The sequence below is a fragment of the Hyla sarda genome, chromosome 5, assembly GCF_029499605.1.
Source record: "Hyla sarda isolate aHylSar1 chromosome 5, aHylSar1.hap1, whole genome shotgun sequence".
NCBI classification, from domain to species: Eukaryota; Metazoa; Chordata; class Amphibia; order Anura; family Hylidae; genus Hyla; species Hyla sarda.
In genome coordinates this window covers 276,807,929-276,952,107 of record NC_079193.1, presented here as the reverse complement: position 1 = coordinate 276,952,107, position 144,179 = coordinate 276,807,929, and positions in this window count along the sequence as shown.

Sequence of the window (144,179 nt, the reverse complement as noted above, 5' to 3'; positions counted from 1 at the left end):
ATTTCCATGGTATCCCAAGGTAAGGAGCCTCCTGAGTTTGTAAAAGCTCATTCCACCAGGTCTGTATCTACCTCCTTTGCGGAAAGGAGTCTTGTTCCCTTGGAACATATATGCAAAGCTGCTTCCTGGAGTTCACTCTCCACATTTATCACCCACTACAGACTTGACAGTAGATTGGCCGATTTCTCCTCATTTGGACGGACAGTATTATCTGCCGTCAGGCATGAGAGCCCTCCCTCATAGGGTTTCTGCTTGCCATTTCCCCATCTGTGCTACTGGTTAGGACGTAAGGGAATCGTTAATTTCTAACGATAATTTGTTTTCCCTTAGTCCTAACAGTAGCACAACTTTCCCTCCCTAGTTAAGTTATTTTTTTCTATTCTTTGCCTTTAGTTCTTCTTGTTACTACACAATGGGACAGAGGGTGACCCTCTTACTTATACAGGGTGTTGTGGGTGTGTTTTCACTGATTGTTTAATTAGGTTCAATAAAACTTCCATCTGTCCTAACCAGTTCGCGGGGGGTGGAATACCCCATCTGTACTACTGTTAGGACTAAGGGAAAACAAATTATCGTTAGAAATTAACGAGAATGAAGGTAGGCGGGCTGACCCTGAATCACATCTGAGATGCAGCCTATCAGTGTTCACTGACCCCTGTGATGTCACAGCCCCTATATAATCGGCGGCCATCTTGCCTCTCTTCATTTCATCTATGCACTCAGATGGAGAGGACGGGACTGCGTGTGTGTGAATAGCTCATACCACAGCGTTACACTGCAACTGCTAGTCACATCAGCATTAGGGAAAGGCAGGAGTGAAGAGTGCTTTGCTGTTACACTGAGAAGGATCATTGATAGCTAAACCTCCTATTCATGTTATTGAGCATTGCAGCAGAGAGGGGCAGATAGCTGTCAGCTGCCTCATACAGATCTCCAAGCTGCCTGAACTTTCTGAAGCATCTTATCTCCTCATTTTTCAGCCCAATTGAGTTTATTTTTATTTGCTCCACAAATCTTCTGCTGCTCAGAATTGTGTGCAATTTAGGGTTTAATCCCTGGATTTTTTTTTGTGGTGCTGCACTGTTGGGTCCTGCTGCTGTTCAGAAATACGTGATTGTTCAGTGGACTGTAGTGCATTTGTACCATTTTGTACCTGTTAATCTGTCCAGGGGCTGGCTACAAACTGTGCAAGTCCAAACAATACTATTCACCGGCTGTTTTTTTATTTTAAATTGTTTTTTCTGCGTATAGTTACGCATATATAACTGCCCTCATCAGTGCATACCGCATAGGTATAGCAAAGTATTGTACCATTTAATACCTGTTAATCTGTCAAGGTGCTCCAAACCATCAAAGTCCAAACAATAGTATGCACCGGCTGGTGTATTACAAAAATACAGATTTTTTTTCTGCTAATAGTTAGGTATATTACTGCCCTCATCAGTGCATACCGCATAGGTACATCCAAGTATTGTACCATTTAGTACCTGTTAAGCTGTCAAGGTGCTCCATACCGTCAAAGTCCAAACAATAGTATCCACCGGCTGGTGTTTTACAAAAAGACAGAGTTTTTTCTGCTAATCGTTAGGCATATTACTGCCCTCATCAGTGCACACCGCATAGGTACATCCAAGTACTGTACCATTTAGTACCTGTTAATCTGTCAAGGTGCTCCAATCCGTCAAAGTCCAAACAATAGTATCCACCGGCTGGTGTTTTACAAAAATACAGAGTTTTTTCTGCTAACAGTTAGGCATATTACTGCCCTCATCAGTGCATACCGCATTCGTACATCCAAGTATTGTACCATTAAGTACCTGTTAATCTGTCAAGGTGCTCCAAACCGTCAAAGCCCAAACAATAGTATCCACCGGCTGGTGTTTTACAAAAATACAGAGTTTTTTCTGCTAATAGTTAGGCATATTACTGCCCTCATCAGTGCATACCACATAGGTACATCCAAGTATTGTACCATTTAGTACCTGTTAATCTGTCAAGGTGCTCCAAACCATCAAAGTCCAAACAATAGTATCCAACGGCTGGTGTTTTACAAAAATACAGATTTTTTTCTGCTAATAGTTAGGCATATTACTGCCCTCATCAGTGCATACCTGTTACGCCGAGCGCTCCGGGTCCCCGCTCCTCCCCGGAGCGCTCGCTACACTCCTCTCACTGCAGCGCTCCGGTCGGTTCCACGGACCCGGGGCGCTGCGATACCGCCTCTGGCCGGGATGCGATTCGCGATGCGGGTAGCGCCCGCTCGCGATGCGCACCCCGGCTCCCGTACCTGACTCGCTCTCCGTCAGTTCTGTCCCGGCGCGCGCGGCCCCGCTCCCTAGGGCGCGCGCGCGCCGGGTCTTTGCGATTTAAAGGGCCACTGCGCCGCTGATTGGCGCAGTGGTTCCAATTAGTGTTTACACCTGTGCACTTCCCTATATCACCTCACTTCCCCCTCACTCCCTCGCCGGATCTTGTTGCCTTAGTGCCAGTGAAAGCGTTTCCTTGTGTGTTCCTAGCCTGTGTTCCAGACCTCCTGCCGTTGCCCCTGACTACGATCCTTGCTGCCTGCCCCGACCTTCTGCTACGTCCGACCTTGCTTCTGTCTACTCCCTTGTACCGCGCCTATCTTCAGCAGCCAGAGAGGTTGAGCCGTTGCTAGGGGATACGACCTGGTCACTACCGCCGCAGCAAGACCATCCCGCTTTGCGGCGGGCTCTGGTGAAAACCAGTAGTGACTTAGAACCGATCCTCTAGCACGGTCCACGCCAATCCCTCTCTGGCACAGAGGATCCACTACCTGCCAGCCGGCATCGTGACAGTAGATCCGGCCATGGATCCCGCTGAAGTTCCTCTGCCAGTTGTCGCTGACCTCACCACGGTGGTCGCCCAGCAGTCACAACAGATTGCGCAACAAGGCCAACAGCTGTCTCAACTGACTGTTATGCTACAACAGTTACTACCACAGCTCCAGCAACCATCTCCTCCGCCAGCTCCTGTACCTCCTCCGCAGCGAGTGGCCGCTTCTGGACTACGACTATCCTTGCCGGATAAATTTGATGGGGACTCTAAGTTTTGCCGTGGCTTCCTTTCCCAATGTTCATTACACTTGGAGATGATGTCGGACCAGTTCCCCACTGAAAGGTCTAAGGTGGCTTTCGTAGTCAGCCTGCTGTCTGGAAAAGCCCTGGCTTGGGCCACACCGCTCTGGGACCGCAATGACCCCGTCACTGCCTCTGTACACTCCTTCTTCTCGGAAATTCGAAGTGTCTTTGAGGAACCTGCCCGAGCCTCTTCTGCTGAGACTGCCCTGTTGAACCTGGTCCAGGGTAATTCTTCCGTTGGCGAGTATGCCGTACAATTCCGTACTCTTGCTTCTGAATTATCCTGGAACAATGAGGCCCTCTGCGCGACCTTTAAAAAAGGCCTATCCAGCAACATTAAAGATGTTCTGGCCGCACGAGAAATGCCTGCTAATCTTCATGAACTTATTCACCTAGCCACTCGCATTGACATGCGTTTTTCCGAAAGGCGTCAGGAGCTCCGCCAAGATATGGACTCTGTTCGCACGAGGCGTTTCTTCTCCTCGGCTCCTCTCTCCTCTGGTTCCCTGCAATCTGTTCCTGTGCCTCCCGCCGTGGAGGCTATGCAGGTCGACCGGTCTCGCCTGACATCTCAAGAGAGGACACGACGCCGCATGGAGAACCTCTGCCTGTACTGTGCTAGTACCGAACACTTCCTGAGGGATTGTCCTATCCGCCCTCCCCGCCTGGAAAGACGTACCCTGACTCCGCACAAAGGTGAGACAATCCTTGATGTCCACTCTGCTTCTCCACGTCTTACTGTGCCTGTGCGGATGTCTGCCTCTGCCTTCTCCTTCTCTTCTGTGGCCTTCTTGGACTCTGGATCTGCAGGAAATTTTATTTTGGCCTCTCTCGTCAACAGGTTCAACATCCCAGTGACCAGTCTCACCAGACCCCTTTACATCAATTGTATAAACAATGAAAGATTGGACTGTTCCATACGTTTCCGCACGGAGCCCCTTCTAATGAGCATCGGATCTCATCACGAGAGGATTGAACTTTTGGTCCTCCCCAATTGCACCTCGGAAATTCTCCTTGGACTTCCCTGGCTTCAACTTCATTCCCCAACCCTGGATTGGTCCACTGGGGAGATCAAGAGTTGGGGGCCCTCTTGTTCCAAGGACTGTCTAAAACCGGTTCCCAGTAACCCTTGCCGTAACTCTGTGCTTCCTCCAGTAACCGGTCTCCCTAAGGCCTATATGGACTTCGCGGATGTTTTCTGCAAAAAACAAGCGGAGACTCTACCTCCTCACAGGCCTTATGATTGTCCTATCGACCTCCTCCCGGGCACTACTCCACCCCGGGGCAGAATTTATCCTCTCTCTGCCCCAGAGACTCTTGCCATGTCTGAATACGTCCAGGAGAATCTAAAAAAGGGCTTTATCCGTAAATCCTCCTCTCCTGCCGGAGCCGGATTTTTCTTTGTGTCCAAAAAAGATGGCTCTCTACGTCCTTGCATTGACTACCGCGGACTTAATAAAATCACGGTTAAGAACCGCTACCCCTTACCCCTCATCTCTGAACTCTTTGATCGCCTCCAAGGTGCCCACATCTTTACTAAATTGGACTTAAGAGGCGCCTATAACCTCATCCGCATCAGAGAGGGGGATGAGTGGAAAACAGCATTTAACACCAGAGATGGACACTTTGAGTATCTGGTCATGCCCTTTGGCCTGTGCAACGCCCCTGCTGTCTTCCAAGACTTTGTTAATGAAATTTTTCGTGATCTGTTATACTCCTGTGTTGTTGTATATCTTGATGATATCCTAATTTTTTCGGCCAATCTAGAAGAACACCGCCAGCATGTCCGTATGGTTCTTCAGAGACTTCGTGACAATCAACTCTATGCTAAAATTGAGAAATGTCTGTTTGAATGCCAATCTCTTCCTTTTCTAGGATACTTGGTCTCTGGCCAGGGACTACAAATGGATCCAGATAAACTCTCTGCCGTCTTAGATTGGCCACGCCCCTCCGGACTCCGTGCCATCCAACGTTTTTTGGGGTTCGCCAATTATTACAGGCAATTTATTCCACATTTTTCTACCATTGTGGCTCCTATTGTGGCTTTAACCAAAAAAAATGCCGATCCCAAGTCTTGGCCTCCTCAAGCGGAAGACGCCTTTAAACGACTCAAGTCTGCCTTCTCTTCGGCTCCCGTGCTCTCCAGACCTGACCCATCTAAACCCTTCCTATTGGAGGTTGATGCCTCCTCAGTGGGAGCTGGAGCTGTCCTTCTACAAAAAAACTCTTCCGGGCATGCTGTTACTTGTGGGTTTTTTTCTAGGACCTTCTCTCCGGCGGAGAGGAACTACTCCATCGGGGATCGAGAGCTTCTAGCCATTAAATTAGCACTTGAGGAATGGAGGCATCTGCTGGAGGGATCAAGATTTCCAGTTATTATTTACACCGATCACAAGAACCTCTCATACCTCGAGTCTGCCCAACGGCTGAATCCTCGTCAGGCCAGGTGGTCTCTGTTCTTTGCCCGATTTAATTTTGAAATTCACTTTCGGCCTGCTGATAAGAACATTAGGGCCGATGCTCTCTCTCGTTCCTCAGATGCTTCTGAAATTGAACTCTCTCCTCAACACATCATTCCTCCTGACTGCCTGATTTCCACTTCTCCAGCCTCCATCAGGCAAACTCCTCCAGGAAAGACCTTTGTTTCTCCACGCCAACGCCTCGGAATCCTCAAATGGGGTCACTCCTCCCATCTCGCAGGTCATGCGGGCATCAAGAAATCTGTGCAACTCATCTCTCGCTTCTATTGGTGGCCGACTCTAGAGACTGATGTGGTGGACTTTGTGCGAGCCTGCACTATCTGTGCCCGGGATAAGACTCCTCGCCAGAAGCCCGCTGGTTTTCTTCTTCCTCTGCCTGTTCCCGAACAACCTTGGTCTCTGATTGGTATGGATTTTATTACTGACTTACCCCCATCCCATGGCAACACTGTTATTTGGGTGGTCGTTGATCGATTCTCCAAAATGGCACATTTCATCCCTCTTCCTGGTCTTCCTTCAGCGCCTCAGTTGGCTAAACAATTTTTTGTACACATTTTTCGTCTTCACGGGTTGCCTACGCAGATCGTCTCGGATAGAGGCGTCCAATTTGTGTCTAAATTCTGGAGGGCTCTCTGTAAACAACTCAAGATTAAATTAAATTTTTCTTCTTCATACCATCCTCAATCCAATGGACAAGTAGAAAGAATTAACCAGATCTTGGGTGACTATTTACGACATTTTGTTTCCTCCCGCCAGGATGACTGGGCAGATCTTCTACCTTGGGCCGAATTCTCGTATAATTTCAGAATCTCTGAATCTTCCTCCAAATCCCCGTTTTTCGTGGTGTACGGCCGTCACCCTCTTCCCCCCCTCCCTACCCCCTTGCCCTCTGGTCTGCCCGCTGTGGATGAAATTTCTCGTGATCTTTCCATCATATGGAGAGAGACCCAAAATTCTCTCTTACAGGCTTCTTCACGCATGAAGAGATTCGCGGATAAGAAAAGAAGAGCTCCTCCCATTTTTTCCCCTGGAGACAAGGTATGGCTCTCCGCCAAATATGTCCGCTTCCGTGTCCCTAGCTATAAGTTGGGACCACGCTATCTTGGTCCTTTCAAGATTTTGCGCCAGATTAATCCTGTCTCTTACAAACTTCTTCTTCCTCCTTCTCTTCGTATTCCTAATGCCTTTCATGTTTCTCTTCTTAAACCACTTATCATTAACCGTTTCTCTCCCAAATCTGTTCCCCCCACTCCTGTCTCCGGCTCCTCGGACATCTTCTCCGTCAAAGAAATTTTAGCATCTAAAAAGGTCAGAGGGAAAACCTTCTTTTTAGTGGATTGGGAGGGTTGTGGTCCAGAAGAGAGGTCCTGGGAACCTGAGGACAATATCCTGGACAAAAGTCTGGTCCTCAGGTTCTCAGGCTCCAAGAAGAGGGGGAGACCCAAGGGGGGGGGTACTGTTACGCCGAGCGCTCCGGGTCCCCGCTCCTCCCCGGAGCGCTCGCTACACTCCTCTCACTGCAGCGCTCCGGTCGGTTCCACGGACCCGGGGCGCTGCGATACCGCCTCTGGCCGGGATGCGATTCGCGATGCGGGTAGCGCCCGCTCGCGATGCGCACCCCGGCTCCCGTACCTGACTCGCTCTCCGTCAGTTCTGTCCCGGCGCGCGCGGCCCCGCTCCCTAGGGCGCGCGCGCGCCGGGTCTTTGCGATTTAAAGGGCCACTGCGCCGCTGATTGGCGCAGTGGTTCCAATTAGTGTTTACACCTGTGCACTTCCCTATATCACCTCACTTCCCCCTCACTCCCTCGCCGGATCTTGTTGCCTTAGTGCCAGTGAAAGCGTTTCCTTGTGTGTTCCTAGCCTGTGTTCCAGACCTCCTGCCGTTGCCCCTGACTACGATCCTTGCTGCCTGCCCCGACCTTCTGCTACGTCCGACCTTGCTTCTGTCTACTCCCTTGTACCGCGCCTATCTTCAGCAGCCAGAGAGGTTGAGCCGTTGCTAGGGGATACGACCTGGTCACTACCGCCGCAGCAAGACCATCCCGCTTTGCGGCGGGCTCTGGTGAAAACCAGTAGTGACTTAGAACCGATCCTCTAGCACGGTCCACGCCAATCCCTCTCTGGCACAGAGGATCCACTACCTGCCAGCCGGCATCGTGACAATACCGCATAGGTACATCCAAGTATTTTACCATCTTGTACCTGTTAATCTGTCAAGGGCCTACATACTGTTCAAGGACAGCCGTAAGTAATCACCTGCTGCTGTTCTAGACAAATACTGTTTAAAGAGTAGTGTAGCGTATTGTAATACCCTCATAAACGCACTAAGTATGTCAGGCAGAGAAGTGCCAGGACGTGCACAGAGGATTGGCAGAGGCCTAAATACTTCAGGCAGAGTTGGCAGCAGACTTGGGGCGAGTGGCAGCAGGAGTTGCAGCGAGAGGCCTGAGCTCCCGTTATCAGCTCCACCAGCAACCCATCTGCCGTCGTGGATTGGTTAACACACTCATCCACATCATCACAAGTGACATCTGACACCCCCAGTCAACAGTCGGTGGGTTCCTCAGACTCAACCCTCAGTTGGCATGGCCCGGGAGCAGTCCGTGTCCTCCCATTGCCTTTGTCCTATGCTGTTCCCTCTGCTAAAGAAGTATCTTATACTGTGGGTTCAGCTCCACTATTTAAGGAGGACGATCTAATAGAGGACAGTCAGCCAAGAAGGGGAGGAGACATGCGCCGGTTGCTCCACTAGGCGGCCAAGTAGTGATGCGGAGAGGGACGTGGGAGGCGGTGTTACAAGTGTTCAGTGTCCTGAAGCAGACACTGTTGGTGAACCTGAGGAGGACATCAGTGATGTGCACACAACTGTTGATGATGATGAAGCCGATCGCAATTGGGAGCCGGGTGCAGAAGGGGCTTCATCATCATCAGGAGAAGAGAGTTGCAGGTTGACCTTGAGGCAGCAAGGCGGTAGCACGGTTGGCAGTCAGCGTGGTGGCAGGAGTGGAAATTCATGAGCCAAACGTGCCTGGGGGAGACCACCTGCTTTGCGGCAGCCTACCTTTCCGGGAGGTAGTGGAACAGAGGTTCCTGGAGACGGCGCCAGTAGCAGTCAATTAGTGTGGACTGCGGCTAGGAAAATCAGCTACTCGGCAGTGTGGAAGTTTTTCATAAGGTATCCGTAGGAGGTTCACGTAGCCACATGCAAGATCTGTCGGCAGAAGGGGAAGCGTGGCCAGGGTCCCAATGTCTGCACCACTGCCCTGCGTCAACACATGCTTCGCCACCATAAAGCGGCCTGGGAGAACCGTGGCTCAGATGTAGTGGTCCAGCCTGCTGCATCACCCAGTGGCCACCTGCTTCCTCTTTCATCCAGCCAAGGCTCCACCACCTTAGCCGAAGGGAGCTGTGTGTCAAACCCTCCTTCTGTCGCTTCTGCTTCTCCCGCTTTTAGTCAGCCATTCCGCCAACAATCCATTGGCAAAGCCATGTCCAAGAGACAACAGTATGCGCCCACTCATCCAACGGCGCAGAAGTTGAATGTGCTCCTGTCCAAGCTGCTGGTGTTGCAGTCCCTCCCTTTTCATGTGGTGGACTCTGTACCTTTCAGAGAATTGATGGCTTGTGCCGAGCCGAGGTGGAGAGTCCCAAGCCGTCATTTCTTTGCGAAGAAGGCAGTACCAGCCCTGCATCAGTTTGTACAAGAGAAAGAAGGTGGGCCAGTCCTTGAGCCTGTCGGTGTGTTCAAAAGTGCACGGCAGCACACTGGGTAAGTGTGGTTCCTGCACAGCCACAACAGCAACTTGGACAGGTCACACCGCTTCCTCCTCCATGCTCTCGCTCCAGGGCAGTTGGTCCTGTTACAGTGTGTGACGCCGCCTCCTCATCATCCACCGTGTCCTCGGCCTCCACTGCACGTCCAAATCTCGGTGGCCCTTCATCGTACCGTGTGTGTAGGGCACGGCGGTGTCAAGCTGTTCTTCACATGGTTTGCCTTGGCGAATGGAGTCACACAGGGGAGGAACTGCTAAAGTTCATTCGTTAACAAATCCGAGTATGGCTTAATCCACGAAATCTGGAAATGGGAACCATGGTGACCGACAACGGGACGAACATCGTGTCCGCGCTGCGACAAGGAAGTGTGAAACATGCGCCCTGCATGGCACACGTGTTGAATCTGGTTGTCAAGCACTTCCTCAAGTCTTCACCCCATTTGCAAAACATCCTGAAAATGGCAAGGAAACTGTGCATTCACTTCAGCCACTCGTACACTGCCAAGCACAGTTCAGCCCCCACACTGCCCTGTGGGGGCTGAACTGGAGGAGTAGGATGATGAGGGGCAGAGCGGAGCACAGTTTAGGTTGGATGAGATGGCCGGTGTTTCTAGTATTCAGACAGGAGAGGAAGAGCAGGAGCAGCCAGAGGAGCTGGCGGGTTATGAGGAAGTTGAGACAGAGGACCCAGACACACAGTGGCAGTATGCAGTGGAGATGGAGGCAGGTAGTCCCTCCGAGTCACTGGCGCAAATGGCACGATGCATGCTCAGTTGCTTGCGTAGTGACCCCCGAATTGTCAAAATTCGTCAGCAGGATGACTTCTGGATCTCCACCTTATTAGACCCTCGCTACCGTCCCAAAATGGGGGCCTTTTTTACACCCACTGAGAGGAAGGATAAACTGACCTACTACAGAGAGATTCTACGTAGTCAGTTGGCTGATGCCTATCGGCCACATGGTCCATCCACTCGCAGGTCTGACTCGGGGGGGCCTCTGCGCTCACCTTCCACTGCCATGGCTGCTGGGGAGGGGAGGGGTGGGAGGAGCAGTACCAGCTCAATCAGCAGCAGCCTGAGTCTACAGTCGCTGATGAGTAACTTTCTTCACCCGCATAGTGAAGCAACTCGTCAGCAGCAGGTAGACATGGAGCAGGACCTGAACCAGCAGGTGGTGGCATACCTTGACGTGGCCATGCCAACAACCATTGAAGATCCGCTAGACTTCTGGGCAGCCAAACTTGATTTATGGCCACAACTAGCAGGGTTTGCCCTGGAAAAGCTGTCCTGCCCTGCCAGTAGTGTGCCATCAGAGCGGCCGGGGCCATAGTCACCCCACGGCGAACTCGTCTGTCCACCAAAAATGTGGAGAGACTGACGTTTGTCAAGATGAATGAGGGATGGATCAGCCAGGATTTCCAGCCACCAATGCCAGATGCCTCATAGTAGTTTGACTATGCTGCTACACCAACATTTCCCAATTATGGTTGGTTATGAAACCTTCTTGGGTTATCAATTAGGGTTATGAAACCCTCTTTGGTACTGCGATTGCCTGCTCCTGGCTCATCCTGTGTCTTTCAGGAACTACTTGCCTCACTGATGCTTCTGGCCTTGGGCCTTTAATTTTTGGATGTTTAGCAGTAGCTAAATATATGCTTAATGCAAACGTCAACATTGATCTTTAAATGTAAGGGGGTTATGAAACCCTCTTGGGTACTACGAATGCCTGCGCCATACTCATTCTGTGGCTTTCAGGAACTACTTGCCTCCCTGCCCTCAGGCCTTGGGCCTTCAATTTCTGGATGTTTAGCAGTAGCTAAATACATGCTTAATGCACATTTCAACATTGATCTTTAAATGTAAGGGGATGGTTATGAAACCCTCTTGGGTACTGCGAATGACTGCTCCTGACTCATTCTGTGTCTCTCGGGAACTACTTGCCTCCCTGATGCCTCAGGCCTTGGGCCTTCAGCTTTTGGATGTTTTGCAGTAGCTAAATACATGCTTAATGCAAATTTCAACATTGATCTTTAAATGTTAGGGGTTGGTTATGAAACCCTCTTGGGTGACTGCTCCTGACTCATTCTGTGTCTTTCAGGAAATAATTGCCTCTCTCATCACTCAGGCCTTGGGTCCTACATTTTTGGAAGTTTAGCAGTAGCGAATACATGCTTAATGCTAATTTCAACAATGATCTTTAAATTGTCAGCACACTGCTAGGGCCTTCTCCTACCCCGCTGGGGCCGATCCGAGGACCTAACTAAACCATCCAATCGGTAGTAGAGACATGCATTGTGTACAAAGGGCAGGGACTTAATGAACCCGAGCTTATGACCGGCGCTTAGTTGGGATTCTTCTTTCCTGGAAAATAATTGCAATCCCTGATCCCTATCGCGAAGGGGATTCAGCGGGTTACCCGCACCTGTCGGTGAAAGATAGACACACGCTGGTCCGTTCAGTGCAGCCCTGGACATCTGAGGGAATAACACACCTGTTATTGCTCGATCATGCGAGTGATCGTGCAATGTAAGGGGTTATTAAAGCCTCTTGGGTACAGCTGATGCCTACTCCTGACTGCTCCTGTGTCTTTCAGGAACTACTTGACTACATGATACTTCTGGCTTGGGCCTTTAATTTTATTAATGCTTAATTTAAATTTCAACATTTAAGGTGCAATGTATGGGGTTATTAAACACTCTTGGGTAGTGTTTTTTTTTTCAAATGTTCTGATAATTATCACAGTAATAAACTTGAATTTTCCACAATAATAACCATTACACCATTGAACGATTGTTACGTGTGATTTTTTTAAGTAAAATTTTCAAAAAAAAAAGCAGAGGGATGAACTCTGCTTCTTTATTTCATAAAAAATTATTTTATAGAAGAATGTCTTTTGGTGGTCCACCGTTCTGCATTATAGAGTCTTCTGGACTCTTGGATATGCGCTTGTTCTTAAACAAAGGTACAAAAAACAAAAATGGCCAGTCAGGGCTATGGAGACGTTGCGCCTACATCTTACGGCCACATGAGCCCTGTGGGTGCTTGTGAGATTAGGTCCTTTGTACCCACACGGCGTGGTCCGGGACACAAATTTTGATTTATAATTCAAATAAAAAAATCACACATTTCAATGGTCTCCTCATGCTGCAGCCAACTCCAGGCTGCGTCATTCTGGTAATATTGCTGCCGTGGCGCTGTGTCTGCGGGCGGGTGCGGCCCATAGACTGGTTTGAGAGGCATTGGGGCCGCTCTGCCAGTGGGTCGCTCCCCCCCCCCCGTGGGCATCTGTGTCGCGGCGGTGGTGGTTGCCGCCCGGTGCTACGCCATTTTATGCTAGGGGCGTTAGGGACCCACTCTGAATAGGTGGCCTTGACGTTGCGAGTGGGCTTGTACTTTTTGATCAAAAATGTATACTAACAACCTGTTAGCTTTTGATATTGTGCTGAGAAGCAATCAGATCATTATACAAGATTGTAGATGTGCGCTATGCCTGTATTCTACTCGAATTCACATTGTGATTTCTATCCTTTCTTTTTTTTTTTTTAACATGTTATGCACTCTTCCCCACCCCCTCAGCTCAAACCTATATTGGTTGTAGTTAGCCACACTAGGGCCATTTCACTCCTAGCAGCCTCCCAGTCTGACTGGGAGAGCAAGGTAAGTGAGCCTTTACACCTTGTTCACACTGGTGTGGTGCGGGGCGGCGTCCGTTGCTGCCGTGGCGCTGTGTCTGCGGGCGGGTGCGGCCCATAGACTGGTTTGAGAGGCATTGGGGCCGCTCTGCCAGTGGGTCGCTCCCCCCCGTGGGCATCTGTGTCGCGGCGGTGGTGGTCGCCGCCCGGTGCTACGCCATTTTATGCTAGGGACGTTAGGGACCCACTCTGAATAGGTAGCCTTGACGTGGCGAGTGGGCTTGTACTTTTTGATCAAAAATGTATACTAACAACCTGTTAGTTTTTGATATTGTTCTGAGAAGCAATCAGATCATTATACAAGATTGTAGATGTGTGCTATGTCTGTATTCTACTCGAATTCACAATATATAGAGAGCACTCGCTGTCCTAAATTTTCGTAAACATTTTTTGGCAAAAATGTTTGTCTTTTTTATTAGGGATTGTGAAGCTTTGGTGCATCAGCCAACTCCAGCCTGTGTCATTCAGGCAATATATGGTTTACTGATGGCGCTGCTGGGCCTGGGTCTGGGAATTTCAAATGTTCTCATAGGTAGCACCCGCTATCCATAAGTCTTCTTCATAAATTTCTACAATTGTTGTTTTTTTTGGGAGGGATTGTGAAGCCCTAGTGTGTACTCATGCATCAGCCAACTCCTGCGTGTGTCATTCATGCAACATATAGGTAGCACCCACTGTCCTAAATATTCTTAAAATTATTTTTAAAATGGTTGTTTATTCTTTGGTATTCTGAAGCCCTGATGTGTACTCAATATTGCTTCCTGCTACACTCTGTCAGCCCGTTGGTCCTGCGACAGTGTGCTACTCCGCCTAAACATCCTCCACTGTGTCTTAAGCCTCCACTGCCCGGACAAGTCTCAGTGGCCCTTCAGCATACCATGTGTGCAGGTCACGGCGGTGTCACGCTGTTCTTCACATGGTTTGCCTTGGCGAGGAGTCTTGGAAACAATGGCCGGTCAGGGCAATGGAGACGTTTCGCCTAAATCTCACGGCATATAAGCCCTGTGGGGGCTTGTTGGATTTGGTCCTTCTTACCCACACGCTGGGGTCCGGGACACGCAAAGGTTGTTTTAAATTTCAAATCAAAAAATGATGGCGCTGCTGGGCCTGGGTCTGAGAATTTCAAATTTTCTCATGGGTAGCACCCGTTATCCAAAATCTTTTGCAAAAATTTCTAAAATTGTGGTGTTTTTTTCTTAGGGATTGTGAAGCCCTGGTGTGAACTCGTGCATCAGTCAACTCCAGGCTGTGTCATTCAGGCAATATATGGGTTACTGATGCTGATGTGGGGTCTGGGTCTGGTAATTTCAAATTTTCTCATAGGTAGCACCCGCTACCCAAAATTTTTTCAAAAATTTCTAAAATGGTGGTGTTTTTTTGTGGGGGATTGTGAAGCCCTGGTGTAAATTTCAAATTTTCTCATAAGTAGCACCCGCTATCCAAAATCTTCGGTTTCAATTTCTTAATTCATCTTTTAATCTTAGGGATTGTGAAGGCCTAGTGCCTACTCATGCTGCTGGCAACTCCTGGCTGTGCCATTCATCCACTATATGGTCTCCTCATGCTGCCAACACCTCCATGCTGTGTCATTCAGCCACTATATGGTCTCCTCATGCTGACAACATGTCCATGCTGTGTCATTCAGCCACTATATGGTGTCCTCATGCTGCCAACACCTCCATTCTGTGTCATTCAGCCACTATATGGTGTCCTCATGTTTCAGCCTCATCCATGCTGTGTCATTCAGCCACTATATGGTGTCCTCATGCTGCCAAACCTCCACACTGTGCCATTCAGCAACTATATGGTGTCCTCATGCTGCAAACACCTCCATTCTGTGTCATTCAGCCACTATATGGTGTCCTCATGCTTCAGCCTCATCCAAGCGGTGTCATTCACCCACTATATTTTGTCCTCATGCTGCCAACACCTCCACGCTGTGCCATTCAGCCCCTAAATGATCTCCTCATGCTGCCAACACCTCCACGCTATGTTATTCAGACACTATATGGTCTCCTGACACTGATGCCACCACCAGGCTCTGTCATTGTGCTGCTGTTCGGCAGTGATTCTAAAAGCGATGCCGGTAATCTGCATGTTATTCTGAATAACAGTATTATTTCACTACCCCAGCACACTCCATATGCATTTTAGAACACAGCAAAGTGTTCTATACCCCTATAGAGGCTGTATGTAGGCTAGAAATAGCCTTTTTTAATATAGATTCGCCACAAAAAAATTTGGATAGAAACAAACTTTTTCGGAAAATTCGGCAAATCGGACGAATCTAATTTTTTAAAAGTTTGCTCATCTCTAATTATTATCTATGTTGTTTTAGTGTAATTTTCGATTTATTGCCAAACACAGATTATCTAGTTGAATTACAGTAGTTTGCCATATTACATTAGAAACTTCAAAGAAGATTCTAAATGACTTTTTTTTTCTATTCTGCAAATATTATTCAGATTATTTTTGTATGTCTTGTCTTGTCGTAAAGGTTTGAACAAGGCTGACAAAAATTGCTTTTTTCCAGGTATCATGTTTTTTTTATTACACATTCTCTTTTAATTAAAAATATTGTTAGCATCTGCTTTGCATGTACTGACATATAATCTTTGAAAATTCACTTTTATGGCTTCTCTGTTTCTGTTTTACTTTCTTTGTTCAACCTCTTTCAAAAGTCTTTCTAAAAGTGCATTCATTAAAGAAGCAGATAAATATGGTTCAATTAACGAACCAATTAGGCATATTTTTCCAACCCATACTGTTAAAAAGCAAAATTAATTGTACGCATGCAGTGAAATGCTAAGCAGACATTTCAATCAGACCAACTGTAGTTTTAAGTTTTAGACTTTTTTATTACTTCAGAAGCCGAATGTTTAACATTATTGTCTTTCAATTACTTTTGTTCTTTATCTAGTCCTGATTAAATGCTTCAATGTGAATTTTTATCAATTTTCATTTACTCTTACATGTCTATTTTACATCTTTCACCATTGAGTATTTATACTAAATTTAGGGTACTTTAGGCAAGAAGCATGGACACACAGCTTGCATTGTTTGAAACTGCTGAAGTAACTATCCAGTGGCGTCCCTGCCATAGAGGCAGGGTACGCAGTTGCTATGGGGCCCGACGTACAGGGAAACCTGGCAGGAACAAAAAGGCAACACCACCAGTCCACCCAATGGATCCAAATGGGGGCGGTTTTGGTGGCATACAGTTGAAACCTGTCAGTGTAAACAGTTTTATTCTGGCACAAAGGGAGAATTATATGCCTACTGAGGAAACTACTTAACTGATGGGTGACTTTTAGTGTTTTGGAGCTATAGATAGGGACATTTTATAGAGAGGGGATGGGTGTTGGAAAAGTGTAGAGCCTAAGATTTTCTGTCAGATCTGACTGGATTCCAAATCAAAGTATAAAAATAAACTCACATGCAGATTTTTGAAGCACTGTACTGTATTTCATGTTTCATAGGTGTTGTCTGGTGCCACAAAATGTTATTGTTATTGTAATGCTTGGTCAGCCTAACCCTTAGTCTATAAAAGAAGACAGAGATATGCAATTATGGGCTATCTTCATCTGGTCAAAAGAATTGAAGAGAGTTACTGAGTGCATGGACGACCCCCATTTTTTTTTAAATGGGAAGGGGCACAGGAACCTTGTTCTGTTGAACGGTGAGGGTCCTGCAGTTTGGCCCTCAGCAATTAGACACTCATCCCCTATCCTGTAGATATAGGCATAAATATCTTTCCTGAAAAATACTCTTAAGGTTGTATCTATGCCAAACAGTGTTCTGGATGAAGAACTAGACCAGTTAGATAAAGACACTATTTTCATGTCCCTATATCCCAGAATGAGATGTAACATCCAAGATTTAAAGGACTGAGCTTGTCTTTTGGCGCATGGTATTCATTTTAGAACTGGTCAGTGTAAAACTATGGGTCCAATTAGGGATAAATGTTAGAAATTAATCAGATTTTTAATGGCCATTGAAATTGTTTATGTAAATGTAGAGAAGGCAATAATCATACCTACCATTCCTTGTGAACCCCCCTGTGTACTCAAACCACGTCCGGACACGTTTCTGAACCTGTCTGGGGATTTTGTTTTCATTAACATATGAAACGGCTTTATCCACACTGACTCGGTAATAGCTTTGTACTGCTGTTACAGCTCCAATCACAGCGTGCACATATGACAGACATTGATAGATAAAATTTTTATGATTTTTTCTTTTAATACAGAATAATATTATAAGCCTGGCTTTAGGCTTATATGGGCAGATTCAAAAACTTTTTATATGTTACACATATTGGCAAAGTATATACACCAAAATTAGAGACCAAAGTATAAATTAAACAGATGAATATAACTTTATTGGAACAACATCATGTATAAAAACACGTAAAGCACATATAGAGGATGGCAAACTGGTGGCACAGGAAAAAAAAAAAAAAGATGGGAGGACGAGAGGGGCTGGATATCCGAAGAAAATGTGCAGATCAAGCGTAATTTATAGATGGTACAATATTGATGGTAGCCAGGTATAAGAGACAATTGGCCACATGGGGAATCATAGAATTACATGGCTGACATAATAAAAGTGCACAGGTACAAAAGGCATAAATAGCAAAGAACAATGAATAATGCACCTAGTCTGGATACCTCTCACCTGTACCCCAAACGTCAGGGGGCGTGTCTAATGGGCATGGAGGACGGTATTTATATAATACAAGGACCAATCAAAGCATGCCTTGGCTGTCCCTCCTAATCTATTTCCTAGGTACCTGGTGTGTAATAGTAAACGTCAGGTACGGTAAGTCCATGAAGGGGAAGTAAACAAAGTCAGGGCCATATCCTGGTCTGAAGACGCGGCTCCGGTCATGTGATCAGTCACATGAGCGGACGTCATGGACGTTCGCGCATGCACACTGATCATGATCTCCGTGTTTATTGCGGAGGGGGGGCCGGTCAGGCTATGATGCTCCTGTGTAGTGAGGCAGAGTGGTTGCCATGGAGCAGAACAAAGCGGTGCATGCGCAAAGAAAAGACAAGAGGAAGACAGAAAAAACTACAGTGTATAGTGCCAATGACAGAAAAACAGCGGTGAACAGTGTGAATGCAAAACAAAGTGTGAGACACTTAAGACCACCGAAGAAAGTTTGACCCAATACCAAAATTGAATAGCTCTGGGAAAAGAAGAAAATAATATTAATTATGGAATAAATTTGCATACAGTATTAACAGTGTATGATGTGAAAAATAACGCAATTAATGTGTATATGATGAGAAATAAATATAAAATGTGAGTGTAAGATGTGAAAAGTTGTGTGTATGAGAAAAAAGAATGAATCATGTGAATGGCAGGTGTAAGTGAAAAAATGAATGTCTTGATAGCGAATAATGAGCGTGCTAATGAAACTGTGCGCAGACAATGAATACATTAATAGCATAATAAATGTCAAAGATTGCATAAAAATAAATAAATAAATATATGGTGCATGAGAGGGGTGAATGGAAAAAAATATATATATTGTGCATGAAAATAATGTGTGTGAAAAAAAGGGGGTTTAATATCTAAAAAGTGTTATTTTTTTAAATTATGTACATGTAAAAATATTGTGGAATAAGGTATGGGGGAAATAAAGTGCAAAGTGTTAGCATGACAAGACACATATATATAAAAGAAATATAAGATTTGTTTTAAAAATTAGGGGAGGTATCCTAGACAAGATGTATATTCATAGGGGGAGTTAAAAATGAATAAAAGCCAATATTCCAAAATTTCAGTTGGGAAGGTCCATGATGATACGAGGTACTTAGTACTGTAAAAAAGGAAAAGAAAAAAGCAACTAAATTGCTGAAACCACAAAGTAGAGAATAGGTGAGAAATAAAGAAACACTGCTAAAAGAACTTAAAAACAGTGGGTCCATACTTGAGCCCATGAAACCCAGGATCAGGATATATCCTACATTAAGCCAAAAGGAATAGTAATAATTTATTTTAAAAAAAGGTACGAAACTAGCATGGTTATTATTATTTTCTTCTTTTCCCAGAGCTATTCAATTTTGGTATTGGGTCACACGTTCTTCGGTGGTGTTAAGTGTCTCACACTTTGTTTTGCATTCACACTGTTCACCGCTGTTTTTCTATCACTGGCACTATACACTGTGGTTTTTTATGTCTTCCTCATGTCTTTTCTTTGCACATGTGCCGCTTTGTTCTGCTCCATGGCAACCACTCTGCCTCACTACACAGGAGCGTCATAGCCTGACCGGCCCCACCTCCGCAATAGACACAGAGATCATGATCAGTGCGCATGTGCGAATGTCCATGACGTCCGCGTCTTCAAACCAGGATATGGCCCTGACTTTGTTTACTTCCCCTTCATGGACGTAACGGACATGACGTTTACTATTCCACACCAGGTACCTAGGTAATAGATTAGGAGGGACAGCCAAAACATGTTTTGATTGGTCCTTGTATTATATAAATACCGTCCTCCATGCCCATTAGACACGCCCCCTGACGAAGCAGTGTGCGAAAACGTACGTTTGGGGTGGAGGCGAGAGGTATCCAGACTAGGTGCATTATTCATTGTTCTTTGCTATTTATGCCTTTTGTACCTGTGCACTTTTATTATGTCAGCCATGTAATTCTATGATTCCCCATGTGGCCAATTGTCTCTTATACCTAGCTACCATCAATATTGTACCATCTATAAATTACGCTTGATCTGCACATTTTCTTCGGATATCCAGCCCCTCTCGTCCTCCCATCTTCTTTTTTTTTTTTTCCTGTGCCACCAGTTTGCCATCCTCTATATGTGTTTTATGTGTTTTTATACATGATGTTGTTCCAATAAAGTTATATTCATCTGTTTAATTTATACTTTGGTCTCTAATTTTGGTATATATTATTGTAAGTGACCAGAGTACGAACATACTCGTAGCTTACTGTTGGCTACACATATTGGCAAAATATCAACCTTTCTAATATACTTCATAAGAATATTTATTTTCCTTTTAATAGAAATCATGGTTCATAAAATCATGGCTTTGTCCAAATTGAAGCACAGGCAAGTACAGTAAGTTTGTACAGTCTGTGCTCTCTCCTGTCTGATAGGACTCCTCTGTGCTCTCTCCTGTCTGATAGGACTCCTCTGTGCTCTCTCCTGTCTGACAGCACTCCTCTGTGCTCTCTCCTGTCTGATATTACTCCTCTGTGTTCTCCTGTCTGATAGTACTCCTCTGTACTCTCTCCTCTCTCATAGTACTCCTCTGTGCTCTCTCCTGTCTGATAGAACTCCTCTGTGCTCTCTCCTGTCTGATAGTACTTATCTGTGCTCTCTTATGTGTGATAGCACTCCTCTGTGCTCTCTCCTGTCTGACTGTACTCCTCTGTGCTCTCTCCTGTCTGATAGTACTCCTCTGTACGCTCTCCTATCTGATAGTACTCCTCTGTGCTCTCTCCTGTCTGATAGCACTCCTCTGTGCTCTCTCCTTTCTGATAGTACTCCTATGTGCTCTCTCCTGTCTGATAGTACTCCTCTGTGCTCTCTCCTGTCTGATAGTACTCCTCTGTGCTCTATCCTGTCTAATATTACTCATCTGTGCTCTCTCCTGTCTGATAGCACTCCTCTGTGCTCTCTCCTGTCTTATAGTACTCCTCTGTGCTCTCTCCTGTCTGATATTACTTCTCTGTGCTCTCTCCTGTCTGATAGTACTCCTCTGTTCTCTCTCCTGTCTGATAGGACTCCTCTGTGCTCTCTCTTGTCTGATAGGACTCATCTGTGCTCTCTCCTGTCTGATAGTACTCCTCTGGGCTCTCTCCTGTCTGATAGTACTTCTCTGTGCTCTCTTATGTCTGATAGCACTCCTCTGTGCTCTCTCCTATCTGATAGTACTCCTCTGTGCTCTCTCCTGTCTGATAGTACTCCTCTGTGCTCTCTCCTGTCTGATTGGACTCCTCAGTGCTCTCTCTTGTCTGATAGTACTCCTCTGTATGCTTTCCTGTCTGATTGTACTCTTCTGTGCTCTCTCCTGTCTGATAGTACTCCTCTGTGCTCTATCCTGTCTAATATTACTCATCTGTGCTCTCTCCTGTCTGATAGCACTCCTCTGTGCTCTCTCCTATCTGATAGTACTCCTCTGTGCTCTCTCCTGTCTGATTGGACTCCTCAGTGCTCTCTCTTGTCTGATAGTACTTCTCTGTGCTCTCTCCTGTCTGATAGTACTCCTCTGTATGCTTTCCTGTCTGATAGTACTCTTCTGTGCTCTCTCCTGTCTGATAGTACTCCTCTGTGCTCTATCCTGTCTAATATTACTCATCTGTGCTCTCTCCTGTCTGATAGCACTCCTCTGTGCTCTCTCCTGTCTTATAGGACTCCTCTGTGCTCTCTCCTGTCTGATATTACTTCTCTGTGCTCTCTCCTGTCTGATAGTACTCCTCTGTTCTCTCTCCTGTCTGATAGGACTCCTCTGTGCTCTCTCTTGTCTGATAGGACTCATCTGTGCTCTCTCCTGTCTGATAGTACTCCTCTGTACTCTCTCCTATCTGATAGTACTCCTCTGTACTCTCTCCAGTCTGATAGCACTCCTCTGTGCTCTCTCCTGTCTGATAGTACTCCTATGTGCTCTCTCCTCTCTCATAGTACTCCTCTGTGCTCTCCCCTGTCTGATAGTACTCCTCTGTCCTCACTCCTGTCTGATAGTACTCCTCTGTGCTCTCTCCTGTCTGATACTACTTCTCTGTGCTCTCTCATGTCCGATAGCACTCCTCTGTGCTCTCTCCTGTCTGACAGTACTCCTCTGTGCTATCTCCTGTCTGATAGTACTCCTCTGTACGCTCTCCTGTCTGATAGTACTCCTCTGTGCTCTCTCCTGTCTGATAGGACTCCTCTGTGCTCTCTCTTGTCTGATAGGACTCCTCTGTGCTCTCTCCTGTCTGATAGTACTCCTCTGTGCTCTCTCCTGTCTTATAGTACTTCTATGTGCTCTCTTATGTCTGATAGCACTCCTCTGTGCTCTCTGCTATCTGATAGTACTCCTCCGTGCTCTCTCCTGTCTGATAGTACTCCTCTATGCTCTTTCCTGTCTAATAGTACTCCTCTGTACGTTCTCCTGTCTGATAGTGCTCCTCTGTGCTCTCTCCTGTCTGATAGTACTTCTCTGTGCTCTCTCATGTCTGATAGCACTCCTCTGTGCTCTCTCCTGTCTGACAGTACTCCTCTGTGCTCTTTCCTGTCTGATAGTACTCCTCTTTATGCTCTCCTGTCTGATAGTACTCCTCTGTTCTCTCTCCTGTCTAATAGGACTCATCTGTGCTCTCTCTTGTCTGATAGGACTCATCTGTGCTCTCTCCTGTCTGATAGTACTCCTCTGTGCTCTCTCCTGTCTGATAGTACTTCTCTGTGCTCTCTTATGTCTGATAGCACTCCTCTGTCCTCTCTCCTATCTGATAGTACTCCTCTGTGCTCTCTCCTGTCTGATAGTACTCCTCTGTGCTCTCTCCTGTCTGATTGGACTCCTCAGTGCTCTTTCTAGTCTGATAGTACTTCTCTGTGCTCTCTCCTGTCTGATAGTACTCCTCTGTGCTCTCTCCTGTCTGATAGTACTCATCTGTGCTCTCTCCTGTCTGACAGTACTCCTCTGTGCTCTCTCCTGTCTGATTGGACTCCTCAGTGCTCTCTCTTGTCTGATAGTACTTCTCTGTGCTCTCTCCTGTCTGATAGTACTCCTCTGTATGCTTTCCTGTCTGATAGTACTCTTCTGTGCTCTCTCCTGTCTGATAGGACTCCTCTGTGATCTCTCCTGTCTGATAGTACTCATCTGTGCTCTCTCCTGTCTGATAGTACTCCTCTATGCTCTCTCCTGTGTAATAGTACTCCTCTGTGCTCTCTCCTGTCTGTTAGGACTCTTCTGTGCTCTCTCTTGTCTGATAGTACTCTTCTGTGCTCTCTCCTGTCTGATAGTACTTCTCTGTGCTCTCTCCTGGCTGATAGTACTCCTCTGTGCTCTCTCCTGTCTGATACCACTCCTCTGTGCTCTCTCCTGTCTGATAGTAAATAAAGTAAGTGAAGCCATGATTTCTATAAAAAGGAAATTCAATTTTCCTATTAAGTATATTAGATTAATGTTTTGGCAAGATGATCAACATATAAAAAGTTAACTTGAGTGTCAGTGCTTTAGGTTAGCTTAGATTTTGGGACATTTTTCATTAGGTTTAAACACACATTACAGCAAAGTAGAAGAGTAAAGTAGGCTGAATCAAGGACAAAATATCCTACAGTAGTTAGAGCCAGATAAACTGGGGACAGCCAAACCAGGATTAGGGATGCCAACATTTATTTATTTTTGTTCTTGAAAGAAAGGGATCTATGGATTTTTCACAATGCTCATTGGAGTTACAAACAAGCCAGCCAGAAGTAGAAAACACAAAGAAGACAAACCAAGAAAAAAACGAAACACCATATCTGTCTGTAATATCCAGTCTGTAAAGTCCACTAGTATTATCAAGAGGAATGCAGAAGCCATCAAAGTTCACATTAAGTCTTTGCTGGAGATTACAAATAGTAAGGCTTAACATAGTGTTTGGGCATAGGTTGCACTGGAACATCCATCCATAACTGCTTTCTTATGCCAGTGGATGTGGTGGTTCCTTCCATGATCCTGTGTTCTTCCTTAAAGTCCAGCTGTATCCATTTGTAAATTAAAACAAAAGTTTGGTTCACAAAGTGATGCTAAGATGTCATAGCTGGTATATCACCATATACCCCACTAAAACCAATGCAATGAGGGATGGGACAGGATGAGGTTTCGGGCTGGCAGGTCCAAAATTTGCCCTGGTGACTATGGGAATCCTTTTACACCATTCTATCTGTCTATCTATCTATCTAGCTATCTAAAAATGTTTGACTGCAGTATCCTGCTATATAGGAGTTGTTAACAGTCTATAACTATGGAAAGCATTAGCGTTCCAGACATATTCGCCTGTATTTCTATATACATCTGCCATTAACTCCCTCTGAAACCACCAAACAAACAAAAAACTATATGACATTTTGAATGGGCATTCACATTTCCAAATAAATAACAGCAAACAGATACTGCAGATAGATCAACTGAAATGTAATATGACATCAACCACATCATTTTATGTTACAAATGTAAGACAGTAAATGTCATCTCAGGGTATAAAGTGTGAGGTTAAACTCTACAGTTCTAAGCAGATTTAATAAGAGTATGGCAAAAAAAAAAAAAAAGTCATCATTTAAAAGTGTCAAATGCAGCCTTATTTATTCCATACATTCTAATAGGTTGTTTATTTGTTGTTACTCTGTTTTTTTCCACTACCTACAAATCATAATTATTGCAAAAATTATATTTCTTATAGGATTTATATTCCATTCACGTTTTTTTCACTCGTACTGTAAAGTTTCCAATAGGATGCATTGGGAAATAAAAATAATACCTGCATTCTCTTGGAACTGATGTGGGAATTATTCCCTGGTACAGGCTGTCTTACAAGGAAATACTAAGAAAATAGTAAGCATAGGAGTAGACTGCATGCTATGATATAATACTGAAATACAATATCTCATTTTTTTGTTGTTTTATCAATTCATTTTATTAATAACAAAGGTGTAATTGTTTCCTTTGATTGCCATGAGAAAAGGATAAAATATATAATGGATAATGGAAAAGATTACTGTAAATTTATAGATCTGAATATGTAAAATACAATTGTGCGCATTGGCAGGTAATTTGCTTTATTTTATTATAGACATTTGACATATTGTGCCCACCTGTTGGACAAATATAGACATATAATGCTTCCACTATTTGATAAAACATTCAACCATATGACTGAACTACCTACTGATCAACTGCATGCTTTCTGGTTGACATTTATACATAGTATTTATTTCCTATATTGCTTTATTATGCAGATACTAATACAACAAATGGCATATGCCATCTCTGGCAGAGCTCTATTTCCTAATAGACTGGATATAATTTCTAAGGTAGAATATATCATTATGCAAATAGTCAGTAGCAAAGTCAGTATAGTATAAACATAGAATGTGTTGGAAGATAAGAACCATTTGGCCCATCTAGTTTTCCCAATATTTTTAATACTATGAATAGTCCATGACCCTATCTTATATGAAGGATGGCCTTATGCTTCTCCCATGCATGTTTAAACTGCTTCACTGTAATTGCAGCGACACTTCTGCAGGAAGGCTATTCCATGCATCCAATACTCTCTCAGTAAAGTAATACTTCCTCATATTACTGTATAAACCTTTGCCCCAATAATATAAAACTATGTTCTCTTGTTGTCGTTTTTCTTCATTTAAATATACTTTCCTCCCTTACTGTGTATATTCATTTTCTGTATTTAAAAGATACTATCATGTCTCCTCTGTCTCTTCTTTCTTCCAAGCTATACATGTTAAGGTCCTTCAATCTTTCCTGGTACGTTTTATCCTGCAACCCATGTACTAGTTTAGTATCTTCTCTGAACTCTTTTCAATCTTCCCTCTTTCTACTGCTACTACCTCTCCCTATACAGCCATGATCACTTCCCTCTTTCTACTGCTAATACCTCTCCCTTTACATCTAAGAGCACTTTCCTCTTTCTACTGCTAATACCTCTCCGTATACAAATAAGCGTCGATGAAAAAGAAAACAGTAGGCAACTCACCACCTCTTTAGGTATCTTCTTTTATTGTTGCATACTCGCATATACAGACAGTGTTAGTCAGAGAGGGATGCAGTGGGGGGGTACAGTAAGGCAGATTTACTGCTTTTTTGGTACAAGACTCAGCAGTGCCGACCAGCTTCACTTCTTATCCTCTCTCTATACACACAAGCATACTGCTAGAATTTCCTGCTGCTCCATTACATTCTCTGCCTACCTTTTAAGTCTTCTGAAATATAGACCTTAAAATCCCTTTCTTTAGATACTGAGGTTAGGACTGTATCACATACTGTAACACATTTCAGAAGACAGGAACTCCAGTGGATGTGGATCCGCTGGACCTGTGTTGAAAATGACTCAGACCGTGCCAAGGAGCGGAGTCTAAGGTGGTGCTGATTTTCACCAGAGCCCACGGCAAAGCGGGATGGACTTGCTGCGGCAGCAAGGTCGCTACCCCTGGCACGGCTCAACCACACAGGCGGCTGAGGAGATGCGAGGCGCAGGAGGGATAAGGCAGCTCATAGTCAGGATAGCAGAAGGTCAAAGCAGGCGGCACAGTAGTGTAGTCAGGACATAGCAGGAGGTCAATAGGCAGGCGGCAGAGGAGTAAGGTCAAGTCACAGATCAAAGGATCAGATACACTGCAAGGCAACTCTCAGGAATGCTTTCTCTCAGGCACAATGCAACAATGATCCGCCAGGAAAGTGAGGAGGGTGGATGAATTTATCAATGAACCGCAAGTGAATTACACTAATGAGTGCACTGGCCCTTTAAATCTTAAAGCTCTGGCATGCGCGCCCTAGGGGAAGGGGACACACGTGCCAAAGCAAAGAGGCAGAGGTGGGGGCAGGAGAAGCACCAGGGGAGTGACAGACTGGGGCTCACATGCAGGCGTGTCCCGCCATGCGAGTCCCAGCCCCGCCGGCAGCAGCAGGTTACGGGACCATGCACTCACAGCCAACATGTGCGGCCGGAGCGCATAATGTAACAGTATCCCCCGCTTTGGTCTCTCCCTCCTTTTATGAGTCAGAAAACTCCTGAGAAGGTCACAGTCCAGGATATTCTCCTCAGGCTCCCAACATCTCTCCTCAGTACCGTAATCCTCCCAGTCGACCAAAGAAATGTGTTTACCTCTCACAGTTTTTGTAGCAAGAATTTCTTTAACCTTGAAGATGTCAGAAGAGCAGGAGACAGGTGTGGGGACACGATTCTTCTGAGAAAACCAGTTTATGACAAGAGGCTTGAAGAGAGAGATGTGGAAGAAATTGGGAATACATAACATAGCAGGTAGACGGAGTTTGTAGGAGTAGGTAGATTTTTTGTAGAATCTGGAAGATACCAAGGTAGCAATCACCAAGCTTGTAACAGGGGATCTTGAAGCGGATGTACTTGGATGAAAGCCACAACATGTCACCAGGAGAGAAGGACGGAGAAGGTCTTCTACTTTTATCAACTTGCGCCTTCATACGTGAAGAAGCCTGGGATAAAGATTGTCGGGTCTGTTGCCCGATGGTGGAGAAGTCACGGACTAGCTCACCAGGAGAATGGAGATGGAGTCTCTGGGCAACAAAAAAGGGAGACAACCTCGTGGACTCGGAATCCTTATGATTATAAGAGAATTTAGCCCAGGGGAAAAGGCCGACCCAATCGTCTTGGCAAGTTGAAACAAAATGCAGAAGATAAGTCTCAAGGATTTGATTAATCCTCTCCACCTGACCATTGGACTGAGGGTGGTAGGCTAAGGAGAAGTCCAGCTTGATGTCCAGACTGTTACAAAGGGCTCGCCAGAACTTAGAGACAAACTGCACACCACCACGATCTGAAACAATATGCTGAGGGAGACCATGTAAACGAAAGACATGCAGCAAGAAGTACAGGATGGGCCATTTATATGGATACACCTTAATAAAATAGGAATGGTTGGTGATATTAACTTCCTGTTTGTGGCACATTAGTATATGTGAGGGGGGAAACTTTTCAAGATGGGTGGTGACCATGGTGGCCATTTTGAAGTTGGTCATTTTGAATCCAACTTCTGTTTTTTCAATAGGAAGAGGGTCATGTGACCAATCAAACTTATTGGGAATTTCACAAGAAAAACAATGGTGTGCTTGGTTTTAATGTAACATTATTCTTTCATGAGTTATTTACAAGTTTCTGACCACTTTTAAAATCTGTTCAATGTGCTGCCCATTGTGTTGGATTGTCAATGCAACCCTCTTCTCCCACTCTTCACACACTGATAGCAACACCGCAGGAGAAATGCTAGCACAGGCTTCCAGTATCTGTAGTTTCAAGTGCTGCACATCTCGTATCTTCACAGCATAGACAATTGCCTTCAGATGACCCCAAAGATAAAAGTCTAAGGTGGTCAGATCAGGAGACCTTGGAAGGCATTCAACTGGCCCACGATGACCAATCCACATTCCAGGAAACTGTTCAACTAGGATTGCTCGGACCTGACCAATAATGTGGTGGTGCACCATCTTGCTGGGAAAACTCAGAGAACATGCCAGCTTCAGTGTATAAAGAGGTAAACACATCATCATGTATGCAACTGGATATGCGGAATTGCTACATGATGATGTGTTTCCCTCTTTATGCGCTGAAGCTGGCACATCCCCTGAGTTTTTCCAGCAAAATGGTGCACCACCACAGTATGGGTGTCAGGTCCAAGCATTCCTAGATGAACAGTTTCCTGGAAAGTGGATTGGCGGTTGTGGGCCAGTTGAATGTCCCCCAATGTCTCCCCATCTGACCCACTAAGACTTTTATCTTTGGGGTCATCTGAAGGCAATTGTCTATGCTGTGAAGATACAAGATGTGCAGCACCTGAAACTACAGATACTGGAAGCCTGTGCTAGCATTTGTCCTGCGGTGTTGCTATCAGTGTGTGAAGAGTGGGAGAAAAGGGTTGCATTGACAATCCGACACAATGGGTAGCACATTGAACACATTTTATATGTGGTCAGAAACTTGTAAATACCTCATGAAAGTTAAAACCAAGCACATCATTGTTTTTCTTGTGAAATTCCCAATAGGTTTGATCTGTTACATGGCCTTCTTTCTATTGAAAAAACTAAAGTTGGATACAAAATGTCTGACTTCAAAATGGCCGCCATGGTCACCACCCATCTTCGCTTCTGCCAAGTCTTCCTTTAGTGCTACAGCATTTTTGGATTCCGGATCTGCAGGTGACTTTATTGGTGCTTCTTTGGTCCACAAATATCATTTTCCTGTTACTCGGCTTGCCAAGCCTTTGTTCATCTCCTATTTTAATGGACAAAATTTTGACTGTAACGTGTTATTCTGTACTGAGCCTTTCGTCATGCAAGTGGATATCTTGCATAAAGAAAATATTGAATTCTATCTACTGCCTCACTGTACTTCTTAGCTTCTTCTTTGCCTTCCTTGGCGCCGACATCACTCTCCGCAACTAGATTGGAGAACTGGAGAAATTATTTGCTGGGGAAAGTTCTGTTACAATTTTTGTCTCAGTCCAGTCCAGCCTGAAGTTATTTCTCCTCCTCCTCCTTTGCCTGGTCTGCCTCTACCTTACCAAGAGTTCTCTGATGTATTCTGCAAGAAACAGGCTGAGTCTCTGCCTCCCCTATACATCTTCTCCCTGGTACCACTCATCCTGGTGGAAGAATATACCCTCTATCGGTTCCTGAGACCAAAGCCATGGCTGAGTATATCCAGGAGAATCTCCAAAAGGGATTTATCCGTTAGTTCTCTTCTCCTGCTGGAGCTACATTGACTACAGGGGACTTAACAATATCACGGTCAAGAATCGTTATCCACTACCTCTTATCTCAGAATTTTTTGACCGTCTACGTGGTGCCAAGGTCTTCTAAAAAGTTGGACTTATGTGGAGCGTACAACCTCATTCTTATCCGCAAGGGAGATGAATGGAAAGCGGCCTTCAATACTCGTGATGGACATTTTGAGTATCTCGTAATGCCTTTTGGTCTCTGCAATGCTCCAGCTGTTTTTCAAGAGTTTGTCAATGATATCTTCAGTGATCTTCTCTACACCTGTGTTGTCGTCTACCTAGATGACATCCTGATCTTCTCTTCCAACTTAGAGGAGCATTGTACTCATATTTGTCTGGTTCTTCAGCAACTACGGAAGAATCATCTCTATGCCTAACTGGAGGAATGTCTGTTCGAGAAGTCTAGTCTTCCGTTTCTTGGCTACATTGTTTTTCATCGGGGCCTGCAGATGGATCCAGATAAATTGTCTGCAGGATTGGATGGGCCTTGTCCTTCGGGCCTACGTGCTATTCAAAGCTTTCTGGGATTCGCTAATTATTATCCTCAATTTATCCCACATTTTATGTCCTTGATTGCTCCAATTGTGGCTCTAACTAAGAAGGCTTCTAATCCTAAGTCTTTGCCTTAAGAGGCTGAAGAGGCCTCTCCTGTTTAAAGTGTGCGTTTACCTCTGCTCCTGTGCTCACAAGACCTGATACGGAGAGGCCCTTGGCTTTGGAAGTTGATGCTTCATCTATTGGAGTGGGTGCTGTTCTTACTTTGAAAAACGCCAAGGGCAAGACTGTAACTTGTGGGTTCTTCTCCAAGACGTTCACTCCTGCTGAGAGGAATTACTCCATTGGAGATTGTGAACTCCTCGCTATCAAGCTAGCTTTGGAGGAATGGTGACATTTATTGGAAGGTTCTTCTCATCCGGTCAGCATATACTCCGATCATAAGAATCTTCTATACCTTCAGTCATCTCAGCGTTTGAACCCCCGTCAGGCAAGGTGGCTGCTGTTCTTTTCTAGGTTCAACTTCTTCATCCACTTCTGTCCAGCAAATAAGAACATCAGAGCAGACACTCTCTCCAGGTCATTGGTTTGGACTCCACGCCTAGGCATATTATTCCTCCTGACCATTTGATTCCTGCCACTCATGCCGAAATTCAGCAAGTTCCTCTGGGAAAATCCTTTGTGCCCGCTAGATTGAGACGCAAGGTAGAGACATGAGGTAATTCTTCCTTGACAGCAGGACATCCTGGAATACTCAAAACTCTACTTCTAATCTCCCAGCACTGCTGGTGGCCCCACCTTGAACGTGATGTTTCTGATTTTGTTCGTTCCTGTGAAACTTGTGCCCATGACAAAACCCCTCGACAGAGACCTGCAGGACTCTTACAGCCTTTACCCATTCCAGAGATTCTCTGGTCCCATATTGCCATGGATTTCATCACCGATTTGCCACCATCTCATAATAACACTGTCATTTGAATCCTTGTAGATCGGTTTTCCAAGATGGCTCATTTCATTCCTCTACCAGGTCTTCCTTCTGCTCCACAGCTGGGAAAGTATTTCTTGCTGCATGTCTTTCGTTTACATGGACTTCCTCAGCATATCATTTTGAATCGTGGTTTGCAGTTTGTCTTTAAGTTCTGGTGAGCCCTTTGTAACAGTCTGGACATCATGCTACCTGGACTACCACCCTCAGTCCAACGGTAAGGTGGAGAGGGTTAATCAAATCCTTGAGAATTATCTTCAGCATTCAGTTTCAGCTCACCAAGACAATTGGATCGACCTTCTCCCCTGGGCTGAATTCTCTTACTATGATAAGGATTCCGAGTCCACGAGTTTGTCTCTCTTTTTTGTTGACTATAGACTCCATGTCCGTTCTCCTCTTCCTCTCACAGTTTCCTCCGGTGTGCCTGCTGTTGATGAGCTGGTCTGTGACTTCTCCACCATCTGATATATAAGTAGATGGTGTGGTATCTACGGACCAGTGTAATTAATCAGCTCCCAAAAATTAAATTGGAAAAAATGGGGGGAGTGTGCATAAAATATAACTTTTAATAACCACCTCTAAAATATTATATCATAAGTGATGAATAATAATCAGCCATTTGACCCGGATAGGGGCCTCTTAGCAATAGTACGCCAAAGCTATGCTGCTAAAATATAGACCAGGGGACAAATTCCCAAGTATATATAACAAGATATCACATCCAGGATACAATCTGCCCAGAGGGACTAGATGTATCCCATGACACAACAGCCCTACGCGTTTCGGCACAAAGTAGCATGTGTCCTCCTCAGGGGCTCAACAAATGGATGCCATATAACAAAACAAAAAAATCATTTATCCACAGTGATTTATTGGATAATGGTCTATAGCCAAGATGTGGCTCGAAATATCGGAAACGCTTCCTTCACCCTTCCCAGATTCAACCTGTAAGAAAGATGCAGACAACAGGAAACCATATTTAGTACACCATGTCGTAGCTGGGAAGGGGAGATGCTAGCCACAGTACAAAAACAATACACTCACGGTCCTGTCGGGACTCGACGTGAAACCTGTAATAAAGCATAGAGGAATATATTGTTCTCCACCTATCCCTTATGGTAGTTATGATCAATACCTGCAAGGGAAGAATTTTACTCACGGTTCTGGCGTAAGAGGTAAGTATGAAGCGCTCCGGACAATGTGTGTCAACCCGCAGTGGCGGGGAGCCGAGCTGTATGCCGGCTTCTCACACACATGTCCGGAGCTAACGGCGTCTGACGTCTTATCCGCTTCCGGAGCCATGGGAGGAGTCTCCGCCCTTCTGCCGTCTCCATGCGAACGCCTGACGCTGGAGGGCGTAACCTACACACCGCTCGTATCGCGGGGTAGCGGGTAAAGAACAGTTAACCCTTTGAGCTCCGTAGGATAAGTACGGTTCATGGGTCAGAGGTAAGCTGGCCCATGAACAGAAAAGGGCTTTATTTGGATAAATCCAGATAACACCAAAGAAAAAAACCCCATTTTTTCCAATTTAATTTTTGGGAGCTGATTAATTACACTGGTCCGTAGATACCACACCATCTACTTATATATCATTTTTTGATTATTGGCTATGGCTAGTCTAGTAACAGGAACACCTAACCTAGAGGACTGGATTAGTGAGGCTCGTGATGTTTTTTCTGATAAAACTCTTGTCCAGTCTAAATATACACCCTCTCTTAAAGCGGCTTTCCGTGAACTAACACAGTGTCATAAGTCCTATATAACCAGTTTCTGGGAGGTCCAGAGCTTTGAATCATATATTCAGAATAAGATAGTACCTCGCGGTTTACGTGTACCTATTTTACCGTCTATTAGACTTCGTACACCAGAGGTACTGAAGAAGTGGGAGGAAGAAGCAACATCCTGTTCAGTGAAATTTTTACAAATTTTACTTGAAGAAGAGAAAAGACTTCTGGAGATCTCTGGCAAAAAACTTAAAGAACAGCAAGATATTGCTGCGAAATTTAGGGGTGAATCAGAATTTGTCTCAAAAGAGACACAACTTCAAAACACAATAGAAAGGTTTTGTTATCACCTTAAGGAACGAAAACATTCACAATTTGTCAGAGATCTCCAGGACTTTAGGGATAATAGAGCATATACAGTACTGGAAAAATCATATCTACAAAGGGAAACAGAGACGGAGCCTTCTTCCTCTGAAACTGACACGTCAGATAGGGAAAAGGGTAAAAGTGACAAAGGAAGGGGGAAAGGGAGAGGAAGACCATATAATAGAGGTAGGAATCGACATAGAGCCACAGTCAGAAATCAACAGTATAATCAAACATGTGGAAATACAGGCTCCTCCTCTGCTCCCTCTTCTTCCTCTGCCTATCCTCCTTTTTTAGAGGGGGAAAATCCCTATATGTTACGTCCAACCACAGGACGGGGCAGACCCCAAATATAACCAGCAGCACCAAAGCTCCCCAAATAATGAACCTATCTGACCATGTCCTTACTGAGTCCCAGATAGCCGTACTCAATAAGGGCTTGTCCTTTGTACCTACAGTTGAATTTGATGCGTTCACATGGACAAAGGACATTAGCCTTTTCATACGTAAATTGGGTTGGCATAAATTTCATAAAGATATAGAACGTAAAAAGAGTAGTGAATTGGGGATCTCGGTAGAGGACATGGCCACGGTAAGGGAACTAACAGACCTTCTAGACTCTGGTGAAAGGGATCGTGGTTTAGGACCATTCACTGATTTACAACTAAAAAGCAAAGCACAACCACCGGTAGGAGAGACTTCTTGTATTGAAATTTTTAAAGAACTGGTTACACGCGACCTCAAACTCCTTGCCGCCCAGAAAAGTGGTGTCAGAAATAATCTCTCAAATAATGAAAAAAGGGCCATGAGGGATCTCATGACTAATGAGATGATAGTGATTAAACCCTCCGATAAGGGGGGGAACATAGTCATTATGGGTAGGAACCAATATAAAGAAATGTGTTACAAGATCCTTAGGGATAGAGAATCATACGAGATTCTACCCTCTGACCCTACATTGAGATACAAACAGGAGCTGATGGTTATTTTGGAAGAGGCAAGAGAATCAGGCCTAATTAGCGACAAGGAATTTGAGTTCTTAACACCAGTGGCTCCCATTACCCCCACGTTCTATGCGCTGCCTAAAGTCCATAAAGGTACATCTCCACTTAAAGGACGCCCAATTGTTTCAGGAATAGGCAGTATTTCACAGAACGTGGGGGTATATATAGATAGAGTCCTTAGGTATTTTGTTACATCATTGCCATCTTTTACAAGGGACACTATGGACCTTTTGTCTAAACTAGATGGGATTGAGGTGGAGAGCAACACCATACTGGGAGGTATTGATGTTGAATCACTCTATTCCTCAATCCCACATGACAAGGGTATTGAGGCAGTGACCTATTATCTCTCCACGAGGGGAACCTATATGCAGAGTCATAATGCCCTTGTCATTAAACTCATGGAGTTTATCTTGGTCCACAATTACTTTCTCTTCGACGGACGCTACTATCACCAACTCAGAGGGACTGCCATGGGCAGTCCCTGTGCGCCAACCTATGCTAACATCTTCTTGGGTTGGTGGGAGGCTACGGTGGCGTTCGTCGAAGAGAAGGAAAGATTTTTGGAATATGTCCCCTTGTGGACACGCTATATTGATGATGTCTTCATTCTATGGACGGGCACTGAGAGTGACTTTAAACAGTTTATGGACTCAATTAATGTTAATGATATAGGGTTGAAGTTTACATATACACTCAGCCTCTCACATCTGGACTTTTTGGATGTGACCATCAAGAAGGATGATCACGGTGGTTTGGTCACTAATGTTTTTCGCAAGGCTACTGCAACGAACAGCCTCCTGAGGTGGGAGAGTTGCCATCCGGGGCCCCTTAAAAAGGGGATCCCCAAAGGGCAATACCTCCGCCTCAGGAGGAACTGTTCACAGGATAGAGATTTTTTTGTGCAGGCGAGGGATCTGAGGGAGAGGTTCAGAGAACGTGGCTACCCTGATCAGGTGCTTACCCCAGCCTTTCAACATGCGGCAACAACTCCTAGGCAGGAATTGCTAGTCCCTAAAATCCAACTTGAAAAATCACACACTTGTAGAGTCATAGGTACCTTTGATAACAAATCTACACAAGTCCGAGAAATTTTACAAAGGCATTGGAGTATCTTAATGATGGACAAAGACATAGCACCTTTAGTGGGCAATTACCCACTAATTACGTACAGAAAAGGAAGAAGTGTAGGGGACAGCATCACTCAAAGTCATCTAGCACCCCCCTCACCTTCTAAGACATGGCTGGGCAGTGGTACGACGAATGGATCTTACAAATGCGGCCACTGTAAGGCCTGCCCCTTTATGAGGAAAACGGAAAGTATCACGGTGCGATCACTTGATAAAATGTTTAAAATCAAAGGTATGATTAACTGTAGTACAAAAGCAGTTATCTATGTCGCCATATGCTCCTGCAACCTACTATATGTAGGTAAAACTATTAGAGAACTGCGCCGTAGAGTGCTTGAGCATATAGGTGACATCCGCAATAAAAGGGACACAGCAGTGGCGAGGCATATTAATGAATCTCATGGGGGTGATCCTCAACATTTAGAATTTTTTGGCATAGAAAAGATGCGACCCTCACCGAGAGGAGGTAATCTGGACCAGATGCTGCTTCAACATGAGACACGTTGGATTTATACTTTAGATTCAGTAACCCCCAAGGGACTTAATGAGCAATTGTGCTATACTAGTTTCCTTTAGTTGTGGCCTTGACCGCTGGGGATATTTCTAGGGGTGACTATAGGTAGTTAGTGGAGGCTGTAGTCAGCCTTTGAGCTAGGACTCACCCCTTAACTAGGGATGTGTAGGGTATCCTAGACTAGGTTCCTGTGCGGGACCGCCCTTTTTAGGGCGGCCACCCCGCCTAGGTTGAGGGACTAGTTTTAGGGTCTAATAGCGTGTATCTAGGTTCACTAGGCCCCCGCATATTCTCCCCCCCCCCCCCCCCCCCTTTCATACTAGGGGTTCCCCTCTCCCCAGCGGCCAATCGCGCCTCAATTACAGCTGGTGTTATCTTACTTTTTTGTTATAATCTATGCGCAATTTCTCATTAAGATATGGGCTTCTCTGTGCCTCTCCTCTGGGGTCCCTCTGCCTGCATCGTTCCTCCTTAAATAGATTCTTTGTTTAGTAGGAGGTCCACTATTTTTCTGATTGGATATGTTTGTTCAGTATCATTTACATCACTTGGTAACACTTTCCTTATCATTACTAATCCGGGTTTTTTTCTTTGGTGTTATCTGGATTTATCCAAATAAAGCCCTTTTCTGTTCATGGGCCAGCTTACCTCTGACCCATGAACCGTACTTATCCTACGGAGCTCAAAGGGTTAACTGTTCTTTACCCGCTACCCCGCGATACGAGCGGTGTGTAGGTTACGCCCTCCAGCGTCAGGCGTTCGCATGGAGACGGCAGAAGGGCGGAGACTCCTCCCATGGCTCCGGAAGCGGATAAGACGTCAGACGCCGTTAGCTCCGGACATGTGTGTGAGAAGCCGGCATACAGCTCGGCTCCCCGCCACTGCGGGTTGACACACATTGTCCGGAGCGCTTCATACTTACCTCTTACGCCAGAACCGTGAGTAAAATTCTTCCCTTGCAGGTATTGATCATAACTACCATAAGGGATAGGTGGAGAACAATATATTCCTCTATGCTTTATTACAGGTTTCACGTCGAGTCCCGACAGGACCGTGAGTGTATTGTTTTTGTACTGTGGCTAGCATCTCCCCTTCCCAGCTACGACATGGTGTACTAAATATGGTTTCCTGTTGTCTGCATCTTTCTTACAGGTTGAATCTGGGAAGGGTGAAGGAAGCGTTTCCGATATTTCGAGCCACATCTTGGCTATAGACCATTATCCAATAAATCACTGTGGATAAATGATTTTTTTGTTTTGTTATATGGCATCCATTTGTTGAGCCCCTGAGGAGGACACATGCTACTTTGTGCCGAAACGCGTAGGGCTGTTGTGTCATGGGATACATCTAGTCCCTCTGGGCAGATTGTATCCTGGATGTGATATCTTGTTATATATACTTGGGAATTTGTCCCCTGGTCTATATTTTAGCAGCATAGCTTTGGCGTACTATTGCTAAGAGGCCCCTATCCGGGTCAAATGGCTGATTATTATTCATCACTTATGATATAATATTTTAGAGGTGGTTATTAAAAGTTATATTTTATGCACACTCCCCCCATTTTTTCCTTCTCCACCATCTGGCAACAGACCAGACAGTCTTTATCCCACACTTCTTTACGCATGAAGCGCAAGCTAATAAAAGTAGAAGACCTCCTCCATCCTTCTCTCCTGGTGACATGGTGTGGCTTTCATTCAAGTACATCCACTTTAAGATACCCTGTTACAAGCTTGGTCCTCGCTCCCATGGTCCCTTCCAGATTCTATAAAAAATGTATCCTGTCTCCTACAAACTCCATCTACCAGCTACATTATGAATTTGAAATTCCTTCCACGTCTTTCTACTCAAGCCTCTTGTCATAAACCGATTTTCTTAAAAGAATCTTGTCCCCACACCTGTCTCCGGCTCTTCTGACATCTACAAAGTTAAACAGATTCTTGCCACTTAAACCGTGAGAGGTAAACCATTTTTTCTGGTTGACTGGGATGTTATGGTCCTGAGGAGAGATCTTGGGTGCCTGAGGACAATATCCTGGACCATGACCTTCTCAGGAGTTTTCTGAGTCGTAAAAGGAGGAAGAGATCAAAGGTGGGGGGGGGGGGGTACTGTAACATTATGCGCTCTGGCTGCATCCCAGTCCATCACTCACCAGGTGCTTCTCCTGCCCCCGCCTCCTCCTTCCACACTTCCCTGGCAGATCTTTGTTGCCTTGAGCCTGAGAGAAAGCATACCTGAGAGTTTCCTTTCCGTATATCTGATCCTTTGCTCTGCCACCTGCCTACTGACCTCCTACTTTGTCCTGACCACACTACTGTGCCACCTGCCCTGACCTTTCCCTGACCTTCTGCTATCCTGACTATGAGCTGCCTTATCCCTCCTGTGCCTCACATCTCCTCAGCCACCTGTGTGGTCTAGCCGTGCCAGGGGTAGTGACCTGGATGCTGCCTGCTGCAACAAGTCCATCCCGCTTTATGGCGGGCTCTGGTGAAAACCAGCAGCACCTTAGACTCCGCTCCCTGGTATGGTCCGAGACATCTGCCACTCAGGTCCAGCGGATCCACATCCACCGGTGTTCCTGTCTTCTGATACGTGAGTGCTACACAAATCTGTTTAACTTTCTGGCACCAGTTGATTTAAAAAAAAGAAAATGTTTTCTACCAGAATACCCCTTTAAGCTTCACACTTTCCAGCACCCCCCTCTATTCTATACAAACTTTCCATCCATAGTGTTCCAAATTGTTATAATGCCTCTTTTTGTGCACGCACAGTAATAGTACACCTTTAAACAGTATCTACATTGATTATTATTGCCTACAAAGTAGTTACCTTCTAATAGTGTCCCCATATAGTAGTCTCCCTTAATAGTGCTTCCACACAGTAGATAACCCAATTAGTACCCCAAACCAGTAGATAGCCCCCGACAATAGATGTCTCCCCCCCAAGTGTCCAATCTCACAGTAGGTAGACCCCATAAGATCCCTTCACAGTAGATAAGTCAAAATAATTGCCCCCTCACTGCAACAGAAATAAAGTATCGAAAATCACCTCTTCCATAATGCTGTGTGCAACAGGACAGGATGTCAGCAGCTGCATCTTATCTCTTTCAGGTTACAGGCCCAAAATGGCATGTGGCTACAAGGTAGAGGGACAGATCTGGGAGCCAACTGAGTTTCCAAGGGAACAATTACAGTGGCTGGGAGATTAAACAATGCATGATTTGTTTGGACTTCCCTCCTTACCCTATATATGGTCTTATCAGCAATTGCCCAAAAGTGCTGATTGGTCTGTTAGAATCCAAAGTTTTTGTGATTCTTTTTCAGATTCATTGCTTTCATGTTCAAGAACACAAAGTGGCCAAGAGTTAAACAGCAATGGAGTCCCTACTCCTCCATATACTTTATTGGAACTGCACAAATATGCAGATAAACATAGATGCATATGAACATGAGCATACTTTTAACATGTACTGGATATCCCAGAGTTGGTTACACTAACTAAAACAAAGGGTGGTACTTTATAGAAACCAAAGAAAAAAAATATTTACTTTTATCAACTAGTTTCTATTTCACCTGTCTTTCTTACATTACCTTTATATGGAATGCTATACTACTAAAGATAACTGTTATGCCAAAGTAATACAAAAGCGATGGTATATTTAAATAAAAAAACTGCATTGCTTCATATTGAGACTACAGTACAATTCTGGAATAGCTAATCACAATTAATTTTTTAAAGTCTTAATAAGAACCATTATCTTGTTTTTTTATGAACAAGAGGGAGAACATTTCAAAGAGAAAAACTATGCTTGACTGCTCAAGCATTAACTCTGGAATGAAACGGCAGAAACAATACCATAATAACAGGGAAAAAATGTTCATTTACAAGTTAAATGTAATCTTTAGATCCCGATGCATTGTCTGCTCACAATCCTTGTACTGACATATTGCAATAAATGTAGTGACACAACAGTGTAAGGGGTATTTAAACCTCCTTATTCAAATCTTGGCCTACTTTAGGGAAACTCATCATGGTATACTTAAAGTAAACACATTGCAGGAGGTTTAACATGTGTAGAGGAGGAGAGGTGCAGGTGCCTATAACAACCAATAAGATTGCTTCTTTTATTTTTTTTTGATTGGCCTCTCTGAAATGAAAGAAGCACTCTAATTGGTTACTATGGGCAACTGCACCGCTCTTCCTCTACACAGGTTTTGATAAATCTCCTGCATAGTCTACTTTAACTTTCTATGTGTACTTTACTCATCAAGAGAATTTTAATACTGGAGATTTTTCGTAATATATACAAAGCACACAATTTTTAAGGTACTCACACAGAGGCATGGCACTTGGTTACATGGTGTGAACAGATTGGCCGTTTACTTGCAGTTGCAGTTATGATCACCCTTAAGGTGCATTCACAAAGTAGAATTCTGATCGGAAATCCTGCTGCATAATTTTAACATTAGTGTGAATAGGTTTTCTGTTCACCCGTTTACAAAAATTTAGGACCACCAAAAGAATGAACATGAATTCCCTGTCGACCGCATTTCCATCAATGAGGAAGGTGCAGATCCTCTTGGTAAAGATTGCTAGTGCAGACTGGTATCGGTGGCGACCGCTGCACCTGGAATATACGCCCAGATTTTTTTCTGGGCAGATATTCCATAGTATAAATGCACCCTAATAGTCTCTAGATAGCTCCTGACCCTGCTCTTGCTGTCATTCATGCCAGTTATAACAAGAGGAGGCTACTCTACACCCTCCTCAGCACTCACTCTGTTGCAACTGTGGTCTCTGTCAGCCTCTCACACTTAGTCTTAAATATGCTCCTTGGCTCAAACAGAACCGAGAGCCTGGGATGCATGCCGCACTTATCCTGTGATTCCAGCCCAGCAGAAAAGTCTTCTCTGTCAGACATCTCAGCTCATAGACAGTGTGCCACAGCTTGTAGCATTCAATACACCAGGGTAGCAGTCAACCTCATTTGGATTCAGATTCACAGCAGTTAACTGTGGCAAAGACTCTGAGTGGCATTTACTCACTGAAATGCTTAACCACTTAAGGACCTAGGGCGTATGGATACGCCTTGACGTCCTGGTACTTAAGGACCCAGGGCGTATCCATACGCCCGTGGGAATTGCGGTCCCCGCCGCGCGCCGAGCGGGGACCAGGCTGGGGTGACTGCTGATATCACATTTGAATTCACACTTGCGATTTGCGCCGATTCCGGGTCATACGGGTCTATGGTGACCCGGAATATAAGGGGGATCGTGGTTGTCTAAGACACCCACGATCCCCCTGTAGGCATAGGAGTGAGGTGGCAGGGTTGCCACCCCTCCTATCCCTGCTATTGGTCTGCTATTGATCGTCAGAGGCGACCACCAATAGCAGCCTGGGGGCGGGGGGGTTAACTTTTGTTTTTCCCGTCCTGTCCACCCACAATAGGCGGGGAAGAACGGGGAACCGAAGGGGACCGGGCGCCGACGTCCACTTACCGATCCAGAGGCTGCGACGACGGTGATCGGCGGGCGGCATGACGTGCGTCTGAAGAGGATGGCTCCCGGGATCCTACGGAAGCCGGTAAGTTGATCTGGAGGGCTACAGTCTGAGACTGTGGTCTCTAAACTGTAGCCCTCCAGATGTTGCAAAACTACAACTCCCAGCATGCCCAGAAAGCTGTTTGGGCATGCTGGAATATGTAGTTTTGCAACAGCTGGAGGGCTGCAGTTTGAGACCACTATACAGTGGTCTCTAAACTATATTCCTCCAGATCTTGCAAAACTACAACTCCTAGCATGCCCACATAGCTGTTTGTTGTCTGGGCATGCTGGGAGTTGTAGTTTTGCAACATCTGGAGGTCCACAGTTTGGAGATCACTGTGCACTGGTCTAAAAACTGAAGCTCTCCAGATGTTGCAAAACTGCCAATCCCAGCATGCCTAGAAAGCAAACAGCTGTCTCGGCATGCTGGGAGTTTTAGTAGAGTACCTCCAGCTGTTGCATAACTACATCTCCCAGCATGCCCTTCGGTGATTAGTACATGCTGGGAGTTGTAGTTTTGCAACAGCTGGAGGCACACTGGTTGGAAAATACTGAGTTAGGTAACAGAATCTAACTGAAGGTTTTCCAACCAGTGTGCCTCCAGCTGTTGCAACAGTACAACTCCCAGAATGCACGGTCTGTCAGTACATGCTGGGAGTTGTAGTTTTGAAACAGCTGGAGGTTTCACACGGACAGGTTTACAATAAATTTCCTGCTTCAAGTTTGGGCTGCGGCAAATTTTTCGCCGCAGCGCAAACTCCTAGCGGGAAATTCACTGTAACACGCCAGTGTGAATGTACCCTAAAAACACTACACTACACTAACACATAAGAAAGGGTAAAATACTACACATAAACCCCTTACACTGTCCACCCCAATAAAAATTTTAAACGTCTTGTACGGCAGGGTTTCCAAAATGGAGCCTCCAGCTGTTGCAAAACAACAACTCCCAGCATTTCTGGACAGCCACTGAATGTCCAGGCATGCTGGGAGTTTAGCAACAGCTGGAGGCACCCTGTTTGGGAAACACTGGTGTAGAATACCCCTATGTCCACCCCTATGCAATCCCTAATTTAGTCCTCAAATGCGCATGGCGCTCTCTCACTTCGGAGCCCTGTCGTATTTCAAGGAAACAGTTTAGGGCCATATATGGGGTATCGCCGTACTCGGGAGAAAGTGCACTACAAATTTTGGGGGTCTTTTTTTCCTTTTATCGCTTGTAAAAAGGAAAAGTTGGGGGCTACACCAGCCTGTTAGTGTAAAAAAAATAATAATTTTACACTAACATGCTGGTGTTACCCCATACTTTTCATTTCCACAAGCAGTAAAAGGAAAAAAAGACCCCCAAAATTTGTAACGCCAGAAATACCCCAGATGTGGGCATAAAATGCTCTGCGGATGCACAAAAAGGCTCAGTAATGAGAGCTCACCATGTACATTTGAGGCCTAAATTGCTGATTTTCAAAGGGGTGGCTGATTTTACAGCGGTTCTGACAAACGCAAAAAAAATAAATACCCACATGTGACCCCATTTTGGAAACTACACCCCTCACCGAATGTTACAAGGGGTATAGTGAGCCTGAACAACCCACAGGTGTTTGACGAATTTTCATTAACCCCTTAAGGACCAAGCCCATTTTGGCCTAAAGGACCAGAGCGTTTTTTGCACATCTGACCACTGTCACTTTAAACATTAATAACTCTGGAATGCTTTTAGTTATCATTCTGATTCTGAGAACGTTTTTTCGTGACATATTCTACTTTAACAAGGTGGTAAATTTTTGTGGAAATTTGCATCCTTTCCTTGTGAAAAATCCTAAAATTTGATGAAAAATTAGCAAATTTTGCATTTTTCTAACTTTGAAGCTCTCTGCTTGAAAGAAAAATGTATATTACAAATAAAAAATTTTTTTATTCACATATACAATATGTCTACTTTATGTTTGCATCATAACATTGACATGTTTTTACTTTTGGAAGACACCAGAGGGCTTCAAATTTCAGCAGCAATTTTCCAATTTTTCACAAAATTTTCAAACTCACTATTTTTCATGGACCAGTTCAGGTTTGAAGTGGATTTGACTGGCCTTCATATTAGAAATACTCCACAAATGACCCCATTATATAAACTGCACCCCCCAAAGTATTCAAAATAACATTCAGTCAGCGTTTTAACCCTTTAGGTGTTTCACAGGAATAGAAGCAAAGTGAAGGAGAAAATTCACAATCTTCATTTTTTTACACTCGCATGTTCTTGTAGACCAAATTTTTGAATTTTTACAAGGGGTAAAAGGAGAAAATGTATAATTATATTTGTAGCCCAATTTCTTTCGAGTAAGCACATACCTCATATGTCTTTGTAAAGTGTTCGGCGGGCGCAGTAGAGGGCTCAGAAGCGAAGGAGCGACGAGGGGATTTTGGAGAGTATGTTTTTCTGAAATGGTTTTTGGGGGGCATGTTGCATTTAGGAAGCCCCTATGATGCCAGAACAGCAAAAAAAAACACATGGCATACCATTTTGGAAACTAGACCCCTTGAGGAACGTAACAAGGAATAAAGTGAGCCTTAATACCCCACAGGTGTTTCACGACTTTTGCATATGTAAAAAAATGTAAAAAAAAAATCACTCAAATGTGTGTTTCCCCCCAAATTTCACATTTTTCCAAGGGTTAATAGCAGGAAATACCCCCCAATATTTGTAACCCCTTCTCTTCTGAGTATGGAGGTACCCCATAAGTTGACCTGAAGTACACTATAGGCGAACCACAATGCTCAGAAGAGAAGGAGTCATATTTGGCTTTTTGAGAGCAAATTTTGCTCAGGGGGCATGTCACATTTAGGAAGCCCCTATGGTGCCAGAACAGCAAAAAAACACATGGCATACCATTTTGGAAACTAGACCCCTTGAGGAACGTAATAAGGAATAAAGTGAGCCTTAATACCCCACAGGTGTTTCACGACTTTTGCATATTTAAAAAAAAAAAAAAAATCACTAAAATGTGTGTTTCCCCCCCAAATTTCACATTTTTGCAAGGGTTAATAGCAGAAAATACCCCCCAAAATTTGTAACTCCATCTCTTCTGAGTATGGAGGTACCCCATAAGTTGACCTGAAGTGCACTATGGGCGAACTACAATGCTCAGAAGAGAAGGAGTCATATTTGGCTTTCTGAGAGCAAATTTTGCTTGGTGGGGCATGTCGCATTTAGGAAGCCCCTAAGGTGCCAGAACAGCAAAAAAATAAACACATGGCATACCATTTTGGAAACTAGACCCCTTGAGGAACGTAACAAGGGGTACAGTGAGCATTTGCCCCCCACTGGTGTCTGACAGATCTTTGGAACAGTGGGCTGTACAAGTTTTCATTTTCATGGACCACTGTTCCAAAGATCCGTCAGACACCTGTGGGGGGGTAAATTCTCACTGCACCCCTCATTACATTCCGTGAGGGGTGTAGTTTCCGAAATGGGGTCACATGAGGGTTTTTTTTTTTTTTTGCGTTTGTCAAAACTGTTGTAACAATCAGCCACCCCTGTGCAAATCACCTCAAATGTACATGGTGCACTCTCCCTTCTGGGCCTTGTTGTGCGCCCCCAGAGCACTTTGCACCCACATATGGGGTACCTCCGTAGTCGGGAGAAATTGCATTACAAATTTTGAGGGGCTTTTTTTCCCTTTTACCTCTTGTGAAAATGTAAAGTATAGGGCAACATCAGCATGTTAGTGTAAAAAATAAAAAATTTTTACACTAACATTCTAGTGTAGACCCCAACATTTCCTTTTCATGAAGGGTTAAGGGAGAAAAAGCCCCCCAAACCTTGTAACGCAATTTCTCTCGAGTACGGCGATACCCCATACGTGACCCTAAACTGTTGCCCTGAAATACGACAGGGCTCCAAAGTGAAAGAGCACCATGTGCATTTGAGGCCTAAATTAGGGATTTGCATAGGGGTGGACATAGGGGTATTCTACGCCAGTGATTCCCAAACAGGGTGCCTCCAGCTGTTGCAAAACTCCCAGCATACCTGGACAGTCAATGGCTGTCCGGCAATACTGGGAGCTGCTGTTTTCAACAGCTGGAGGCTCTGCTTTGGAAACAGTGGTGTACCGGACGTTCTTATTGGGGAGGGGAGGGGGGCTGTGTAGGGGTATGTGTATATGTAGTGTTTTTAACTTTTTATTTTATGGTAGTGTAGTGTAGTGTTTTTAGGGTACAGTCACACGGGCGGGGAATTACAGCGAGTTTCCCAGCGCAAAATTTGCTGCATCTCAAACTTGCAGCGAGAAACCTACTGTAAAACCCTTGCCCGTGTGAATGTACCCTGTACATTCACTGGGGGGGGGGGGGGTGCACCAGCTGTTGAAAAACCACAACTCCCAGCATGCATGGTCTGTTAGTGCATGCTGGGAGTTATAGTTTTGCAACAGCTGGAGGCACACAGGTTAGGAAACACTGAGTTAGAAACAGACAATGTTTCCCAACCAGTGTGTCTCCAGTTGTTGCAAAACTACAACTCCCAGCATGCCCAGACAGCTGAAGGGCATGCTGGGTGTTGTAGTTCGGCAACATCTGAAGGGTCAGATGTTGCTGAACTAAAACTCCCAGCATGCCTGGACAGACAGTGCATGCTGGGAGTTGTAGTTTTGCAACAGCTGGAAGAGCACAGATTGGAGACCATTATACAATGGTCTCCAAACTGGGGCCCTCCAGATGTTGAAAAACTACAACTCCCAGCATGCCCAGACAGCCAAAGGCTGTATAGGCATGATGGGAGTTGTAGTTTTCAGACTCCTAGAAGCAGCAGTGAAGATCTTCACTGCTGCCCCTGAGGACCATATACTTACCTGCCGGTCCCGTCTCTGCTCGTCCACGTGGCCGGTCCCACGCTGCTCCTCGGTCCCGCTGCTGGTTCGGGTAAGGCTGCCGGTCACCGCGTGTTCCCCCACCTATGCCGCGAGCCCCCGCAGCCTCGTCCCCCGTTCTGCCTGACTTCCAGGGGCGGGCAGTGTGGGGGATCTGAACTTTCACCCCAGGTCACTGTGATTGGTCCACAGGGACCAATCACAGTGATCGCTGACCAGGACCATCAATGGATGGTCCTGGGGGTGAAGCAGAAGTTGTCCCCTGCTGGAAACAACGGGACTTCTGCTGGTTAACCCGTGTGATGCTGCGCATCGCCGGGTTAACTGAATGTCATTTATAAACGTCGGGATGCGCGAACGCACTGCACAACCCGGCATTTATATATGACATTCTGCGGGAAGGGGTTAAAGTTGGATGGGAAAATGAAAAAAATTATATTTTTTTCACTAAAATGCTGGTGTTACCCTAAATTTTTCATTTTCACAAGGGAAAATAGAAAAAAGCCCCCCAAATTTGTAACCCCATCTCTTCTGAGTAAGAACATACCCCATATGTGAATTTAAAGTGCTCTGCGGGCGAACTACAATGCTCAGAAGAGAAGGAGCGCCATTGGGATTTTGTAGAGAAAATTTGTCCGGAATTGAAGGCCACATGTGTTTACAAAGCCCCCATAGTGCCAGAACAATGGACCCCCGACACATGTGACCCCATTTTGGAAACTACACCCCTCACATAATGTAATAAGGGGTACATTGAGAATTTACGCCCCACAGGTGTCTGACAGATTTTTGGAACAGTGGTCCGTAAAAATGAAAAATTAATTTCATTAATTAATTTTAATTCCAAAGATCTGTGGGGTGTAAATACTCACTGCACCCCTTATTAAATTCTGTGACGGGTTTAGTTTCCAAAATGGGGCCACATGTGGGGGTCCACTGTTCTGGCACCACGGGGGGCTTTGTAAACGCACATGGCCCCTGACTACCATTCCAAACAAATTCTCTTTCCAAAAGCTCAATGGCGCTCCTCCTCTTCTGAGCATTGTAGTTCGCCAGCAGAGCATTTTACGTCCTAACATGGGGTATTTCCATACTCAGAAGAAATGGGGTTACAAATTTTGGAGGTCATTTTCTCCTATTACCCCTTGTAAAAATGTAAAATATAGGGGGAAAACTGCATTTTAGTAAAAAAAAAATAATAATTTACGAAAAGTCGTCAAACACCTGTGGGGTGTTGAGGCTCAGCGGGCCCCTTGTTACGTTCCTTGAGGGGTGTAGTTTCCAAAATAGTATGCCATGTGGGTATTTTTTGCTGTTCTGGCACCATAGGGGCTTCCTAAATGTGACATGCCCCCAAAAAAACTTTTCAGCAAAAGTTGCTTTCAAAAAGCCAAATGTGACTCCCTCTCTTCTGAGCATTGTAGTTTGCCCGTCATTTTGAATACTTTGAGGGGTGCAGTTTTTAAAATGGGGTAATTTGTGGGGTATTTCTAATATGAAGGCCCTTCAAATCCACTTTAAAACTGAACTGGTCCCTGAAAAATTCCAATTTTGAAAAATTTGTGAAAAATTAGAAAATTGCTGCTGAACTTTGAAGCCCTCTGATGTCTTCCAGAAGTAAAAACATGTCAACTTTATGATACAAACATAAAGTAGACATATTTTATATGTGAATCATTGTATAATTTATTTGGAATATCCATTTTCCTTATAAGAAGAGAGCTTCAAAGTAAAAAAAAAATGCTAAATTAAAAATTTTGGAATTTTACACCAAGAAATGATGGAAGTATCGACAAAATTTTACCACTAACATAAACTAGAATATGTCACGAAAAAACAACCTCGGAATCAGAATGAAAGGTAAAAGCATCCCAGAGTTATTAATGCTTGAAGTGGTCAGATGTTCATAAAATGGCCGGGTCCTTAAGGTATATTTGGGCTGGGTCCTTAAGGGGTTAATGGCAAATACAGTCCTGGTTCTAAGGAAATTTCATTTTCTTGGGACTAATTCATGGCTATATGTAGCATGGTGTATTGTTCTGCTGAAAGTGTCTATAAACATAAACAGTCATACATTCTAAACAACCAGGTATCACATGATTCAGGGTGTGCCAATGAAACATTTGATAGTGAATTGTGCTATCTTCACTAGTTTAAAACTATTGACACATGAATAGGCACCTGAACTATTGAAACCTAAGTAAAACAGTTTATCAATTAATTCTGTATCTGTCAAATTCTAATCTTTCCAGACATGTTGTGGTGCAACAGAAATTTGGATGGCTATGCTTTGCATTATTTCCCACTGCAACCTTGTCTTTGAGTTCTCTTGGTCCTCTGCTGTTAATACCCATCCGTGCTTGACATTTGCTTGTCTATGCACTGGCATTTAGTCAGTTAATGCTTGACATGCTTCTCTGACCTATTTGTTGATGAGATCTCCACAGGATCCCATTTCCCTGAATGTAGGGATATACTATATTGAAAGCGGTTGGACCAGGGCCAAAGAGCTTGAGTTCTCTCTTTCCTTTAGGAGTAAACCAGTGCTATAAATAAAGCATTATAGCTTGGGACCTTGCAACCTACTGTGGGGGAACTACAACCTAATGTGGAGGAACTGTACTGCCAACCTAATCTGGGGGAACTGTACTGCACCTAATGCGGGGGAACTGTACTGCACCTAATGTGGGATAACTGTACTGCACCTATTGCGGGGTAACTGTACTGCACCTAATGTGGAGGAACTGTACTGCACCTAATGTGGTGGAACTGTACTGCACCTAATGTGGGGGAACTGTACTGCACCTAATGTGGGGGAACTGTACTGCACCTAATGTGGGGAAGTATACTGCACCTAATGTGGGGAACTGTACTGCACTTAATATGGGGGAACTGTACTGCCAACCTAATGTGGGGGAACTGGGGGTGGGGTTGGTGAAGAAAAGTGTAGTGGAAAGGACCAGGAGGGCATGGGGGGCTGAAGCGAGGTTGTTTGGGGGGGGGGGGGATGAGGAAAGGTTAGTGTGGGTTTGGTAAAGGGGACAGAGGAGTGTGATGGGGACTGAAGGGGGGAGGTTAGGGGGTGCAGAAAAGTGGAATAGGGGAGAAGGACCAGGAGTGTTGAAGGGGGAGACTTAAGGATCAGGGGAGGACTAAGGCTAAGTTTACAGAGAAGGCAAAAGCACAAGAAAAAAATGCCCAAAAATTACCATAACACAGGAAAAAGCAGTAGCAGTTTTTCTGTGTTTTTGCAGGTATAAAAAGGGGGAAACCTAGCCTTAGGGGTCTCTGGGAGCAGAAGTCTGGATGAGGACTTAGGGGTCTGGGGGGGGGGCAGAGGGGTCTGGGGGAATTAGGGCCCTTCCACACTACAAACTTCTGCCTGCAGAATTTTGCTTATTTTCAATGGGATGCTGCTGCTCTGTGCACACTACGGAAGACACAGTGTGTGGTAGTATTATTGTTAGAGGGCATGATGTTTGGCAGTATAATATACAGGGTGCACAGGGTTTGGCAGAATTATATTTAGGAAGCACAGTCTCTTGAAGGGTTATAATGATTGTCGTCTTTATACAGAGGATGAGGATCGGCTGGAATGGTGAGGAACCAATGATGTCCAGGCATTGAACTTTATAGAGGAAGATGGAGCTGGAAGAAGACATGGCGTCTGGACTAGACGAAGAAGAAAAGGAAAGACAACAGAGAAGACGTCTCCTGTGAGACATTTTATGTTTGTGTATTCTCCTGACTGTCCCATTAGATCTCTCGTCACTTCTAAGTTTTGCAGTAATAATGGATGACACTGTATATGAGGCTCCAGCTGTTACAAAACTACAACTCCTATAATGCCTGAAGCTCTCCAGACATAATGGGTGTTGTAGCTTTGCAACAGCTGTAAAGAGTGACTTGAACTGAAGTGATTTTAGACCATGCAGCCCTCTTTATTTTAACGGGGGCCTGACTCCTGTGACACCCACTGAAAAATAAATTAAAAAAAAGGCGACATAGTCTAATATGCCCAGGCCTATTTTTGGTCTCAGTCTGTTCCTTACTTGACAGGCCCGCAAGAAGTCACAGTGGAAGGGAAGGGGGACTGTTGTGTGTGTTTGGTGGGGGGGGGGGGGGGGGCATCATAAAGTGTTCCATCTTCCATGCATCCTTAATCTGGCCCTGGCAGTGAGGCATACAGCGAATGCCTCGCTGGTCAGTACATACAGGAGCTAGGACTCTGCTTCTGTACATATTTTCTATGGTGTAATATGTCAAAGACAGGAGTCCCTGCTCCTTTACACTGTCCTCCACACTCACTAGTACATTTGCCTGACTTGGTGCTCTGGACCTGGCCCAGTGAGTGTAAGGCTTAATCTGAATCTGGTATTGAATCCCGAACATAAGCTATGGCCCATTCAAAGCTAGTCCTCATAAAATCCATAAACTCATCTTAACTCTTTAGATTGAACCCCATATACTGTATTAGAGAACCTACCACTTTGGTATAAAATCCTCCTTTTATGATGCTAACTATTTTGCTAGTGTTACGTTTGAATAAAATAGTATTATTTTGTAGAATAAATTGCAACACATATAAGAGGGATAACCATGATGTGGAGTATAACAGTCTTATACAGTCTATGTACACTGTTGGGCACATTTATCAAAGTCAGTGTAGGTTCACTGATGTTGTACAAAGGTTTTAATGGTGTAGTTGTAGTGTACCTGCACCCAATTTATTTAATGGTTTGGGGGCCTATGATATATATGGTGCTAGTAAACATTTCTCTGAAATTTCATTTCAGAACACTATTGTGTATGATCTCCTTGTCACGATGCCGGCTGGCAGGTAGTGGATCCTCTGTGCCAGAGAGGGATTGGCGTGGACCGTGCTAGTGGACCGGTTCTAAGCCACTACTGGTTTTCACCAGAGCCCGCCGCAAAGCGGGATGGTCTTGCTGCGGCGGTAGTGACCAGGTCGTATCCACTAGCAACGGCTCACCTCTCTGGCTGCTGAAGATAGGCGCGGTACAAGGGAGTAGGCAAAAGCAAGGTCGGACGTAGCAGAAGGTCGGGGCAGGCAGCAAGGATCGTAGTCAGGGGCAACGGCAGAAGGTCTGGAAACACAGGCAAGGAACACACAAGGAACGCTTTCACTGGCACTAAGGCAACAAGATCCGGCAAGGGAGTGCAGGGGAAGTGAGGTGATATAGGGAAGTGCACAGGTGAATACAATAATTGGAACCACTGCGCCAATCAGCGGCGCAGTGGCCCTTTAAATCGCAGAGACCCGGCGCGCGCGCGCCCTAGGGAGCGGGGCCGCGCGCGCCGGGACAGAACAGACGGAGAGCGAGTCAGGTAGGGGAGCCGGGGTGCGCATCGCGAGCGGGCGTTACCCGCATCGCGAATCGCATCCCGGCTGGCAGCGGAATCGCAGCGCCCCGGGTCAGAGGACGTGACCGGAGCGCTGCAGCGGGGAGAGTGAAGCGAGCGCTCCGGGGAGGAGCGGGGACCCGGAGCGCTCGGCGTAACAGTACCCCCCCCCTTGGGTCTCCCCCTCTTCTTAGAGCCTGAGAACCTGAGGAGCAGACTTTTGTCTAGGATGTTGTCCTCAGGTTCCCAGGATCTCTCTTCAGGACCACAACCCTCCCAGTCCACTAAAAAAAAAATTTTTCCCTCTGACCTTTTTGGCAGCTAAAATTTCTTTGACCGAGAAGATGTCCGAGGAGCCGGAAACAGGAGTGGGAGGAACAGATTTGGGAGAAAAACGGTTGAGGATGAGTGGTTTGAGAAGAGAGACGTGAAAGGCATTAGGGATACGAAGAGAGGGAGGAAGAAGAAGTTTATAAGAGACAGGATTAATTTGACACAAAATTTTGAAAGGACCAAGATAGCGTGGTCCCAACTTGTAGCTAGGGACACGGAAGCGGACATATTTAGCGGAGAGCCATACCTTGTCTCCAGGGGAAAAAACGGGGGGAGCTCTTCTTTTCTTATCCGCGAACTTCTTCATGCGTGATGAAGCCTGTAAGAGAGAATTTTGGGTCTCTCTCCATATGATGGAAAGGTCACGAGAAATTTCATCCACAGCGGGCAGACCAGAGGGCAAGGGAGTAGGGAGGGGGGGAAGAGGGTGACGACCGTACACCACGAAAAATGGGGATTTGGAGGAAGACTCAGAGACCCTGAAGTTATACGAGAATTCGGCCCATGGGAGGAGATCTGCCCAGTCATCCTGGCGGGAGGAAACAAAATGTCGCAAATAATCACCCAAGATCTGGTTAATCCTTTCTACTTGTCCATTGGACTGGGGATGATATGCAGAAGAAAAATTTAATTTAATCTTGAGTTGTTTACAGAGAGCCCTCCAGAATTTAGACACGAATTGGACGCCTCTATCCGAGACAATCTGCGTAGGCAACCCGTGAAGACGAAAAATGTGTACAAAAAATTGTTTAGCCAACTGAGGCGCAGAAGGAAGACCAGGAAGAGGGATGAAATGTGCCATTTTGGAGAATCGATCAACGACCACCCAAATAACAGTGTTGCCACGGGAAGGGGGTAAATCAGTAATAAAATCCATACCAATCAGAGACCAAGGCTGTTCGGGGACAGGCAGAGGATGAAGAAAACCAGCGGGCTTCTGGCGAGGAGTCTTATCCCGGGCACAGATAGTGCAGGCTCGCACAAAGTCCCCAACATCCGTCTCCAGAGTCGGCCACCAATAGAAGCGGGAGATGAGTTGCACAGATTTCTTGATACCCGCATGACCTGCGAGATGGGAGGAGTGACCCCATTTGAGGATTCCGAGGCGTTGGCGAGGAGAAACAAAGGTCTTTCCTGGAGGAGTCTGCCTGATGGAGGCAGGAGAAGTGGAGATCAGGCAGTCAGGTGGAATGATGTGTTGCGGAGAGAGTTCAACATCTGAGGCATCCGAGGAACGAGAGAGAGCATCGGCCCTAATGTTCTTATCGGCAGGACGAAAGTGAATCTCAAAATTAAATCGGGCAAAGAACAGAGACCACCGGGCCTGGCGAGGATTCAGCCGTTGGGCAGACTGGAGGTAGGAGAGGTTCTTGTGGTCGGTGTAGATAATAACAGGAGAACTTGATCCCTCCAGCAGATGCCTCCATTCCTCAAGTGCTAATTTAATGGCTAGAAGCTCTCGATCCCCGATGGAGTAGTTCCTCTCCGCTGGAGAGAAGGTCCTAGAGAAAAAACCACAAGTGACAGCATGCCCGGAAGAATTTTTTTGTAGAAGAACAGCTCCAGCTCCCACTGAGGAGGCATCAACCTCCAATAGGAAGGGTTTGGAAGGGTCAGGTCTGGAGAGGACGGGAGCCGAAGAAAAGGCAGACTTGAGTCGTTTAAAGGCGTCTTCTGCTTGAGGAGGCCAGGACTTGGGATCAGCATTTTTTTTGGTTAAAGCCACGATAGGAGCCACAATGGTAGAAAAATGAGGAATAAATTGCCTGTAATAATTGGCGAACCCCAAAAAGCGTTGGATAGCACGGAGTCCGGAGGGGCGTGGCCAATCTAAGACGGCAGAGAGTTTGTCTGGATCCATCTGTAGTCCCTGGCCAGAGACCAAATATCCTAGAAAAGGAAGAGATTGGCATTCAAACAGACATTTCTCAATTTTGGCATAGAGTTGGTTGTCACGAAGTCTCTGAAGAACCATACGGACATGCTGGCGGTGTTCTTCTAGATTGGCAGAAAAAATTAGGATATCGTCCAGATATACAACAACACAGGAGTATAACAGATCACGAAAAATTTCATTGACAAAGTCTTGGAAGACGGCAGGGGCGTTGCACAGTCCAAAGGGCATGACCAGATACTCAAAGTGTCCATCTCTGGTGTTAAATGCCGTTTTCCACTCGTCCCCCTCTCTGATGCGGATGAGGTTATAGGCGCCTCTTAAGTCCAATTTAGTGAAGATGTGGGCACCTTGGAGGCGATCAAAGAGTTCAGAGATGAGGGGTAAGGGGTAGCGGTTCTTAACCGTGATTTTATTAAGACCGCGGTAGTCAATGCAAGGACGTAGGGAGCCATCTTTTTTGGACACAAAGAAAAATCCGGCTCCGGCAGGAGAGGAGGATTTACGGATAAAGCCCTTTTTTAGATTCTCCTGGACGTATTCGGACATGGCAAGAGTCTCTGGGGCAGAGAGAGGATAAATTCTGCCCCGGGGTGGAGTAGTGCCCGGGAGGAGGTCGATAGGGCAATCATAAGGCCTGTGAGGAGGTAGAGTCTCAGCTTGTTTTTTGCAGAAAACATCCGCGAAGTCCATATAGGCCTTAGGGAGACCGGTTACTGGAGGAACCACAGAGTTACGGCAAGGGTTACTGGGAACCGGTTTTAGACAGTTCTTGGAACAAGAGGACCCCCAACTCTTGATCTCCCCAGTGGACCAATCCAGGGTAGGGGAATGAAGTTGAAGCCAGGGAAGTCCAAGGAGAATTTCCGAGGTGCAATTGGGGAGGACCAAAAGTTCAATCCTCTCATGATGAGATCCGATGCTCATAAGAAGGGGCTCCGTGCGGAAACGTATGGTACAGTCCAATCTTTCATTATTTACACAATTGATGTAGAGGGGTCTGGCGAGACTGGTCACCGGGATGTTGAACCTTTTGACGAGAGAGGCCAAAATAAAATTTCCTGCAGATCCAGAGTCCAAGAAGGCCACTGTAGAGAAGGAGAAGGCAGAGGCAGACATCCGCACAGGCACAGTAAGACGTGGAGAAGCAGAGTAGACATCAAGGACTGTCTCACCTTTGTGCGGAGTCAGCGTACGTCTTTCCAGGCGGGGAGGACGGATAGGACAATCTCTCAGGAAGTGTTCGGTACTAGCACAGTACAGGCAGAGGTTCTCCATACGGCGTCGTGTCCTCTCTTGAGGTGTCAGGCGAGACCGGTCGACCTGCATAGCCTCCACGGCGGGAGGCACAGGAACAGATTGCAGGGGACCAGAGGAGAGAGGAGCCGAGGAGAAGAAACGCCTCGTGCGAACAGAGTCCATATCTTGGCGGAGTTCCTGACGCCTTTCGGAAAAACGCATGTCAATGCGAGTGGCTAGGTGAATAAGTTCATGTAGATTAGCAGGAATTTCTCGTGCGGCCAGAACATCTTTAATGTTGCTGGATAGGCCTTTTTTGAAGGTCGCGCAGAGGGCCTCATTATTCCAGGACAATTCTGAAGCAAGAGTACGGAATTGTACGGCATACTCGCCAACGGAAGAATTACCCTGGACCAGGTTCAACAGGGCAGTCTCAGCAGAAGAGGCTCGGGCAGGTTCCTCAAAGACACTTCGGATTTCCGAGAAGAAGGAGTGTACAGAGGCAGTGACGGGGTCATTGCGGTCCCAGAGCGGTGTGGCCCATGACAGGGCTTTTCCGGACAGAAGGCTGACTACGAAAGCCACCTTAGACCTTTCAGTGGGAAACAGGTCCGACATCATCTCCAGATGCAGGGAACATTGGGAAAGAAAGCCACGGCAAAACTTAGAGTCCCCATCAAATTTATCCGGCAAGGATAAGCGTATCCCAGGAGCGGCCACTCGCTGCGGAGGAGGTGCAGGAGCTGGCGGAGGAGATGACTGCTGAAGCTGTGGTAGTAACTGTTGTAGCATAACGGTCAGTTGAGACAGCTGTTGGCCTTGTTGCGCTATCTGTTGTGACTGCTGGGCGACCACCGTGGTGAGGTCAGCGACAACTGGCAGAGGAACTTCAGCGGGATCCATGGCCGGATCTACTGTCACGATGCCGGCTGGCAGGTAGTGGATCCCCTGTGCCAGAGAGGGATTGGCGTGGACCGTGCTAGTGGACCGGTTCTAAGCCACTACTGGTTTTCACCAGAGCCCGCCGCAAAGCGGGATGGTCTTGCTGCGGCGGTAGTGACCAGGTCGTATCCACTAGCAACGGCTCACCTCTCTGGCTGCTGAAGATAGGCGCGGTACAAGGGAGTAGGCAAAAGCAAGGTCGGACGTAGCAGAAGGTCGGGGCAGGCAGCAAGGATCGTAGTCAGGGGCAACGGCAGAAGGTCTGGAAACACAGGCAAGGAACACACAAGGAACGCTTTCACTGGCACTAAGGCAACAAGATCCGGCAAGGGAGTGCAGGGGAAGTGAGGTGATATAGGGAAGTGCACAGGTGAATACAATAATTGGAACCACTGCGCCAATCAGCGGCGCAGTGGCCCTTTAAATCGCAGAGACCCGGCGCGCGCGCGCCCTAGGGAGCGGGGCCGCGCGCGCCGGGACAGAACAGACGGAGAGCGAGTCAGGTAGGGGAGCCGGGGTGCGCATCGCGAGCGGGCGTTACCCGCATCGCGAATCGCATCCCGGCTGGCAGCGGAATCGCAGCGCCCCGGGTCAGAGGACGTGACCGGAGCGCTGCAGCGGGGAGAGTGAAGCGAGCGCTCCGGGGAGGAGCGGGGACCCGGAGCGCTCGGCGTAACACTCCTTCTCTGTGACTTTTGTGCAACCTTTTCTCCCTTGCAACTTCTGTGCGAGTTTTTGAAATTGTGGTCTACTGACAGTTTTGTAAAGCAGGTCTGGGCTGGTGTATTTTTGTGATGTAATTGAGGACTATGAGACAAATCTGCAAATTTTTTTTTTGTCGAAAAGTCGCATGTCATAAATCTCTGACCACTGCAAAGTGGAAATGCAGAAGTATGTGCCCAAGTCGGTTTAGTCAAAATCACTTGTTGCACTGTTTTTGCGCAAGTGCAACATTTGGGCAACAAATGTACACAGAAAAGCTGTGTACAAACCTTTATTGTGTGGTACATTCCTGTACACCTAAAAAAAATCTCCCAAGGTAAAGCCCTGATGTATGCAACTGTATTCAATACAGCTGAAAATGTCAACCGTTGTAAGAAACCTTGTTCATCGCGTTCTCACTGGTGCCTGAATATTTAAGTAGGCCTGAAAATTTCCCATCTTCTCCATGTTTAATAATGCAGTTGCTGTAGATAACAAAGTATTGTATGCAACTGGCTGCAAAAACAAGGAAGAATAAATATGGGTAACTTATTTTTATACAAACCTTTTGTGACCACTCAGAAACTAAACCAAGATACAAGTGGCCATCTTCAAACTAGGTGAAAATCATTATAATAGGATACATTAGGGTAGATTCACACATAACATGTTTGCTGCGGATATGATGATGCAGATTTCATGCTGTATAAATTAATATAATTAAATAATTGAACACAAAATTAAACACTGTACATAGAATATACCCTAAAGGGGGCCTCTCAGTTCTTCTGACATATCTTAGAACTCTGTACTGTGCCCTTTTTTTCTTTAGCTTGGACACAAACTATCCTGCTATTGCATGTGGTAGCCATGTACTTTATCTGTTCTTCATCTGTTTCCACTACAAATCTTTGGAAATTCTTAGTGAACTGGCTTACCTAAATCTGTACAGGTTACAAAGAGTTCCCAAGGATTCATGACAACTACAGATGAAATACAAGGCAATCATTAGCAGTTACAGCATGTGGTAACTGCATCTTGTAGAATCACCTACCAATATGTGCTCACTAAGCTTCACAAATGCTCAGAAGTAACAATCTGCCATCAAATATAGAAAAAATACCAGGGCACTCACCAGTCTGTAGCTAATTTCATTATTTGTCTTCTTGACAAACACATAAAGTTGGGGGGGTGTAGACAAACAGAGAAGGGACATTTAATGGCAACAGCTGTTTTGTACCTTTACGGCACTTTCACAATAGACCCGAGCTGTAGTGTTGTTCGGGGGGGGCGCTAAGGGAGAATAAGCCCCGGGTCTAATGACCATAGCCCCGGGTCTGAGGGGGCTGCTGACTAGCAAATTACTGTTACTGCTGCTTTAAGGCAGTGGTGGCTTCTAGGAGCAGACATGCCATGCATAGGCACGCCAGGAGACGCTCGCCGGTCACTGGCCCCACTGACATCACGTTGTGTCCCCCCCTTTCGCTACTTGGCACCTGTCGGAGGGGAGTGGAGGGCTTTAAAGTGCAGGTCGTCAAACCAGGAGTCCCCTGTCCCACTCAGAGCTGGCAGAGGAGCCAGTGCTTTCGCCCCTGTATCTAGACAGCCTCCTGGGTGATTGGGAGGCGGTGGGCTATGGCCCATGTGTGGATCTTAGCTTTGCAGAGAGAAGGGAGCTAGGTGTACCACAACCATAGAATGGACACTGCTGGCTCCATCCTTGTGTGCACATTCCAGCACTGCTATTGTAACTGTTCTGCACAGGGATGAGAAAGAAAGGGGAGCCTAAGAGCATGACAGCTTTTTTGTGACCCCTCTGTACCAGGTCCCAGGCTCACACTTTGACAACAAGGGGATGAAGAGGTTCAGCAGGTATCATTGATCCAGACAAGGTGAACGGTTCCACTGCAGTAGCTCAGTGCAGTTTTGGCTGTTCCAGCACATTGTATGAACATAATAGTATCTGGAATAGCGCATTAGGCTATGTTCACATGGCGGAAAATGTGCAGAACATCAGCCTGGAAAACACAGGCAGACTTTCCGCACATTTGCTTGTCCTGCTGGTGTTAGTACCACTTGGAAATGAGCGGTCTTCATAGACGGCAATGCATTTCTAGTAGAATTTGCTGAATTAATAATATGTTTATTATAGAGAGGGAGCATCTTCCAGTCATTGCTGTGCCTGTAGCTGCTAAGGGCCTGTTCACACCGAGTAATTCAAGAGGAATTTACTCCAGTAATTCCTCTTGAATTCTCTGCTCCAAATTAATGAACATCTCCTCTGCCCATTGACTTTAATGTTTTTTCCGCTGTTCTGTTCACACTGCGGAAATTCCAATGCTGAATTCCGATGCTGAATTCCTTTCCGCTTGAAGAACATGTTCATTCTTCAAGCGGAATGCGCAAGCAGAATCCAATAGAAGTCAATGGTAAAAAAAAATTCTGCCCGACATCGTTTTCATTCGGAATTCAAGCGGATTTCGAGTGGAATTCGAGCGGAATTCAATAAAGTAGAATTAATTTGCCTCCTTCTTCATTCCTCTTCATTTCCGCATGGAAATTCTGCTTGAATTCTGCTTGATGGATAAAATGATAGAAGGCAGCAATTACCTGACCGAAATTATTTCTCGTGAATTCCTCTTGAATTCCTCAGTGTGAACTAAGGCAACGTTTCCCAATCAGTGTGCCTCCAGCATTTGCAAAACTACAAATCTCAGCTTGCATGGAAAGAGGCTGTCCAGGCATGATGGGAGATGTAGTGCTAGACTATTTTGTTCCCTAGGCAAGACCAGCTACTTGTGACCCCCTCCCCCCCATATTCCATATTCGGTAACGCCACAGTGGCAAAATTAAGCTTCTTTTCCAATTTCCAATCACAAATATTCTATATCTTTTTGTTTTGGCGTGCATTCTTTGGTAAAACAAGGTGTCATTATAAAGTACAATTGGTCCTCCAAAACACAAGCACAAGAGAGTTATAGCTTTTAACCTTCCAAAGACGCATGGATTTTTTACTTTTGCACTTTAATTTTTTCCTCTTCGCCTCCTAATAGCCCTAACACTTTCAATATTCCAGTTACAAACCCATATGAGGGCTTGTTTTTCGTGCCACCAATTGTTGTTTATAGTGAAATCACTCAAATTTCCACAAAATAGCTTTTGCAAATTTTGGGGGTTTCAATTTTTATGCAGTGCTATTATTTTTGTAAAAATGGCACTATGGGGAGATTTCTCAATCAGCCTGAAACCCTATTTGTTTTTTGCACAACAACAAATCACAGCTCAACTTTCATATCTTAAAGAGCTCTTATAAAGTGAAAGTTGAGCTGTGATTGGTTGTTATGGGTTAGGGCTATAAACTGATTGATAAATCTGGGCCAATATTTTTATTATGTAGGTCCATATGATTATGACAATATCCAATTGATATAGCTTTTATTTTGCTTTACTGCTATAAAAAAAATTACAACTTTTTTTTACAAAAATAAATATGCTTACAATTGTCCTCTTCTGACCCCTGTAACTCTTTTATTTTGCCATATACAGTGCTGTGTAATGGCATTTTTTGTGCTGTGATCTGTAGTTTTTATTGGTACCATATTTGTTTTTATGAGCCTTTTTGATCACTTTCTTCTTCCAGCATTCTGGGCAGATGAAATACCCCTCTAATTTCCAGTGACTGAATGGAGCACCTATCAGCCAATTACAGTATGTTAAATGTGTGGTCAACTGGTCATCCAACCTACATGTAAATAAAGACAAGATTAACAGTTCCAAGTAAGATTTTTATTTAGTACAATGGAGTTTGTCATAAGATTACATGGTAAGTTAAGTATAAAGCCTGATGGGCTGTATTTGTGCGAGGGGCGGAAGTAATTATCGCTCCCTGCACTTCCAGGTGGGGCTTATAGGGAACAGGTGGGGGCGTGTGTATATATAACTTCCCCCTCTCCTACAGGGGCGGAGCACGTGTCGTTTGTGGAACCCTCCCAACCCTCCCTTATTTTATTCCTTCACTATAGTGCATGCCCTCTATAGGCGTGCCCTCATTGCGCGGTTATGGCACAACTCAGACCGCTATGCTAGGGTAAGATCTTGTATAGGTATGTAGGCAATCTTTTCTGTCACTAGTACATGTATGGAGCCCCGAACACAAATACATTTGAAATAAAAATAAAAAATAACTGAAAATATTGATAATACAAGACACAAAATAGGTAAAAAAAAAAAAAAACAGGTAATAATATAATAAAACAAAAGTTATATGTGATAAAAACAAAGAAGTAAATACTTTTATTATTGGACTGAAACCTTCTTAAATTCTATACTTCATGTTTTTATTTTTTTTATTTGTGCTGTTACACTCTTATCACTCCTACATCTTATGCACACAATGTCTAATTGGAAATGGCTTATAACCAAGCAATTCAATTTCCATTTTATTTTGTAAATCCACTTTCCCATCAAGCTGTGCTGTAAGAATCTTAATTTACGTTGTTTTTCTTGTACCTGTATATTGCAATCAGAAGAAATTTATTTGAAAACAAAAGAAGGCCACTGGTGACTTTTTATTTTGTGTTTCAAATTCTCCCAAAACACAAGGGTTATGTTGGAAATTGTATTTGGATCGCATTGCCACATGGGGACTACACTGAAAATACTTTGCTTTGTAAGTAGCGAGTCTAGGCAATGTAACAGAAATAATAGGATATAAAACTACAGCCACCAGAGTGTTTTATGTACTGGAACACTTTTAATGTTTCTTCAATTTGAAAGCACGGTTGGTATGTTTGAACAGGAAAAAAAAACACATTTTAAAGCTCAGTACTATAAAGTTTGTATTTATTTTTATTAGAGGTGGTTACAGTAAAGGAATATTTTTCATTGTGTCGCTTAAATAGTAGCAAAGGTTATATTATAACACACCTATTTACAAACATACACATATACAAGCATGTTATTATCTAATATGGCACTGTGTTACTGTATTATCTCCTCTTCTAAAACACTGGAAATAAAACACTAGGGATAAGACTGTTGTCATCGGTAAACACATCGGTTCTGTTATAAATGGAAGCTATAGTGCTAGTGTGAATAGACAGTTAAAGCATTATATCAAATACATATATAAAAATGATGTAGAATACACTTTACTTTTTATTAAACACAATAGAGTTACAGACAATGCAGTTACCATTACAATATACATTCCTCAAGGCTCTGTTCAGACTGCTATGTAGACTTCCTTTGTCAGGCTTTTTTTGCTTGTTGACAGCCAGACTTGCCGTTGGCTATGTTTTTCTTTCCTGCAAGGATGTTGGGAACCTGTCAGACCTATAATAAGTAAATTCATTTTTTTTTTATACAAAACAGATTTGTGTTCATATTACAGCAGGAATTCCCAGCCTGATCGCTGTCTGATGACCTAAACCAGCAATAAATAAAAGGTAGATATGAGAGGCAGTATGAGGTGCACTTAGCTTTAAAGGGGTACTTCGGTGGAAATCATATTTTTGTTGAAATCAACTGGTGCCAGAAAGTTAAACAGATTTTTATGATACTTCTATTCAAAAATATCAATCATTCCAGTACTTATCAGCTGCTGTATACTACAGAGAAACTTCTTTTCTTTTTGAATTTTTTTTTTCTGTCTGACCAAAGTACTCTCTGTTGATACCTCTGTCCATGTCAGGAACTGTCCAGAACAGGAGCAGATCCCCATAGCAAACTTATCCTGCTCTGGACAGTTCCTGACACAGAGAGAGGAAATTCAAAAAGAAAAGAACCTGTGGAGCATACAGCAACTGATAAGTACTGAAAGCATTAACATTTTTAAATAGATTTAATTTAAATGTTTAGAAGGGAACATACATTTCCCATTGATTTGCATGGGACTTAAAAAAAAAAAAAAAAACTGACCCTCACAAATGGGGGTAATTAAGGGTTAAATTAACTATCCTATATTTCAAGTGGACATATAAATAACATGTGACCAAGTATTATCAAAATATCTCCAGCCGTTTGGAAGTTATATAGTAACATATATTTCCCATTGACTTACATGGGACTTTACACATAAGCCCCGCCCCTGGCAAATGGGGGTGCGTAAGGGTTAAATTACCTATGCTATGTTTGTTGTTGACATATAAGTAACGTGTGCCAAGTTTCATGTTAATATTTTTAGCCGTTTGAAAGTTTTTGTGGAACATACATACATACATACATACATATATACATACATACGCACACGTTGAGTTTAATATATATATATATATATATATATAAACGTAGAAAAAGCGCAGCACTCCTCAATAACGTGAAAAAAAGTGGTGATTTATTGGCTCACATAGCAGCAACGTTTCTGTCCTACCATAGGACCATTTTCAAGCTTGAAAATGGTCCTATGGTAGGACAGAAACGTTGCTGCTATGTGAGCCAATAAATCACCACTTTTTTTCACGTTACTGAGGAGTGCTGCGCTTTTTCTACGTTGATATTACATGGACTTTGATCGGGTCTGGGGCGCTGGCACCCGCTGCTGTATTGGATAAGTAGTGCTGCAGATTTTCTTCATTGATATATATATATATATATATATATATATATATATATATATAGATAACATACAGAACAATTAAAACAGTATTACTACTGTATACATAAAGAGAGAATTAAAATTGTTGTGTGCTGTCGTAATTGTTTTCTTCATATAGATCAATAGGGTTATCATAAATGATACATTTTAAAACATCTATGTACATATCTAATGTAATGCGGTACTGCTATTGGTTGCATGGTCATATTCTTGTGAATGGCGTGACATCTATAGTGATGATATGTTTATGTAAGATTATAGACAGAAAAAACAAACAGAATTGTTACGGTCACGGCAGATTGTGGATCCTCTGGGCTTGTGTGGATGATGACGTGAGCCTTGCCAGGGAGCGGAGTCTAAGGTGCCACTGGTTTTTGCCAGAGCCCGCTGCAAAGCGGGATGGTTTTGCTGCGGAAGGCTGCACCCAGGTCGCTACCCCTGGCCCGACTCATCCACACAGGTTGCTGGGATGAAGTGTAGTACAGGAGGATAAAGACAAGATGTTGTCAGGATAGCTGAAGGTCAAGGCATGCAGCACAGTAGCAGGGTCAGGTAAGGGAACAAGGATCATGTACACAGATAACAGGAACACTGAAACACATAAGCTTTCTCTCAGGCACTAGGGCAACAAAGATCCGGCCGGGGTGTGTGGGAGATGCTGATACCTATAAGGAAAGGTGCAGGTGAATACACTAATTAAGGGCGTACTGTCCATTTAAATGTACAAGCTCCGGTGCACGCGTGCCCTAGGAGGCGGGGGCACGCACGCCGGGGCTGAGGACACAGAAAACCTGGGAGGTGAGTGACAGGCTGGGACTCGCATATGGGCGCGTCCCGCGATGTGAATCCCAGCCCTGTCGGCAGTGGGGACATTACAGGAGAGCCCTCACTGCCAGCGTGTCTGTCCGGAGCTCTGACATTACAGTACCCCTCCCCTTTGGTCTCCCCCTCTAGGAGGTTTTGGAGTATAGGAGGGTGGCAGATCGGTAATAAAGTTCTTAATACCATGAGACCAAGGGGTATCAGGAGTGGGCAAAGACTGTAAGAGGCCCACAGGTTTCTGTAGAAGAGTCTTCCGTTTACCAAGGTGACCAGGCAGCAAAGAAGAATTTCCCCAATTCAAGACATTATGTCTCAGTTTGACAGGCTCAAAATATTTTCCAGATGGAACTTGCTGAGGATAGACTGGAGCTACAGGAGACAATCGCTCTGGTGGAATATTATGCCTTGGTGTGGAATTCAAACCTGCAACATCAGAGGACCTGGAAAGAGAATCAGCTCTGAAGTTTTTGTTAGCAGGCCTAGGAGGAGGGGAAGAAAGAGTTTTAGACTGGATTGAGACAAGACAATGATTTGGGCAAAACTGTCCCCAGCATGTGATTTCACCAGATTTCCAGTCTAGTTGAGGAGAATGATGTTAAAGCCAAGGAAAACCAAGAAGAAGCTCCGAAGTACAGTGTGGCAGCACATAGAACTCAGATTTTTTCCTTATGCAAATCTCCTACTTGCAGGATGAGAGGTTCTGTGCGGTATAGCATCTTACAGTTCAGATTTTGTCCATTAACAGAGGAAATGTACAAAGGCTTGGCTAGACGAGTCACTAGAAGGCAACATTTCGGAAACAGGGAGGCACCAATGAAATCGCCAGCGGAACCAGAATCCAAAAAGCAGAAGCGTTGAAAGACATCTTGGCAGGAGAAAAGAGGTTAACTGGAATGGTCAAACGAGGAGAGGTGATGTTCACATTTATGGAAGCCACTCTTACTTGTCCAAGATGCAAGCATTCTCCCGGATGCGGAGGACTTAAAGAACAGTCGTCGAGACAATATAAGCATAAATTCTCATTGCATCGACGGGATCTTTCCTGATGCATTAGGCAAAAGTGATCCACCTGCATAGCCTCTTTGGCAGGAGGCAAAGAAGATGGTAGAGGTGGAGGTTGGAACACTCGAGCCAGTCAAGGAAATAGCAGTGTACTGGCAGGTTCTCTTTCCAAATGAAGTTCTTCCTGCCTCTCGGCAAAACGCACATCAATACGAGTGGCTAAGTGGATAAATTCACTTACATTAGTTGGAGGGTCTCGAGCAGAGAAAGCATCCTTTATTCTACTGGTCCATTTTTAAAGGCGGCACACAAGGCCTTTGTCCAAGCCAGTTCAGAAGCTAGTATGCAGAACTGAACAGCGTAGTCGCCCACAGAAGAGTTACCTTGACAAAGGGTCAGAAGAGCCATCTCGGCAGAGGAGGCTCATGTGGGTTCTTCAAATACTTTGCGGAATTCTGCAAGGAAGGCCGGCAGGTTTGAGACCGGATCATTACCATCCCAGAGAGGTGTAACCCAGGCCAGGGGTTTTCCGGACAAAAGACTGACCACAAACACCACCTTAGCTCGTTCAGTCAGGAACTCCAGGTGCAGCAATGAGCTCCAGGTGAATGGAACACTGTGTCAAAAAGCCTCTACACAGCTTAAGATCTCTGTCAAACTTTGAGGGCAAGGATAAGCAAAACTTGGACCTGGAAGAAATAGCTGACACAGGTGGAGGCTCAGGCACAGGTTGCTGCAGCTGTAGCTGTTGTTGCTGCTGAGCAGCAAGAAGCTGCTGCACCATAGCAGAAAGTTGATTCAGTTGTTGCGCTTGATGAGCTAACTGCCGCGACTGTTGAGCCACAACAGTGGAGAGATCCAAAACATCTGGCAGAGGCCCCGCAGCGGGATCCATGGCCGGAACTTACTGCTATGGTCATGGCAAGTGGTGGGTGCCCTGGGCCTGTGTGGATGATGATGTGACCCATGCCAAGGTGCGGAGTCTAAGGTGCCACTGGTTTTCACCAGAGCATGCCGCAAAACGGGATGATCTTGCTGCAGCAGGTGGAACCAAGGTCGCTACCCCTGGCACGACGCGTCCACACAGGTTGCTGGGATGAAGCGTAGTAAAGGAGGATGAAGACAAGATGTGGTCAGGATAGCTGAAGGTCAAGGCAGGCGGCGCAGTAGCAGGGTCAGGTAACGGAACAAGGATCAGGTACACGGATAACAGGAACACTGGAACACAGAAGCTTTCTCTCAAGCACTAGGGCAACAAAGATCCGGCTGGGGTGTGTGGGAGGTGCTGTTACTTATAAGGGAAGGTGCAGGTGAATACACTAATTAAGGACGTACTGGCCCTTTAAATGTACGAGCTCCGGCGCGTGCACCCTATGAGGCGGGGGCACGCGTGCCAGGGCTGAGGACACAGAAGACCAGGGAGGTGAATGACTGGCTGGGACTCGCATTCGGGTGCATCCAGCGATGTGAATCCCAGCCCCGCTGGCAGTAGGGACATGACAGGAGAGCGCTCACGGTCAGCGTGTCTGGCCGGGATGCTGACATTATAAACATGCCAAAAGATCTGAACAGATTAGTAAGCAAGTTAGTAAGCTACATTTATTGGGACTTATTATTATTATAATTAATAATAATAATGATGATGTATGTAGGTAATTATTTATTTCTTTATTTAATTATTTATTTATTTAGTTCTAAGTTTTAAGCTATAACCTTTTTCAAAACCTTGGACAACTCATGTAAAAGTTTACATAAATAAATCAGTCCTCACACATTTACAATAAATCTAGTAAAAAGTCAAAGGGCACCAGGATCACTTAGTGTTTTTACTTAGTCATAAACTTACAGTAAAGCAACATATCAACCTCAAGGTCTTTCTACGGGAGGGCCATAGTGAGAAACAGGTGCTGAAGCAGGAAAGGAGAAACGGTTCGTTTTCTTAGAAACTGGACAAAACCATTGACATGAACAGTAGCCATGTACTAGAATGTGGCACTAGTACTTGAATAACAGTATGTCCAAAGCAGCAGGAGACCAGGCATGTAAAGGATTTATGAAAACCATATAGCAGCAAACTTATCAAATTTTAAAAACATCAGCGCACATGTCTGTATTTAGAAATCTGGTGGAAAATGAAGGTATTTTTAACTTTTTTTTTACTGTTTTTACTCAGGCATATTTAACTCTAAATGAATATTTTATGTTTCTGACATTGCAGGTAAACTAGATAAAGAATGCTGAGTACTAGCTGAACATCAGTTGCATGCTTATCCTGTATTAGCTAAAGGCAAGGTCTATATGAATGATGCTTTGATTGTTTTATCATTTTATTATTCTTATATAGCAAGAATAAAAGGTTAGAATATGTAGCTTGAAAATAAAATTACAATAGAACTGTGTTCATTCTAAAATGTGATTGTAATTTAATTCCAGCTTTATTTATACAATAATCTAACACATTATATTAGATACAAAAAGTACCGTATTTATCGGCGTATAACACGCACTTTTTAGGCTAAAATTTTTAGCCTAAAGTCTGTGTGCGTGTTATACGCCGATACACCCCCAGGAAAGGCAGGGGGAGAGAGGCCGTCGCTGCCCGCTTCTCTCCCCCTGCCTTTCCTGGGGTCTATAGCGCTGCTGTCGGCCCTTTTCACCCCCTGGCTATCGGCGCCGCTGCCCGTTCTGTCCCCCTGACTATCGGTGCCGGCGCCGATTGCCAGGGAGAGAGAAGCGGCGCCGACAGCCGTTGCCTCCCCCCATCCCCGGTGGCATAATTACCTGAGTCGGGTCCGCGCTGCTCCAGGCCTCCGTCGTGCGTCCCCGGCGTCATTGCTATGCGCTGAACGGCGCGGCGCATGACGTCAGAGCGCCGCGCCGTGCATAGCAACGACGCTGGGGACGCACGACGGAGGCCTGGAGCAGTGCGGACCGGACTCAGGTAATTATGCCACCGGGGATGGGGGGAGGCAACGGGGCAGCGGCGCCGGCAATGGGTGCCGCTGCCCCTTCTCTCCCCCTGGCTGTCGGCGCCGCTTCTCTCCCCCTGGCTATCGGCGCCGGCACCGATAGTCAGGGGGACAGAACGGGCAGCGGCACCGATAACCAGGGGGTGAAAAGGGCCGACAGCAGCGCTCTAGACCCCAGGAAAGGAAGGGGGTGAGAAGCGGGCAGCGATGGCCTCTCTCCCCCTGCCTTTCCTGGGGGTATATCGGGGTATACACGCGCACACACGCACCCTCATTTTTTCATGGATATTTGGGTAAAAAACTTTTTTTACCCAAATATCCTTGGTAAAATGAGGGTGCGTGTTATAGGCCGGTGCGTGGTATACCCCGATAAATACGGTATATCAAACACACTTAAGGATATACAAAAATATTAAAAGATTTTTCACACTAGGACTAGGGCCACATACAATCCTTTAGGCAGTGCTCTGTGAGGACTTCAAGTGTACCTGTCATTAACAAAAACTTTTTATATAATGTAGATAATACCATTATATGTATATTTGTACTATACTTTGGTTAAAAATGTGTACACTTTTGTACTTGCAGCTACTGTCTGTGTGTCTCTGTGAGAAGTCCAAATATAGGAAGTGTGGGTGGACAAGCAGGGCTCTGTACACTGAGGACAAGCAAGGCTTTGTACACTGAGGACAAGCAGGGCTCTGTACACTGAGGACAAGCAGGGCTCTGTACACTGAGGACAAGCAGGGCTCTGTACACTGAGGACAAGCAGGGCTCTGTACACTGAGGACAAGCAGGGCTCTGTACACTGAGGACAAGCAGGACTCTGTACACTGTGGACAATCAGGGCTCTGTACACTGTACACTGAGGACAAGCAGGAGGTCACTAGCTTGGTCACATGACCGAAGGTCCTGCGACGCTAAAACAAGGTAAGCACTATACATTTCTATTCAATATAGCTGTAATTACTAATATATACATTTATGAACATTAAAGCTAGACTTAAGGAGAGGCGACTAGGGGCTGTCCCATCTGAGGAACCCTACCTGAACGTAGTTACTCTGACTTTGGAGACCTCTACACTAGGTACTGGATGCAATACGGTATCGGGACACCACACAGGGCTCTGTGCACTGAGGACAAGCAGGGCTCCGTGCACTGAGGACAAGCAGAGCTCAGTGCAGTGAGGACAAGCAGGGCTCTGTTCACTGAGGACAAGCAGGACTCTGTACACTGAGGACAAGCAGGGCTCCGTGCACTGAGTACAAGCAGAGCTCAGTGCACTGAAGACAAGCAGGGCTCTGTACACTGAGGACAAGCAGGGCTCTGTGCAGTAAGGACAAGCAGGGCTCTGAGTACTGACGACAAGCAGGGCTTTGTGCGCAAGGACAAGTGTTACCAGGTAAATTTGTGTTATTTACTTTCTGCCCAGTGTTGTAGCACACTATATGTATGTTTTTGACTACTAATTGTGAATAAAAAACAGCGGTCATGTGGTGCATGACCAGAAAATATTATGCATACCTGGTTAAGAGTTCCATGGAAAAAAAAATGATATCAAGAGGAAATTCCAAAATTATTAAATATTTGAGGATCCTTTGTGTAAGTATCTAAGCAAGTAGCCAAATTTTATTGTCATAATAAAAATAATATAAAAATAGGATTTTGTTATTTTGTTTCTTAGCTTCAAATGACAAAGCCATATTCTTTGGTCTGATCAATATCCTCATGTATTCACAGAAGCATTTTCATCTCCTCCAAAGCACTCTGAAGGTCATCCCCCAAAATAAATTAATCTTCATTGAAATCATTTGTAGCAAAATAATTTACTGCATAGTCTTTTCTCAGAATTGTATTATGTCTTACCTGCGACAAATGCTACAAATGCAAGAAAAAGTGAATGAATTATCTGTATATCTGCATTGATAACTAAGAAAAGTGGCCTACTATTAAGTGTCACAACTATTATAGATCCACCAAATCTAACTAAACTGATATAACACACAAACAGATATATTGCTAAGAAAAGATGAGCGAATCGAAGCTGACAAACCTGAATTTCTTACCAATTTCATTAAATTTTCGAATCGCAACGAATGGGAATATCACCGTGATTTTGTCGTGCGAATCGCTTCATTAAACTCCATTTACTGCTGTCCAGGTTCCAGGGAATCTTAATTGGCAGATCCACATGTCAGTACATTGGGCAAGGAATGCTGGGAATGTGGGAAGGCAAGGCGGGATGAACCTGAATCACATGTAGGATGCAGCCTATCAGCAGCCATTCACCCCTGTGATGTCACAGCCCTATATATTCGGCAGCCATTTTGCGGCTTGTCCTATAATTCATTACACTGCATACAGATAAGATGAACATAGCTGTTGTAAGGGTGCGTTCCCACAGGGCGTATACACAGCGTATTTGACGCTGCGCAAAATTTACGGCAGCAGCGGGAAATACGCTGCGTATTCCTTGCTCACTATACACACAGGGCTTTTCGGCAACAGCCCTATGTGTGCAGTGAGTTTTGGAGGCGGAGCCGCGCGTCACAGACACGCCGGCACACGGCCCCGCCCCCAAAACTCACTACACACATAGGGCTGCCGCCGGAAAGCCCTGTGTGTATAGTGAGCAAGGAATATGCAGCGTATTTCCCGCTGCTGCCGTAAATTTTGTGCAGCGTCAAATACGCTGCGTATACGCCATGTGGGAACGCACCCTTAAAGTCCAGGAAAAAGTACTCACCGGTTGGTGTTTTACAAAAATGCAGAGTTTTTAAGCATACTGCAGTGCATTTTTCTGCCCTCATAATGCATACCTCATACCTACATCTAAGTAGTGTACTATTTTGTACCTGTTAATCTGTCAAGGGCCTATATACTGTGAAAGGGAGGGGAGGACAATACGCTCCACTATGCTTAAACAGTATTTGTCTACAACACCTGCAGGTGTGTACTTTTGCCTGACCTTTCACAGTATCTAGGGCCTTAAGACTTTAACAGGAACAAAATAGTATACCACTTAGATGTACGTTGTTACGCCGAGCGCTCCGGGTCCCCGCTCCTCCCCGGAGCGCTCGCTTCACTCTCCCCGCGGCAGCGCTCCGGTCACGTCCTCTGATCCGGGGCGCTGCGATTCCGCTGCCAGCCGGGATGCGATTCGCGATGCGGGTAGCGCCCGCTCGCGATGCGCACCCCGGCTCCCCTACCTGACTCGCTCTCCGTCTGTTCTGTCCCGGCGCGCGCGGCCCCGCTCCCTAGGGCGCGCGCGCGCCGGGTCTCTGTGATTTAAAGGGCCACTGCGCCGCTGATTGGCGCAGTGGTTCCAATCAGTGTGTTCACCTGTGCACTTCCCTATATCACCTCACTTCCCCTGCACTCCCTTGCCGGATCTTGTTGCCTTAGTGCCAGTGAAAGCGTTCCTTGTGTGTTCCTTGCCTGTGTTTCCAGACCTTCTGCCGTTGCCCCTGACTACGATCCTTGCTGCCTGCCCCGACCTTCTGCTACGTCCGACCTTGCTTTTGCCTACTCCCTTGTACCGCGCCTATCTTCAGCAGCCAGAGAGGTGAGCCGTTGCTAGTGGATACGACCTGGTCACTACCGCCGCAGCAAGACCATCCCGCTTTGCGGCGGGCTCTGGTGAAAACCAGTAGTGGCTTAGAACCGGTCCACTAGCACGGTCCACGCCAATCCCTCTCTGGCACAGAGGATCCACTACCTGCCAGCCGGCATCGTGACAGTAGATCCGGCCATGGATCCCGCTGAAGTTCCTCTGCCAGTTGTCGCTGACCTCACCACGGTGGTCGCCCAGCAGTCACAACAGATAGCGCAACAAGGCCAACAGCTGTCTCAACTGACCGTTATGCTACAACAGTTACTACCACAGCTTCAGCAGTCATCTCCTCCGCCAGCTCCTGCACCTCCTCCGCAGCGAGTGGCCGCTCCTGGGATACGCTTATCCTTGCCGGATAAATTTGATGGGGACTCTAAGTTTTGCCGTGGCTTTCTTTCCCAATGTTCCCTGCATCTGGAGATGATGTCGGACCTGTTTCCCACCGAAAGGTCTAAGGTGGCTTTCGTAGTCAGCCTTCTGTCCGGAAAAGCCCTGTCATGGGCCACACCGCTCTGGGACCGCAATGACCCCGTCACTGCCTCTGTACACTCCTTCTTCTCGGAAATCCGAAGTGTCTTTGAGGAACCTGCCCGAGCCTCTTCTGCTGAGACTGCCCTGTTGAACCTGGTCCAGGGTAATTCTTCCGTTGGCGAGTATGCCGTACAATTCCGTACTCTTGCTTCAGAATTGTCCTGGAATAATGAGGCCCTCTGCGCGACCTTCAAAAAAGGCCTATCCAGCAACATTAAAGATGTTCTGGCCGCACGAGAAATTCCTGCTAATCTACATGAACTTATTCACCTAGCCACTCGCATTGACATGCGTTTTTCCGAAAGGCGTCAGGAACTCCGCCAAGATATGGACTCTGTTCGCACGAGGCGTTTCTTCTCCTCGGCTCCTCTCTCCTCTGGTCCCCTGCAATCTGTTCCTGTGCCTCCCGCCGTGGAGGCTATGCAGGTCGACCGGTCTCGCCTGACACCTCAAGAGAGGACACGACGCCGTATGGAGAACCTCTGCCTGTACTGTGCTAGTACCGAACACTTCCTGAGAGATTGTCCTATCCGTCCTCCCCGCCTGGAAAGACGTACGCTGACTCCGCACAAAGATGAGACAGTCCTTGATGTCTACTCTGCTTCTCCACGTCTTACTGTGCCTGTGCGGATGTCTGCCTCTGCCTTCTCCTTCTCTACAGTGGCCTTCTTGGACTCTGGATCTACAGGAAATTTTATTTTGGCCTCTCTCGTCAACAGGTTCAACATCCCGGTGACCAGTCTCGCCAGACCCCTCTACATCAATTGTGTAAATAATGAAAGATTGGACTGTACCATACGTTTCCGCACGGAGCCCCTTCTTATGAGCATCGGATCTCATCATGAGAGGATTGAACTTTTGGTCCTCCCCAATTGCACCTCGGAAATTCTCCTTGGACTTCCCTGGCTTCAACTTCATTCCCCTACCCTGGATTGGTCCACTGGGGAGATCAAGAGTTGGGGGTCCTCTTGTTCCAAGAACTGTCTAAAACCGGTTCCCAGTAACCCTTGCCGTAACTCTGTGGTTCCTCCAGTAACCGGTCTCCCTAAGGCCTATATGGACTTCGCGGATGTTTTCTGCAAAAAACAAGCTGAGACTCTACCTCCTCACAGGCCTTATGATTGCCCTATCGACCTCCTCCCGGGCACTACTCCACCCCGGGGCAGAATTTATCCTCTCTCTGCCCCAGAGACTCTTGCCATGTCCGAATATGTCCAGGAGAATCTAAAAAAGGGCTTTATCCGTAAATCCTCCTCTCCTGCCGGAGCCGGATTTTTCTTTGTGTCCAAAAAAGATGGCTCCCTACGTCCATGCATTGACTACCGCGGTCTTAATAAAATCACGGTTAAGAACCGCTACCCCTTACCCCTCATCTCTGAACTCTTTGATCGCCTCCAAGGTGCCCACATCTTCACTAAATTGGACTTAAGAGGCGCCTATAACCTCATCCGCATCAGAGAGGGGGACGAGTGGAAAACGGCATTTAACACCAGAGATGGACACTTTGAGTATCTGGTCATGCCCTTTGGACTGTGCAACGCCCCTGCCGTCTTCCAAGACTTTGTCAATGAAATTTTTCGTGATCTGTTATACTCCTGTGTTGTTGTATATCTGGACGATATCCTAATTTTTTCTGCCAATCTAGAAGAACACCGCCAGCATGTCCGTATGGTTCTTCAGAGACTTCGTGACAACCAACTCTATGCCAAAATTGAGAAATGTCTGTTTGAATGCCAATCTCTTCCTTTTCTAGGATATTTGGTCTCTGGCCAGGGACTACAGATGGATCCAGACAAACTCTCTGCCGTCTTAGATTGGCCACGCCCCTCCGGACTCCGTGCTATCCAACGCTTTTTGGGGTTCGCCAATTATTACAGGCAATTTATTCCACATTTTTCTACCATTGTGGCTCCTATCGTGGCTTTAACCAAAAAAAATGCTGATCCCAAGTCCTGGCCCCCTCAAGCAGAAGACGCCTTTAAACGACTCAAGTCTGCCTTTTCTTCGGCTCCCGTCCTCTCCAGACCTGACCCTTCCAAACCCTTCCTATTGGAGGTTGATGCCTCCTCAGTGGGAGCTGGAGCTGTTCTTCTACAAAAAAATTCTTCCGGGCATGCTGTCACTTGTGGTTTTTTCTCTAGGACCTTCTCTCCAGCGGAGAGGAACTACTCCATCGGGGATCGAGAGCTTCTAGCCATTAAATTAGCACTTGAGGAATGGAGGCATCTGCTGGAGGGATCAAGTTCTCCTGTTATTATCTACACCGACCACAAGAACCTCTCCTACCTCCAGTCTGCCCAACGGCTGAATCCTCGCCAGGCCCGGTGGTCTCTGTTCTTTGCCCGATTTAATTTTGAGATTCACTTTCGTCCTGCCGATAAGAACATTAGGGCCGATGCTCTCTCTCGTTCCTCGGATGCCTCAGAAGTTGAACTCTCTCCGCAACACATCATTCCACCTGACTGCCTGATCTCCACTTCTCCTGCCTCCATCAGGCAGACTCCTCCAGGAAAGACCTTTGTTTCTCCTCGCCAACGCCTCGGAATCCTCAAATGGGGTCACTCCTCCCATCTCGCAGGTCATGCGGGTATCAAGAAATCTGTGCAACTCATCTCCCGCTTCTATTGGTGGCCGACTCTGGAGACGGATGTTGTGGACTTTGTGCGAGCCTGCACTATCTGTGCCCGGGATAAGACTCCTCGCCAGAAGCCCGCTGGTTTTCTTCATCCTCTGCCTGTCCCCGAACAGCCTTGGTCTCTGATTGGTATGGATTTTATTACTGACTTACCCCCATCCCATGGCAACACTGTTATTTGGGTGGTCGTTGATCGATTCTCCAAAATGGCACATTTCATCCCTCTTCCTGGTCTTCCTTCTGCGCCTCAGTTGGCTAAACAATTTTTTGTACACATTTTTCGTCTTCACGGGTTGCCTACGCAGATTGTCTCGGATAGAGGCGTCCAATTCGTGTCTAAATTCTGGAGGGCTCTCTGTAAACAACTCAAGATTAAATTAAATTTTTCTTCTGCATATCATCCCCAGTCCAATGGACAAGTAGAAAGGATTAACCAGATCTTGGGTGATTATTTGCGACATTTTGTTTCCTCCCGCCAGGATGACTGGGCAGATCTCCTCCCATGGGCCGAATTCTCGTATAACTTCAGGGTCTCTGAGTCTTCCTCCAAATCCCCATTTTTCGTGGTGTACGGCCGTCACCCTCTTCCCCCCCTCCCTACTCCCTTGCCCTCTGGTCTGCCCGCTGTGGATGAAATTTCTCGTGACCTTTCCATCATATGGAGAGAGACCCAAAATTCTCTCTTACAGGCTTCATCACGCATGAAGAAGTTCGCGGATAAGAAAAGAAGAGCTCCCCCCGTTTTTTCCCCTGGAGACAAGGTATGGCTCTCCGCTAAATATGTCCGCTTCCGTGTCCCTAGCTACAAGTTGGGACCACGCTATCTTGGTCCTTTCAAAATTTTGTGTCAAATTAATCCTGTCTCTTATAAACTTCTTCTTCCTCCCTCTCTTCGTATCCCTAATGCCTTTCACGTCTCTCTTCTCAAACCACTCATCCTCAACCGTTTTTCTCCCAAATCTGTTCCTCCCACTCCTGTTTCCGGCTCCTCGGACATCTTCTCGGTCAAAGAAATTTTAGCTGCCAAAAAGGTCAGAGGGAAAAATTTTTTTTTTAGTGGACTGGGAGGGTTGTGGTCCTGAAGAGAGATCCTGGGAACCTGAGGACAACATCCTAGACAAAAGTCTGCTCCTCAGGTTCTCAGGCTCTAAGAAGAGGGGGAGACCCAAGGGGGGGGGGTACTGTTACGCCGAGCGCTCCGGGTCCCCGCTCCTCCCCGGAGCGCTCGCTTCACTCTCCCCGCGGCAGCGCTCCGGTCACGTCCTCTGATCCGGGGCGCTGCGATTCCGCTGCCAGCCGGGATGCGATTCGCGATGCGGGTAGCGCCCGCTCGCGATGCGCACCCCGGCTCCCCTACCTGACTCGCTCTCCGTCTGTTCTGTCCCGGCGCGCGCGGCCCCGCTCCCTAGGGCGCGCGCGCGCCGGGTCTCTGCGATTTAAAGGGCCACTGCGCCGCTGATTGGCGCAGTGGTTCCAATCAGTGTGTTCACCTGTGCACTTCCCTATATCACCTCACTTCCCCTGCACTCCCTTGCCGGATCTTGTTGCCTTAGTGCCAGTGAAAGCGTTCCTTGTGTGTTCCTTGCCTGTGTTTCCAGACCTTCTGCCGTTGCCCCTGACTACGATCCTTGCTGCCTGCCCCGACCTTCTGCTACGTCCGACCTTGCTTTTGCCTACTCCCTTGTACCGCGCCTATCTTCAGCAGCCAGAGAGGTGAGCCGTTGCTAGTGGATACGACCTGGTCACTACCGCCGCAGCAAGACCATCCCGCTTTGCGGCGGGCTCTGGTGAAAACCAGTAGTGGCTTAGAACCGGTCCACTAGCACGGTCCACGCCAATCCCTCTCTGGCACAGAGGATCCACTACCTGCCAGCCGGCATCGTGACATACGTATGTGGTATACAGTTAAGAGGGGAGGCCAATGCGCTTCAGTACCTCACTCTTCCCTACCCATACATTACACAACAATTATTGGTCATCGATCATCAACTGTACACAAAATAGAAAACACTATTTCAAACAAAGTGTCATTCTAGAAATATATTTAAAAAAAAAAAGTTATATATATATATATTAGCACTATTTCTTTTGTACCTGTTGCAAGCGTAACAAGAATAGATCCAGCATGCTATTATATAGCGATTCTTCTTTCAGGTGAATGAGTTAATTGGCCGTTCCTCTTGCAGTTTGCCCTCGTATGAAAGGCCAGTTGTCTATGTTTTAATCTGGCAGTTAAAGCTTCCCAAGAGGGGATTTCAACAAAGCACGATAGCTATTAAAAACCTCTCTTGCTAAAAGTGATATGACTTAGGAAGACTTTCCTCGTTTTGTAATATTCTATTGAAGTGTAGTAGAAAAAGTGGAAATGTGTTTTATTTAGAAAATAAAAGTTTTCAACATAACTTTTTGAAGATTTTTATTACAATTTTATTTGTTGGTAACAGTTATTTGTATATGTTTTAAGCTTTTAAGCATGACCAAAAAATTTGTTATTTTGGAATTACAGAAAACTAAACTTGTTATCTTAAATTCTGTATTATTCCACTAAATAAACCCACTAAGAAAATGTAACCACTGTGTGAGTCAAATATATCTGAGGTTCAGGAGTTTTATAGCTACTGCGATTTAAAAACCAGATAAAGGGAGAGTACTGTTGTGAAGATGAAGATGAGCTCTCATGCAGCGGTAGTGTGCCTAGCAGCCAATAAGGGGGCAGCAAAACTGCACACAGTATATCAGAGATCACAAGGGTATTGCAATGTGGTTAATGGATAAAGTTTTTCACAGGTAAAACTGTAATCCCTTTACGACAATGGACTTAAATGTACGTCATGGTGACGTGGTACTTAGCGCACCATGATGTACATTTATGTGCTGCCATGATCGCGAGCACCGGAGCGGTGCTCTTGTCATGCCCGGCAGGTCCCGGCTGCTATCAGCAGCCAAGGACCCGCCGGTAATGGTGGACATCCGCGATCGCGATGTCCGCCAATAACCCCTCATATGCTGTGATCAATACAGATCACGGCATCTGCGGCAGTGCGGTACTTTGAATGTATGATCGGATCGCCCGCAGCGCTGCCACGGGGATCCGATCATCCAGCATGGCGGCCGGAGGTCCCCTCACCTGGCTCTGGCCGTCTCCCGGGGTCTTCTGCTATAGCACTGAACAGTATTAGCATTCAACTGATTGCTATGAATAGTCCCCTATGGGGAAATAAAAAGTGTAAAAAAAAGGTAAAAAATTGTAAAATAAAAAAGTAAAAAAATTGGAAAAATCCCCTCCCCAATAAAAAAGTTAAACGTCCGTTTTTCCCATTTTACCCCCCCCCCCCAAAAAAAAGCGTCAAAAAAATTAATACACATATCTGGTATCGCCGCATGCGTAAAAGTCTGAGATATTAAAATATATTGTTAATTATCCCGTACGGTGAACAGCGTAAACGTAAAAAAAAAAAAGGCCAAAATTGCTGCTTTTTTGTCACATTTTATTCCCCAAAAAATTTATAAAAGATGAATAAAAATTAAAACCTAAGCAACAGATCATAGTGCAAAAAATGAGCCCTCATAATGCCCCATATACGGAAAAAAGTAGAAAATAATAGGTGGTCAAAATAGGGCAATTTCAAACATACTAATTTTGTTAAAATGGTGTGAGATTTATTTAAGCGGTACAATTATAGAAAGCATATAACATGGGTATCATTTTAATCGTATTGACCCACAGAATAAAGAAAACATGTCATCTTTACCATAAAATGTACAGCGTGAAAACAAAACCTTCATAAATTTGCTAAATTGCGGTTTTCTTTTCAATTTTCCCACATAAATAATATGTGTTTGGTTGCGTCGTACATTTTATGGTAAAATAAGTAATGTACTTACAAAGTACAATTGGTGACGCAAAAAACAAGCCCTCATATGGGTCTGTGGATGGAAATATAAGAGAGTTATGATTTTTGAAAGCGAGGAGGAAAAAACGAAAATGCAAAAATAAAATTGGTCTGGTCCTTAAAGGGGTTCTCCGGTGCTTAGACATCTTATCCCCTATCCATGATCTTGCACGCCGCACCCCTTTTATAATCAGTCCCCATGTTTGCTCCGGGTCTGATTACCGGCGACCACAGGGCCGACGGCGTGTGACGTCACGCCTCCTCCCCCGTGTGATGTCACGCTCCGCCCCTCAATGCAAGCCTATGGGAGGGGGCATGATAGCTGTCACGCCCCCTCCCATAGGCTTGCATTGAGGGGCTGAGCCTGACGTCACACGGGGGTGGAGGCGTGACGTCACACGCCGTCGGCCCTGTGGTCGCCGGTAATCAGACCCGGAGCAAACACGCTCCGGGGACTGATTATAAAAGGGGTATTGCGTGCAAGATCACGGGGTCATCAGCAGCGGGACTCCCGCGAACAGGCATATTATCCCCTATCCTTTGGATAGGGGATAAGATGTCTAAGCACCGGAGAACCCCTTTAAGGCCAAAATGGGCCTGGTCCTTAAGGGGTTAAAAAAAAACAATGTTTCACTTTTAATTATCGAGAGGCCAAAAACTGCAGTGCAAAACCGTGCCAATCCACAGTAAATTGTAAAGTTTTGATGCATGTAATTGGCAATACAGCACATACGTTTTGTGTGAACCTGGTCTTATTAATGAAAGAATAGAAAGGAAACCCAATGGGCTGAATGGATACTCAAGTAGAAACAATTTATTTAAATTTCCCAACATGTTCCATCAAGGCCCAACATGTTTCCAAGGTCATAGGACATAGGTCATCCCTCCTTTCTTTTAGATGAAAGATATAGTCGCGCATGTGCACTATGCGAATTTCATGCGAATTTTCGTATGGGAAAAAAAAAAGAGAACAAGCATAGCGAATATGCGAATTTCGTGAACATAGGACGAATATTTGTCCATATATTCACGAAATATCGCAAATTTGAATATGGCCCCTGCCGCTCATCACTAAAGTAAATAAGAACGTCCTATACAATGGGAAACATGATGGAATATAGCAGCTTCTGAGTGTTTCATATTGTTATGTATTTTGATAATAAAGCTTCTCTAGGGCTATGTTCACACGTCTGGAATGTCTACACAGAAAATCTTTGTGCAGACATTCTGGAGGGCAATACATTCTCTGTGGAGTCCGCAAAAAGAACAAACAGGTTCATTCTTTTTACGGACACGGAAAGCCTGGCACGGAAATTCAATGCAGAATTTTGCACAGAAAGGCCTTACTTACACATCAAACTGGACACTCTTGTTTTCTGTGTAAACAGATGGCAACTAACACCACAGTAGCTTTTTTATATGTTATATTATATATACAGTGACGCCCCCGACCTACGATGGCCCTGACATACGATCATTTCAACATACGATGGCCTCTCAGAGGCCATCGCCTGTTGAAGGCAGCATCAACATATGATGCTTTTTTTATGTTGGGGCCATCGCATAAACAGCTATCCGGCAGCACAGACTGCTTCAGCTGCCACCGGATAGCTGTTTACGGTGCCCCGTGTTGTCCGCTAACGATCACTTACCTGTCCTCGGGGCTCGGAGTGTCCTCTTCGGGATCCCATGCATCGTCGGCGCTCTCTATTGTTGTCATCACATCGCTGCGCACGCCGTCCCGTCATCCAATAGGAGTGGCGGGCATAGCGACGTGATGGCGGCAACGGAGAGCGAGGATGCCAGGGAAGCAGAGGCCTTGACGGAGCATCGGAGACACCCCGGGGACGCGGCAACAGTGATGGAAGGCGACATCCAAGGCAGCGGTGACAAGCGGTGATGGTCCGGAGCGGGCGGGGACACATGAATACAACCTCCAATACCAGTGGTCTTCAACCTGCGGACCTCCAGATTTTGCAAAACTACAACTCCCAGCATGCCTGGATAGCCGTTGGCTGTCCGGGCATGCTGGATGTTGTAGTTTTGCAACATCTGGAGGTCCGCAGGTTGTAGACCACTGTCCTATACTTTACATTGCACGGATCCCTCAACATGGTTTCAACAAATGATGGTCCATTTTGAACGGATTACCATCGTATGTTGAGGGACCGCTGTATATATAGAAAGAAAAGTCCAGAAATTATATATTTTGTTGGAAGATGCCTGCTGGTGTGACATGCACACAGAGGTTTAGGAAGAAGCAAAGGCTTTTTCCAAACAGTCCACAGATTGTCCTTTTTTGTGAAGAGTAACATGTTTTTTTTTTTCCCCTGGAAAGAGAAGAAGCAATGGCTTTTTACAAGCTACACAAAATGCATCCTATTTTGGGAGACAGCAACAGGATTAGCCTACTACAAGGTGAAGAAGAAATAGCTTTTTACATGCAGTCAAAACATTATCCCATTTTGAGGAGCATTAACCCATTTTTTATCCCATTTGAGGAACATTATCCCATTTTTTGGGAGATCATCTATTAATCTGTGGTTGCATTGGCCTGGTAATAGTGAGCGGCAGCAGGGGTGGTAGACTGGTAGTAGTAGCTGGCACAATCGATTTTGCATAAAAATGTCTTAAAAACCCCCGTACACTGCTTTTTTACAACTATTGTACCACAAAAAACTACTGGCACACATGCCTTGCAATGAAGCACATTTTGCATTGACAGAGCAGGTACAGAAGATATACTTTCTGCAGTGCTGCTTTAAAGGGGTATTCCAGGAAATGTTTTTATTTGACTATGCTACAGGGGCTGTAAAGATAGTGTAATTCATAATATAGTGTCTGCACCTGTGTGTTACTCTTTTCTCACAATTCTTACGTGATTTTCACCCCCATATTTATTTTTAACAGCATCCAAAATTACTGTTGTCTCAGATTTTTCCCAGGTTAAAGTGCGGCCGAGACCTGACTCACTAATGACAGGAATGACAGGGAACCTGTCTGCTTCAATGGGTGGAACGATCGCTTGGTGGGAGAGAGAGAGCAATCTGCAACGAATGCAACAGCGGTAGGCACCCTGATTGAAAACCACAGGTCTTTTGAATGGATGCAGCTCATTTATGTTTCAATGGGTGGGGTGGCTCATGTGTGGGAAGAAGGCAAATGGAATTATGGTATTTGAAGGCAAAAAAGAAAATTCAAACAGGAAATACTAGTTCACAAACAGCTAGCCACAGTGTTATGGTAATCTCACAACATAGCCATTTAGCCCCAAGACAAGCGCAGATCCTTCCTAAGCATGACCATTATTGTCTGCCAAGTACATACTAAAATCACCTTTTGGTGGATAACCCCTTTAACTTTAAGTGTTGTTTTGTGCTTTCCTATTCATATGCCTGTTTTTCAGTAGCTGCTCACTGCCCCCAATAAGAAACAAAGATTTTCTCCTACAACCTACTGAATTTGTAGTTAAGTCTTTTTACCTTTTTTGAATTTTTTTTTTCATATTTCAGCCTTTAATTAAAATTAAAAAAGCCACCCTAATTCTGCACTAAATATTCCATAATGACGAAGGGAAACAGTATTTTCAAAATATACTGTAAGCACTGGAGGAAAAGAGAGAGACTGCACTACTACCCGCACTATGTACCCAGCAGTGTGTTCACTGATGGAGGTAGTGGTGGTACGGTATATTATAAGTGCAATGAAGCAGGAAAACACATGTCCATATTGCAAACAGTAGAGAATTAACGCTTCTGCACTCACCTATTTAATGAAGTCCTTTATTTCCACATCATAACAAAACAGTTTACCAGTGGTGGGGAGGGTAGGAGAAGATGCCACTGCAGAAGCTGGCTATGAGCTAATTTCATGGGAAAACCGCTTCCTTGGGCCTCACCTCGTGTCAGCAAAGGCACATCTTTTCCTGGGCACCTGGATGATGTCACAATTAGAGATGAGCAAAACAAAATTGATGAACCCGAATTTGTTACGAATTTCATGAAAAATTTGATTCGCAACGAATGCGAATATCGCCGTGATTCTATCACGCAAATCGCTTCATTAAACTCAGTTTACTGTGGTCCAGGCTCAAGAGCTTCTAAAATGGTGGATCCACATGTCAGTACATGGGGCAAGGAACACTGGGAAGGCGAGAAGGCAGGTAGGAGGGATGACCCTGAATCACATGCAGAATTCAGCCTAACAGCAGCCAGTCACCCCTGTGATGTCACAACCCTATATATTCAGCAGCCATTTTCCGGCTTGTCATTTTATTCATTACACTGCTGAGAGATAGGACAGACAGTGCTGTGTGTGTTACACAGAAAAGCTTGCTGCAGCAGCATTTCACTTCTTAGTCACCTCAGCCTTATGTAGGACACAGAGCACAGTGTTTTTGCACAGAAATTAATTCTTACTGCAGTGATTAACCCCTCAGTCACTGTGAAGAGCATTGTATTACAGAGAGGGGCAAAGAGCTGTATGTTGCCTCAGCTGCAGAAATGTTTTTACAGGAGGGAGAAACATTTTTTTTAGGGCAAATCTATGTCGTTGTTCCTCAACAACTGGTCTTCTGGTTATACTAGTCTGTAGATGGTATAATCCATACCCAGCAGTCCATTCCTAATAGAATCTGAGGGTCTTTTGGCAATTTTGGGTTTAGAACACATGACTGTGAGCTGCAGCATTGTTGTGTACCGCTTGTGTTGTGAGCATTTTTTTTTTCTTAGTGTACTGTAGCTAATTTTTTTTCCCCTCATAAGTGCATACCACATACCTACATCTAAGTGCTGTACTATTTTGTACCTGATAATCTGTCAAGGGCCTACATACTGTGAAAGGACAGCCAAAAGTAATCACTGGCTGACGTTTTCTCAAATAATTTTTGAAGCGTACAGTAGCACATTTTTTTGCCCTCATTAGTGCATACCACATACTTACATCTAAATTGTGTACTATTTTGTACCTGTTAATCTGTCAAGGGCCTACATACTGTGAAAGGACAGCCAAAAGTACTCACGGGCTGATGTTTTACTCAATAAATTTTTGAAGCGTACAGTAGTGCATTTTTCTGCCCTCATAAGTGTCGGCTGGTGTTTTACTAAAATACGTTTTTTAAGTGTACTGTACTGCATTTTTCTGCCCTCATAAGTGCATACCACATGCATGCATACCACATACATACATCTAAGTAGTGTACTATTTTGTGTCTATTAATCTGTCAAGGGCCTAGATACTGTGAAATTCCAGGCAAAAATAATCACCGGCTGGTGTTTTACTAAACTACGTTTTTTAAAGCATACTGTACCTCATTTTTCTGCCCTCATAAGTGCATATTACATACGTACATCTAAATAGTGTACTATTTTGTACCTGTTAATCTGTCAAGGGCCTAGATACTGTGAAAGTCCTGGCAAAAGTAATCACCGGCTGGTGATTTAATAAATTTGTTCTTTTAAGTGTACTGTATCACATTTTTCTGCCCTCTTAAGTGCATACCACATACGTATATCTATGTAGTGAACTATGTTTTACCGTTTAATCTGTCAAGGGCCTAGATACTGGGAAAGTCAAGGCAAAAGTACTCACTGGCTGGTGTTTTACTCCAATACGTTTTTTAAGCGTTCTGTAGCACATTTTTCTGCTCTCTTTGTTCCACAACAAATGATCTGCTGGTTATACTAGTCTGTAGATGGTATAATACATACCCAGCAGTCAATTCCTAATAGTCTGTGACAGAGTGCAATTATGGGTTTATTACACAGCGACTGTGTGCTGCAACACTGTTGTGTACTGCTCGTGTTGTGCAAAAATATTTTTTTTTCCTTTGTTGGAGAACACCAAACCCCCAAACTTTTCCAAAGGGCATGTTTTCTTAAACTACCTATTTCACTTTTATGCTTGGAGAAGGATAAAAAACACAGGGGGTGCTCCCTGATGAGGGGTATCTGCTGCTGTGTCCCCTTCACCACACCACAGTGAGATACTCACCTTGTACTCGTAGGTTTGTTGGTGTAGTGGTTAGCATGAGTTGGGTCAATAGTGGTGGTTGGCTGCTGCGCTCCTACCGGTATCGGACCTCAATAGTGGGGACCGATGATAATAAGAGGTAGAAGAGGCAGAAAAAAGCTGGTTTGGCAGAGGCACTGCACAACTAGAACATGAAGCGAGGACTCAAGCAGCACAGGACAAGAAAATCATTTTATTGGTATAACGGGAACAACGCGTTTCGGCATGAACTCATGCCTTCCTCAGGTCCACTTACAGTGCCCAAGGGAAAGCTTGTTATGGTACTGTAGCACTGGGTAGAGGTCCTGTGTGCGTCTGTGCTGCCCTAGTGTCTACTCATGCTGCTGCCAGCTCCAGGCTGTGCCATTCAGGAACTATATGGTCTCCTCATGTTCCCATCACCTCCACGCTTTGTCATTTAGCCACTAAATGGTCTCCTCATGCTGCCAACTAGTGTTGCTCGCAAATATTCGCAATGCGAATTTTATTAGTGAATATCGCATATTCGCGAATTTGCAAATATTCTTGAATATAGCACTATATATTCACAATTACGAATACTCCTTTTTTTCACAGTACACATCACAGTGATCATCCCTCTCTGCTTCCAGCTTGTGTGGTGTAAAGAAGGCTCTAATACTACTGTGTGAGACAGGTGTACGAATTTTCGCATATGCAAATTTTTGCATATGCAAATTTAAAAACGTGAATATTATGAATATGCAAATTTAGCGAATAAATGAAGAATATTCATCCATATATTCGCGAAATATAGCAAATTCGAATATGGCCTATGCCGCTCAACACTACTGCCAACACCTCCACGTTGTGTCATTCAGCCACTATATGGTCACCTCATGCTTCAGTCACATCTAAGCTGCCACTATATGGTCTCTTTATGCTTCCACACCTCCACGCTGTGTCATTCAGCCACTATATGGTCTCTTCATGCTGCCAGCACCTCCATGCTGTGTCATTCAGCCACTATGTGGTCTCCTCATTCTCCAGCCACATCCAAACTGTGTTATTCAGCCACTATATGGTGTCCTCATGCTGCCAACACCTCCATGCTGTGTCATTTAGCCACTATTATGTTCTCCTCATGCTGCCAACACCTCCGCTGTGTCATTCAGCCACTATATGGTCTCCTCATGCTACCAACACCTCCACGCTGTGTCATTCAGTCATTATATGGTCTCCTGACACTGATGCCACCTCCAGACTCTGTCATTGTGCCTCTCTGCAGCAGTGATTCTAATAGCGATGCCTGCAATCTGCATGTCATACTGAATAACAGTATTATTTCACTACCCCTGCACACTCCATATACGTGTTAGAACAAAGCAAAGTGTTCTACACCCCTATTGAGGCTCTCTGTAGGCCATAAATAGCCATTTTTAATATAGATTTGCCGCAAATAAATTCAACCAGAAACAAGTTTTTTTCAGAAAATTCGGCGAAACGGAAGAATCAAATTTTTCAAAAGTTCGCTCATCTCTAGTCACAAAAGTGGGAGGGAGAAAAAAAATACCCATGCAGGTAAGTTATAGAAAAGTTAAAAACAATGAGGAAAGTTCAAAATACAAAATGAAATGATTAATGAGGAATCAGCAAAAAGTAGATACGGGGTAAGGGAGTGAAAGTTCACAAGAAGATGGTAAATTCATTCCAGTCATTGAGACCGAGGGTTCCCATTGCATCAGTCCATATGATTCAATGAGCTTTGCAAATTTATTAGAAAGGAAAAACTAAAATTTAACATGGACCCCTACAAGTACCCCAACCCTCTGTTTTGCTATTCTATATTTTAATCGGAGTCTAAATGTTGTTAATTCAGTTAATTAAATATGAGTTTGAAAAACAAATCTTTGTCTATACTGTATAACTTCTCATAGCTGATAGTACAAAAACCAAGCTATGGGGGGAGAAGAACAACCTGTAGAGCTTAGTCTATGTTCAGGCACAATCTGAAGAAATGTACAAACATTTTTTGCTGCATTGAAAAGTTCCCAAGAGCACAGTGGCCTCCATTTTTATTAAAGAAAACATTTGGAACAACCAGGACTCTTCCTTGAGCGCCCCCCCCCCCCCTTCCCTAATCAAACTAACCAATCCTGGTTCTCTGCTTTGATAGAAGAAAATTTGAGCTTTTTGGCATCAATTCTTAGCATTATCTCTGGAGGAAAGTAGGCACTGTTAATAACCTGCCGAATATCATCCCTACAGTTGGTGGTGGCAGTGCCGTGCAGGGGGGATGTTTTGCAGTGGCTGGGAAAGTTAGACTAGTCGCTTTTGAGAGGAAATAATCTTAATGAAACTCTACTCTAGAGTACTCTGAGCTTTAGACTGGGCTGAAGGATTACCTTCCAACCAGACAACTAGAGTGACTTAGGGACAACTTTCTAAACACCCTTGAGTGGTCCAATAGACACAATAGACACAATAGACCAGTGACGGCCGCCACGCCCCCTCCCATAGATTTGTACTAAGGGGGCGGATAGTAATGTCACAAGGGGGCCGGGCCGTGACGTCTCGATCCTCCAGCCCCTTCATCGCCAGACATCAGGTACGGAGTGAAGCTCGCTCTGTGTACCAGATGACAGGGGTGCTGCAGGAGAGATCACGGAGGTTCCCAGTGGAATTCCCCACGCGTTCAGACATCTTATCCCTTATCCTTTGCATAGGGGATAACATTTTTAGGGCCGGAGTACCCCTTTAAGGACCACAGGTTTTTTTCATTTTTGCACTTTCGCATTTTCCACCTCATCTTCTTAAAATCAGAATACTTTCAATTTTGCACCTACAGACCCATAGGAGGGCTTGTTTTTTTGTGCCACCAATTGTACTTTGTACTGACATCAATCATTTCATCAAAAAATCTACGGTGAAACCAGAAAAAAAATATTTGTGGGGAAAAATTGAAGAAAAACCCCCCACTATTTTGTAATTTTTGGGGCTTCTGATTCTACACAGAGCACTTTTCAGTAAAAATGACACTGTATATTTATTCTGTAGGTCCATACAGTTACCAGGATACCTAATTTATTTAGGTTTTTGTTTATTTTGCTACTACAAAAAAAAAATAATTATAACTACATGCACCAAAATTAGTATGTTTAAAATTGTCCTTTTCCGATCCTTACAACTTTTTTATTTTTCGATAAACGGAGCTGCATGGGGCTAATGTTTTGCGCTATAATCTGAAGTTTTTATTGGTGCCATTATAGTTTTAATGGGACTTTTTGATCATTTTTTATACATTTTATTAGGGTATACAAAGTGACCAAAAATATGCAGTTGGATTTTTTAATTTTTTTTACGTGTACGCCATTGACTGTGCAGTTTAATTAATGTTGTATTTTTATAGGTCGGACACCTATACACGAGACAGTACCACATATGTTTATGTTTATTTTTGTTTACGTATATTTTTTTTAAATTGAAAAAGGGGGGTGATTCAAACTTTTATTAGTCCCCATAGGGGACTATTACATGCAATCTTCTGATTGCATACACTGAACAATGCTACGCTATAGTATAGCATTGATCAGTGTTATCAGTGCTCTGCTTCTCCAGCCTGCTGAGGCATCCTGGAGCATCAGACCAATGATTGGACAGTGAGGACGCAGGTAAGTGCCCTCCTTCTGTCCTCAAAGCTGTTCAGGGCACTGCAATTTCATCGTGGTGGTCCCGAACAGCCCGTTGAGCAAACCGCCATGTGTTTTCTCCTGTTTCAGATGCTGCAATCAACTTTGATCGTGGCGTCTAAAGGGTTAATACCGGACATGAGACTAATCGACAATGTCCGGTATTAGCCGCGGGTCCTGGTTGCTGATAGCATGCTAGATTTAACGGGAGTCGGCAATGGATGTAAATATACATCCATTGTCATTAAAGGGGTACTCCGGTGCTTAGACATCTTATCCCCTATCCAAAGGATAGGGGAAAGATGCCTGATCACGGGAGTCCCGCCACTGGGGACCCCCGGGATCATGCACGCGGCACCCCGTTTGTAATCAGTCCCCGGAGCGTGTTCGCTCCGGGACTGATTACCGGCGACTACAGGGTGGGCGGTGTGTGACCCCATGTGATGTCATGCTCCGCCCCTCAATGCAAGCCTATGGGAGGGGGCGTGACAACTATCACGCCCGCTCCCGTAGGCTTGCATTGAAGGGCGGAGCGTGACATCACACGGGGGCGGGGACGTGACGTCACACGCTGCCAGCCCTGTAGTCACCGGTATTCAGTCCCTGAGCGAACATGCTCCGGGGACTGATTACAAACTGGGTGCCGTGTGCATGATCCCGGGGGTCCCCAGCGGCAGGACTCCCGCGATCAGGCATCTTATCCCCTATCCTTTGGATAGGGGATAAGATGTTTAAGCACCGGAGTACCCCTTTAAGGGGTTCATAAACTGGTAAAAAAAAAAAAATCTGTTTCAACATTCTCATTATATGGTGCCGTTTGACGGTTGAAAACTTGAATTTTATTTTAGCATAAGACCACAACATAATAAAATGGGGAAAAAAGTGAAAGTGTCTGAAGACTTTCCAATTGAATTATAGTATGTCTGACATAACCCCTAAAACCCGTACGGATTGGCTGGGAGATCTATTTGCAAGGCATGATGGGCTACCCTGAGATCTTATGATTGTTCCTCTTTCTCCGTTCTGCCATGTGGCTACCGCCTTTTCAAAAGGTTCAGTTGAAAAGAACTGGTCCTTTTTAGCAAAGTTCTGACCAAACTCGGTATTGATGAGTTTGGTCCGCTCCTCTCTCATCATTCAATATAATTTTTTTTTGTATGAAAAAAGGCCCAAATATAATCCAGAAAAAAAGTAGTTAAATGTTTTTTTTTTTTTTTTTAAATCAACTGGTGCCAGAAAGTTTACCAGATTTGTAAATTACTTCTATTAAAAAATCTTAATCCTTCCTGTACTTATCAGCTGTTGCTCCACAGGAAGTTCTTTTCTTTTTGAATTTCTTTTTGTCTGACCACTGTGCTCTCTGCTGACACCTCTGTCCATTTTAGGAACTGTCTGGAGCAGGATAGGTTTGCTATGGGGATTTGCTCCTACTCTGGACAGTTCCTAAAATGGACAGAGGTGTCAGCAGAGAGCATTGTGATCAGACAGAAAGGAAATTCAAATAAAGAAAATAACTTCCTGTAGATCAATAGAAGTAATTTGCAAATCTGTTTAATTTTCTGTCACCAGTTGATTTAAAAAAAAAAAATGTTTTCCAGGGGAGTACCCCTTTAAAATAATATGAATTAAAGGTTCAATAATAAAATGATCCCTTTGAGTGCAATAATAATAATTAAAACCATAGAGATTAATGCTTGCATTTAACCCACCTGGAGTGTTTTTATGTTGTAAAACCAGGTTTCCCTCCTACATAAAGTCTTAAAACAGTCCCTTCCTGCTTGCTCTTCTATTAAATCAATACCCATTACTTGTTTTTCCCTAGATATTCCTAATTAGCTCTTAAACATCTTGGGCTTAATCTCTTGTATAACACAGTCAGGGCTCTATACTTTTTTAACATGTAACAGCTATTCAGCACATGTGCCCTGTGGTATCCGATTAAAATCTAACTTTGTAATTGTTTTATATGTGTTTTTCAAATGTTTTCATAGATTGGAATATAGCCTGTGAATTATTTCCATATTTTTCGACTTATTCCATTTCTGTACAGAAATAGGTTATTTTTAGAACATATTTTTCATCTCTAATTCAGCTTTAGAAGATATTTGGGCACATTATTTTCAGTCTTCTGTTAAAGCAATGTGTGGTGTTATGTAATTCTTGATAAAAGACTAATAACTAGAAAGATTAAATTTTTTCAGAACTAATTCAATTCATTCTGAACTGTACGAAAAAATAGTATTTGTTGGAATTGGACTTTTTGAGATTTGCTGCTTACTGAGTGGCAAAAATCACAGACAAGGGTACCTTCTGATCAACAACAATAATAAATCATTAAAGCATAGCTTTTAATAACTTGATAATAAAAAATAGAAGTATGTACATATGTCCTGTACAGTACTTAGGCCCTGTCAGGTTGAGTCCCTCTGTGCCCTAGGGGCTCTCCTGCAGTGTCTTCCAAAAAGTTTTGTATGTGTTATGTATAAAGGACCTTTAAGGGACTTTAAGTTAGTCACATGATACTGTTGTCACATGTTCAATTTACATGTTTGTTACCCAGAGAGCCCTAGCTAACCAGGTGACCTGCAGCTTGACCTACGGGCTCCGTGCTCAGCCCCCCTTTATAAGGAAGGGAGGATCTGCAATTTGCCTCTTTTCTCTCTTGTGATTCATTCTCTGCTGAGGTCAAGTCTAGTCCAGACGTCTCAGAGCCAGTGTCCAGCACACCTGGAGGCCTCAAGCCTAACCTACAGCCTCATGCCAGTAAGTCAAGTAATCTCTGTCTGATGTCACTATCTTCAGTCAAGTCTATTATAGTCAGTGTGGCTGTGCTAAAGTCTGTCAAAGTCACTGCAAGTCCCAGCAAGCTGCAAGGTCCCCTCCGTGTTACTGGCCACCTCTCTGGGATCCTGGCCTAGCTGCAAAGACTGTTGCCATCTGCCTACCTCAGTAAGGCTACCGTTAACCCTAACCTGGTCTTGGACTATATTACCCTGCCTAGGGATAGCGGTGCTACCGTTCGGGTGGTTACCGGGAAAACCACGCCCTGGCATCACGAACAGTTAGGGGTTAATAACACCTGCCCCTGGACTACAACATCTGCCCCATTCCCCTTACATCCCACCCCCGTGGCTCACCACAACTAGATAAGCGACAAAAAAGTGGAGTACAGTGAAACACCACAATAAACAAAAAAAAAAAGGTAAGACTAGTATACACAAAGCTCTGGGGTGTATCGGTCCAAACTACCAGTCAGATTATAATGGTTTCTCCTAGGAGTCAGTTAGGGGTTCAGTCCTATAATTTTGATGATAAGAGGCGTAAATTGATATTAAACCAGTTGTAATAGTAGGCAGATATAAGGGACTAGAGAGCATATTGGGGAGAAGGATAACGTGCCCGCTAGATCTTTGGTGCCCGCCACTCTGTCCCTGCCTTTTGAGGGACTCCCCTCCTTAATAGGGGGGCCTCAACCACAGTGCCGGACCCTGCTCTATCCTAAGTGAAGGATAAAACAAAAAAAGGGGATGGGTAACCAAAGAGGGGATAAGTTCAAATATACACCACAGAGCTCCGCATGACCGCATACCAAAGAAAGGGTGGGAAAAAAAGGTGAAACACACAGGTGAGTTAAAACCACCAATGGAAACCCCAATTCCCAATTACAACGCTTTTCACCTGTCAGATTATCACAGGATCATTAGGGAATATATACATTGGTAATAAAATACAATTCAAGAAAAAGGCAGCCAAAATGGCTGCACACACTGATAATACCAAGCAGATAGTACACATTAAATAGTTGCACACACTGATAATACAATGCAGCCCATCTGCCATCAATGTGATAGGCACAAACAAGTAGATATTCTATAAAAAATTATAATAATTAATGTTTAAACCATTTGGAGATGGTGCAAGACAGGTCAGTAGCAAGAATCAGCATATATGAGGAGTTTTACAGTGTGCTTCTAGCACGAACAATGTAGAGCCATCTGATAGCAGCTAAAAATTATTACAATAACAACCCATGAATATTATCATTAGTAGTATGACCATTTTATAATTTCAAAGCACACCCAAACTCATGTTGCGTAAACATAGTACATAATACAGCAGAAGGGATGCTGTACTCCCTAGGTAATAATAATAATAATAATAATAATAATAATAATTTTATTTATATAGCGCCTACAGATTCCGCATAAGGCACAGCATCCATGGTGTGTAATGGCAGACCAAGGAGAAGGTACTTATCCCTTAATGGGTTAGACACGCCATCTGTATGACTGGTGAGTGTACAAAGGTCCTGTCATGCTGAGATCCCACAGTGTTTACCTTGCAGCTCAGTTCACACCCAGTGAATGTCTGAAGCCCTGGAGGAAAGCTGCAATGCCTTATCTATTGTCATTTCCTCATAGCTGAGCTGACAAATGTTCAGTATAGGCCTAGATGTTCAGTAAGTACAGGAGCAGGGTCTCCTATCATTAACCCCTTAATGACCAAGCCCATTTTGACCTTAAAGGGGTTATCCACCATAAGGTGATTTTAGTGTGTACCTGGCATACAGTAATGGTCATGCTTAGGAAGGATCTGCGCTTGTCTTGGGACTAAATGGCCATGTTGTGAGATTACCCTAATATTGTGACTAGCTTTTTGTGAACTGGTATTTCCTGTTTGACTTTTCTTTTTTTGACTACAAATCCCATGATTCAATTTTTCCTCCCTCCCACACATCAGCCACCCCACCCATTGAAACATAAATGAGCTGCATCCATTCAAAAAGACCTGTGGTTTTCTATCAGGGTGCCTACAGCTGTTGCATTAGTTGCAGTTTGATCTCTCTCCCACCAAGCGATCACTCCACCCATTGAAGCAGACAGGCTGACTAGTGAGTCAGGTTTCTGCCGCATTGCAACCTGGGAAAATTCTGAGACAACAGTCATTTTGAATTATGTTAAAAAGAAATATTGTGATGAAAATCACAGAAGATTTGTGAGAAAACCGTCACACACAGGTACAGACACTTTATTATGAACTACACTAACTTTACAGCCCCTGTAGCATAGTCAAATAAAAAAAAATCCTGGAATACTCCTTTAACCCCTCCCGATCTATATCGAGGGGCCACGGCGTCATAGCGGGTCGGGCCCGGCCTCTAACAACAGGCGGGACCCGTGGCTAATAGCACGCAGCACTGATTGCGGTGCCGCGCGTTATTAACCTTTTAGACGTGGCGTTCAAAGTTGAACGCTGCGTCTAAAGTTAAAGTAAAACCATGCCGGTTAGCTCAGGGAGCTGTTCGGGATCGCCGCGGCGAAATCGCGGCATACCGAACAGCTTACATGACAGCCGGAGGGTCCCTGTCTGCCTCCATGCTGTCCGATCGCTGAATGACTGCTCAGTGCCTGATATCCAGGCATGAGCAGTCAAGCAGCAGAATCATCAGAAACCACTGATCAATGTAAAAGAACAGTGTGTGCAGTGTTATAGCCCCCTATGGGAGCTAGAACACTGAAAAAAAAAAAGGGAATAAAGATCATTTAACACCTTTCCTAATAAAAGTTTAAATCCTCCTCCCCCCCTCTTCCCATAAAAAAACTGTGTAAATAAAATTAAAAATAAACATATGTGGTATTGCAGTGCGCGGAAATGTCCGAATTATAAAAATATATCGTTAATTAAACAGCACGGTCAATTGCGTACGCGCAAAATAATTCCAAAGTCAAAATAGTGCATTTTTGTTCCTATCAATGCAAAGATGGTACCGCTAAAAACTTCAGATCACCGCACAAAAAATTTGCCCTCATACCGGCCCGTACGCAGGAAAATAAAAGTTATAGGGGTCAGAAGATGACAATTTTAAACGTATACATTTTCCTGCATGTAGTTATGATTTTTTCCAAAAGTACGACAAAATCAAACCTAAATAAGTAGGGTATCATTTTAATCGTCTGGACCTAGAGAATAAAGAGAAGGTGTCATTTTTACCGAAAAATGTACTGTGTAGAAACGGAGGCCCCCAAAAGTTACAAAATGGCGTTTTTTTTGTTTTTTAATTTAGTCTCACAGTGATTTTTTTTGTTTTGCTATAAATGTTTGGGTAAAATGACTGATGTCAATACAAAGTAGAATTGGTGGCACAAAAAATAAGCCATCACATGGATTCTTAGGTGCAAAATTGAAAGAGTTATGATATTTAAAGGTAAGGAGGAAAAAAAGAAAATGCAAAAACAGAAAAGCCCCAGGTCCTTAAGGGGTTAAGGACCAGGCCAATTTTATTTTTGAATTTTCTTTTTTTCCTCCTCGCCTTCTAAAATCCATATCTCTTTTATATTTCCATCCCCAGACCCATATGAGGGCTCGATTTTTGCATGACCGATGAGGTCACTCATTTTATCATAAAATGTATGGCGAACCCAAAAATATTTTTTAGTGAGGAAATTTTAATGAAACCCACAATTTTTCTAATTTTGGAGGGTTTTGTTTTCATACTGTACACGTTACGGTAAGAATGACACGTTTTCTTTATTCTTTTGCTCAATACGATTAAAATGATACCCATCTTTACATGCTTTTCTATTATTCTACTGCTTTAAAAAAATATTAAACTTTTTTAGTGATGAGCGGCAGGGGCCATATTCCAATTTGCGAATATATGGACAAATATTTGTCCTTTGTTTGCAAAATTCGCATATTCGCTATGTTCGTACATTTTTGTTTTCCATGCGAAAATTGGAATGAAATTTGTATAGTGCGCATGCACGATGATATCTTTCAACTAACTAACACTATACCCTACACTAGAACCTATCTGCTAAACTAACCTACCCTTTCTAAAGCTAAAAGAAGGGAGGGATCAGCGTCCTCTGGAAGTGCCCATATTCGCAAATGAATATTTATCATTACGAATATATATCGCTATATTCTAAATATTCAAAGTTACAATATTCGCAGTAAAAATTAGCATTTCGAATATTCACTCTCAACACTAACATTTTGTACAAAATCAGTATGTTTAAAATCACCCTATTTTGAACACCTATAACTTTTTAATTTTTCCGTATATGCGGCTGTTTGTGGGCTCATTTTTGCACCGTCATCTGTACTTTTTATTGATACAACGTTTTGCGTATATGAAACTTTTAAATCACTTTTTATTATTATTATTTTTTTTAATAAAATGTAACAAAAATGCTGTTATTTTGGACTTTTTTTTATTTTTTTACGTTTACGTCGTTCACCATACGGGATTATTAAAATTATATTTTGATAGTTCAGACATTTGTGCACGCAGCGATACCAAATATGTTTCATTAATTTTTTTTTATGCTTTTTGGGGTTAAAATGGGAAAAAGGGAAAATTTAAATTTTTATTGAGGAAAGGGATTTTTCTAATAATTTTTATTTATTTTACATTTTTATACTCTTTTTTTTTTTTACACATTTTATGTCCCCATAGGAGACTATCTATATCAATCATTTGATAGCTAATACTGTTCAGTGCTATGCATAGAGCTATCTCAGACCAGAGCAGAAGACCCCTGGAGATGACTGGAGGCAGGTGAGGGGACCTCCAGCCGCCATTTTAGCTGATCAGACCCCCGCGGCAGCGCCGTGGGCGATGCGATCATTCATTTCAACATGCCCATTGCCGCAGATGCTGTGATCTGGATTGATCACGGCAACTGAGGGGTAAATTGCGTACATCAGCGTGATCACTGATGTCCGCCATTACCGGTGGGTCCTTGGCTACTGATAGTAGTCGGGACCTGCATTGCATGACACGAGCACCGCTTCGATGCTCGCGGTTATGTACAGGATGTAAATGTATGTCCTGGTGCACGAAGTACCTCCGCATCAGGACGTACATCTACGTGCATGGTCATTAGGGGGTTAAAGGAAATCTGACATCAGACAGGTAGTGCAGGTGACACTGATGACAGACAACGATACTTACCCGGTCAAAATCCTTGCTGTGTTTCTCCGGTTGTCCTCTTCGGTATCGTACGCTCCAGGCCTGCATTGGAGCATAGACGAAGCTTATTGTCATCGCCGCTGCTGTTTGCTAGAGAACAGCAGCGGTGACATCACTAAGCTACGACCATGCTCCAAGACACGCCTGGAGTGGAAGATGCCGAAGAGGATAGTTGGAGAACACGGGAGGAATTGGGACCAGGTAAGCATCATTGTTAGACATGAGCGAACTTTTGTAAAATTCAATTCGTCCAATTCGTCGAATGTGGCAAATTTATATTAAAAACGGTTATTTCTGGCCTACAGCGAGCCTCAATAGGGGTGTAGAACACTTTGCTTTGTTCTAACATGCATATGGAGTTTGCTGGGTTGTGAAATAATACTGTTTTTCAGAATGACATGCAGATTACAGGCATCACTTTTAGAATCAATGCCGCAGAGCGGCACAATGACAGAGCCTGGAGGTGGCATCAGTATGAGGAGACCATATAGTGGCTGAATGACACAGCGTGTAGCTGTTGGCAGCATGAGGAGACCATATAGAGGCTGAATGGTACAGCTTGGATGTGGCTGAAGCATGAGGAGACCATATCGTGGCTGAATGATACAGCGTGGAGGTGTTGTCAGCATAAGGAGACCATATAGTGTCTGAATGGCACTAATGGTAGAACACTTGGGACGACTGACGTGGAAAAGGATAGGCGTTTTAGTTAATAGTAAACTTAGCTGTAGTGACCAGTGTCGGGCAGCTGCTGCCAAGGCTAATAAAATCCTGGGGTGCATCAATAGAGGCATAGATGCCCACAACAAGGAAATGATTCTACCGCTGAACAATCACTAGTCAGACCACACATAGAATATTGTGTACATTACTGGGTACCAGTGTACAAGAAATATATAGTGGAGCTGGAGAGGGTTCAAAGACGGGCAACCAGAGAAATATGGGGAATGGGAGGACTACAGTACCCAGAAAGATTATCAGAATTGGGGTTGTTTAGTTTATAAAGAAGAAGGCTTAGGGGAGACCTAATAACTATGTATAAATATATCAGGGGGCAGTACAGAGATCTCTCCCATGATCTATTTATACCCAGGACTGTATCTATAACAAGGGGGCATCCTCTGCGTTTAGAGGAAAGAAGGTAAGAGCAGTGAGACTGTGGAATTCTCTCCCATAAGAGGTGGTGATGGTGAACTCTGTAAAAGAGTTCAAAAGGGGAATAGATCCATTTTTGAAGAATAATAACATTGATGGTTATGTATACTAGATATTTAGGGACAGCATGCTGATCCAGAATTTTTACCTGTAGTATGAGGGTTTTTGCCCTCCATCGACTAGATGGACTCTGGTCTTTTTTCAACCTTATGAACTGTTTCTATGTTTGTAACTGGGTGAACAGCGCCTTAAATCTGTTTGGCACTATCCATATTTGTGAAGTGTTGGTGTTGCACCATGGTCAATCTACTCTCATACATCAGGCATTGGTGGTTGGAAATCCTTGCTGACCCATGCCTGATTCATCTTCACAAAGGTCAGTCTCTCCACATTTTTGGTGGACAGACAAGTTCTCCTAGGGGTGACTATGGCCCCCGCCGCACTAAACACACACCCGCTCTGATGGCGCACCACTGGCTGGGTAGGACAGCTTTTCCAGGGCAAACTCTGCTAGCCACAAATCAAGTTTGGCTGCCCAGAAGTCCAGCAGATCTTCAAGGTGTGTTGGCATGGGCATGTCAATGTATGTCAACCTGCTAGTTCAGGTCCTGCTCCAGGTGTACCTGCTGCTGATGAGTTGCTTCACTATGCGGGTGAAGATAGTCAGCGACTATACGGGTGTGATCATCAGCGACTGTAGACTCAGGCTGCTGCTGATGGAGCTGGTACTGCTCCTGCCACCCCACCCCTCCCCAGCAGCCATGGCAGTGGAAGGTGAACACAGGGGGCCCCCTGATTTAGACCTGCGAGAGGATGGACAATGGTGCCGATAGGCATTGGCCAACTGACTACGTAGGATGCCTCTGTATAAGGTCACTTTGTCCTCCCTCTCAGTGGGTGTAAAAAAGGCCCCTACTTTGTGGCGATAGCGAGGGTCCAATAAGGAGGAGATCCAGAAGTCATCTCGTTGTTGAATGGGGACAATTCGGCTGTCCCGTAATCCTGGCAACTTACTAATAATGTGGCTTCCTCAAAGGGCCTGAGCAAACAGCAGGTTCACATTGAAGTTATACAGGGGAATAGGGGATAGTCACCATGGTTCCCATTTCCAGTTTCTGTGGAGTAAACCATGCTCTGATTTCTTTATGAATGACTTTTAGCAGTTCCTTCCCTGTGTGACTCTTTTCACCAAGGCAAACCATGTGAAGAACAGCTTGACACTGCCGTGCCCTGCACACATGGTATGCTGAAGGGCCACTGAGACTTGTCTGGGCAGTGGAGGCTGAGGACATGGAGGATGAGGAGGCATAAGCGCACACTGTCACAGGACCAACGGCTTGAGAGCGTGAAGGAGGAAGTGGCGTGACCTATCCAAGTTGGAGTTGTGGCTGAGCAGGAACCACATTCACCCAGTGAGCCGTAAAGGACATGTATTGTCCCTGACGAAAGTTACATCTCCAGACGTCGGCGCTGCCATGCACTTTGGTACACACCGACAGGCTCAAGGATTGGACTGCCTTCTCTTCCACAAAATTGTGCAGGGCTGGTACAGCCTTTTTTTTCGCAAAGAAAGGATGGCTTGGCGCTCTTCACCTCGGCTCGGCACAAGCCATCAGTTCTCTGAAAGGTGCAGAGTCCACCACTTGAAAAGGGAGGGACTGCAGCACCAGCAACTTGGACAGGAGCACTCTCAACTTGTGCACCATTGGATGAGTGGGCACATATTGTTGTCTCATGGACATGGCTTTGCCAATTAATTGTTGGCGGAATGGCTGACTAAAAGTAGGAGGAGCATCTGGAGCGACAGACAGAGGGTATGACACACATCTATCTTCAGCTGAGGTGGTTGAGCCTTGGCTGGCTCAAAGAGGGAGCGGCATTCCACTGGGTGCATATGTAGATGCAGGGCCGTGGTACCAACATTGGGACCCTGGCCACGCTTCACCTTCTGCCGACATATCTTGCATGTGGCTATGTTAACTTCCTCCGAATTCTTGATGAAAAACTGCCACACCACTGAGTAGCTGATTTTCCCACCAACAGTCCTCACTAATTGACTGCTACTGCCACCATCTCCAAGAACCCCTGTTCCACTACCTCCTGGGAAGGTAGGCTGCTGTGAAGCAGTTTGTAACACTCACTTTTCAGAAGACAAGATCTCCGGTGGATGTGGATCTGCTGGACCTGTGTGGCAGATAACTCGGACCGTACCAGGGAGCGGAGTCTAAGGTGCCGCTGGTTTTCACCAGAGCTCGCTGCAAAGATTGATGGACTTGCTGCGACAGGTGGCACCCAGGTCGTTACCCCTGGCACGACTCGAGGAGATGCTGAGGCTGAGGAGATGCGAGGCACAGGAGGGATAAGGCAGCTTGTAGTCGGGATAGCAGAAGGTCAAGGCAGGCAGTAAAGTAACATAGTAAGGACGTAGCAGGAGGTCAGTAGGCAGGCGGCAGATGAGCAAAGTCAAGTCATAGAGCAAAGCATCAGATACATGGTAAGGCAACTCTCAGGAATGCTTTTTCTCAGGCAACAAAGATCTGGCAGGGAAGGGAGGAGGGTGGAGGAATTTATCAATAAGCCACAGGTGAATTACACTAATGATCGCACTTGCCCTTTAAATCTTACAGCTCCGGCGCGCTCTAGGGGATGAGGAAACGTGCACCAGGGCAGAGAGGCAGAGGCTGGGGCAGGAGAAGCACCAGGTGAGTGATGAACTGGGGCTCGCATGCGGGTGTGTCCCGCGATGCGAGTCCCAGCCCCGCCGGCAGCAGCAGGTAAAGGGACCATGCACTTAAGGCCAGCGTGTGCGGCCAGAGCACATAACGTAACACAGGTGGTCTCCCCCGGGCACGTTTGCATCCAGAATTTCCACTTCTGCCACCATGCTACCACCTTGCTGGCTCAGCTGCTGCCTCACGGACAACCTGCAAATCTCCTCCTGATGATGAACCCCCTTCTGCACCCAGTTACCAATTGCGATCGGCTTCATCATCATCAACAAGTGTCTGCACGTCACTGATGTCCTCCTCAGGTTCCTCAACAGTGTCTGCTTCAGGACCCTGAACCTTGACAACCGCACCTCTCACGTCACTCTCCTCATCACTACTTGCCCGCCTAACGGAGAAAGCGGCGGATGTCTCCTCCATTTGTTGGCTGGGCAGTAGCTGCTGACTGTCCTCTATTAGATCCTCCTCTTACTAGTGGAGCTGTACTCACAGCAGAAGATACTACTGTAGGGGAGAGAACAGCATAGGACAGAGGCAATTGGAGGACAGGGACTGCTCCCGGGCCATGTCAATTTAGGGTTGTGTCTGAGGAACCCACCGACTGTTGACTGGGGGTATCAGATGTCACTTGTGATGAAGTGGATGACTGTGTTAACCAATTGATAATGGCAGATGGGTTGCTGGTTGGGACACAACCGCTAGCTGATACCAGGAGCTCAGGCCTCTTGCTGCGACTCCTGCTGCCACTCACCCCTAGTATGCTGCGACCTCTGCCAATGAATTTAGTCCTCTGCCACTATTCTGTGCATGTTCTGGTACTTCTCTGCTTGACATACTTAGTGCGTATATGAGGGGAGTACAATATGATTCACTATGCTTAAAACAGTATTTGTCTAGAACTGCAGCAGGTGTGTACTTTTGCCTGGACTTTCACAGTATCCAGGCCCTCAACAGATTAACCATTTTAAAATAGTACACTACTTAGATGTATGTTTGTGGTATGCACTTATGTGGGCAGAAAAATGTGCTACAGTACACTTAACAAAGAATCTGAGTAAAAACACAAGCCAATGAGTAGTTTTGCCTGGGGTTTCACAGTATCTAGGCTCTTGACAGATTAACAGGTTTAAAATAGCACACTACTTAGATGTAGGTATGTGGCATGCACTTCTGAGGGCAGAAATGTGCTCTACAGTACACTTAAAAAAGTATCTGAGTACAACACCAGCCGGTGAGTACTTTTGCCTGGACTTTCACTGTATCTAGGCCTTTGACAGATTAACAAGTTTTAAATAGTACACTACTTACAGGTAGGTATGCACTACAGTGTGCTTAATAAACGTAGTGGAGTAAAACACCAGCCAGTGATTACTTTTGTCTCTCCTTTCACAGTATGTTGGCCCCACAGATTAATAGGTACAAAGTAGTACACTACTTAGATGTAGGTATGTGGTATGCACTTATGAGGGCAGAAAAATGTGCTACAGTACGCTTCAAAAATTATTTGAGTAAAACACCAGCCGGTGATTACCATTGGCTGTCCTTTCACAGTATGTAGGACCTTGACAAATTAACACGCACAAAATAGCACACCACTTAGATGTAGGTATGTTGTATGCACTCATGAGGGCAGAAAGATGCGCTACAGTACACTTAAAAAAGTATCTGAGTAAAAACACAAGCCTTTGAGTAGTTTCACCTGGACTTTCACAGTATCTAGGCCTTTGACTGATTAACAGGTTAATAATAGCACGCTACTTAGAGGTCGGTATGTGGTATGAACTTATGAGGGAAGAAATGTGGGCTACAGTGCGCTCAATAAACGTATTTGAGTAAAACACCAGCCGGTGTGTACTTCTGGCTGTCCTTTCACTGTATGTAGGCCCTTGACAGATTAACAGGTATAAGATAGTACACTATTTAGATGTAGGTATGTGGTATGCACTTTTGAGGGCTGAAAAATGCGCTTCAGTACAATTAAAAAAGTATCTGAGTAAAAACCCAAGCCGGTGATTAATTTTGCCTGGACTTTCACTGCATCTAGGACCTTGAAAGATTAACAGGTACAAAATTGTACCCTACTTAGATGTAGGTATGTGGTATCCACTTATGAGGACAGAAAAATGCGCTACTGTACGCTTCAAAAATTATTTGAGTAAAACACCAGCCTGTGATTACTTTTGGATGTCCTTTCACAGTATGTAGGCCCTTGATAGATTAACAGGTACAAAATAGTACACTACTTAAAAGTACGTATGTGGTTTGCACTTTTGAGGGCAGAAAAATTAGCTACAGTACACTTAAAAAAGTATCTGAGTAAAAACACAAGCCGGTGATTAGTTTTGCCTTGACTTTCTCTGTATCAAGGCCCTTTATAGATTAACAGGTACAAAATAGTACCCTACTTAGATGTAGGTATGTGGTATCCACTTATGATGACAGAAAAATGTGCTACTGTACGCTTCAAAAATTATTTGAGTAAAACACCAGCCAGTGATTACTTTTGGCTGTCCTTTCACAGTATGTAGGCCCTTGACAGGTTAACAGGCTCAAAATAGTACACCACTTAGATGTAGGTATGTGGTATGCACTTATAAGGGCAGAAAAATGGGGTACAGTGCACTTAAAAAAACGTATTTTAGTTAAACACCAGCCAGTGATTACTTTTGCCTGGACTTTCACAGTATGTAGGCCCTTGACAGATTAACAGGTACACAATAGTACACTACTTAGATGTAGGTATGTGGAATGAACTTATGAGGGCAGAATAATGCGGTACAGTGCGCTTAAAAAAAACATATTTTTGCACAACACCAGCAGAACACAACAGTGCTGCAGCACAAAAAAAAGCTGTGTACAAAAACACAAAATTTCTCTCTGTCAAAGACTATTAAGAATGGACTGCTGGGTATTATACCGTCAACACTACAGACTAGTATAACCAGAAGATTTGTTGTGGAACAAAGACACAGAATTGCGCCTTATTCCTGCCTCCTCTGCTAAGGTTCATGAAGTTGAGGCAGCTTGTTGAAATGTATGAGGCAATACAAAGCTATCTGCCCCTCTCTGTAATACAATGCTAAAGAAAGTAACTGGGAGGTTAATGGCTGCAGTAAAAATCCTTTTCAGTGAAAAAAACACTGTTCTCTGTCCACTAGAACGCTGATGTGACTAGGATGTGAAACGCTGCTGGAATGAGCTTTTTTGTGTAACACGCACACACAGCGATGTCTGTCCTATCTCTCTGCAGTGTAATGAATGATATGACGAGCCGCAAAATGGCTGCTGAATATATAGGGCTGTGTCATCCCAGGGCTGATATGCTGCATCCTGCATGTGATTCAGGGTCATCTCGCCTACTTTCCTTCCCGCCTTACCAACGTTCCTTGCCCCATGTATTGAAATGTGGATCAGCCATTTTCAATGCCCTGGAGCCTTCCACCGCAGTAAATGGAGTTTATTGAAGCTATTCGCGCAACAGAATCGTAGCGATATTCGCATTCCTTGCAAATCGAATATTTTATGAAATTCGTAACAAATTCGGGTTCATCAGCTACGATTCGCTCATCTTTAACAATTGTCATCAGTGTCACCTGCACTACCTGTCTGTACCGACAGATTAGTGCAGGTGAAACTGATGACAGATTTCCTTTAAGAAGGATCTCTGCTGCTGTCTAGTGTTGCTCGCGAATATTCACAATTTTAATTTTAATTGCGAATATCGCATATTCACGAATTTGCGAATATTGCGACTATAGCACTATATATTCGTAATTACTAATATTCGTTGTTTTTTTCCCCCGCATATGCAAAACTTTATGCGCATATTCGCAAATATTGAGCCCTCCCTTCTTTAATGGTATAGGGAACTGTGACTAGTGCATTAACTCTGGGATTTTTTGCCCTTTGAAATCAATAGGCCCTTTGTGGTCTATGGGGATCTCACAGTATGCAAAACATTAAGATAAGCAGGACTGTCTCGGCAGCAATGAATATGCAAATTTTGCAAATATATGACGAATATTCTTACATATAGTCGCGAAATATCACAAATTCGAATATGGCCTATGCCGCTAATCACTATTGCTGTCCACGGTTTACATTGCTCCCTATGCCAAAAGTAAACATGTCAGGCTGTATGCATCTCTATTTACATAGCAATACTATAGCTGGGCTGCTGCTGTGCATTTCAAGCATTTTATATTTTTTACGATTTTATATGGACCTGGCTTACAGGTACAGGCTGCTGGGCTAAATATACAGCAACAGGAGAATACAGCAGCACACTGCTAGCACAAAGATGAAACATGAGTATATAGATAAAACATGAAAAGCTATACAGCTGTAGTGCAACAAATGAAAATATGAAATTATGAAACAGTGAGGTATTTAACTTGCAAATTTGGCGGCCAAGGTAAGGTGACCTCATTTTGGGACGGGCCCTACACTATGAATATGCCTCTGTGTGAACAGTTCAGCAGGCATTGCAGGATCTGAAACATCCAAGGCACCTTATATACACCTGATAGAGGTGGGTGGGGTGCAAGAGTGTGTTTCATCTATATACTCATGTTTTATCTATATCTTTGTGCTAGCAGTGTGCTGCTGTATTCTCATGTTGCTGTATATTTAGCCCAGCAGCCTGCACCTGTAAGCCAGGTCCATATAATAGTTTGGAATCAATAGTGCTGGCGAACTTATTCTTTCGTTGTATTACACATACGGGGGAGTGGCTACCTCCATGTTGGCTCTTGCACCCCACCCACCTCTATCAGGTGTATATAAGGTGCCTTGGATGTTTCAGATCCTGCAATGCCTGCTGAACTGTTCACACAGAGGCATATTCATAATATAGGGTCCATCCCAAAATGAGGTCACCTTACCGTGGTGGGACGGTCCAAGCTATTTGGCCTCCAAATTTGCAAGCTAAGCCAGGTCCATATAATAGTTTGGAATCAATAGTGCTGGCCAACGTATTCTTTGGATATATATATATATATATATATATATATATATATATATATATACTATTTAAGATTTAAGTGTGGTCAGTGCTCCACTGATATAGCCTAGATTTGCCAGGATGCTGCAGCCTGAGGCAGGAAGGGATCCACCTCCATATTAACTCATCAGACCCCCACAATTTCATCTCATGCTACCAGCATATGTCATTTATCCCTTTTAGATTCTCCCTGTCTAGTGTAAATGCTCTTGGTGAGTCTTTCCATAGTCTAATATGAAAGCTTTCTTTATTTCATTTAGCAAAAAAAAAATAAAAAATTATGTGGCATTTACATTTTAGACTTACAGTAGGAGCCATAGACTCCTCAGTTTTATTAATTTACCCAAAAAATATGCTCCCTCTAATGTAAGCTAGTATGTTCCTTCTTTTAACTATACAGTGATCCCTCAACATACAATGGTAATTTGTTCCAAATGAACCATCATTAGTTGAAACCATCATATGTTGAGGGATTCGTGCAATAATAATATAGAAAGATATACTCCCATGTCCCTGCCGCTCCGGACCGTCACTGCTGCCCTGGATATCACTCTCCATTGTTGTCGTCACGTCTCCAGGGTGTCCCCGCCGCTCCGGACAGTCACTGCTGCCCGAGATCGTCGCTCTTCATCGCCGTCATCACGTTGCTGTGCACGCCGCTCCTATTGGATGATGAGACGGCGTGCGCGGCGACGTGATGACGATGAAGGAGAGTGACGGCCATGCAGGAGATCCCGAAGGGGTCGGTCCGGAGCGCCGGGAACAGGTAAGTGACACTCACCGCAGCACACCGGGCACCTTAAACGGCTATCCAGCGGAAGTTGAAGCAGTCTGCGGTGCCGGAAAGCCGTTTATGTGATGGCCCCAAATACAAATCATCGTATGTTGATGCTGCCTTCAACATGCGATTGCCTCTGAGAGGCCATCGTATGCTGAAATTATCGTATGTTGGGGGGTCACTGTAGTAATGTGGCATTACATGTAATTTATAACCAGTGATTTTGCCTGAGTCAACTTCAATTTTGCTGTCAACTCAGCGCTTTTATTCACATATCCCAAGCCCTCCATTGTCAGTAATTCAGAGCTTACCATCAGGTTGATTTGATAACATCAAACATATGTGCTGGTTAATTTTATAATATCTCTTTATAACAGTTTTTTCTTCATTTTTTTCTGATAAAGAGTTGCAATTGAAACATTTAAAGTGATAACATTCTGGCTTGAAATAGCCACCACTAGGAAGAGCTAGCTGCATACAGATTGCAGTAAAGTGCATTATGTTCAAGTGGTTTGAGCCCTGTATAATAAAAAAGCTTTGAAAGTAATTAGCACAATTTCTGACCTAAAAAAATATTATATTAGACAGATAAATAGATATCCAAACACTTAGGGGGTACAAGTACAATACATGTAAATTCCTAATTTCTATTTTATCGCTCACAAAGGGAAAAAGCAAAGATAACAGAAAATCTAAAATCCCCTGAGGTAAAATTGAACAGTTTTCTTATATTGAGAGTACATGCAGAATACTGTGATAAGATAAAGAGAAGCACTCAGGATGTAGTCTAACATACTGGGAAATATAAATGTAATATAGAAAATATGGTGTCGATGGGAATTCATTTCCAACAGAGAAGTTAATACATGGAAATTGATAATCTTCAACACATATAACGGATACCAGCAATAGTTGACTAAAGTTAATAATGTACTTGTAGGAATATCAAATGAGATGAAAAATAAATCCAGGGTGGCACATCATAAAAACACATGCAACCTGAAAGTCAGAGAAGAGGTTTAGAGCTAAAAAGCTGAGCGGTAAAGAACAAGCACTAATGTAAATTATATAGTAGATGAGAAAAAACAACAGATTGAAATGGAGCATAAGTATTCATGTAACTGTTGTGACAGGCTGCCGATCAACCATTTTTCATGGTGAATTACAGTAGTAATTTAAGGATAATTAATATAATGTATATCACTCTACCTGCTGGCTATAATGCTTGCATGTGCTAGTAATGGTGTTGTTAGGTTAGGTTGTTTTGCAATATGGGAACATTTGGCCAGCAGAGATTTTGCATGAGAGTCTGTTTATATACTGGATTGCAGTGAGGCTAATAAAATCATGGGGTGCATCAACAGGGGCATAGATGCCAATGACAAGGAAATAATTCTACCGCTGAACAAATCACTAGTCCGACCACACATAGAATACTGTGAACAGTACTGGGCACCAGTGTACAAGAAAGATATAGTGGAGCTGGAGAGGGTTCAAAGACGGGCAAACAGGGTAATACGGGGAATGGGAGGACTACAGTACCCAGAAAGATTATCAGAATTAGGGTTATTTAGTTTAGAAAAAAGAAGGCTTAGGGGAGACCTAATAACTATGTATAAATATATCAGGGGGCAGTACAGAGATCTCTCCCATGATCTATTAATACCCAGGACTGCATCTATAACAAGGAGGCATCCTCTACGTCTTGAGGAAAGAAGGTTTCAACACCAGCACAGAGTTCTTTACTGTAAGAGCAGTAAGACTGTGGAATTCTCTCCCGGAGGAGGTGGTCATGGTGAACTCTGTAAAAGAATTTAAAAGGGGTCTGGATGCATTTTTGGAGAATAGTAACATTACAGGTTATGGATCCTAGATCTATAGGGACAGACGTGTAACGAACGGGTCAGGTGACAGCTGGTGGATCCACTGGACCAGAGGGACGATGACGTGGGCCATACCAGGGGAACGGAGTCTAAGGAACTACTGGTCTTCACCAGGGCCCGCCGCAAAGCGGGATGGTCTTGCTCCGACAGGTAATCCCCAGGTCGTTCCACCCAATAGCGACTCATCCCCTCTGGTAGCTGAGATAGACGTGGTACAGGAGGAGCAGGCAGAAGCGTAGTCGGACGTAGCAAAGGTCAGGGCAGGCGGCACAGGTTCAAAGGCAATAGTCAGGCAACAGGTCAGGGCAGGCAGCACGGGTTCACAAAGCGGTTGTCACGGGCAACGGGTCAGCAACAGGCAAGGGCAACACAGGAACACTATGAACGCTTTCACTAGGCACAAGGCACTAAGATCCGACTTGTCTTGTTGGAAGTTGAACCTTCTGAAGTCCAGAGCACTCTGGATCAGGATTTCATCACAAATAGCTCTGTACTTTGCTACATTCAGCTTTCTCTCAACATTGACCAGTCTTACTGTCTGAGCAGCTGCAAAACACTCCCAAAGCATGATTCTGCCACCACCGTGCCTCACTGTAGGGACGGTATTGAGCAGGCAACAAGCAATGCCTGGTTTCCTCCAGAGAGCTTAGAATCGGGGCCAGAAAGTTCAGTTTTGGTCTAATCAAAGCAGAGAATCTTGTTTTACACAGTCTGAGTGTCCTTTAGGTGCAAACTCAAGATGGCTTTGTGTGTATTTTACTTAAGAAAGCCTTACTTCTGGCCACTCCACCATAAAGCAGTGATGGTTGACCTTCCAGTGATTTTTACCATCTAAACCTAGGATCTTTGGAGCTCAGCCTGAGTGACCATTGGGTTCTTGGTCACTTCCCTTACCAAGATCCTTCTCCCCTGATTAGTAAGTTTGGCAGGGTGGCCAGCTCAAGTCTTGATTTTCCAAACTACTTAAACTTAAATTTGGAGGCCACTGTGCTCTGAGGAACCTTTCATGTAGAATTTTTTTCACCCATCTCTGAATCTGTGCCTTCACACAACCCTTACTCTGTACTCTACAGGCAGTTACTTCACACTCGTGGCTTGTTTTTTTGCTCTAATATGCATTGTCTGTTGTAAGGCCTTAGACAGGGCTGTGTCTTTCCAAATCATGTCTAATCAACTGAATTGACCACAGTTGACTCCAATCAAGGTGAAGAAGCATCTCAGAAATGATCAAGAGTCCTCTAAAGCTAAAATTTGAAGTATCGGGGAGCTCGCCAATCTCCAGTCTGGATTTGTCTGGGCCCGGGGCCGACCTAGAATAGCTCGACATGTCCTGATCAGACGGAAACAGGGAGGTGGCTTAGCACTTCCGGACTACTTATCTTATTACCTAGCTGCTGTATTGACGTGAGTTCTGGACTGCTGCCATTACTGCACTGAGAAGCATTGAGTGACTTTGGAGGGCCTCATATTGGGATTGGACCCGAAATCTTTTCTATGGCGTCCTATTACCTCCCCCCCTTCCTCACCCACTCTACAACTCCCTCCTGTCTTACACTCCATACACCAGTCTAGACGCTACTATAAGTCCTGGCTAGACCTATTCCCCCTGACCCCTGACAATCCACTCTTTCCTCCCCCTACTGCCTGCTGGACCTTCCTCACCTATCACCGAGAAATGGGTGTGACCCTACGACCATTTCTGATGGCCACGTCCATAAAGACACTACCAGACATCATCCAGGGTGTAACCCCCTCCCCTATGCAGCTCTACCAATATGCACAACTGACTAAATTCTATGCTAATATGGGCCTGCACTGCCAGCTAACTGATTTTGAGCGTCTATGTATTGCCTCCCAACCTCCGACCCGCTCCATAAGCGTCTTGTATGCCCTCCTGTTAGACTCAGTTACTTCTTCCCCATTACTTTCTCTGCAGGATGGGAGAGGGACCTGGGCAGAAAGTTCTCCACAGACGAATGGCACAGAGTGCTCTCTCGCTGCCATAAATCCTCTATCTCCAGCAGGGCACAAGAGATAAATTATAAAATAATCACGAGATGTATCGGGTTCCATCGCTGCTAGCCTCCTATTATCCTGGAGTCTCGGATTCATGCTGGCGGTGCAGCACTGATAGAGATACCATGTTGCATACTTGGTTCTCCTGCCCCTCCCTCACTGATTTTTGGACACATCACTGCCATAAAACATACCCCCTCCCCAGATATTGCCCTCCTCTCTTTGATACCCACCACTGTGCCCAGAAACATCTCCCAACTGATCTCCTCTTTACTGCTGGCAGCTAGGATAGTGATCCCCCAACTTTGGAAGGTCACTACACCGCCATCTATCTCCGCCTGGTTGAAAGAGGTATCATACATACACAGAATGGAGGAGCTGACTGCTGACACTACCCAACAGCTCACAAAATATGTCAACACATGGTCCCCCTGGAATGCTTTCCTCTCCTCTTCTACATACCTCAATCTACACCTGACGTGATGAAGCCGACGGCAGCTCTTACCCTTCCCCAGTACCTATACACCTCGAAATGCCCGCACCCACGCATCCTACACCCTGACACGATTTTTTGACTGCCTTGTTCTGCCATGCCGGGGGGTTGTGGAGGTCCATGGCTGTTCCTGACCACTAGGTACGCAATTCTCTTTTTTATTTTTTGTTCCTGTATTACTCCTCTTCACCTCTCCCCCTACTATCTCTTCTTTCCGTATCTTTCTCTCTCTCTCTCTCTTCTCTCTCTCCCCTCCCCCCTGGCTCTGCATTTTGAGCCCATACGGATTCCCTACACTCTGCTGCCTTAAAAGGTTATCTAATGCTACTGACAGTTTGCCTTACCTAATCTCCCTACCACTGAATGCAGTCTCCTCTTAAAGGGCACTATCTTATACAGCAGACTACCATTATTGATTCCAATGTTTCCTCTTTACCCTGTCTTCTGGCTCCATTGGGAGACTTCCCGAAAGTAACCTTTCACTAGAGCGAATTGCACTGCAATAACATTGTTTCTGTGATATTATTAATATGACTTGTTATGTATTTAGATTGCACTACTGTATGCAATGTTTTGTTGACTTCGTGAAAACTTTAATAACATTTCTATTATGGAATAAAAAAATTGAAGTATCACAGAACAGGGTTTTCCTTTAACCCCTTAACTACGAAGGACGTAAATGTATGTCCTGATTAGCTGGTACTTAACGCACCAGGACCTACATTTATGTCCTAAGCATAACCGCGAGCATCGGAGCGACGCCCGGATCATGCGCTGCAGGTCCCGTCTGTTGATCGCAGCCAGGGACTCACCAGTAATGGCGGACATCCTCGATCCTGCGGATGTCTGCCATTAACCCCTCAGATGCCGTGATCAATACAGATCACGGCATCTGCAGCATCGCGATCACTTAAATTGATGATCAGATCGCCCTCAGCTCTGCCACAGCGATCTGATCATCCAGCATGGAAGATGGAGGTCCCCTCACCTAGCTCCGCTGCCTTCCAGGCGTCTTCTGCTCTGATCTGCCTTCCCGCAGACCAGAGCAGAAGATGACCGATAACACTGATCAGTGCTATGTCCTATACATAGCACTGAACAGTATTAGCAATCGAATGATTGCTATAAATAGTCCCCTATGGGGACTATTAAAGTGTAAAAATAAAAGTAAAAAAAGTTTTTAAAAAAGTTTAAAAAAAAACCTCCCCCAATAAAAACTTAAATTGTCCCATTTTCCCTATTTCACCTCCAAAAAGCGTTTAAAAATACTTTATATACATATTTGGTATCGCCACGTGCGTAAATATCTGAACTATTAAAATAAAATGTTAATAATACTGTACGATGAACGGTGTGAATGTAAAAAAAAAATGTCCAAAATAGCTGCTTTTTTTAAATAACATTTTATTCCAAAATAAAATTAATAAAAAATGTATTCAAAGTTTTATATAAACAAATATGGTATCAATAAAAAGTACAGATCACAGTGCAAAAAAATGAGCCCTCATACCGCCACTTATACAGAAAAATGAAAAAGTTATAGGTCTTCAAAATAGGGGAATCTTAAACGTACTAATTTGGTTAAAAAGTTTGTGATTTGTTTTTTAAGCACAACAGTAACAGAAAAGTATGTTATCATGGGTATCATTTTAATTGTATTGACCCAAAGAATAAAGAACAAATGTAATTTTTACCATGAATTGTACGGCGTGAAAACCAAACCTTCCAAAATTAGCAAAATTTTTTGGTTGCAACATACATTTTATGGTAAAGTGAGTGATGGCATTACAACGGACAACTGGTCGCACAAAGAACAAGCCCTCATACTAGTCTGTGGATGAAAATATAAAAGAGTTATGATTTTTTGAAGGCGAGGAGGAAAAAACGAAAACGTAAAAATAAAATTATCTGCGTTCTTAATTATCTCTGTCCTGCGTCCTTAAGGCCCAAATGGGCTGCATCCTTAAGGGGTTAATTTGCAGAGATTGCTAAAATTCTTTTTCCACATTCTCATTATGGGGTAAGTGCAGATTGAGCTGGGGAAACTTTGATTTATTTGTTTTAACAAAAGGCTGCAGCGTAACAAAATGTTAAAAACGTCTAAAGTCTAAAGGATCTAAAGTCTTTGTGAATGCATTGTATATCCTATTTAAATATTGATTTAAAGTTTAAATAAATATTGCATTGCCTAAAGATCTAAGATTTTCCCTTGTTTATGTATTTTCTCATTGTGGTATTTATACTTAAAAGGGTACTCCGGCCCTAAGACATCTTATCCCCTATCCAAAGGGGACCCCGCAATCTTGCATTGAGCACCCACCTCCGGGAGCTGCACGCGCGCTGCAAGCTCAGAATCTGCCGCGTGACGACCACGGGGTCGGAGTATCGTGATGTCACGACTCCGCACCCATTTGACCCCCCCCCCCCCCCCGTCACGCCCCCTCCCATAGACTTGCATAGTGGGGTCGGGACGTTACGATTCTCCGGTCCCGTGGTCATCACACAGAAGATTCTGAGCTGGCAGCATGACGTGCAGCTCCCCGAGGTGGGTGCTGAATGAAAGATTGTGGGGGTCCCCAGCGGCAGGACCCCCGCGGTCAGACATCTTCTCCCCTATCCTTTGGATAGGGGATAAGATGTCTTAGGGCCGGAGTACCCCTTTAAGTTTAACTGTTCAATTTCTTAAAGAGAGACCATAAGTTACAGAAAATAAATAAATAAATAAAAAAAAACTTTTAATTTTTAATGTTGCTCCTCTGACAATATTTGTACACTGTCAAATTTATTGGTGTCAGAAAATTTCCAAGCCAAAACAATTAATATTTTATTTTATGTCCTGTAAAAAAATACAAAATTCTGAACATGTAGCTGTTATTGGTTACACACACACCTTGTCATTTTGTATTGTTTTGTCATTATTTGGCTAATAACAGACATGCACTTAAACTTGGCCATAGAGAAAACTGTTTTGTTGGTAGCTATAAATCATTTTCCATTTCTACAAAAATGAAATGAATCAAACTGGTCTGATTTGATTCTATCTTATTTATTGAAAGAATATGGTCACCTCAGAAACAGTTTTATTTCATACCCAATAATATGCAAGGTTTCGGCAGTATAGCCTTTGTTAAGCACAACAATATACAGTATATTGATATATATTGTTTCCCTGCTGATTTTGTATGTTTGCCCACTGACAAAGATATTTTTTTATTTTAATGGTTGATTTATTTGAACAATGATAGATGGAATTACAAGGAAACAAATCCAGAGAAACTATTTAAATTCTTTAAGTTCTAAACTGATTTGCATTTTTCTAAGTGAAAAAAGTATTTGACCGCTTTGATAAACATAACTTAGTGCTTGGTGACCAAACCCTTCCCAGAATCACAGAGGTGAGATGTTTCTTTTAGTTGCTCACATCTTAGGAAAGATCTTGTCCCAACCCTCTTTGCAGATCCTCTCAAGTCATTAAGGTTTCAAAGCTGATGTTTAAAAACACGAACCTTCAGCTACCTCCTCAGATTTCATATGGGATTAAAGGCTGGAGACTAGCTAGGCCCCTCCAGGACCTAGTGTGCATCTTGCACCCGAGTCACTCCTTTGTTGCCTTGGCCATGTGTTTTTAGGTAATTTTCATCATGGAATACCTATCCACAACCCATTTTTATTGCCCTGGTGGAGGGAAAGAGGTTCTCACCCAAGAATTGACAGTGCATGGCCCTATCTATTGTCCCTTTGATGCAGTGAACTTGTCCTGTCCCCTTAGAAGAAAAAACACCCCCAAAGAATATTTTTTCCACCAGCATGTTTGACAGTGGGATAGTGAATAGTGTTCTTGGGTTCATAGGCAGCATTTCTTCTTCTACAAACATGGAGAGTTAATGCCAAAGGGTTTGATTTTGGTATCCTCTTACCACATCACTCTCACCCAGTTCTCCTCTGAATAATTTAGATGTTCATTGGCAAGCTTCAGATAGGCCTGTTCCTGTGCTTTCTTGAGCATGGGACCTTGTGGTGCAACAGTTATGAAAAGAAAGGAGCCTGGCCACTGGATGGGATAACGGGAACAGCACTGTCAGTCACTCATTCATATGTTCGTTATCATGCTTGCTGGCCGGGTTAACATGCCACAGTGTGAGCTCTGCCTCCTCCTCCTGAATCTCTAGAGCACACACACTCAGTTTTCTGTCTAGCTAAAAGCACTCACATAGGGTGAAGAGGGGATGAGGTTGTAGTCAAATAAAGCTCTCAATATCACTCACCACCGCTTTTAAGTCACCATCAAGTGCAGTAAACATGTAATTGGGTCCCAAGCTTGCATATGTCTTCACTGTCCCTAATGTTTTCCCCCTAGGGTGTCCCCACATTTCACTGGCATCGATAGGTGGCATTTGCAGCCACACCAGCGCCCCCTAGATCCGGCTGTGCCTCCCCTTGTGCCCCCCCCCCCCCCCCAATTTAAAATAAACTGTTATATTCTAAAAGCGGCACCGCTTTTATTCTAATAACTCAGCCGGCATTTGCAGCCGTGCCGTCACCGCAAGGGAGTACTGCTTCCTTTCCCCCTCCCTCTCACATTGCGGCTGATTATTTTGATGTGGCTAAGCGGCACCAGGGTCACGTGCACGCAACCATTGCTTTCTGGCAGTTGGACTCCACGGACAGAAAGAGAGAAAGAGGAGTGGGAGCGCACATTGCAGATGGCGAAGAGAGAGTGTAAGTAGTGAGAAGAAGTTAGAACCTGAAGAGCAAGACACAGCAAGAGCAGTAAGTAAAGTAAGGAGAACTGAGCAAGGAAAGGGGAGTTGCGTGAGAAGAGCCAAGAGCAGTTAGGACAGTTAGGATCAGTTAGGAAGAGCAAATAAAGGAGTCTGGGTGGACTGAGCAAATATCTGAAGGGAGGCTGAATAAATAAGGTGGGAGGTTGAGCATATAAGGGGGCAGAGATAATAAGGGAGGCTGAGCAAGTACGGTAAGGGAAAGCTGAGCAAGTAAGGGGGCTGAGCTAATAAAGGGGGACTAAGAAAATAACTTAAGGGGTGCTGAGCATACAAGGGGGAATGAGCAAGTAAGTTAAGGAGGAGCTGAGCAAGTAAAGGGAGATGAACAAAGAAGGGAGGGAGGCTGAGCAAGTAAGGTAAGGGGGAGCTGAGCAAGTAAGGGGGGCTGAGCAAATAAGGGGTAAGGTGTTAGAGGGGGATGAGCAAATAGGGGGGCTGATCAAGTAAGGGGGCTGAGCTAATAAGAGGGGGCTGAGCAAATAAGGGAGGAAGGCTGAGCAAATAAGGGGGCGGGCAAGGAAGGGGGGTTGAGCAAACAGGAGAGGCTGAGCAGTTTAGGTGGGGTTGAGCTAATAGGGTGGTTGATCAAATAAGAGGGTGCTTAGCAAGTAAGGGGGGTTGATCAAACAAGGGAGGCTGAGCAAGTAAGGAGCAGCAGGGGGCTGAGCAAGTAAGGGGGAGCAGAGCAAGTAAGGGGGAGCAGAGCAAGTAGAGGGGAGCATAGAACAGAGCAAGTAAGAGGGACCTGAGAGCAGAGCAAGTAAGGGGGACCTGAGCAAGAAAGGGGGAGCAGAGCAAGCGGACAGTGTGGCTACACCTTACCTACCTGAGATTGCAGTTTGCAGAGGGAGCCATTGGAGCGGACAGTACGGCTACACATCATCTACCTGAGAAAGCAGTTTTCAGAGGGAATGAGTGGAGCGGGCAGTACCTTACCTATCTGAGAGTGCAGTTTGCAGAGGGAGTCTGAAACAAAAATATATTTTTTTTTTAATTGAACATGTTCTGCACGGTGTGTGTGTGTGTGTATATATGTAAATATATATATAGGAAATGTAAAATATGTGTAGCTCACTTAGGATAAAAGAAATAATGTGCTTGAGGTTAAAGGTGTTGCCTTCACCCAAAAGGCCTAATGTAATATGTAGAAATTATAAATAAAAAATATTTATGTGAACCAGTCCTCAAAAGCACAGGGGAGAGAAAAAGGAAAAGACTAGTGGAGATGGGATCCAAGAAATGGTCTTTATTATATAAAAAGGATATATATGGCCAATCGCCTAGCAGGGCCCTTGCTAAAGGCGAATGGAATATACTGGGTAAAAAATAGATATAATAAAAAATACAGAATATAGTAGGATTAAAATGAGATAAATATGATGGGTAAGTAGCACCAAAGAAAATTCATTAATTAAATATCTGCTGCATATATCAGGAGAAAACGTTCTCAGTCCATGTAATTCATAGGGATATTTCAATGAAAAATCCACAAGAAATGTCCAGAATGAAAAGTCACAATTAGTTTGGGTGTGTCCGGAGTAACGATATATGGTAGTGAGTGTAGCCACAATAGCTACAATAGGAAATTCATGGACAGGTAATGCAGACAATGTGGCAAACACTGTCAGCGATGAAGATGCCAAGTCTCGGTGCACAGCACCACTCACCCTCCTTTGGAGTCCTCAGGTCCGGGCTGGCACGGCTGAGTCCGGCACTCTGGATATCAATGCCCGCCTGGGTGGTATGCTGGGTGAATGGCTGAATCTCCGGGGGTCCGAGTGTCCTGGGCTGGCACGGGAGGCATCCGGCCTTGGGGAGGATGATGTCCAGGAGTAACTCTGCCGACCGGGGCTGTGAGAGGATGCAGGTAACAGGTGGTGCGGATTGCACGTATGAATAAGGTGCTAACAGCGCGCGTGCAGCAGTGGTCCCGGAATCGTGGGCATCCAGCTGTTGCAATTGGAATATGGCAGATACAGTCTATTTTAAGTGATATACACTTATGGATAAGGTGCAGATAATGGGCTAGACGCGTTTCAAGGCCGCGGGCCTTTTCTTCAGTAGCTATAGGTGACACCTATAGCTACTGAAGAAAAGGCCCGCGGCCTTGAAACGCGTCTAGCCCATTATCTGCACCTTATCCATAAGTGTATATCACTTAAAATAGACTGTATCTGCCATATTCCAATTGCAACAGCTGGATGCCCACGATTCCGGGACCACTGCTGCACGCGCGCTGTTAGCACCTTATTCATACGTGCAATCCGCACCACCTGTTACCTGCATCCTCTCACAGCCCCGGTCGGCAGAGTTACTCCTGGACATCATCCTCCCCAAGGCCGGACGCCTCCCGTGCCAGCCCAGGACACTCGGACCCCCGGAGATTCAGCCATTCACCCAGCATACCACCCAGGCGGGCATTGATATCCAGAGTGCCGGACTCAGCCGTGCCAGCCCGGACCTGAGGACTCCAAAGGAGGGTGAGTGGTGCTGTGCACCGAGACTTGGCATCTTCATCGCTGACAGTGTTTGCCACATTGTCTGCATTACCTGTCCATGAATTTCCTATTGTAGCTATTGTGGCTACACTCACTACCATATATCGTTACTCCGGACACACCCAAACTAATTGTGACTTTTCATTCTGGACATTTCTTGTGGATTTTTCATTGAAATATCCCTATGAATTACATGGACTGAGAACGTTTTCTCCTGATATATGCAGCAGATATTTAATTAATGAATTTTCTTTGGTGCTACTTACCCATCATATTTATCTCATTTTAATCCTACTATATTCTGTATTTTTTATTATATCTATTTTTTACCCAGTATATTCCATTCGCCTTTAGCAAGGGCCCTGCTAGGCGATTGGCCATATATATCCTTTTTATATAATAAAGACCATTTCTTGGATCCCATCTCCACTAGTCTTTTCCTTTTTCTCTCCCCTGTGCTTTTGAGGACTGGTTCACATAAATATTTTTTATTTATAATTTCTACAAATATATATATATATATATATATATATATATATAATTCATACATACACAGCAACTAAGTAAAGAAACCACGGCTGGTCCGCTATAACATAACACTACCAACAAAATAGAACCAGATCATGTAAAATGACTTTTATTAACACATATGCAAAAAATACATACAATAAAAAATAATAAAAAGAGGATAAAATAAGGCACTACAATAGCAGTCACAGAAGATGGGAGCAGGCAAGTGGTGTAGCCATACATGGAGTACAGGGAATAACTGGTGTACCATAGAAAGTACAAATGTAAACATGGAAGAGGTCACTGGATATTATTGAAAAATGTCTATAAACATATGGGTAACAAATAATGTAACAGTGACACATCAAAGAATGTCCTAAATTGGAAAGAGTACAATAAACAGAGAATAGCCAAGGGAGAAATAAATGAGACACCATAAAGCCCTCCTGCCATGCAGCCACACACCTACCTCCTCCTACCCCAACGTACGTTTCGCCTGTGCTTCATCAGGGGGCGTGTATACACACACACATGTTTTAAAATTGCCCCCCACTTTTGTCACTGGCCCCCCATGTGCCCCCCCCCCCCCTAAATATGAATGCTGGAGGCGCCACTGCCACATTTACAGAATAGATTGTGTGGGGAATTATGGTGCACGTTTGGTAACCAGGCCCATGCCATAAATGACAGATTTAGGTTGCTTGGTAGCTAACATCAGCCTGTAATGACTGACATCGGAGATCTCTCCCATGCTGTTCATTCAACTGTAGCTATCAATAGCAATCACAACACTCAAACAGTTTTTGGTGCAAATCTTTGGGGTTTAGTTGTTTGATTAGCACCCCTGTTGGAGCGCCTTTCTTAACTCTGGCAGCCCCCGACCAAGGGAGATTGACAGTTATTTTTTATTTCTTCCTTTTGCAAATAATCGCTCCAACAGTTTCAAACTTCTCACCAAGCTGCTTGGTGATGGTCTTTTAGCCCTTTACAGTCTTGTGTAGGTCTACAGTCTTTTCCCTGACATCCATTGACAGCTCTTCAGTCTTGGCCATGATGGACAGTTTGAAATCTGATTGGTTGTTTTTGTGGGCAGGGGTCTTTTATAGAGGAAACAAGCTGATATTAGAAGCACCCGTTTAGGAAGGAAGTTTTTAATCTCAACTTGTTACCAGTATAAAATACATACTAAATTAAAAAAAAAAATAAAAAAAAAATAGCACTACCACAGCATGTGAACACTCCTGATTCCAGCAGCAGGAGTAATCAGGACTTGGGGCTGTTTAAGTGAGTAGCAGTGGTGCAAAAATGCAGAGCAACCCAGCAGTCCCTTACCCACCAATAAAATAGAATGAATGTACTGCACTCAGCCACATCATCAAAGCACATGCAGGATGGGACAGAAAAACAGCATGTGCAGGGAAGTAGTGATAAGATATACTGTTTTGTGCCTCCTGGCACTTCTTCCGGTCTCAGAGTCTGCAAACACTGTATTGCTATCATGTCCTGCATGTGCTTTGGATAAAGTTTTCACAGAGAAAGATGTGGGTGAGTGCAGTACAATTATTCATCTTTTTCTTGATTACCTGGGAGCCAGAAATCTTGTTACGCCGAGCGCTCCGGGTCCCCGCTCCTCCCCGGAGCGCTCGCTACACTCCTCTCACTGCAGCGCTCCGGTCGGTTCCACGGACCCGGGGCGCTGCGATACCGCCTCTGGCCGGGATGCGATTCGCGATGCGGGTAGCGCCCGCTCGCGATGCGCACCCCGGCTCCCGTACCTGACTCGCTCTCCGTCAGTTCTGTCCCGGCGCGCGCGGCCCCGCTCCCTAGGGCGCGCGCGCGCCGGGTCTTTGCGATTTAAAGGGCCACTGCGCCGCTGATTGGCGCAGTGGTTCCAATTAGTGTTTACACCTGTGCACTTCCCTATATCACCTCACTTCCCCCTCACTCCCTCGCCGGATCTTGTTGCCTTAGTGCCAGTGAAAGCGTTTCCTTGTGTGTTCCTAGCCTGTGTTCCAGACCTCCTGCCGTTGCCCCTGACTACGATCCTTGCTGCCTGCCCCGACCTTCTGCTACGTCCGACCTTGCTTCTGTCTACTCCCTTGTACCGCGCCTATCTTCAGCAGCCAGAGAGGTTGAGCCGTTGCTAGGGGATACGACCTGGTCACTACCGCCGCAGCAAGACCATCCCGCTTTGCGGCGGGCTCTGGTGAAAACCAGTAGTGACTTAGAACCGATCCTCTAGCACGGTCCACGCCAATCCCTCTCTGGCACAGAGGATCCACTACCTGCCAGCCGGCATCGTGACAGTAGATCCGGCCATGGATCCCGCTGAAGTTCCTCTGCCAGTTGTCGCTGACCTCACCACGGTGGTCGCCCAGCAGTCACAACAGATTGCGCAACAAGGCCAACAGCTGTCTCAACTGACTGTTATGCTACAACAGTTACTACCACAGCTCCAGCAACCATCTCCTCCGCCAGCTCCTGTACCTCCTCCGCAGCGAGTGGCCGCTTCTGGACTACGACTATCCTTGCCGGATAAATTTGATGGGGACTCTAAGTTTTGCCGTGGCTTCCTTTCCCAATGTTCATTACACTTGGAGATGATGTCGGACCAGTTCCCCACTGAAAGGTCTAAGGTGGCTTTCGTAGTCAGCCTGCTGTCTGGAAAAGCCCTGGCTTGGGCCACACCGCTCTGGGACCGCAATGACCCCGTCACTGCCTCTGTACACTCCTTCTTCTCGGAAATTCGAAGTGTCTTTGAGGAACCTGCCCGAGCCTCTTCTGCTGAGACTGCCCTGTTGAACCTGGTCCAGGGTAATTCTTCCGTTGGCGAGTATGCCGTACAATTCCGTACTCTTGCTTCTGAATTATCCTGGAACAATGAGGCCCTCTGCGCGACCTTTAAAAAAGGCCTATCCAGCAACATTAAAGATGTTCTGGCCGCACGAGAAATGCCTGCTAATCTTCATGAACTTATTCACCTAGCCACTCGCATTGACATGCGTTTTTCCGAAAGGCGTCAGGAGCTCCGCCAAGATATGGACTCTGTTCGCACGAGGCGTTTCTTCTCCTCGGCTCCTCTCTCCTCTGGTTCCCTGCAATCTGTTCCTGTGCCTCCCGCCGTGGAGGCTATGCAGGTCGACCGGTCTCGCCTGACATCTCAAGAGAGGACACGACGCCGCATGGAGAACCTCTGCCTGTACTGTGCTAGTACCGAACACTTCCTGAGGGATTGTCCTATCCGCCCTCCCCGCCTGGAAAGACGTACCCTGACTCCGCACAAAGGTGAGACAATCCTTGATGTCCACTCTGCTTCTCCACGTCTTACTGTGCCTGTGCGGATGTCTGCCTCTGCCTTCTCCTTCTCTTCTGTGGCCTTCTTGGACTCTGGATCTGCAGGAAATTTTATTTTGGCCTCTCTCGTCAACAGGTTCAACATCCCAGTGACCAGTCTCACCAGACCCCTTTACATCAATTGTATAAACAATGAAAGATTGGACTGTTCCATACGTTTCCGCACGGAGCCCCTTCTAATGAGCATCGGATCTCATCACGAGAGGATTGAACTTTTGGTCCTCCCCAATTGCACCTCGGAAATTCTCCTTGGACTTCCCTGGCTTCAACTTCATTCCCCAACCCTGGATTGGTCCACTGGGGAGATCAAGAGTTGGGGGCCCTCTTGTTCCAAGGACTGTCTAAAACCGGTTCCCAGTAACCCTTGCCGTAACTCTGTGCTTCCTCCAGTAACCGGTCTCCCTAAGGCCTATATGGACTTCGCGGATGTTTTCTGCAAAAAACAAGCGGAGACTCTACCTCCTCACAGGCCTTATGATTGTCCTATCGACCTCCTCCCGGGCACTACTCCACCCCGGGGCAGAATTTATCCTCTCTCTGCCCCAGAGACTCTTGCCATGTCTGAATACGTCCAGGAGAATCTAAAAAAGGGCTTTATCCGTAAATCCTCCTCTCCTGCCGGAGCCGGATTTTTCTTTGTGTCCAAAAAAGATGGCTCTCTACGTCCTTGCATTGACTACCGCGGACTTAATAAAATCACGGTTAAGAACCGCTACCCCTTACCCCTCATCTCTGAACTCTTTGATCGCCTCCAAGGTGCCCACATCTTTACTAAATTGGACTTAAGAGGCGCCTATAACCTCATCCGCATCAGAGAGGGGGATGAGTGGAAAACAGCATTTAACACCAGAGATGGACACTTTGAGTATCTGGTCATGCCCTTTGGCCTGTGCAACGCCCCTGCTGTCTTCCAAGACTTTGTTAATGAAATTTTTCGTGATCTGTTATACTCCTGTGTTGTTGTATATCTTGATGATATCCTAATTTTTTCGGCCAATCTAGAAGAACACCGCCAGCATGTCCGTATGGTTCTTCAGAGACTTCGTGACAATCAACTCTATGCTAAAATTGAGAAATGTCTGTTTGAATGCCAATCTCTTCCTTTTCTAGGATACTTGGTCTCTGGCCAGGGACTACAAATGGATCCAGATAAACTCTCTGCCGTCTTAGATTGGCCACGCCCCTCCGGACTCCGTGCCATCCAACGTTTTTTGGGGTTCGCCAATTATTACAGGCAATTTATTCCACATTTTTCTACCATTGTGGCTCCTATTGTGGCTTTAACCAAAAAAAATGCCGATCCCAAGTCTTGGCCTCCTCAAGCGGAAGACGCCTTTAAACGACTCAAGTCTGCCTTCTCTTCGGCTCCCGTGCTCTCCAGACCTGACCCATCTAAACCCTTCCTATTGGAGGTTGATGCCTCCTCAGTGGGAGCTGGAGCTGTCCTTCTACAAAAAAACTCTTCCGGGCATGCTGTTACTTGTGGGTTTTTTTCTAGGACCTTCTCTCCGGCGGAGAGGAACTACTCCATCGGGGATCGAGAGCTTCTAGCCATTAAATTAGCACTTGAGGAATGGAGGCATCTGCTGGAGGGATCAAGATTTCCAGTTATTATTTACACCGATCACAAGAACCTCTCATACCTCGAGTCTGCCCAACGGCTGAATCCTCGTCAGGCCAGGTGGTCTCTGTTCTTTGCCCGATTTAATTTTGAAATTCACTTTCGGCCTGCTGATAAGAACATTAGGGCCGATGCTCTCTCTCGTTCCTCAGATGCTTCTGAAATTGAACTCTCTCCTCAACACATCATTCCTCCTGACTGCCTGATTTCCACTTCTCCAGCCTCCATCAGGCAAACTCCTCCAGGAAAGACCTTTGTTTCTCCACGCCAACGCCTCGGAATCCTCAAATGGGGTCACTCCTCCCATCTCGCAGGTCATGCGGGCATCAAGAAATCTGTGCAACTCATCTCTCGCTTCTATTGGTGGCCGACTCTAGAGACTGATGTGGTGGACTTTGTGCGAGCCTGCACTATCTGTGCCCGGGATAAGACTCCTCGCCAGAAGCCCGCTGGTTTTCTTCTTCCTCTGCCTGTTCCCGAACAACCTTGGTCTCTGATTGGTATGGATTTTATTACTGACTTACCCCCATCCCATGGCAACACTGTTATTTGGGTGGTCGTTGATCGATTCTCCAAAATGGCACATTTCATCCCTCTTCCTGGTCTTCCTTCAGCGCCTCAGTTGGCTAAACAATTTTTTGTACACATTTTTCGTCTTCACGGGTTGCCTACGCAGATCGTCTCGGATAGAGGCGTCCAATTTGTGTCTAAATTCTGGAGGGCTCTCTGTAAACAACTCAAGATTAAATTAAATTTTTCTTCTTCATACCATCCTCAATCCAATGGACAAGTAGAAAGAATTAACCAGATCTTGGGTGACTATTTACGACATTTTGTTTCCTCCCGCCAGGATGACTGGGCAGATCTTCTACCTTGGGCCGAATTCTCGTATAATTTCAGAATCTCTGAATCTTCCTCCAAATCCCCGTTTTTCGTGGTGTACGGCCGTCACCCTCTTCCCCCCCTCCCTACCCCCTTGCCCTCTGGTCTGCCCGCTGTGGATGAAATTTCTCGTGATCTTTCCATCATATGGAGAGAGACCCAAAATTCTCTCTTACAGGCTTCTTCACGCATGAAGAGATTCGCGGATAAGAAAAGAAGAGCTCCTCCCATTTTTTCCCCTGGAGACAAGGTATGGCTCTCCGCCAAATATGTCCGCTTCCGTGTCCCTAGCTATAAGTTGGGACCACGCTATCTTGGTCCTTTCAAGATTTTGCGCCAGATTAATCCTGTCTCTTACAAACTTCTTCTTCCTCCTTCTCTTCGTATTCCTAATGCCTTTCATGTTTCTCTTCTTAAACCACTTATCATTAACCGTTTCTCTCCCAAATCTGTTCCCCCCACTCCTGTCTCCGGCTCCTCGGACATCTTCTCCGTCAAAGAAATTTTAGCATCTAAAAAGGTCAGAGGGAAAACCTTCTTTTTAGTGGATTGGGAGGGTTGTGGTCCAGAAGAGAGGTCCTGGGAACCTGAGGACAATATCCTGGACAAAAGTCTGGTCCTCAGGTTCTCAGGCTCCAAGAAGAGGGGGAGACCCAAGGGGGGGGGTACTGTTACGCCGAGCGCTCCGGGTCCCCGCTCCTCCCCGGAGCGCTCGCTACACTCCTCTCACTGCAGCGCTCCGGTCGGTTCCACGGACCCGGGGCGCTGCGATACCGCCTCTGGCCGGGATGCGATTCGCGATGCGGGTAGCGCCCGCTCGCGATGCGCACCCCGGCTCCCGTACCTGACTCGCTCTCCGTCAGTTCTGTCCCGGCGCGCGCGGCCCCGCTCCCTAGGGCGCGCGCGCGCCGGGTCTTTGCGATTTAAAGGGCCACTGCGCCGCTGATTGGCGCAGTGGTTCCAATTAGTGTTTACACCTGTGCACTTCCCTATATCACCTCACTTCCCCCTCACTCCCTCGCCGGATCTTGTTGCCTTAGTGCCAGTGAAAGCGTTTCCTTGTGTGTTCCTAGCCTGTGTTCCAGACCTCCTGCCGTTGCCCCTGACTACGATCCTTGCTGCCTGCCCCGACCTTCTGCTACGTCCGACCTTGCTTCTGTCTACTCCCTTGTACCGCGCCTATCTTCAGCAGCCAGAGAGGTTGAGCCGTTGCTAGGGGATACGACCTGGTCACTACCGCCGCAGCAAGACCATCCCGCTTTGCGGCGGGCTCTGGTGAAAACCAGTAGTGACTTAGAACCGATCCTCTAGCACGGTCCACGCCAATCCCTCTCTGGCACAGAGGATCCACTACCTGCCAGCCGGCATCGTGACAAATCTTACTCATTAAATACTAACTTTACTGAGTAAAATGAAAATGAACTTATTTATATGTATTTTTATATTTTTTCTCTCGCTTAAAAAAAAAAAATACCATTAAAATTATAGACTGATCATCTTTTTGTCATTGGGCAAACATAGAAAATCAGCAGGGGATCAGATAATTTTTTTCTTTGACTCTATGTGTGCAATTAGGGTGCATACACACCACGTTTTGTTCTTACACCGGATCCAGCTAAGAAATCTTAAAACTGGGCACTCCCGTTTTCCAGCCGGACCCGGCCCACATCTCATTCCTTTGACTGAGCCGACCGGAGTCAGATAGTGACTCTGGTTGGCTAATTTTTGCCCAGTATACCATGGTTTTCAGTCCGGCCAGAAAACCATATACAGAGCAAAAATGAGCTGACCTGAGTGTATGTGTAGGTCTGGCTGGAAGCAGCAGCAAGGGGCATGGTGGACTGGTATCAGTTGTAGCCAGCATACAACAGTCTGTGGTGGACTGGCTGTAGTTGTAGTAGCCAGTGCACAGGACAACAGTTAATAGTGGACTGGTGAGAGCTGTAGCAGCCAGCAAACAGGAAAGTAGGTAGTGGTGGACTGGTGGGAGTTGTAGTAGCCAGCAAACAGGAGAGCAGGTAATGGTGGACTGGTGGGGCTTATAGTAGCTAGTGGACAGCAGGCAGTGGTGTACTAGTGAGAATTGTAGTACCCAGCAAACAATGGACAGTGGTGGACTGGTAGGACTTATAGTAGCTATTGGACAGCAGGCAGTGGTGGTTTGGTGGGAGTTTTAGTAGCCAGGGAACAGCGCGCAACGGTGGACAGCAGTCAATGGTAGACTGGTAGTAGTTGTAGAAGCCAGACAACAGCAGACAGTAGTAGACTAGTGGAAGTTATAGTAGCCAGTGGACAGCAGGGAGTGGTAGACTGGTGGAAGTTGTAGTAGCCAGCAGACAGTGGTGGACTGGTGAGAGTTGAAGTAACCATCAGACACAAGGCAGTGGTAGACTGGTGATAGTTGTAGTATCCAATGGAGAGAAGGCTGTGTTGGACTGGTGGGAGTTGTAGTAGCCAGTGGATATCACAAAACGGCGGACTGGTGTTAGTTATAGTAGCCAACCGACAGCTGGTAATGGTGGACTGGCAGTATTTGTGGTAGTCTGTGGAGGGCAGGCAGTGGTAAACTGGTTTGAGTTGTAGTGGCCAGCGGACAGCAAAGCAGTGGTTATTTGCTGGGAGTTTTAGTAGACAGTAGGGGTGGTGTTAGTACAGTCAAATGACCAGGATAAAGTGGTCCAGGGATAAAGTGGTCAGTGAAACACATGTCAGGGGTCAGTGAAGTGGTCTGTATGGGGTATCCTTACTCTCTGTTACTTATGCTTGTGGGTCTTACATGCTCACATATATTTTTTGCATTTTGCTACTTACTCTCTCTTACCATATTGGGAATGATACTGGGGTTAGTGCACATTATATGTTTTTGCCTCCCCCTTTCTGTTTTTACATGTTGACTCCAATGCTAAGGGTGTCTTACCTACACCTCATTTGCATATTTATTGTACATTCACTATACTGACCACCTGATATCTTGTATTTCCTCATATGTATATCTTGCCAGCCATATTCCATGTACTATATATATCTATGTATCTCTTAGAATATGTGTGTTTTATAAATATTTTCAATGAGGTGAGATTTTATGATTCAGTTTGGTGTAACATTTTGGTTATTATCATAAGTACCTATGGTATGTTTCCAGGTATGTTTCCAGGTACCTTGCAGATACAATAAAATAATCACATAAGAAAAAAAACAACATGGAAAAAAGTACACAACGAATATACATAAAAATATGTAAACAACTTTTATTTTATAAATAAAAGGCAAAAAATGTCAAATAATTAAAAACACACATCGACACCTGAATATGGCAATGAATAAGACAGAGCAGACCCTCCTAAATGCAGCAGTAAGACATTATTACCCTTTGGGGCACCATGGGTGTAGAAAAGATGGGGATGGAATCCACATGGTGGTTTTGGCTGGATGGAGAAAAAAGGATAATGAAAGTACTCTGAAACAAAGAAGATACCCCAGTGGGAGTCACTGTATGCAACTGTAAGGTAATTTCTATGGGGGACATTTATCGTGGTATTTAGAGGCTTTTTTTGCATACTCTGTGCTAAAAAAAAAGTTGCTTGTGCGCCTAAGCACTTTCTTTTGCAATTTTTGTGGGTACAACTCCTGGTCTGACCTGGCCCACAAAATTGCACTTGGTAAGAACTTTTAAAAAGTCACAGAAAAGTATTCAAAAAAAAAGTCTCAACTGTGACTTTTGGGTTTTGCTTTTTGTGCTCCAAATTTATCCTGTGTTAGTAAGATAAATATGTAGCACATAAGCAAAACTAAAGCAAACAAAATGGCTTCAGAACTTACTTATTAAATACAACAATGATGAATGTCTCCCTATATGACTACTGTAGTGTGTGTGCTTGTATAATGGTAATATATACCTATCCTAGCCGAAATTTGAGGGCTTGCCTTTTTTTTTTTGTGTTTACATGTTCCACTTATTTTCCTTCTGATTGTTTCATGTAGAAAATGGGGTGGTGTAGGACAAGATCAAATACTACAAAATCTTCTGCAACACATTGTGCACCACTGTTTATAAGGGGTGAGGGTGTACACTTGTGTGCCAGGGCAGATTTTTAGTCCTAGTCTGGCACTAGGTGATAGTCACAGCTCATCTCTCCTTCCCTCCACAATGACCATTGCACAGGTCACAAAGCATGCATAGAACATTGATGTCAATAAGTCAATTTCAGAGATTCCTATGATTTTTGTGGCTGCTGTAAAGAATTTCTCTAAATGCTGTAAACAGCAGCTCAAGTAAGATAACCATCTCCTTAGTCATTTAAAGCAAATAAAATAAAATCAATAAGAAAATAATGTGTATTGGTATCTTTTTTTATTTTTATTAGTAATTAGAAATAAAATTAGGTGATATTTCCTCGCCAAGACCCCAAGCATAGATATTGCATTGTGGATTGTTTATTATTATGATTGTATTATTATTATTCTTTTATTTATTTAGTTATTATTATTTTTATTTTTTTTGTAAACTTGGAAAAGAGGGGAACAGAGAATACCAACTAGTTTCATGTAAACTATTTATACTATGTGCATTGTGGAGCACAATTGTGACCAGGCAAGGTATTAATCTACAGAGAAAAGGGGCCTAAACTGTACTTTTCGGTGGAATTTAATTAATATTTATGACCAAGAAAATCTAGCACTGTGTAAGCAGGGAATTCCTGTCATGCCTTACTGGGTAGGTCTAAATGTGAAATTTGTTATTAAATAATTTGTGCTTCAGACTAAAAAGATGGGAATTATCAGGGTCAAGTAAGGTATTCAAATAAAAAAATAGTCAATGCTTTATTGGATATGCATTAAGATCTATGATATTCTTTTCATAAAAATTACGAATGCAATGAGAATTCTAAAATTCACAAAACACATTAATATTTCATGCAAAGAAATTCCAAACAGAGATAAATTTAAAATCAAAGCACTTCACCTTTTGCATCTTAGATGGTGAAAAAGTTTGAAAATATAAGTAGAGAACTTATCTTAAATAATAATCATTTCAAAGTAATAACCTCTGTAAGAATGAGTTCTTTGTGGTGATATATTTGGTATTCAGTGCGCAACCATCCTGTCAGTACTGCCAATGTCGACTGAAAAATGTTCAAAGGAGTTTGAAAAATATTGACAAACCCTCAACCTGTGTGTTACATGCAGATAAGAACAGCTAAATTATGTTTACTTAAATTTCTAAACCAGCATGAATTCATGAAATGTAGCACTACAGGCACCAAACATTTTGTTTATTCATTTTCCCCCTTCTGCTTTTTCTTTGATTGTGTGATTACAGAGCTGGCATGGCTATGAAGAATTCCCTCTTAAATACTTATTAAATATAAAGCAATGGCCAGACAGTAAGCAAGCAAGAGTGTTGCTTTTTTTAATGAGTGCCACCCTCTTTACGTCAACAGAAATGTATTAGAGTAATCTGCCAGATTTCTACAGATGCGGATTACTCTGTAAAGTACTGCACAATGATAATTGTTGTCAAATATGACATTTTATAAAACCTTCAAATTACAGAGAGTGATAAACTAACAGTGCTAGGCATTACTGGTGGCAGAGGCTCATTAACATATTAATTGGAGAACTAAGAATTTACCTTGTGAGCCCAAATGTGGAATTGGATTGATTTGAGTGATGGCAATATACACTGCTCAAAAAAATAAAGGAAACACTTAAACAACACAATGTAACTCCATGTCAATCACACTTCTGTGAAATCACACTGTCCACTAAGGAAGCAACACTGATTGAGACTCAATTTCACATCCTGTTGTGCAAATGGAACAGACAACAGGTGGAAATTCTAGACAATTAGCAAGACACCCCCAATAAAGGAGTGGTTCTGCAGGTGGTGACAACAGACCACTTCTCAGTTCCTATGCTTCCTGGCTGAGGTTTTGGTCACTTTTGAATGCTGGCAGTGTTTTCACTCTAGAAGTAGTATGACTCGGAGTCTACAAACCACACAAGTGGCTCAGGTAGTGCAGCTCATCCAGGATGGCACATCAATGCGAGCTGTGGCAAGAAGGTTTGCTGTGTCTTTCAGCGTAGTGTCCAGAGTATGGAGGTGCTACCAGGAGACAAGCCAGTACATCAGAAGACGTGGAGGAGGCTGTAGGAGGGCAACAACCCAGCAGCAGGACCACTACATCTGCCTTTGTGCAAGGAGGAGCAGGAGGAGCACTGCCAGAGCTCTGAAAAATGACAACCAGCAGGCTACAAATGTGCATGTGTCCACTCAAATGGTCAGAAACAGACTCCATGAGGGTGGTATGAGGGCCCAACGTCCACAGATGAGGGTTGTGCTTACAGCCCAACACCGTGCAGGATGTTTGGTTTTTGCCAGAAAACACCAAGATTGGCAAATTCGACACTGGCACCCTGTGCTCTTTACAGATGAAAGCAGGTTCACACTGAGCATATGTGACAGACGTGACAGAGTCTGGAGACGCTGTGGAGAACGTTCTGCTGCCTGCAGCATCCTCCAGAATGACCGGTTTGTCGGTGGGTCAGTAATGGTGTGGGGTGGCATTTCTTTGGGGGGCCGCACAGCCCTCCATGTGCTTCCCAAAGGAAGCCTGACTGCCATTAGGTACCGAGATGAGATCCTCAAACCCCTTGTGAGACCATATGCTGGTGCGGTTGGCCTTGGGTTCCTCCTAATGAAAAACAATGCTAGACCTCATGTGGCTGGAGTGTGTCAGCAGTTCCTGCAAGAGGAAGGCATTGATGCTATGGACTGTCCTGCCCATTCCACAGACCTTAATCCGATTGAGCACATTTGGGACATAATGTCTCGCTCCATTCACCAACGCCACGTTGCACCACAGACTGTCCACGAGTTGGTGGATGCTTTAGTTCAGGTCTGGGAGGACATCCCTCAGGAGACCATCTGCTACCTCCTCAGGAGCATGCCCAGGCATTGTAGGGAGGTCCTACGGGCACATGGAGGCCACACACACTACTGAGCCTCGTTTTGACTTGTTTTAAGGACATTACATCAAAGTTGGTTCAGCCTGTAGTGTGGTTTTCCACTTTGATTTTGAGTGTGATTACATATCCAGACCTCCATGGGTTGATAAATTTGATTTCCATTGATAATTTTTGTGTGATTTTGTTGTCAGCACATTCAACTATGTAAAGATGAAAGTATTTCATAAGATTAGTTCATTCATTCAGATCTAGGATCTGTCATCTTAGTGTACCTTTTATTTTTTAGAGCAGTGTATGTACAGTGCCTTATATTGCTGCTATATAAATGAAATAATTCCTCTTGAATAAGCTATTGCCTTTGTACTTCAGTAATAATTGTAATTGGGACAACAATATTACATGTACAATGTACTTCTTCCCTGACTTTACCTTTAATTGTTAGTTTTTTTTGTTTGTTTTTTAGCTTTGTCAATGTAATTTGCAAAAACATTTAATATAATGCAGATTAAAACAATATATGTACATTTGTATTATACACTGGGAAAATGTGAGAAAAAATGCTGACTTGTCCCTGCAACTATTGCCTGTGTGTCTGAGGATAAGCAGGGCTCTGTGCACTGAGGACAGGCAGGGCTCTGTGCACTGAAGACAAGCAGGGCTCTGTACACTGAAGACAAGCAGGGCTCTGTGCACTGAAAACAAGCAGGGCTCTATGCGGAGAGGACAAGCAGGCCTCTGTACACTGAGGACAAGCAGGGCTCTGTACACTGAGGACAAGCAGGGCTCTGTGCACTCAGGAAAAGCAGGGCTCTGCACACTGAAGACAAGCAGGGCTTCGTACACTGAGGACAAGCAGGGCTCTGTGCACTCAGGAAAAGCAGGGCTCTGCACACTGAAGACAAGCAGGGCTTCGTACACTGAGGACAAGCAGGGCTCTGTGCACTGAAGACAAGCAGGACTCTGTCCACTGAAAACAAGCAGGGCTCTGTACACTGAGAACAAGCAGCGCTCTGCACACTGAGGGCAAGCAGGGCTCTGTACACTGAGGACAAGCATGGCTTTGTGCACTGAAGACATGCAGGGCTCTGTACATTGAGGACAAGCAGGGCTCTGGGCACTGAGGACAAGCAGAGCTCTGTGCACTGAAGACAAGCAGAGCTCTGTGCACTTAGGACAAGCAGGGTTCTGTGCATTGAGGACAAGCAGGGCTCTGTGCACTGAAGACAAGCTGGGTTCTGTGCACTGAGGACAAGCAGGGCTCTGTGCACTGAGGCTCTGTGACATGCCCCTGGTTCACATAGCAGGCTTATTGACAGGCCAGAAGTCTGCATAGAGCTCTGCCTTTCCTGGCCACACTTCCTGTTTTTTTGTCTCTGCACAGACACGTTCAGTGTTGGCTGGGATTAATAGGGATTTATCAGCCTCTTAAACCCATATAACACAAAGCAATGATTGGTTAACCTGGGGCCATGGGATCTGGCTGATACCTGCAAGGTATGCTGGGCAACTCTATCATCTAAGTGTTCCTCCTTGTATTCAAGTGCCAAAATAAAAATTTTTATCCCTTCTGCTATTATTACCACCATTGCTATACTTGTGCAAGCCGAGCCCGATAATGTGCGAACGTTCAGTGAGCTGCTAATATGAATGCAAAAGAATACAAAGGCGTCCTGCACTCACTGCTTCAATGCTGGCTAAACGGGTTCCATCTCGGGCTTCTAATCCGGGATGGTTCCCAGGCCTCTGAGTGCCCCACGCCGTCCTGGGAACCGTACTAGAATAGCAGCCCGAGATGGAAGCCGTTTAGCCAGCATTGAAGCAGTGAGTGCAGGAAGCCTTTGTATTCTTCTGTATTCATATTGGTGATTGCTGTTCGTGTCATCCTAGCACCGCCGCTGCTGGATTATCTTTTGGTTACCTGTCCAGGTGCCATATTGTCCATTTCGAAGATCTGCAGATTAAGGTATCGGTGCCACTTGTTCTTATTATTATTCATTCCTCACTTGCATGTTCAGTGAGCTGCTGTCACACCAAAGTTCTGTGCAAGACAGGGTTTATCTTTCTCAGCTCGCTCATTTCTATCTTGCCTTATAATAATTCTAAAAAATATTCCTACAATTGTCCCATATTTTGTAATCTAAAACCACAATAACTTGCAATGCTACATACATTAAAGGGGTACTCCGGTGAAAAACTTTTTTTTTAAATCAACTGGTGCTAGAAAGTCAAACATATTTGTAAATTACTTCTATTAAAAAATCTTAATCCTTCCAGTACTTATTAGCTGCTGAATACTACAGCGGAAATTCTTTTATTTTTTAAACACAGAACTGTCTGCTGACAGGACGAGCACAGTGCTCTCTGCTGACATCTCTGTCCATTTTATGAACTGTCCAGAACAGCATATGTTTGCTATGGGGATTTCCTTTTACCCTGGACACTTCCTAAAATGGACAGAGATGTCAGCAGAGAGCACTGTGCTCATGATGTCAGCAGACAGCTCTGTGTTTCAAATGGAAAATAATTTCCACTGTAGTATTCAGCAGCTAATAAGTACAGGAAGGATTAAGATTTTTTTATAAAACCAAAAGGTGTTATCCAGGAAAAAACTTTTTTTTATATATATCAACTGGCTCCAGAAAGTTAAACAGATTTGTAAATTACTTCTATAAAAAAAGTCTTAATCCTTTCAGTACTTATGAGCTTCTGAGGTTAAGGTTATTCTTTTCTGTCTAAGTGCTCTCTGATGACACGTGTCTTGGGAACCGCCCAGTTTAGAAGCAAATCCCCATGGCAAACTTCTTCTAAACTGGGCGGTTCCCAAAACATGTGTCATCAGAGAGCACTTAGACAGAAAAGTAGAACCTTAACTTCAGAAGCTCATAAGTACTGAAAGGATTAAGAATTTTTAATAGAAGTGATTTACAAATCTGTTTAACTTTCTGGAGCCAGTTGATATATAAAAAAAGTTTTTTCCTGGATAACCCCTTTAATGATATTTTGCTTTAAAATTAAGCTAATCAATAGAGATGAGCGAATTAAAGCAGATGAACCTGAATTTGTTAGGAATTTCAGGAAATATTCAATTCGTAACGAATGCGAATATCACTGTGATTCTATTGCGCAAATCGCTTCATTAAACTCCATTTGACAGTGTTCCAGGATGTAAAGCGTTTAGGACACCTAAAATTGCGGATTCACATTTCAGTACATGGGGCAGGGGATGCTGGGAAGGCAGGAAGGCAAGGCGGGAAGGGAGGTAGGCAGGATGACCCTAAATCACATGCAGGATGCTGCCTATCAGCATTCATTGACACCTGTGATGTCACAGCCCTATATAATCGGTAGCCATTTTGCGGCTGCTAATTTCATGCCATATACACTGCAGAGGGATAGGACGGACTGCGTGCCTCTGTGTGTTACACAGACACGCTGAATTGATCATACCGAAGCGTTCCACTTCCAACTGCTAGTCACATCAGCGTTGTGGACAGAGAAAAGTGCTTTTTCTCACTGAAAAGGATTTTTATGCCAGCCATTAACGTTCCAGTCACTTTATTCAGCATTTTATCAGAGAGGGGCAGATAGCTTTTCGTTGCCTCATACATTTCAAAAAGCTGCCTCAACTTCATCAATCTTAGCAGAGGAGGCAGGAATGATTTTTCAGCACAATTCTGTGTATTTTTTCCACAAGAAATCATCTGCTGCTTATACTAGTCCGTAGATGGTATAATAACCAGCAGTTCACTCCACTCTTAATACTCTGTGACAGAGTGCAATTTTGGGTTTAATACACATTGGCCCTCATTTACTAAGAGTGGAGTGTAGGTTTCGTTGTGGGTTTTAATTCCCTACAATTTATTTTCCATGGTACTTACCAAGGTTTCCCTACATTTTCCACTTTCCCTACACTTTGCTCTTTTTACACATGTTCAGATCTGTTGGGTTTTCCTCAGCTGAAATCCACCACATTTTCTGTGGAAACCTTAGTAAATATGTTGGGTTTTTGTAAAAATGTCGGGAACGCGCCCCTTTTCAGAGACCACGCCCCCTTTTCCCGGTGGCCACGCAAAATGGAGAGATAGTCTGGGTTTTTTCAATTCTAGTGAAAATTCTGGCGCAGACAGAATTTCTGGCGCAATGCGACAGAATCTGTCACACAACCCGACAAAACATGTCGGGTTTGCAATAGTAAATGAGGGCCATTGTTTTTTGTTTTTTTTTATTGTGGTGCTGCACTGTTGTGTACTGCTGCTGTTGTGCAAAAATAAGATTTTCAGCGGACTGTAGTGCATTTTTTCTGCCCTCATACATGCTTACCACATACCTACATCAAAGCAGTCTACTATTTTGTAGCTGTAAATCTGTAACAAGTCTAGATACTAGCACAAGTAATCGCCGTTTGGTGTTTTACGAAAATACGTTTTCCAGGCACAAGTAATCACCAATTGGTGTTTTACGAAAATACGTTTTCCAAGTGTACTATAGTGCCTACCACATACCACATTCCTACATCTAAGTAGTGCACTTTTTTGTGCCTGTTAATCTGTAACAAGCCTACATACAGTAAAAGGCCAGGGAAAAGTAATCACTAGCTGTTTTATGAAAATACGTTTTCCAATTGTACTGTAGCGCATTTTTTTGCCTTCATACGTGCCTACCACATACCTACATCTAAGTAGTGCACTTTTTTGTATCTGTTAATCTGCAACAAGCCTACGTACAGTGAAAGGCCAAGAAAAAGTAATCACTGACTGTTGTTTTATGAAAATAAGTTTTCCAAGTGTACTGTAGTGCATTTTTCCCTCATGCGTACATACCACATATCTACATCTAAGTAGTGCACTTTTTGAACCTGTTAATCTGTAACAAGGCTACATACAGTAAAAGGCCAGGGAAAAGTAATCACTGGCTGTTGTTTTTTGAAAACATGTTCTTCAAGTGTACTGTAGTGCATTTTTATGCCCTCATACGTGCCTACCACATATCTACAGCAAAGTAGTGCACTTTTTTGTACCTGTTAATCTGTAACAAGCCAACATATAGTAAAAGGTCAGGGAAAAGTAATCACTGGCTGTTGTTTTATGAAAATATGTTTTCCAAGTGTACTGAAGAGCATTTTTTTGCCCTCATATGTGCATACTACATACATACATCTAAGTAGTGTATCATTTTGTACCTGTTAATCTGTCAAGGGTCAACATACTGTGAATGGACAGCCAAAAGTAATGACTGGCTGGTGTTTTAAAAAAAAAAATACTGAGTTTTAAGAAGCATTGTAGCACATTTTTCTGCCCTCACAAGTGCATACCACATACGTACATCTAAGTAGTGTACCATTTTGTACCTGTTCATCTATCAAGAGCCTACATACTGTGAAAGTCCAAGCTAAAGTACTCCCCGACTGGTGTTTTACAAAAATACAGAGTATTAGGTGTATTGTAGAATATTTTTCTGCCCTAATCAGTGCATGTCACATACCTACATCTAAGTAGTGTCCTATTTTGTACTTGTTAATCTGTCAAGGGCCTAGATAATATGAAAGGACAGCTAATAGTACACACCTACTGCTGTTCTAGACAAATACTGTTTTAAGTGTAGTGAAGCGTATTGTACTCCCCTCATATACGCAATAAGTATGTCAGGAAAAGTTTTGCCAGGACGTGCACAGAGGAGTGGCAGAGGCCTAAATTCATCAGGGGCAGGCAGAAGTTGCAGCAGAGTAGGGGTGTGTGGCCGCCGGAGTCGCAGCGAGAGGTATGAGCTCCCGGTGTCAGCTAGCAGTGGTGTCGCACCCAGCAGCCGTGATTGATCGGTTCTCTCGGTCATCCACTTAATCTCAAGTGACATCCGACACCCCCAGTCAATAGTCGGTGGGTTCTTCACACTCAACCCACAGTTAGCATGGCCCTCATGCTGATGCTACCAACTCCACGCTCTGTCATTGTGCCACCATATTGTCTCCTCATGCTGATGCTGCCACCTCCAGGCTCTCTAATTGTGCTGCTCTATGGTCTCCTCATGCTGATGCTGCCACCTCCAGGCTCTCTCATTTTGCTGCTCTATGGTCTCCTCATGCTGATGCTACCGCTTTCACGCTCTGCCATTGTGCCACCATCTGGTCTCCTCATACTGATTCTACCACCTCCAGGCACTGTCATTGTGCCGCCTTATGGTCTCCTCATGCTAATGATGCCACCTCCAGGCTCTGTAATTATGCTGCTCTTTGGTCTCCTCATGCTGATGCTGCCACCTCCAGGCTCTATGATTGTGCTGCTCTATGGTCTCCTCATGCTGATGCTACCACCTCCAGGCTCTCTCATTGTGCTGCCATGGATACTGCAAAACATAATTAAGGTGCTGGTCCCCAGTTTTAGAAATTCCTTGCATTAGGGTAACTTTCAGGACTCTGGATTCCACCTTTAGGCTGTGCCATTCAGCCACTATATGGTATCCTCATGCTTTCCAGACTGTGTCATTCAGCAAATATATTGTTTTCCGATGCTGCTGGGACTGTCTTGGATATTACCTACAATTTTTTATGGTAGCAATAGCAAACATACATGCTCAATAAAGATTTAAACGTTGATCTTTTAATGTTAGGGGTTGTGAAGCCCTCTTATGTGCACATCCTGATGCCTGATCATGCTGTGTGTTTCAGGAACTACTGGGCTTACTGATGCTGCATGGCCTGTGCCTAATTTTTTTTGATGTTAGCACTAGCTAACAAACATGTTCTATACAGATTTCATTATTCACCTTTTAATGCTAGGGGTTATTAAGCCCTCTTTTGTACTTCTGCTGCTGCCTGATCCATGCTGTGTGTTTCAGCAACTATATGGTTTAGTGATGCTGGTGGGCCTGTGCCTAAACTTTTTTGATGTTAGCATTAGCTAACATACATCTTCTATACAGATTTCAACATTAACATAATGTTAGGGGTTGTAAAGCCCTCTTGTAAACTCATGCTGATGCCTGCTCCAGGCTGTGTGTTTCAAGAACTACTTGGCTTAGTGATGCTTTGATCTTTCAATCTTAAGGGTTATTAAACTCTCTTGTGCACTCCTGCTGCTGACTACTCCAGTATGTGTCATTCAGCAACTACATGGTTTAGTGATGCTGCTGGGCCTAGGACATAACCTATATATGTTTGTGGTAGCACTAGGTACCATACATCTTCAATTGAAATTTCAAAATTCATCTTTTATTATTAGAGATTGTGAGGCCCTATTGTCTCTTCATCTGCTGCCAACTCAAGGCTGTGCCATTCAGACACTATATGGTCTCCTCAAGCTTCAGCCAACTTCAGGCTGTGCCATTCAGTCACTATATGGTCTCCTCCTACTGATGCCACCTACAGGCTCTGTCATTGTTCTGCCATGTGACATTGGACTCCTTGTTAGATAAGGTCCTTTATACTCACACACCGGGCCCAGGGCACTAAAACTTGGGAGTTAAAAGTTCCATTTCAAAATCCTCAATTTCAATATCTTAAATTTCTATTTAAAATTCTTGTATTTCAATGGTCTCCTCATGCTTCAGCCAACTCTAGGCTGTCCCATTCAGGCAATATATGTTTTACTGATGCTGCTGGGACTGGGTCTGGGAATAATAATGTTGTTATGGTAGCAATAGCTGCCCCAAATCTTTGGTTTAAATTTCAGAATTAATCTCATAATCTTAGGGATTGTGAAGGCCTAGTGTCTATTCATGCTGTTGCCAACTCCTGGCAGTGCCATTCAGACACTATATGGTCTCCTCATGCTGCCAACACCTCCACACTGTGTCATTCAGAAACTATATGGTCTCCTCCTGCTTTCCACACCTCCAGGCTGCGTCTTTCACCCAATATATTGTTTTCTGATGCTACTGGGACTGGGATATTAAGTCCAAATATGTTATGGTAGCACTAACTAACATAAATGCTTAATTGAGATTTCAAGCTTTCAATGTAAGGGGTTATGAAACCCTCTTGGGTACTGCTGATGCCTGCTCCTGACTGCTCCTGTGCTAAATAGAAATTTCAACATTGATCTTTCAATGTAAGGGCTTCTGAAACCCTTTGGTGTACTGCTGATGCCTGCTCCTGTGTCTTTCAGGAACTACTTGGCTTACTAATGCTTCTGGGCTTGGGCCTTAAATTTTGGATGGTTAGCACTAGCTAAATACATGCTTAAAGGGGTATCCCTTTAAGTTCGCTCTGCACGTAATGATGGGCGGTACAGGGGCCGGAGCATCGTTACGTCACAGCTCCGCCCCTCGTGATGTCATGGCCAGCCGCTTTCAATACAAGTCTATGGGAGGGGGCGTGGTGGTCATCACGCCCCCTCCCATAGACTTGCATTAAGGGGACGGGCCGTGATGTCACGAGGGGCGGAGCCATGACGTCACGCTGCTCCGTCCCCCGTATCGCCCGTCATTACACACAGAGCGAACTTGCTCTGTGCTGTAATGATAGCGGGGTGCCGCAGCAGGGATCCCGGGGGTCCCCAGCAGCGGGACCGAGGCGATCTGACATCTTATCCCTTATCCTTTGGATAGGGGATAAGATGTCTAGGGGCGGAATACCCCTTTAATAGAAATTTCAACACTGATCTTTCAATGTAAGGGGTTATGAAACCCTCTGGCGTACTGCTGATGACTGCTCCTGACTGTGTGTTTCAGGAAATACTTGGCTTATTGATGCTTCTGGGATTGGACCCTAAATTTTTGGAAGTTTAGCACTAGTTAAATACATGCTTAATAGAAATTTCAACATTAATCTTTCAATGTAAGGGGTTATGAAACCCTCGGGTGTACTGCTGATGCCTGCTCCTGTCTGCTCCTGTGTCTTTCAGGAACTACTTGGCTTACTGATGCTTTCGGGCTTGGGCCTTACATTTTTGAATGTTTAGCACTAGCTAAATATATGCTTAATAGAAATTTCAACATTGATCTTTCAATCTTAGGGGTTATGAAACCCTCTGGTGTACTGCTGATGCCAGCTCCTGACTTTGTGTTTCAGGAACTACTTGGCTTATTGATGTTTCTGGGCTTTGGCCTTAAATTTGTGGATGTTTAGCACTAGCAAAATACATGCTTAATAGAAATGTCAACATTGATCTTTCAATCTAAGGGGTTATAAAACCCTCGGGTGTACTTCTGAAGACTGCTCCTGACTGCTCCTCTGTCTTTCAGGAACTACTTGGCTTACTGATGCTTTTGGGCTTGGGGCTTAAATTTGGGGATGTTTAGCACTAGCAAAATACATGCTTAATAGAAATTTCCACATTGATCTTTTAATCTTATGGGTTATGAAATCACTGGTGTACTGCTGATGCCTGCTCCTGACTGAGTGTTTCCGGAACTACTTGGCATATTGATGCTTCTGGGTTTGGACCTTACATTTTTGGATGTTTAGCACTAACTAAATACATGCTTAATAGAAATGTCAACATTGATCTTTCAATGTAAGGGGTTATGAAACCCTCGGGTGTACTGCTGATGCCTGCTCCTGACTGTGTGTTTCAGGAACTACTTGGCTTACTGATGCTGCTGAGCTTGGGCCTTAATTTTTTGGATGTTAGCACTAGCTTACATACATGTTTCATTGAGATTTCAACATTGTTCTTTCAATGTAAGGGGTTATGAAACCCTCTTGTGTTCTGCTGATGCCTGCTCCTGGCAGTGTTTCAGGAGCTACTTGGCTTACTGAAGCTGCTGGGCTTGAGCCTTACATTTTTGGATGTTAGCACTAGCTTACATACATGCTTCATTGAGATTTAAAAGTTTATCTTTCAATCTTAGGGGCTATGAAACCCTCTTGTGTACATCTAGCACTATTAGTGGTAGCACTAGCTTACATACATGCTTCTTGTGTACTCATGCTGCTGCCTGCTCCTGTATGTGTCATATAGCAACTACATGGTTTATTGATGCTTCTGAGCCTAGGACATTACCTATATATGTTTATTCTTAGTACTATTTACCATACATCTTCAATTGACATTTCAAAATTCATTTTTTATTATTAGAGATTGTGAGGCCTTATTTTCTCCTCATCTGCCGCCAACTCGAGGCTGTGCCATTCAGACACTATATGGTCTTTTCATGTTTTAGCCAACTCCAGACTGTGTCATTCAGGCAATATATGGTTTACTGATGCTGCTGGGACTGGGAATAAAATTGTTGTTATGGTAGCACTAGCAACCCACAATTTTCGGTTTAAAATTCAGAATTCATCTTATAATCTTAGGGATTGTGAAGGCCTAGTGTCTACTCATACTGCTGCCAACTCCTGGCTGTGCCATTCAGGCACTAAATGGTCTCGTGCTGCCAACACCTCCACGCTGTGTCATTCAGCCACTACATGGTCTCCTCATGCTGCGAACACCTCCAAGCTGTGTCATTCAGCCACTATTTGGTCCCCTCATGCTGCCAACACCTCCACGCTTTGTCATTTAGACACTATGGGGGAGATTTATCAAAGCATTTAGTAAATTTTATCTGCTTAAAAATGTAGCAAAAAAGTCTCAAGGGCGACTACTCTATTTTGACTGTGCAGTGTCCTAAGCAAAAAATTTAAATCTTGCTTACCAAAGCAATAAGTGATTTTTAACTTGCAGTGGTCAGATATTTCTCAAGTGTGAAAGTCGCAAAAAAATGGCATGGCATAAAAAAACTTACAAAATTTACTCCAGCTCAGACATGGAGCAGAAAAAAACACTACGAAAGCAAAAAAAATAAATAAATAAATAAAAAAGATAGAGAAGGAATAAAATGTAGCTTTTACTATCTCATGTTAAAATGATCAAAATCAGGTGCAAACCAAAAAACAAACAGGGGGGGGTACTAAGCCCTAAAAACAGTACACCAACAGGTTTCGAGCTGCAGACAAGCTCTTAATCATGGCTGGCTCTGTCATTGTGCAGCTCTGTGGCAGTGATTCTAAAAGCGATGTCGGTAATCTGCACGTTATTCTGAATAACAGTATTATTTCACTACCCCAGCACACTCCATATGCGGGTTAGAACACAGCAAAGTGTTCTACACTCCTATTGAGGCTCTCTGTAGGCCAGAAATAGCCATTTTTATTATAGATTTGCTGTGAATAAATTTCGGATCAAACCAATTTTTTTTTGAAAAATTTGTCGAATCGGTCGAAACAAATCTTTCAAAAGTTTGCTGATCTCTACCAATCAACATGAATTTCCTAGTAAAAGCCTGTTAGCAAACAAGTGGGACAAGAAGCAGGCACTTTATAACTAAAATGTACTGTATGTATTATATGATTGATCGTCTATTAGTGCCTCTTATACTGTGTGCTAGATTGCCCTATGTACTATACTGCTATCTACCTGTGCCAGGACAAATTACCTTTTTGGGCATCAGATGAGGGTGTCTTCAGATGAGGGTGTTTTCATTTAATTTTTCTTGTGTATGCTGTTTATTATTGTAAAAAGCTGTATTGATGTCAAACTAATGGCCAAACTTCAGCAATCTTTGCTGAGGAGACCCACATTGCCATATTCTAGCTCTGCCATAAAAACTAAGGGTTAGAATAAGGACCCTTAACTTATCCAGGGATAATAAAAAAAAAAAAAACTTAGGTTATTCCTTCCAAAAACAGCAACACCCCAGTCCTCAGGTTGTGTGGGGTATTACAACTTGGCTGAAAAAATTAATATGTTACTCAGGACCCAATACTGATCATGTGTATATAATTTTTATGTATCTCGGACCTATATATATCCAGAGATATACGCATTTATCTGCTGGTGAGTTACTTTTTCATGCAGGCTGGAGGGGGCGTGTCAGTCTGTCTCCCTCACAGGAGCAAGCCTGTGCAGTCAGCCAATCAGTACTCTCTAATCTGTAACCCTTTCCTCTCTGGTTTTATGCTGTGTCATGTGTCAGAGGATAGGAAACGAGAGGGGAGAAAAAGGTGCAGGGGGCGGTCCCTGAGAGAAATGTATTCACTGATGTGCACCCTCCACCACACCAACAGTGATATACCGACCTTGGAGGGGCCACACTGGGACCTGTGCAGCCCTAGTGTTGGATGAGCTGCTGCTCTCCCACCGGCATCAAGCTCCTAAATAAGGAGCCGATATGCAATGTGAGGAGAAAGGGTGAAAAGAAGCCGGTACAGTGGAGGCGCTGCTTGAGTGGTGAAATTACTGAGAAACTCAGGCGGTGCAGGATAACGATATTTATTGAGATTAATTGGGACAACGCGTTTCGGGATCCGCTGATGCCTTCCTCAGGTCCACTTAACAATTCCCATATTCCTATGTTCAATGTGGGAGAGCTGAAAAATGATCCAGTCTGGCGTCTGCACCGCTGCTGGTCTGACAGACCAGCAGCGGTGCAGACGCCAGACAGGATCATTTTCCAGCTCTCCCACATTGAACATAGGAATATGGGAATTGTTAAGTGGACCTGAGGAAGCCATCAGCGGATGCCGAAATGCGATGTGTCAGAGGAAGATACTTGGAGCTTGCCTGCAGTAATCAGAAGACATTATGGTGAATTCATAACAGGATAAAATGTAAAAATATGAGAATAGATCCTTATAAAATTAGTGCAAGGATTTTTTAGATACAAGTACAGCATTTTTATGAATACATGTTCTATCTGTTTTATCTTCTCCTAGTAAAGCTGGATGCTAATCAGCATAGCTGTCACTATGTGTGTCATTCATCTTTCACAGACTCCTGAATGTCTGATCAACTTCTTTGTCATTCAGGAGTTCGAGAAAGCTTTGACTATTTCAGCATGCTGGGAGTTGTAGTTTAGTAACAACTGAAGCTGCAATGTTTGTAAATAACTGTTAGAGCAGTGTTGCCTCCAGCTGTTGTAAAACTACAGCTCACAGCATGTCCACACATCCTTTATCTGTAGTTTTGCATACACTCAATAGAAATCTCCTATACTGGATACCGGTATGCTTTACAGCCGGTATCCAGTATGCTGTAAAATCTAAACTAGTCTGTCTGGCTAAAAGACAGGCGACCCCTAGTGGCGGCTATTTTGAACTTGAATTTCAGGTGAAAATGTAAATTTTTTTTTAACAGGTGTATATTGTGAAATGTCATATTATAATGAGTCCTGCAATATATGAAAAGTTTTTAACAATGACAGTGCCTCTTTAAAGGAAACTGAGCTGCAAAACCACACACTGCCTGAGCGCTTCATACCTGGTG